This window comes from Myotis daubentonii, chromosome 5 (assembly GCF_963259705.1).
Source record: "Myotis daubentonii chromosome 5, mMyoDau2.1, whole genome shotgun sequence".
In the NCBI taxonomy this organism is placed as follows: Eukaryota; Metazoa; Chordata; class Mammalia; order Chiroptera; family Vespertilionidae; genus Myotis; species Myotis daubentonii.
In genome coordinates, this window is record NC_081844.1 from 106611891 (window position 1) to 106752393 (window position 140503).

General features: G+C 47.8%; 5 protein-coding genes, 1 long non-coding RNA gene and 1 other non-coding gene across 18 annotated transcripts; 5 read left to right on the forward strand and 2 right to left on the reverse strand.

The window, feature by feature from the left end:
* The first annotated feature begins 3925 nt into the window (after positions 1–3925).
* Positions 3926–8809, forward strand: RPL26L1 (ribosomal protein L26 like 1). Its single transcript, XM_059699199.1, is given in 5 exon segments — positions 3926–4613; positions 5224–5400; positions 7759–7852; positions 7855–7898; positions 8489–8809. Coding segments are annotated over 5 exon segments (567 nt in total). The 5' UTR covers positions 3926–4490; the 3' UTR covers positions 8618–8809.
* A 6854-nt stretch (positions 8810–15663) lies between these two features.
* ATP6V0E1 (ATPase H+ transporting V0 subunit e1) lies at positions 15664–39958 on the forward strand. Its single transcript, XM_059699214.1, has 4 exons — positions 15664–15851; positions 20221–20268; positions 30739–30861; positions 39487–39958. The coding sequence occupies exons 1-3, from the start codon at positions 15748–15750 to the stop codon at positions 30830–30832; spliced, it is 246 nt and encodes an 81-aa protein (XP_059555197.1). The 5' UTR covers positions 15664–15747; the 3' UTR covers positions 30833–30861; positions 39487–39958.
* Positions 39959–49202: 9244 nt separating this feature from the next.
* Positions 49203–99435, forward strand: CREBRF (CREB3 regulatory factor). 11 transcript variants are annotated; one of them, XM_059699200.1, is made up of 9 exons: positions 49203–49341; positions 69618–69805; positions 71832–71957; positions 72918–74007; positions 79596–79790; positions 81245–81434; positions 82757–82830; positions 88756–88878; positions 93851–99406. In XM_059699200.1, exons 2-9 carry the CDS (start codon positions 69797–69799, stop codon positions 93964–93966), a joined length of 1923 nt encoding a protein of 640 aa, XP_059555183.1. In that variant the 5' UTR covers positions 49203–49341; positions 69618–69796; the 3' UTR covers positions 93967–99406. The 11 variants fall into 11 exon arrangements, with proteins under 11 accessions (XP_059555183.1, XP_059555193.1, XP_059555184.1 ...); XM_059699201.1 differs by lacking the exon at positions 49203–49341 and adding an exon at positions 50839–50861; XM_059699202.1 differs by lacking the exon at positions 49203–49341 and having other exon boundaries at positions 93851–93986; positions 98970–99435.
* Positions 78945–79051, reverse strand: LOC132236204 (U6 spliceosomal RNA). Its single transcript, XR_009453171.1, has one exon. It is a non-coding gene; the product is annotated as a U6 spliceosomal RNA (small nuclear RNA).
* On the forward strand, positions 86557–88577 carry LOC132235975 (uncharacterized). The gene is made up of 2 exons (XR_009453130.1): positions 86557–87050; positions 87889–88577. It is a non-coding gene; the product is annotated as an uncharacterized LOC132235975 (long non-coding RNA).
* Positions 99436–102734: 3299 nt separating the features above from the next.
* On the forward strand, positions 102735–110796 carry BNIP1 (BCL2 interacting protein 1). Of its 2 annotated transcripts, XM_059699213.1 has the most exons (7): positions 102883–102955; positions 104300–104533; positions 104888–104980; positions 106283–106374; positions 108814–108915; positions 109113–109231; positions 110195–110796. In XM_059699213.1, exons 2-7 carry the CDS (start codon positions 104495–104497, stop codon positions 110389–110391), a joined length of 642 nt encoding a protein of 213 aa, XP_059555196.1. In that variant the 5' UTR covers positions 102883–102955; positions 104300–104494; the 3' UTR covers positions 110392–110796. The 2 variants fall into 2 exon arrangements, with proteins under 2 accessions (XP_059555195.1, XP_059555196.1); XM_059699212.1 differs by lacking the exon at positions 104300–104533 and having other exon boundaries at positions 102735–102955.
* A 22413-nt stretch (positions 110797–133209) lies between these two features.
* Positions 133210–135935, reverse strand: NKX2-5 (NK2 homeobox 5). Its single transcript, XM_059695368.1, has 2 exons — positions 135447–135935; positions 133210–133939 (listed from the first exon to the last, which is right to left on the reverse strand). Exons 1-2 carry the CDS (start codon positions 135775–135777, stop codon positions 133299–133301), a joined length of 972 nt encoding a protein of 323 aa, XP_059551351.1. The 5' UTR covers positions 135778–135935; the 3' UTR covers positions 133210–133298.
* Positions 135936–140503: the final 4568 nt, after the last annotated feature.

Sequence of the window (140503 nt, forward strand, 5' to 3'; positions counted from 1 at the left end):
CTCGCTGGAGATCCGAAGCAGAGCCTCTCTGGAGATCAAGACCAGAACTTGGCTGGAGATCCTGGCTAGGCTGCTGATCAACTGAACGCTGTCTCCGTGTCATTCCTTCTTCGCCGACTCCGTCCACACCTTTGGGGACCCCTGGACCTGCTGGGGTTGGACCCCGGCATAAAGGTATATGGCCTCCTCAAAATGCTACTCAACAAGACTGCTGAGAAGATTTGGGGGAGGGGGGTGGGGACCTGGCCGGAAGTGCTTGAGGATTCCCCATTCCCACGCCAAGTGTCTAAGCTCTCACTCCAAACACAGCCCGACCAGCGTGGCTCAGTGCTTGAGCGTCAACCTGTGAACCAGGAGGTTACGATTCGATTCCCGGTCAGGACACATGCCCGGGTTGCGGGCTCGATCCCCAGTGTGGGGTGGGCAGGAGGCAGCCAATCAATGATTCTCTCTCGTCATTGATGTTTCTATCTCTCTCCCTTCCTCTCTGAAATATATGTATACTAAAGGCCCTGTGCACGAAAATTCTTGCACTTGGGGGCGGATGGGGGCGTCCCTCAGCCCAGCCTGCGCTCTCTCACAGTCTGGGACACTTCGGGGGATATCCACCTGCTGTCTTAGGCCCACTTCCCCACAGATTGGGCCTAAGCTGGCAGTCAAACATCCCTCTGGCAGCCCCAGGAGCCCTCAGGGAGCGGGCCTAAGCTGTCAGTCGAACATCCTTAGTGCTCTCCCACCACCACTGCTGCGCTCGCAGCCGTTAACCTGGCTTGTGGCTGAGTGGAGCTCCCCCTGTGGGAGCACACTGACCACCAGGGGCAGCTCCTGCATTGAGCATCTTCCCCCTGGTGGTCAGTGTGCGTCATAGCGACTCTTTCCCAGTCATTCCTCTGTTAGGGTCAATTTGCATATTACCCTTTTATTATATAGGATATGTATGAAACCAAATCCTGAAACCTTGGGTTGGTTTGATGTAAAGAAAACGAAAAACTCCATTCGAGGTTCTCAAGGAAGGAGCCTCGCTCCTGGGTGGAAGGGGATGTCCGTGTCATTTTCACGATTTGTCCCTTAAACCAGTCCTTTCCGTCATCTAACCAGGCGCAGATGACAGTGTTTTCCCGTAAGAAGGTTTCTCAGTGGGGGATTACAGCACAGACCCATGCGGGGGGAGGTGGTAGGCCGGGGCCAGGGTGGTCGGGCAGAACTGGCTCCTCCCAGGAGGTTGCAGGAGAGGTGACCTAGGGCCACATCAGTGAAGGGACAGTGTCAGTGCCGCAGCCCGCGCTGCCTGGGTGGGCGGCACGAGGAGAGGGTGCGAGGCCTGGGAAGAAGGGCGTGCGTGGTGCTCAGACACGGTAGCTGTGGCTGGTTGGTTGTAACTACGTGTCACAGATTAATTTTTTAACAACACCCTTTCAGAATTTTTTTCCATTTATTGTTTACATTCAATATTATTTTGTATTAGTTTCAGGTGTACAGCATACTGGCTGGTTAGACAATCATATACCTTACAGTGTTCCCTCCGATACTCCCAGTCCCCACCTGGCACCACACATAGTTATTACATTATTACTGACTACATCCCCTATGGCCTGGTCGGCAAACTGCGGCTCGAGAGCCACATGCGGTTCTTTGGCCCCTTGAGTGTGGCTCTTCCTAAGCCTTAGGAGTACCCTAATTAAGTTAATAACAATGTACCTACCTATATAGTTTAAGTTTAAAAAATTTGGCTCTCAAAAGAAATTTCAATCGTTGTACTGTTGCTATTTGGCTCTGTTGACTAATGAGTTTGCCGACCACTGCCCTATGCTGTCCTCACAAATCAATTTTTATGTATTTATTTATTTTAAATGTATTTTTATTGATTTCAGAGAGGAGAGAGAGATAGAAACATCAGTGATGCGAGAGAATCATTGATTGGCTGCTTCCTGCACGCCCCCTACTGGGGATCGAGCCCGCAACCCAAGCGTGTGCCCTTGACCGGAATTGAACCCGGGACCCTTCAGTCCGAAGGCTGACGCTCTAGCCACTGGCCAAACCAGTTAGGGCCACAAATCAATTTTTGGTTCTTGCCAGAAACAGACACATTTTGTCGATGTGGTGGGTCACTGGCGACCCCCATCCCTTCTGAAGAAACTGGCCCTCGCAGTTCCAGCCCTCCACACGGCAGGAGGTCCGGGGTGGGAGGGGACTGTAAGGTGGGCTACATTCACGTTCACCCGACACCTTGTTCCCTCCCCAGCAGTTGCCTTCGGTCAGTTTCCTAGTGATGAGGTCACGCACTTCATTCTGACCCAAATAAAGTTTTATTTTAACTCTTGTTACCGGAGGTTGGGAGTTCGCCCAGGCCAGGCAAGCGGTGGTTGTTCAGGCCTCGCCTGTCTTCACCCTCACGGCAATCCTATGAGGGTGTTAGGCCTTTTTAGGAGGGACAGCACAGAGATGTAGCCACTGCCCCTCCGGTCACACAGCTGGCAGGGGCTGCGGTGGGAATACACACCCACGTCCTCCTGAGTCCAGGCTGACGAAGAATTGCATGGCTCCACCTCAGTCCCCAAGATCTGATCTGTGTCAAAAGGGAAAACTGCCCTGCCCCCACCCCCCAGAAAAGGGAATGTTGAAAGCCGTGAGGGTACTTTTGTTTTTGTTTTTTTTTTCCTTCCTGCAGAGGAAAGCTAAATTGAGCACTGAGGATTTCCTTAAACAAAAATTTAAAACATGAGTTTAATTACACAAGTAATACATTTCCATAGCCCCACTGGAGGAAAATCAGAAAAGAGCAAAAAGTTAAAAAGGAGACACAAAGGTCACCCCTAATCCCAGTAATCAGAGGGCATCACGGTCAGCATTTCCGTCGTGCTGTTGATACTATTTTGTAGTTTGCTTTTTCCTCACTTAGTAGACACCTTTCTATGTGAATAACGATAGATCTCATCATCTTTATTGGCTGCCAGGTAATGACCATATTTTTTTTTAAATATATTTTATTGGTTTTTTTACAGAGAGGAAGGGAGATAGAGAGCTAGAAACATCGATGAAAGAGAAACATCGATCAGCTGCCTCCTGCACATCTCCCACTGGGGATATGCCTGCAACCAAGGTACATGCCCTCGACCGGAATCGAACCCGGGACCCTTCAGTCCGCAGGCCGACGCTCTATCCACTGAGCCAAACCGGTTTCGGCAAACGACCATATTGAATACATATGCCGGGTCATGTTCACCCACCACTCCCATCTCATTCAGAACCTGCTTTCTCCCCTGTGAAAGGGACAGCTCTGCGGGTTGTTTACAGATGAAATACGGGAATGTGTGTGAAGCTGTTAGCACAACACCTGACAGTAAATGCTCAGCCGAATAAAAGCAGCCTATACTATCCATTCATCTCATAAACAGTAATTTCTGTCAGTAGTAAGTGCTAACTTTGTGCCAAGCACTGTGCTAAGGGTTTGTTTCATCCTGACACCTAACCAATGAGGTAAATACGATCAATAGTCCCATTTCTCAGATGGGAAAGTGAGTGGCCAAGTGTCTGAGTTGGCCTTTCTGGAGGCGTTTGGAGGTTATAAAACAAAGAGACACGACACCCGAGCTCCCCCAGCGTGGTGCATCGCATGTGTTTACATCAAACACAGAAAACTTACGGTTTGCATCATCTAGAGTTAATCGGGGAAGTCTGAATGCGAGGCCCGGTTTGGGACTATCTGGGAGATTAGGAATATTGATGACTGTAATTGAGCGCTGGGTGCCAGACACTGCCCTGAACACTGTAAACGAATTGACTCATTTAGCTCTCATAATAACTCCATGAGGCACTTGCTAAGATCATTCCCATTTCACAGATGAGGAAACTGAGGCTCAGAAACATGGAGGCGGCTCCCCAAGGGCCAGCAACGTGAAGAGGCACTTGGGTCAAGGTCTGACTTTACAACCCCAGCTCTTCCGAACAGGGCTAAAAAACTGGGGGGAAGTTTCGCAAAGCCAGGTGGTTGGTTAGCCACGATCCTCAAACATCTGGGGGGGGGGGGTGCTTGCTTTAAATTCAGATTCCCTGACCCCAAACCTACCACTGTCTGGTTTTGCCGGACCATGGTGGAGCATGAAAGTCTGCATTGTGAACAGGCTTCTCGATGATTTTAAGAATCAGGTCAGCAGATGGCATTTGAAGCATCATGACGTTAAAAGCACCCCAATAATAAGCCTAGACAACTTCTGCAGAGGAAGCGTTTGGGGTAAGAAAAAGACTATTGACGGTGTACCTGTTAAAAGAACACCAAGTCCAACTGGCATGGCTCTGTGGGTGAGCTTCAACCTATGAACCAATAAAAAATATATTTAAAAATAAATCAAAGGACATCAATAAGCCTACACTGCAGGTCCTACAAGAATAGGCCCCTCCCCCCCAGAGGTGCCATCCTTCGCTTACCTGCAGGGCCGCTTACCCATCCGGGGTCCCTGGAAACGAGGTACTGCGGTTCCACCCCACTCCGCATGGGGCGCCATTCAGCTCCATTTCGAGGGAATGGGGCCCCGCTTTTCTTTTCTGCGCTTGCGCGGCCGGGAAGCCTCACTTCCTGCCCGGCGAGCGCACCCTCGGAGCACTTCCGGCGCCAGGTAGGTGAGTCGAGGTGGAGTTTCTCTCGGACTGTGAAGCCGTCCGCCGCGTAGGACCCTCCCCCAGCTGCCCCGGGACTGCCCGCCCCCGCCCCCCCCCCCCAAGATCCCTCTGCAGGACCCCAACCGCGCATTCCTTCCTGTCCCTCCCCTCCCGCTCCGGTCCGCCTCCGGCGCCAGTGCCTCCTCTCCCCACGACCCCTCCCATCAGGCTCGCACGCCCCGCCACGCCCCGCTCAGTTTTCAAACAATATGTTTTGATTGATTTCAGAGAGGAAGAGAGAGGGAGAGGGAGATGGAAGCATCCATGATGAGAATCACGGATCGGCTGCCTCCTGCACGCCCCCCATGGCGATCGAGCATCGAACTGTGACCTCTTGGTTCACAGGCCGATGCTCAACCCCTGAGCCACGCAGCCTGGCAACGCCCCTGCTCGGTTTTAACACCCAAACCCAGCACACGTCCCGCTCCCCCCCACCAGTCGCCGCCTTCCCAAGCCCCCTCTTGCGGAGCACTGGCGCGGGCATGGGGAGGAGAGCCCGGTGGCGAGCAGGCCCCGCCTGGTACCCCCCTGGACGCCGCTCCCATCCCTCCGCCGCGCTCTTTGCAGACGGTCACCATGAAGTTCAACCCCTTCGTGACCTCGGGCCGCAGCAAAAACCGCAAACGCCACTTCGACGCCCCCTTGCACGTGCGCCGCAAGATCGTGTCCTCCCCGCTCTCCAAGGAGCTGCGGCCGAAGTACAGCGCCCGCTCCGTGCCCGTCCGCAAGGACGACGAGGTCCAGGTTCGGCCCCCTCGGGCTCTCGGGACCCAGATGCATCGCCCGCCGGCGCCGCCTTGGCCTGAACGCGCCCTGTGAGCTTGGACGTGAGGGAGGCATAGCCCTCGCTTGCCCGCGGCACCCCGGCAAGTGCTGGGACCCCGCCGCGGTGTTAGACCGGAGGTGGGGGCCAGAGCCACCAGAGAGACCCGCCCCGCCTAGGTAACAGCATTCAGGTTCAGTTCTCTATTAAGAATTTATTTTTTAAAAGGGTGTGTCGGCCAAGCTAGCTGCGTTTTGATCAGCCCCCTGGCTGCTCGTTTGCCAGGCGTTGCTCAGGGTGGCTTTTGCACCAGGCTCTGCAGGAGATCACTCCCAGGCCTTGGTTGCAGACCCAGTCGGCCCTCTTGCTGCTAATAGAATTTTTCCCTAGAGTGTATGTCTCCAGGTGCCAACCACTCAGCATGTTTTCTCCTAAAATCTGTCTCCTCCCCCATGCTCCGTGCCTCTGGGAAAGAAGGGCATAGCCATCATCCTTCCAGTTGCCCAGCCAGACTCTGGGTGCCAGCCTCACCTCTTCCTCTCCTTTGCAGTCACGCCCACCTCACTGGGTGAAGCGTTGGTCTGCTTCTCTTTACCCAGCTGTCCCTTCGGACTCGCTTTATCAGCACCTTCAGCCTTGATCGTGTTCATAGGGGCTTCTTCCCAGCCTCCATGGGAGAGTCTCTGGTCATACGGAGTGTGGTGGGCTTTCAGCGAAGCAAGGCTGTCCTCTTTTCAGCCTGAGCCTCGCCTTGGTAGACAACCTGAAGTATGGAGATTCTCCAGTTCTTTTTTTTTTTTTAATTTAAATTCTTTATTGTTGAAAGTATTACATGAGTCTCCTTTTGCCCCCATTGACCTCTCCCTGCCGCTACCACCCCCCAGCACATGCCCTCACCCCCCTACTGTCTGTGTCCATTGGTCATGCCCATATGCATGCATACAAGTCCTTTGGTTGATCTCTTACCCCTCACCCCCCGCCTTCCCTCATAGGTTGGACAGTCTGTTGGATGCTTCTCTGTTTCTGGTTCTATTTTTGTTCATCAGTTTATGTTGTTCATTATATTCCACAAATGAGTGAGATCCTGTGATATTTCTCTTTCTCTGACTGGCTTATTCACCTAGCATAATGCTCCCCAGGTCCATCCATGCTGTTGCAAATGGTAGGAATTCCTTCTTTTTTACAGCGGCATCGTTTTCCATTGTGTAGATGTACCTCTCTAGTTCTTTATATGTGGTATTTCCTATTAATGAATATCACCTATATTGCCGCTACTGCTAAATAGGCTCTTGCTTTCAGGGAAACCATAATCTGGTTTACTTTTTTATTTCTTTATTTTTTGGGTTGATTTTTTAATAGAGTTGGGAGTGTGAGCCGTTTTTCAGTATGCAAAAATAGCCCACAAGATTTCAATTTAACATTAAAATTGTCTTGACTATAAAGTATTTGTATTACTTGTAGAAATCTTAAAATGTGGAAGAATTTAAATTTTAAAAATAGTCATCTGTAATTCTACTTTCTGTCTACTGGCAGCCATTATGGATATTTGGATACATTTCAATCTCATCATGTTATATACTATATATATGAAACATATACGTACAAGATTCATATTCAGACTATATTCTATATGTATAGCTTTGTATTCTCCTTTTTTCTCTAAAGCATTTTCCTAGGTCATAAATTATGTTTTGAAAACATAGATTTTAAATGGTTGCATGGGTCTCAGTATATCTTTAACCGTTCTTTGTTTAGGATGTCAGAGTGATTGTATTTTTTATATAGCCGATATATAACATTGTATTGGTTTTAGGTGTACGGTGATTATATCTTTTACTCTAAGGCAGTGATGGCGAACCTATGACACACGTTTCAGAGGTGACATGCGAACTCATTTTTTTGGTTGATTTTTCTTTGTGAAATAGCATTTAAATATATAAAATAAATATCAAAAATATAAATCTTTGTTTTACTATGGTTGCAAATATCAAAAAATTTCTATATGTGACACGGCACCAGAGTTAAGTTAGGGTTTTTCAAAATGCTGACATGCCGAGCTCAAAAGGTTCGCCATCACTGCTCTAAGGATTAGTTCTGTGATGGCTATTTAAATTCAAGGAATTTTTTGTTCTTCAGATATGAAAAGAAAAAAATTCAGGTAGAGAAATTCCACCTGACTTAGAATAACACAAAGCAGATTTATACCTAAAAAAAGCCGACTTTTGACTGCCCGGATGAATCTGTTTGGTATGAAGTATGTTAGCCTGTGTGTTCCTGATGGTGTCCTCACTAATGTCCATGCATTGGAAATGGGGCGTCTCTTTTGTATTTTCTCTCAGGGGGTTCGAGGACACTACAAAGGTCAGCAAATAGGCAAGGTGGTCCAGGTGTACAGAAAGAAATATGTCATCTGTATCGAGCGGGTGCAGCGTGAGAGGCTAACGGCACCACTGTCCCCGTGGGCATTCACCCCAGCAAGGTGGGCCCGGGACTGGGCGGCGGTGGTCACAGCATGTGTAGCTGTCAGAGTTGTTGACGTGTTGGTGCCGTTGACACAGGTGACCCTGGCAGGGACCTCCTGGGAGAGGTCGGGAAGGCTTGATAGAGTCATTCCAGACCTCACTTCCCCACTAGATCATGTGCAGAGGAGAAGAGAGCATTTCCCGTGGCCCTCACTCACCCTGTGGGATATGATGTTCCTCCTTGGCACTCCCACTTTAGACACTGAATTGCAGGGTCTCTCCCAGTTTCAGATCCTTAGGGCCAAATGGTTGGGCTCTTACCTTATGATCTCTGTATTGCCCAGTAGCTGGCAGGGGAATGCAATGTTTCTTAATGCATTTTCCAGCCAGAGGATAGACAAACCAGAAAGATGCTGGTCATGTAATTTTTCCCGGCCCAAACGACATTTCCTATCCTAGTCCTCAGGCATTAGAGGGGTAGGAGGTCGGGTGGCAGAAAGAACCTAAGCTGCTATTGTTGAGGGGACCTCTCTGTACAAACTAATCGTGGTTATAAACCCTTCACACTTAAAAAACAAAGATTTTTTTGTTTTCTCACTCCTAAAAGGTGGTTATCACCAGGCTAAAACTGGACAAAGATCTGAAAAAAATTCTTGAACGCAAAGCCAAATCTCGACAAGTTGGAAAAGAGAAAGGCAAATATAAGGAAGAACTTACTGAGAAAATGCAGGAATAAATGTAACCTGTTGTGCAGCCACGGTTTAGCTGTAGGTTTTTAGCCTGGTGTGTGTTCCTTTAAAGTTGTTCAAGATGTCTCTGGAATATTTTGTTTCCTTCCTGGTTTGTTACTGATATGTGGCTCTGTATGTCTATTGTTGCTGTTTGGGTTAATTTTAGGAATAAAAATTGGAAATATTTCTTAATTCAAGTGGATTTTGCATTGTTTTATAGATAAAGTCCATCTCACTGTCCATTCCCAGTTGCCATCCTTTCATGTTTAATCTGTGGAGCAGCAGATCAGCAGTGGTGGGACGGCCCTGCTCCTGCCTGGACCCTCACGCTGATGGGTGGACGGGATAGGGCTGCTGCCTGGTCAGGGGTTCGTTCCACTCAGTGGCCATCATGATGTGAACTGAAATACACGGCCCCAGTGAGCAGCTGGTGCTGTTTTGTGTACCCACGTCTAGGGCCTGACGGATTGCCCTGTGGCTCCTCTCCCTCCTGCTCCCACCAAACCAAATGGCCTGCGGCTCTCTAGCCAGGCTGCCCCGCCCTAGGTCTAGGTCTTGATTTTGCAAGTGCCATTTCCATGTTACTAAAATGTCCTTCCTCTCTCCCAGGGCTAACTCAGAAAATAGATGGCCTGTAGGAGAGGATCAGCGCACAGATAGATGTTGTTTGCCCTGTTGCTTTTCATGATTTTAAAAAATTAATTTCCAACATGTAAAGCTTAAGAGACCCATAGAGAAACCTAGGTCTTGTGCTTCCTCTGGCCGCACGGGCCCGGATGCTGCCCAGCGTCAGCTGTGGAGCCAGGGGCTGGCTGCTCCCTTTCCAGCTCACTCCACTCAAGCCCCTGAGTGCCCGGCCCCCACTGGCATCTGAGTTTCAGATTCCCCATCTAACTTACTCTTCAAGATTTAGCTCCAGGGTCACATCTGAAATCCTGCCTTTCCCCTGTGATAAATGATCTGTTTATTAAAATGCATCAGTTGAGTAGGTCAACCAGTAAGGTCTGTAGTTTGTTTGTATTTGAGATTTGTCTTTATTCTCTTTTATTTAATTAATATTTTTTAATATTTTTTTTATTGATTTCGGAGAAGGGAGAGAAAGAGAGACATTAATTATGAGAATTATTGATTGGCTGCCTCCTGCACACCCCCCACACTGGGGACCGAGCCCACAATCCGGGCATGTGCCCTTCATGGGAATTGAACCGTGACCTCCTGGTTCATTGGTTGATGCTCAACCACCAAGCCACGCCGGGCGGGCTGCCTTTATTCTCTACCAACGTGTTGTAGAACCCCAAAAGTTGCATGAAAATCATATTTCATACTAGATTAGGTTTAAGGATGACATTCTTTTTTCTTTTTTTAATTGATTTTAGAGAGAAAGAGGGAAGGGAGAGAAACATTGATTTGTTGTTCCACTTATTTATGCATTCACTGAGTCTTGTATGTGCCCTGACTAGGGATCAAGCTCATAATCTTGGCATAGCAGAATGACGCTCTAACCAACTGAGCTACCCGGCTAGGGCATGACAACATATTCTGATGCCTGACCTGAGCCCTAGGCTGCAGCCAATACTGATAAAATGGTATTTCTAGTGATCAGACTTGGCTTGTTTTCAGCAACTTATTCAATACAAGTGATATAGATAAGAGCTTGAGAGCTTATTTCTTGAGATACTACATGTAAAGCACAGAGTTGAGCAAACTCTAGCTATTGTCTTTTAAAGGAGAATGGAAGTGGGTTTGTTTGCAGGTACAGAGGGAAAAGTTTTTCTCAAGGAAGTTCAGACGAATGCTGGTTCTTGAGTGAGGGGAGCGGTATTGTGTTTTGGCTGCAGGAATGGGGACTGGAGAATGCCAACTGGGTGGGCCTGCCTGTCAAGGTGCAGGCCCTGGGCTATTGGCATGTTTTCTGGAATGACTGGATTAAGCGGTTTCCTACTGACCTTTTCATCAAATTTGCACATGTCCATTCACTTGAGTGAGTCTCCTTGTGCTGTTTTGGGAAGACTCCAAACTTCGAAACTTCAGACAGACGCTCCTGAATGCCTGCTTTCATACTGTGCTCAGGCACAAGATGTTCAGCCACAGAGCTGCCCGTGGGAGCCGGGGAGGCACGAACTGAATCCTCTGACGACCAGACAGAACTCTACTGGCCGAGAGTCCACCGGGCGCTGCCGATGCTGCAGATGTCGAGCTGTTCTTATCTGGTGGGAGCTTGGGTCGTTGTTCATTGTTCTTTTAGATTAGTATTTTTTTTTTTAAAGAATACTTATATATGGTACAACATCAAAAGGTACAAAAGGCATACAGTGAAAAGTAAACTTCCTGGTCACTTGGACTCTCAGGCACTTAGTTCTCCCCAGGCGGAGCCACTGTTTGCAGTTTCTTTTGTATCCTCCCAGAAGTAGCCTGTGCACACACAATGGGTGTTTACTAAAAGTCTGATCTAGGAAGAAGTCTTCCGAAAGGTAGGCCATCCAGATTGAAACAGCCGTGTGAGGTTTATTGCCTGAACGCCTTAATTAAAGTGGAAACGTGCAGCCCTGGCCAGCGTGGCTCAGTTGATTAAAGCATCACCCTGTTCGCCAAGAGGTGGCGGTTTTGATTCCTGGTCAGGGCACATGCAGCTTTGATCCCTGGTCCAGGAGCAGGTGCAGGGCTCGGGGGTAGGGGCAGCTAATCTGTATTTCTCAAATCAATTCACATCGATGTTTCTCTCTTCCTCTCACAAATATTAAATAAAATATTCTTTGTCCATTAGAAATAATAGAATCAAGCACATCCTAAATCTGGAACAGGTCTCAGAGGTCTCATCTTATGCAATGGAGGTCTCTATCTTGTTAAGAAGTGTGTACGGTAGGGGTTTTTGCTGACTTACTATTTGAACTGGGAGAGGCAGCATGGCTTAGTGGGAGAACAGGAGCTATGAGGGCTCACGTTCAGATCCCAGTCCTGCCCCTTAAAACAGCCACCCTTTGGGCAAGTTACAATATGAGTCTCTTTCCCCTGCTGTGTAAAATGGACTTAATAATCTCAGTGTTAGGTGTCGTGAGCACTGAGTGAGGCAGGCCATTCAAAGCACGTAGGTCAGTGGCACGTGGGTGTCACTCCCGTGGTAGATGCTGTAATCATTGGTGGCTGCCCACAGCACGTGCTCCATTCATATGCGCTGAGCAAAGGAGAAGTGAAGTGTGCTGGGCATTCAGCTTCTCCCGTAACTTCGGGCCTTCCAGGTCAGCTTAGGGCCGTGATGGCGAACCCATGACACGTGTGTCAGAGATGACACACAAACTCATTTTTTTGGTTGATTTTTCTTTGTGAAATGGCATTTAAATATATAAAATAAATATCAAAAATATAAGTCTTTGTTTTACTATGGTTGCAAATATCAAAAAATTTCTATATGTGACACGGCACCAGAGCTAAGTTAGGGTTTTTCAAAATGCTGACACGCCGAGCTCAAAAGGTTCGCCATCCCTGGCTTGGGAGGAGCCTGATGACTCATGGCCTTGTGACTCCGCGGGGCTGGGCTTGGGAAGGGGCTCCTCGGGGGTCGCCCTATCGCCTTTCGAGCAGCTCCTTTGTTTACTTTATTCCAGGGTGGCTGCGGAGGCTTTTCCTCTAAGAGTGGTTCTCACACTTTTGGGGCTCCACACCTATTTCCACATTTATATGGGTTCCATCAATCACATGATTTACCTCCCACATTAGAAAGTAAAACAAAACCTTGACCTTTAAATCCATTTAAAAATAATTTTTAAATGTAAGAAACCCAAAGCCTGTTAACAGGACTAACATTTTTATATAAAGTAACTATCTTTTCCAATATAAAATGAAAAGAAAGTGGCGAGAAGAGTGACACGGTGTTAACGTTGTTGCAGAATTCCTTGATGTCTGACCAGGGGACTCCTACGTGCTTCTGCGTTCAGTCTGCCAAAAGGTGTTTTGGGCGGAGCACAGGAAGGAAATTCTGCATCACAGATTGATGGTTGGGAAGAGAGGCCCTCGGGGCGGCTGGGAGAGTCCCAGGGGCCGCCCAGGGTCTGGCTTATTTTCTGAAGGTGACTTTAAACGCCTTGAAGGCAGATGATATTTCTGCATTCGGTGGATCACTAAATCCTAGCTGGCTTTCCCTCGTTTCCCTTTGGGCAGTGTGATAAAGTGTTTTTGACAGACTCACTGGTAGAGGGAGCTATTGGCCAATACTAGATCACACATATAATGCCGAGATTTAGAATTTTTCTCATTTCACAGAGGATAAAACGGGGGTCTGACAGTCACTTCCCTGCGCTCCTCGACATCTGCTTCTCAGAAAGGCTGCCAAAAAGGAAGACAAAGTTAGACTTAACGAGACCAACTTAAAAAAAAAAATTTGCATTGATTTAAGAAACAGGAAAAAATTCAAAATAGTCAAAAAGTGAAAGCAACACAAACATCCATTGACAGGTGCGTGGAGAAATGAAGTATGGCCTACACGTAACAGGGGAATCTCACTCATCGTTGTGACCTGTGCTACATTGGATGCAACTTCAGGACCTTGCGCTGAGTGTATTAAACAAATGCTGTATGATTCTACTTATACCAGGTATCTAGAGGAGTCAAACTTACAGAAACAAACAAAAATTAGAATAGTGGTTCCCAGGGCTTGGGGAGGGGGAATGAGGAGTTGTTTAATGGGTATGAAACGTTCTGGAGATTGTCTGCACAACAATGTGGATATACTTAACACTACTGAACTGTACACTTAAAACTGGCTAAGCCCTAACCGGTTTGGCTCAGTGGATAGAGCGTTGGCCTGCAGACTGAAAGGTCCCGGGTTCGATTCTGGTCAAGGGCATGTACCATGGTTGCGGGCACATCCCCAGTAGAGGGTGTGCAGGAGGCAGCTGGTTGATGTTTCTCTCTCATCGATGTTTCTGACTCTCTGTCCCTCTCCCTTCCTCTCTGTAAAAAATCAATAAAAAATATATTTTTTAAAAATGGTTAAGACAGTAAATTTTATGTTACATATATTTTACCACAATTAAAAATAAATGTAGAGATTTGACTTGGGGTGGTGAACACACAATATACAGTTGATGTGTTATACAAGAATTGTATATCTGAAACTATATAATTTTATTAACCAATGTCACCCCCAATAAATTCAATTAAAAATAACTTAATAAAAAATTGAGTAAATTTTAAGAAATGGGAAGTAGGAGCAAACTTTTTTCTCTAATTTAATTTTGGCTGATCTCACCCCTTCTTCACTATTCAATTCATTTGTACAAGTGTTTATTGAGCACATTCTCTGTATAAAGTGTCTCTTAAGAGCATAGAGTAGCTAAACAGTGCCTGTTCTCAAGGAGTTTGCCCTCTTTTAGAGGGCTAGTTAAGACACACACACAACGATAGCTGGTTTGGCTCAGTGGATAGGTTGCCAGCCTATGGACCGAAGGGTACTGGGTTTGACTCTGGTCAAGGGCACATGCCTGGGGTTGTGGGCTTGATCCCTAGTAGGGGGCATGCAGAAGGTGGCCCATTGATGTTTCTATCTCTCTTCCTCTCTGAAATCAATACAAATATATTTTTAGTAAAAAGAAGATACACACAAACAAGTACAATGCCACAAAAGATGCACTAATAGAATGAAACAGGTCTTGGAGAAGGAGGTGCTCAGACTGGAACTCAAGGACAATAGAATGACTACCAAGGCTGAGTTTTGGGGGAGCAGATAAAGGCTTGGCATCGTGTCTGAAGAGTTGGTACAGAGTGAAAGACTGTCAGTCCAACTTCCCATTTAACGTAAGAATCCATTCTAGTTGATGAAGAAAGAAATCAGGAAGTGAGGTGGGGGGCGCAAGTGTGACTTGCAGGGCAATGCTGGATCTGGTTTATAGATCTGCTTTCCTCCTTGCTTCTGCCCACCAGCTTTATCAAGCTCCTTGACCTCTGAGAATTGGTTTACTCCTTGTTCCAAGGTTGTGGTGCGCTGTAATCAACACATGTGAGAATCTGTGGCAAGCATTAGAGACTCCAGGTTCATCTTCTCATCCTGGCTAATTCCTACTCCTCTTTCAAGGCTCAGCTCAGGACCGGCTGGGGTGGAAAGTCCCACACTACTGTCCACTGTACCTTCCACTGCCAATGAGTGGCCCTTGGCAAGTCCCTCTCCTCACCAGCCTGTGAACTCCGGGAGGGGGTTCTGATTGATTTCTGGCCTTGCCCTGGCCGGGTGGCTCAGTTGGTTAGAGCCTCGTCCTATACACTAAAAGGTTGTGGGTTTGATCCCCGATCTGGGCACAGAGAGGTGGATGTTTCTCTTTCTCTCTCTCTCTCTCTCTCTCTCTAAAATCAATAAACATACCATCAGGTAAATCCCAGCTCAGCCACTGACCAGCTTTGTGGCTTTGGGCAAGATCCTGAACCTCCTCCCTGAGCCTTAGTTTCTTCCACTGCAAAGTGGGGATGTTTCCTAAGTTACAGCTCACACAGGGATTTATGAGCTTTCAGGATAACTCACCATTGTTCAGGTTTGTTGTATAAAAAGAAGATAGAGCCGGGCCTGCGTGGCTCAGTAGTTGAGGGTCAACCTGTGAACCAGGAGGTCACGGTTGGATTCCCGGTCAGGGCTCATGCCCGGGGTTGTGGGTTCCATCCCCAGTGGGGGGCGTGCAGGAGGCAGCCCATCAATGATTCTCTCTCATCAATGATGTCTCTCTCTCTGAAATTAATCAAAATATATTAATATTTAGGGGGGGAGGTTGGGGGTTAATGGGGGGATGAGGACACATTTGTAATACCTTAACTAATAATAAAAATATATATATATAATATTAATATTTAAAAAAAAGATAAAGCTGTAAATTACTACACTCTTTTCCTATAAGGGCCACGTTCTTAGGAGAAAACCTTGCTGACTTGACCCTGGGGCGAGTGACGTCCCTTCGGGGAGCAGCGGCCCGCAGCCCCGCCAGGTGGGGGCGGAGCCTGTCTCGCCAGACCCCCCGAGGGGCGGAGTCGGCGCGGGGGTCACGTGAGGACGCGGGAGGCGGGCCCTGCGCGCGCTGGTCACGCGGCCGGGTGTTGACACTTCCGGGTGGGATCCGAGCGCGGCGGAGGGGCAGGGGCTGGCGGGTCGGCGGCCAGCATGGCGTACAGCGGTCTCACGGTGCCTCTGATCGTGATGAGCGTGTTCTGGAGCATCGTCGGGCTCCTGGTGCCTTGGTTCATCCCCAAGGGTCCCAACCGGGGGTGAGTGCGCCAGGCCCGCAGGCGGAGGGCGGGGGGGGGGGGACGCGCGGCCCGGAGCGGCGGCCCGGAGGGGGAGGGGCGGCCGCACCGCGGGGACCTCGCCGGGGTGGCCCTGGCCCCGAGCTGGCCGCGATTAGCCGGTCGCAGCAGCGTCGGGGACTCCCGGCCGGAGCGCGAGGAGGGTGACCTCGGGCGGGCCGTTCTTGGGCAGCAGTTCTCGGGGAATGTTTTCCCGTCACCGTCCCGGGCGGGCGGGGGTGGGGGGGGGTGTCGTCGGAAATGGGTTCATGCCGCCCCAAGAAGAAGTTGGGGCTCGGCCTCCGGCTCTGCACCCGAACGAGGCCTGGCCGGCCTCGAGGAAGGGGTCGGGTAGATGAAGCAGACGTTGCCCGGGCGCTTCTCACGCTGTCGCAGTCGCACGGGGCAGGCTCGTGCAGCGACGCCCAGCCCAGGCCTCGCCCCCCGCGGGCGCCGGGGGTGGTTGGGGCCCGATCCGCAGCGAGGTGAGGACCGCAGAGCAGGACTCTCGTGTAGAAACCCCTGCGTCATGCCGTCGGGAGGGCGCTCCCCGCGACCTTGTGTGTGAGTAACAAGTTCTTAGGGTGATCGGTTAAGAAATACACTCCCCCCTCCTCCCCCCCAGGTCAGATAGAGCTTAACCTGTTCTGTAAGTAAACTGTTATTGTATGAAATAGAGGCTTATCTTCAAAGGAGCTTTGGCACACTTGTTTTTTTTTTTTGCCTTTTCGTTCCTCTTTTGCCTCTTAGTCATTTTTTCTCTGCAGGATCATGTGGGGTGAAACTTAGACTGAAGTCACCGTTTGTCAGAAACACCATTTTTTCTTTGACGTGAATGGTGGCTTGGCAGGGCTTTGCATGCCGTCAGCATTCAGGAACTATCCCCCGAGTGGATACTTGTACGGCCTTCAGGGAAGGACAGAAAAGGCTGTTACCTCCTTAATATTCTGTGGCCGGGACCCTTTCTTGCTCTTAAATAAACGTGTGTTATGACACCCGTTACTTCCAGCTAGTTTAAAAGGGAAACTGGTACATGAATTTCTATCATTTGGTAGCATCAGGGCCCCCTTGCCTTTCTCCCTCCCGTCTTCCCGAGCAGTAGTAGGTGAAAGAGAGTGTCAGAATTCAGGGGTTATGAAAGCAGTTTATAGTCACCAAATGTTAAGTTCTGAGACTGGTTTCTCCCACTGGAGTTAGAGTTTCTGCCTTCAACTCTGTCATTACACCAGCGATTGTCAACCGAGGTGCCACAAGCATTTTTAGAACATGAATACCTGGCTGTTCAGTCAGGGGCACTGACCTCTTTCCCTTGGATTGTCAAATAAAAACATGACAGCAGCCAACACAACCATAGCCATCAGGGGAGACTGCCCTGTCATGGGCCATAAATATAGGTCATATAATCGAGTTGCATCTTATTGGTCAGGTTGGATAAGGTTACATCTGATTGGTTTGTTCTTGGTACCAAAAATCCTTAGACAGGCACCTGATTTTTTTAAAAATCACTTTGGCACAAAAGGGGTAGGTAATTACTATTATTTATTATTATTTTTTTGTAAATCAAAATTACACCTATGTTTTTGTCAGATTGGCAGATATATATATTTTGGTGTGCCACAGAATTTTAGTAATTAGTTTACATGTGCCATGAGATGGAAAAGGTTGAAAATCGCTGCATTACACGACTGTCTGCCTTTCCAGCCTTCATACTCAGAAAAGCATTTATTAATGTGTTGGTAGCATTGACCACTCCTTTCTTAAAGACCCCCATCGCGCCCCCCCCCCCCCCCCCCCAGCCTCGGGACTTGATGCCCATGCTGTTATCCCTGGTAATGAAATGCCTCCTAATGTGCTTGGCTACAAAGTTTCTAGCCCTGGTGTCATGATTCAGGTTTGACCTGCTAGTGACACGTTATCCGGGTCTAAGCCACAGCCGCCACCCCAATCCTTATATTTCCTGCTCTTGGCAGGACTGAGCAGGTCTTGAAACACAGGGCCTCCTAGGAGTTACTGTAGTACATTTTGAGAAGCACTGCCCCTAGCTGGATGATCCCCGTGACCTTGAGCAATTTAGTTAACTTTCCATATTCCCATTTCCTCATTGTAAAGTGGAAATGTTAGTGCGGGATTAGTACTAGTTTTCCTTTGCCTCCTATAAAGACTTTTAATTTTTTAAAATACATGAAGGAGATGAATTGCTTCAAGGACTATGGTGAATTTTTAAAACAGGAGAGCCTATATATATATAATTTTAGAGAGGAAGGGAGAGGGAAAGAGACATAGAAACATCAGTGATGAGAGAGAATCATTGATGGGCTGCCTCCTGCACGCCCCCCACTGGGGATTGAGCTGGCAACCTAGGCATGTGTCCTTGACCAGAATCAAACCTGGGACCCTTCAGTCTACAGGCCGATGCTCTATCCACTGAGCCAAACCAGCCAGGGGCCAGGAGAGCCTTTTTGATTTGAAGCATGAAGACATCTTCATTAAGGAGATAGTAAAGCACCTTCATAAAGGTGCCCCGTGTGAGGGGAGGAAGGGAGACTTGGAGGTTCCATCCTCTTTCCTGCGAGACCCCTGCACATCAGAAGACCGAAAATTGGGTGATGAGGGTTTCAGGACCTGGCGAGGCATGGAGAGAAAGGGGCAAAAGGGAAAACTTCTGAATCTATGTGTAACCTAAAGCCCCTTCCTCATTCTCTCCTGTGACTGATAAAAGGATGAAATCAGGTCTGTGCCTGAACCGCTTTCCTGGCCATTCCTGTTTTCATGATTCCCGTGTTTCTCTCTAGGAATCCACACATCTCTAAAAGTTTCAGGTTTTTCACGGTGGCTCCCTTAGCAGTAGGTTGGGGGAGGAAGCACAGGAATTGATGTGCCAAGAGTTATAAGCTCATTTTTCTCGAACATGCAGGACATTTTCAGACATACGGAAAAGTAGGGAGAGTAGTATGACTGCTGTATACCACCACATAGACCCAGTAATTATGTATTCACTTTTGCTTCATCTCTGAATAAGTGAGTGTGTGTGTGTCTGTGTGTGCACATCTCACAGCACTTTTACCTCAGACTCCCCTGTTCACCCTTATCCTCCTTTCCTGCTTTGTTCTCCATCTGCACTGCTGACCTTCTGGCAGATGGATGGATGGATGGATGGATGGATGGATGGATGGATGGATGGATGGGAGATCTATCTTGTTTCTTGTTCCACTTGTTTGTTGTCTGTCCCCGTCCCCACCCCCCCCAATCATGTAGACTTCACCAGGGCAGGGGTTTTCCCGTTTCCTTCCCTCCTGTCTCCCCAGAGCCTTGTACATACCGGACACTCAGTGAAAATCTGTTGAGTGAATGAGTGGATGTGCCAGTATAATCACCACAGAGAATACAACGCACAGCACTTCCAAAGGATGAGTTAAAAATAGCACTAGGAGTTCTGATATTTGCTTCCCGCCTTCTAGGAGACAGTCCTTCTTACTCTGTGAGGTGTGGGGACCTTTCTTTGGACACGACTCTTGGGGATGGTGGGGGCACTGAAAGGTGTGACACCGCAGGGTGATGTGATGAAAGGAATATTTTAGAACGAGTAATCCGGGTGATTGCTGAGAGAATGAAAGGGAACGAAGACAGCTCTGAAGTGCCACCAGGTAGCTAGACAAACTTGATGAATTTTCATGCTAAGCGTGGGAACGGAAAGGAAGACGTCCACATAGGGGAGGATGCTTTAGAAGGATTAACCCACAGCATTTGGTGACTCTCGGTGCAGAGGAGGCATGAGCACAAAGATGACTGATCTGAGGGTGGGGTGGTGGGTGGAGTGGCAGAGCTGCTTCGGGGGAGCAGGGGGTCAGAGGGGAGCCTTTGGGAGGCGAGGTGGGAAGAGGTTGGCATGGACCCAGTTTCAGAGTGCTGACATTCACCAGGTTCGAGATCCAGGTTTAACTTTTTCAGACAGGAATGGAGATGGGGAGAGGGCAACACTAGAGAGCCCCATTTTCAGCAGCACAGTGTCATTTCGTGGTAGAAATGCCAAACGGGGTAGTTACTTGGACGTCAAAATGAGTTGTCACTGCAGCCGTTGCGTTCAGTTTCAGGTCGGTTTGGATTAGACATCTAAGCTGTGACATAAGTGCATATCCCTTCACATACAAATAATGTTTAATTATTTACTTTAACTTCTACCAGATGAACCCCAGGGTGCAGTGCAGTCTGTGGGTGTTGGGACAGATTGGGGTGCCTTTTCTGGGTGCACAGTCCCTGCTTGTGTGATCACTTGGGAAGGGGACTTGAACCATCCTGCAGTGTCTGCATAGTTTGCCAGTGATCTAATTTTTTGTTTGTTATTGTTTTTTAGAGTTATCATCACCATGTTGGTGACCTGTTCAGTTTGCTGCTATCTCTTGTAAGTATGTTTCTCTTGTAAGTAATTTTTTTCTAAAATAATAAGCATTATTCTTGGCATTTATAATGTATGTGATGGGAAATGAAATAAGTGGAGCATGGTTGTTGTGAAACTTTACAGCTTTGTTTCATTGAGGCTTATCCCTCATGCCTGAAGAATAAAATAATGTCTGAAGAATAAAAATAGCATACTTTTTTAAAAATTTAAAAACCCCCACAAAATCTTTAAAAAAGAAAAAATAACACATTTTCTGTGTTCAATATTTATATTTACATAATTTTATAATTATGCCATTACTTACATAATTAAATATAAGTATATTTACATAAGAACTGCACAGATACTCTCTCCCTCTGTCAACCCGAGTACAGTTTATACTCACCAGAAATTGTATTGTAGTGCTTTGTATTTCACTATTGTGAAGTATTTAGGCCTCGTTTCACTTAAATATTTCGCCATCTCACTTAAATAAAGCCATTCTTCTATGTTAGTGTCCGTGGACTGTGCATGTATGTTCTTTGGTTAATTCCCCCTCCCTCCCTCCCCTCCCGCAAAAGCCATTCTTTATTATGACTTTTGCTCATCTGCTGAACAGAGGTTGAGGTAGAATTGTAATCAAGCAGGGTAAGAACAATTTTTTATTATTATTTATTTATTTATTTATTTGTTTTTTTAATATATTTTATTTATTTTTTACAGAGAGGAAGGGAGAGAGATAGAGAGTTAGAAACATCGATGAGAGAGAAACATCGATCAGCTGCCTCCTGCACATCTCCCACTGGGGATGTGCCCGCAACCCAGGTACATGCCCTTGACCGGAATCGAACCTGGGACCTTTCAGTCCGCAGGCCGACGCTCTATCCACTGAGCCAAACCGGTTTCGGCAAACAATTTTTTAAATTAAAAATTTTTTTAATTAATTTATTTTTGTGAATCCTCACCAGAGGATATTTTTTCTATTGATTTTCTTTAGAGAGGGTAGAGGGAGTGAGGAGGAAGAGGAGGGCGAGGAGGAGAGAGAAAACACGATGTGAGAGAGAGAGAGAGAGAGAGAGAGACAGACAGACAGACAGACAGACACACCGATTGGTTGCCTCCTGCACTCACCCCAACCGGGGCTGGAAATCGAACCTGCAACTCAGGTAAGTGCCCTTGACCAGGAATTGAACCCACGACCCTTGGGTGCACAGGCCGACGCTCCAACCACTTAGCGATCCAGGCTAGGGCAAACATTTTTAAATTTAAAAGTGTAATACCTAGCATCTATTTGAATAGATTATGTTCATTTATAGAAATTGTTGAGTGAATACTATTTTAGGGTATGTAAGGTAATCCTCAACATATATTTTTGGGAGACTGTTATTGAGCCTCATGAGCGGCAGAACTGCAGCTTAACTGTTTGAAAGGTGTTTCCAGCTCTTGTCCGCCCTCTCCCCTTCCATGGGGGGTGGCACCAGGCAAGCCCCGGGGGAAATCTGAGCATTAGTTCATGGAGAAAACAGCCACTTCAGAGTAGTCAAAGGCGAGCTCCTACCTCTTGCTGTCTAGATTTTAGCCCATTTTTCCCTTGGCACCAGCGTGCTTGTGACAGCTTGTTGACTGGGTTCATACTGTCATCGGTGTATGCACAGAGGTAGTGCACCTATTTCCAAAATTATTTTTTTCTTTTCCTGGAAACTTGATTATATGTCCTACTTATTAGCAAGTTATCTGTCTAAAACATATGGGTGTAACTCAACCCTAAATATTTTACATACCTGCTTCCACAAAGGGGTGGGATTCTGCAATAAATCAGAAAGTCAAAAGTTCACTGTTTGGTGCTAGTAGGTACCAGTTATTTCTTGAAAGTACCTCTCTTGAAGGAAGACACACCCAAAGAAACTGGATTTTCTAGACAAGGTCATATTTTGAAATACATTCCTGGACTTTTTAATTGCCTTCTGTTTGTGGCAATATTTTCCTCTTCCCAGTTTGTTCTAGTTGAAGGTTAGATTCTGTGGGGCGTGACGTGTCTGAACTCTGAACAAGCCAGGATCTCTGCCAGTGTGACCAGTTTGTGTTCATAGTTCAGAGGAAAGTTGTTTCAAAACAGAAATCCAGCTGGGGCCCGGCCATCGTGGCTCAGTGGTTGTGTGTGTCGACCTGTGAACCATGAGGTCACGGTTCGATGCCCAGGTTGTGGGCTCCATCCTCAGTGTGGGGCGTGCAGCTGATCAGTGATTCTCATCATTGATGTTTCTATCTCTCTCTCCCTCTCCCTTCCTCTCTGAAATCAATAAAAATATATTTTAAAGAACAAAGAAATGCAACTGGGGACAGGCTAAGATTGACAGGCTGGTGAAACTTCAGAGAGATGTCAGATGGGAAACTGGATACAGTGGGGCCTTGACTTACGAGTGTCCCGACTAACGAGTTTTTCAAGATAACGAGCCGTCTCTGGGCCGATTTTTTGCTTTGAGTTGCGAGCTAAAATTCGGGTTACGAGCCAGCTTCAGATACCCCACCGCTAGTTGGCGCAGCGAACGCCACAGTGAACACCACAACATCAGCCCAGCATCACGTGTCTCACTCGTTCACTTTTTGATTTGACATACGAGTAATTTGAGTTATGAACTCCGTCACGGAACGAATTAAACTCGTAAATCAAGGCCCCACTGTATAAGGAGAGATATTTGAGGGCCTGAGACTGATTTCCTCAAGTAGTGGTTGTCTACTGCGGCTGCTGCTGGCATCCGGGGGGCAGAGGCCAGGGATTGCGGCTGTACTTCCGACAGTGGACAGGACAGCCCCCTCCTCCCAGCAAAGAACCAGTCAGCCCCAGGTGTCAGTACCGCTGCCGTTGAGGAACATGCCCTAAAGAGAGGCCAGGGCCAGAGCTCAGGAGTGCCAGCATTTAGTGCACAGGTGAGGAGGGCCAGAAAACGGCACCCTGAGCCTTCCCTGTTGAAGTAGGGGGAGTGGCCAGAATGTATGAAGGAATCAGAGGGCAGTAAACTCAGCAGACATGCTCCCCCAAGCGGAAGTCAGTATTCCATGGGACTGGGAGAGAACTCTCTGGAGGCAGCATGGGCGGGGAGAGAGGAGCAAAGAAGTTCGTACTCCCATCGCCAAGCCTGAGCCATCTGGTGCCAGCCCTTTCTGACTGGGAGCTTCCAGGGAGCCCGGTTTCAGGGCAGCTGGAGGCAACCTGAGTGCGAACAGGAGGAGGTGTGTGAGTGAGTGGCAGCTCTTGGAGCAAGTTACAGAGAACCCAGTGGGAGCGGGTGAGAGAAGGGGAAGGGTGGGAGGTTGGGTCAGGTGGTGAGATGAGCAGAGCAGTCTGGGAAGGAATTTAGATCATGGTACATGGTCCTGGGAGGTTTGGGGAAAAGTATTTTTTCTGGCAAAAATTGAGATGAAAGAAGATAAGAGACCTGTTGAGCTTAGTTCTTACAGTTCCTGTTGTTCGGCGAGAACTGCACCTGAGGCTTTCCATAAGCGGGCAGTCGAGAGGCCCTCGGTTGGGTAGCTTTGTTTCCCAGTACAACTGCACCATTGATTGAAGAATTTCCTTTCTCCATTCAATTGCTTTGGCATCTTTGTTCAAAATGACTTGACCACATACCTGTGAGTCTATTTCCAAACTGTCTGTTCTGTTCAGGGATCTCTTTGTCGAGGCTTATGACAATACCATACTGTCTTGGGTATTGTAGCTTTGTATTGAAGTCAGGAAGTCTGAGTCCTCCCTGTGTGCTCTTCAAGGTCATTGGCTATTGTAAAATAGCCACATACGTTTCAGAATCCCCTTGTCAGTTTCTCCAAAAAGGCCTGTCCACTATTTCTTCTTTCATCTTCAATCTGTTAGTAGGCCCACCCAATGATTTTTTTTTTCAGTTTGTGTATTATACTTTTTAGTTCTAAAATTTCCACTGGATTCTTCTTTTTCTTGTTTTAATTTATTTCTGAGATTTCCAATCTCTAGTACCATCAAATGGTTTTCATATTTTGTTATTAGAGTTTATTAATGTGCTGTCTATGGGATGAGTTTGATACTCTGCTGTTCCCAGAACCAGAACCTCGCCTATTGACATTTTTATTTTCAGGTAGTAAGTTTATATTTCTGTAGAAGTTCTTTTGCTTTTATAGTTTTGCTTCCCCCTCCCTTTTTGCTTTCCTTCCTCCTTCCCTCCCCCTCTAACTTCTTTCTCCCTGCACATATTTTAAGCTTATCTTATTTCTTAAGACAGAGTTTATTTATAACCTGTATCTGATCATTCCAGTATCGAAAGCCCTTACATGTCTGTGTCTGCTCTTTGCTGCCTTCTACTCATGGTACCTTGTTTCCATATGTGTTTAGTTATGGTTGACTGCAAGCTGTTAATTTTCCCTATAATTTTATATGTATGACTTCTTCGAGGTCTGGTATGAAGGTGGGCTCCTCCCAGAAAGGATTTACATGGCTTCTGTTAGGTGCCTAAGGCCATCACCAGTGTGGCTTAAATTAAGTAAAATTCTTGATATGTGTTTACTTTTTAAAAACCACAGAATGAATTTGAGTTATAAACCATCATGATAACCAATTCTCAGTGGTGATCAATTCTTCCTTCTTGGTACTTACATTTGAGACAGGTGATTTTCCTGGCATTTCTCTTGAGGGGGCTCTGTTAGATTTATCCTTACCTTGGGGTTTTGGGTTTTGGCGGGGAGGTATGTGAAAATTGTATTAGATTCTTTACCTTGCATGGGCCCTGGGCTTTATCTGCTGTTCCCCATGTCCTGTGAGGTCTCAAGTTCATCTTATTAGTATATAGTCTCAAGGTACAGAAAGCTATCTGCAGTCACTTTCCTTTCCTCTCTGGGTACTTGCCTTCACTTAGCTTTTTGGTCTGAGAATTACTTACATTTCTCTCATGGATATATTGAAAATATTTGGCTCTCTTGACTATTTATAGTGGAAGGGAAATCTGCTAGATGAAAAATTTATTTTTCTTATTCTGCCTGTATAATTTTTTTCCTTTCTAATTTGCAAAGTAAGAGTATTGTTACAGACTTTGAACTGGAAGGCCTGATATGGAAAGTATGTAGAAAAGAAAGGAAAGCTATTTCAAGAGCTGGCAAAAATAGGGCATATGCCTGCCGTATGAAAGGGTCATTAGAGATAGGGTTGGCATAAGGGTAATGAAAAATCATTTTGTGCCTTCTCATCTGGAGCTGGGGGTCCTCTTCTAAACTCCTATGGCTGTGGCAGAATTCAGTTCCTTGTGGTTGTAGGACTGAGGTCCTACAACCTGCTGGCTATTAGTTGCAGGTCATTCCCAGCTCCTAGAGCAGGGGTGGGCAAACTTTTTGACTCGAGGGCCACAATGGGTTCTTAAACTGGACCGGAGGCCGGAACAAAAGTATGGATGGAGTGTTTGTGTGAACTAATATAAATTCAAAGTAAACATCATTCCATAAAAGGGTACGTTTTTTTTGTTTTGTTTTGTTTTTTTTTTTTTTTAGTTTTATTCATTTCAAACGGGTCCGGCCTCAGGCCGTAGTTTGCCCACGGCTGTCCTAGAGGCTACCCACATTCCTTGTGGAGCAGCCCTTCCAACTTCAAAGCCAGCAATAGAGTCTCCATTGTGTAAAATCCTTCTCATCCTGTTGCAGTCTGAGTCTAATGAGATAAAAACCACACAGTAGGTTAGGCAGGGGAAGTGTAACAAAATTATTACAAGCTCTGACAAAAGAGTGTAAGATATAAGGAAACTCTATATGATCCTCGGGCTGAGGGAGACCCAAGGAAAGACAAACTTGAAAAGGATTCAGACCTCGCTGGAGAAGGTGTGGCTCAGTCCACCCGACAGCAGAGAGTTTGTTGGTTTGGCCAGGCTGGAGTTGGTCTGGAGCTGCTGGGCAAGCAGTGTGCCACCTTCTGAGTACAGGCAGGAGAGCAGGTGGCCAGGGCCTGGGTGTGTAGCCCAGTGCCTGTGCCGGTCAGCAGGCCTCCGGAGCCTGCGGGCCATGCAGGGACTCTGGTTGTGAGGTCAGAGGCCTGCAGGAAGGTGATTTCCAGGCTGAGGCTACCAGACCAAAGAGCAACCATGTTCTGGGCCCGAGCCTGCTCGTGCTTCGCCAATGTCCTCCCAGACTCCCTGTCCCCGCCTGCAGTGTCCCTCCAGCTCCCTCTACCGAGAGCTTATCACTGCGCTCTCTTTAAGGAGAAAAAAGGAATTCACTTGTTTCTCTGAGTGCATACTAAAGGGTATGTTCCGAGCTAATCACTCATAAGTGATACACACGCTCCACATGCCTTTCCTTTCGTCAGGGAGAGCCCTGTCCCTTTTAGGAACTCACCCAAGTAGGTCACGTCCACCCAGGATGACTTCCCTTCCCTCAGGCCAGCTGTCTGTTAGACACTGATCACAGGAGTGACCATCATCGTATTCCCTGTCTTGGGTTTAGACGGTGAGCATGCCAGGGGTTGGGTGTCTTGGGGGACATCCAAGAATTCTGCCTGCCACGGAGGGGAGGGGTGGAGGAGAGGCGGAGACGAGGATGACTCAGTGCTGCCTGAGGGACTCCTTTGTGCAGCACACAGGTTGTATCTCATTCCGTGCCTCAGTGCATTGTAGCTGTCTCACGAGAAAGAGGAGGAGTAACCAGTATTTATTAAACCTCTGTTTGTCAACTACTCCACAGAGCACTTGCATATATTCTCTCTTTATTTCTTAACATCTTAAGGCAGGGTTTATTATCTTCATTTTACAAAAGGGGAAACTGAGGCTTGGGGTTGTAAGGCCACTTGCCTGGAGATAGCTAATATTTATTACTAGTGACGCAGTGCACAGATTTGTGCACATTGAAAGGAAATTAATTAGAAGGGGCTGGTGGGGCAGGACTGGGCGAGAAGGGCTGGACACACCCTGGAGCCAACCTCCCACGGTCCCTCCCTGGTGTCTGCAGAGTGAGCAGGGGGTCCCTCTGGCAGGTGGGGGTCCCTCGGCCTGCTTGGCCTGCAGGGATCAGGCCGAAACCGGCTCTCAGACATCCCCAAGGGGCCCCCGAGTGCGAGAGGGCACTCTGCAAAGTTGCTGTTGTACAGTGTGTGGAAGGCAAACGCAAGTGTGCAGTAACCAGCTTCGGGGTGACAGTGCCCAGCAACAACAGAGCCCACGGCCGAAGGGGAATCGCAGGGCCCCGTGAGGAATCGGGCTCCCTCCTCTCTGGTTTCGGGGTGCGTCTCCGAGAACTGCCGCTGCCAAGTCACTGCAGCTCCTCTGGTGGTCAGTGCGCATCATAGCGACCGGTCAGATAGTCGGACACTTAGCATATTAGCCTTTCATATATATAGACAGACAGCTGGATTTAAAGCCCAACCCTGCCCAATACTGAATTCATATTTTCTAATAGCATCCAATAATATGTGCCTTTGAAGGGGTTTGTTTCAGAGAGATTATCTCGGTGGACATAGTGCAAGTCACTCTTCTGTGTCTCTGCTGTCTCTCAAGGAAGCCACTGATAGAGGTCACTCTTGTCATTGCCCTCGCTGGAGGGACAGTGGATCAGAAGAGAAGTTCTTGCCAACAGGGAAGCTAGGCATTTATCCGCTTGATCTGTGCGTCACCGGGAAGTAACCGTGCCGCCCTGCTCCCTGTTCTCATATCTGAGTGTGAAACAAAAGAACAAAGCAGATTTGAGAGCTGGGTGTAGCCTCTTCTGTGGGGGAGGACATGCAGTCCGGCTGGAGAATCCTAATCATCCAGAGCTGAGCTCAGGACAAGTGGCCGGGAGTGTGTGTAGAATGAACCCTCCCAGAGCACAGGCCACTGCTGTCCTGGTTTCTCTCTCACAAGTTCACGGGCCCTGCAGGGCTTGGTCCCTCTTCTCATTCCTCTTTGCATCCCCAGAGCTGACCTGGAGCGTGGCGTTGGTAATGATAGTGAGATAGACCGGGACATTGGTGTCAGCTGGCACAGTGGGACAGAGAGCCCTGGGTCCCATCCGGGCCTTTCACGGATTCACTGGGGGGGATTATGCTCTCTAGGGCTTAGTGTCCTGTCTAGAATAAGGAGCATGGACTTGACTCCTGGCCCATGCCAGCTCTGCAGGCTGATGTCACGGCACCAGAGCTGCCCCAGGCATTTGACTATCTCAGATGGTTGGTTATGAGGCTGGGCTTAGGTTATGGGGACTTGGGGAACAGTTTGGCAGATTTGAAGGGTACATTTCGTTCTCTCTTCCTGGACACATGAAGTAATAGGATCATTGGAATATGACCTCTTCCTCCACCCACTTCCATCAATTCAGACTGGATTTTCCCCTCCCAGTTCTCCACTGTGTTTGTGGAAATTTCAAGTCGGGTCGGAGTCGGAAGGGCAGGCACAGAGCTCAGCTGGTCAGAGGGGGACAATTCCCCCATGAAATTTCAGAGGAAAGGCCTGGGCCATTTCCCAAGGAACTTTCTTGAACTGTGGTTTGTTGGAGTTTTTAAGTGAGATGTTTTGCTTGAATCAAAACATTAAAAATAGAACGGAAAATTAAATTCGAAAAAGTTTCTCAATACTGACCTGAGCAAGCAAAAGTAGCCTTTGTTCTCGCTTCTAGATGTCTCTTCCTTACCTCGGGTACCAAAGGCTTGGCCTGGATTTAATCAGTAATCAGCAGATGCCTTACTTCCTTATTCCCCAGATCAGTTTAGATTTTGCTAAAGGGATGCCTTCGAAATGTCAGTACTTCACCAGGTAGCTTTTGTGGTGGGAGCATTAGTCCGACTGGATTTCTGGTTCAGGAGCTGCTGCCACCTAATGAGTAGTGTGAGCGCAGGCAAATCATTCAGCCTCTGCCTGCCTCCGTTTCCTTAACTGTGTTATGGGAGGATTAAGGGAAGGTTCCAGGGGAAGCAGAGCGTCGGTAATTGTGCAAGCTCGCTGGGTCATACAGCGTGCAGCCAGGAGGGAGGACCCGGAGCTGGGCTTTCGTTCGGTGCCGTACGTTTTTGGTGAAGAAAGGGGACAGTCTCGTTTAGGTTCTAACGTACTTTTTTTCACGTGTCCAAGCGTTAGCCAGTTACCTCAGTCCCTGATGAAAGGACGGGCGGCTGCTGCTACCGTCAGCTTCTCTGCCTGCTGGGCTGGGGGAAGTCCTGGGTCTGTGGAATTTTCCATGACTGAGCTCCGCACCGTGAGTGAGTGTGCGCCGCAGTCACAGAGTGTTCCCGTGTGCCTGCCTGCGCTGTCCTCCCTCTTTTATTACAGCGGCAGAGAGATGTTACACCCCAACTACACGCCTTGGTATTTTGTTTGTGTTTAATACTCCAGTTCTCGGGACAGATCAGAGAATCTCATCTGAATTAGCTTTTTGTTTATAAAGTGAGTCAGCTGGAGGTATCTACTTTGGCCCCGTCTTCTCCGGTGTCAGGTTACCTGTCACAAAACTGCCTTTTGTGGGGTGGGGTGGGGAGGGCAGGTGCACTGTTTCTGTGGGCGCAGGCTTCTGTGCAGGCTGGTCATAGGTGAGCAGCACCGGCCTTTGGATCCTTTGATTGGAAGAATTCTAAAAATGACAGTAAATGAAAAAATAGAGATCCAACCAGATAATGTCCTGGTGGGGTTTGGCTAGTTCCCGTCTTATAGGGGAATTCAAGGTGTTAACATTGCTTTGCTTTGGTTCTAGCTCCGTCATTCTCAGACGTCATTGGGTTTGTGATGTATTCTACCAGTATAAAACCACTGTGAACAGTATGAGAAAATGTTAAAGACAGTTTGTGCTGCTGTTCACGTCTAACCCTGGGGTTCTGTGTAACACCATGGTACTTCCTGCATAAGCAGTCAGTAATCCAGAGCCAGTCCTGTCACTACAGTCTGAATGAGCAGCTGTTAACGCCAGCCATCTGGTTCCCCTTTCCTGGGCTCATTGTAGTGGGGATGGTGGTTAGAGACGGGGCACTCAGGGGTTAGGGCCTAATTGGGAGGCGGTGGGCCGAAGTTTAACCTGGCTGTGCCAGTACAAGTGGGGTGGCATCTGGGCTGTGGGCCAGCATTTGTAGAATGGATAAAGGAACACCAGCTTTTCCTGAGCTTGAGATTAGGTAGAACACTCTGAGGGGTAGCGGGGGTGGGCTGGAGGGGGTCAGTGCGGGGACAAGGAGGACTGAAATACTTTCAACAATAAAGAATAAAAAACCCACTCTGAGGTAAAGATACATGAATTCAGGAAATCTTAGGTACTTAGATGAAGAAACTGAGAAAAGACAGAGCTGTACTGTGAGGAAGCTTCACTTTGTAATACGTGTCGAAACCAAGGCCAGGTGTGTCCTGTGAACAGTTTGTTGTAAGCTGTTAGCTGGGCTCCCTTCAGCAGTGTGTTAGGAACTTGTATTGAAGGTTGGTCTAAACAGAGTAGACTCAAGTTTTATTAAAGCTCCTTTCCCCCGTCCTGATTGAAAATGGTCCTGTTCCCACATGACTTCACCACTTTCGTTGTCTTCCTCCCCCACTATTCTTTCAGTTGGCTGATCGCAATTCTGGCCCAACTCAACCCTCTCTTTGGACCACAGTTGAAAAATGAAACCATCTGGTATCTCAAGCATCACTGGCCTTGAGGAAGAAGACCCGCTGCCCAGCCATCGAGGTGACTATACCCTTGACCTTTCTCATCAGTGTTGTCAGTCACTCAGCTAGAGTTTGCCTTGACTTTTTCTCAGAGTTCTGTGGCCACTTTAACACTTGGCAAGGGCAGGCACTGAAAGCAAACATGATCTCATGAAGAGCAGAAGCAAATGTGGGACTTAGGTCATTTGCTTTACCAAAGGATTTATCCGTAAGATTCTCTTAAATTCTCCTGTTACCCTGCCATTTAAAATCCAGTTTGATGTACAGGATTGATTTTGCATGCCGTCTTTTAGGCACAGTTCAGGAAAGTGACCACTGGTAGTTGATGTTACAAGACCCAGCAGCTTCAAGAAGTGCCTTTGAAATTAGCCTTTCTGAATGCTCTGGATAGAGAGAGACAGGTGTTTTTTGAAAATTGGTCTTCAAATTGCAGCTTTTATTTGGTTCTGAGTATTAGAGGTCAGGAGTGGTAGAGCGGAGAGGCGGAAAGCCTGTCATGTGGTTTGTTCCTCTGTCTCCATCATTTTGATAAAGTGGAGTTAGTGCTAAATGCTTGACTGGGTTCTGGTGCAGCTTTGGGGCAAGGGCACCTCGTTGGTGGTACTGTGCTTGTCAGGAGACACATGGTGTCTGGCTCCCTGGCCTTAGTGATGCTAAGGTGATCAATGGGTTCAGGTAATGGCAGTGTGGTTCTCCAATTGTGAAGTTCTCTGTCGGCCTTCCACCCAGCGATTTTATCCATTACTGAGCTTAGTTTGAATTGAGTGTTTCCATAGAAATTGCAAAATGGTGAGTTTCTAGTTCTACATTTGATTTGATGAACTTTTTCAAAAAGAAGAACTTCCCCTCATCAATGAGGATTATTGAGTAACCTAGAAATATAGATCATACAGGAAAAGCAGGATACATATTTGAGTTTTTAAAAATTTTCAGACTACAAGTTGTTGGTGCTCAAGTTCCTTTGAGGATACCCAGAGAGGTTTCTTGTTTTCCCCTTTTTAAATGTATCAATTACATTTATTATCCTTTTTATGTTCAACTAGAGGCCCGATGCACAAAATCCGTGCAAGGGGCTTGGCCCTTGCAGCCGCTGCGGCTTGCCTCGGCCCTTGCAGCCCCAGCTTCATTCCAAAGGTTGTTCGGCTGTCTGGTCTACTTGGCATATTTGCTATTATTATTATAGATTATGATAGATTGTTCTTTCTTTGGCCGATGGGAGCCTGTCTAGATGGGCTTATATGTCCTTTTGATCCTAGTCTTCGTTCGTTTCCTTACTTTCTGGAAACATCAAGATGTCCCAGACCCCTCTCTTGTATGTGTCCTGGCCCAGGCTTCGAACCAACTGCTCCTCCAGCTTCTTTCTGAATTTCCCACCAAAAGGATCCTGGCTCACTCGTCAGTCCTCCAGACCGGCTGGCACCGGTTCCTTTCAGTGGGAATGGTATTTGCAGGTCAGGATCTGATTGCCAGGTGCGCCTGTTTCTGCTGGGGTGTTGTTGCTTCTAAGTCTTTACAATGGACAGAGCCAGAGGTGTGTACTTTTAAGAAGAAAAAGGATCATGAGTTCATGTTAGCATTTCTAATTCAAATTTGACATTAAGGTTTTTTACTTCTTTGGTTTTTTATACTTGAGTATCAATCACATATACTGAAAATCTTAGTTCCTAAAGACAGTAACTTATTATTTACTTTCGTTATCCTATAGTACTTATAAAATAGTTTCAAAATAACATTATAACTACCAACTATAACTTTATTGAGTGCAGTTTAGGATATCTTTTCTGCTTTATTTGTCCTTAGAATGAATAAAGAACAGAATGCTGTTTTCTGAAATCCTTGAAATAATTACTGTTCCTGGGGGTTATCAAGTTGATATGTAGTTAGATTAAGTTTTAATTTGTGTTCAATTCATGGTAATTTTTTTTATTTGCTGCTATTTTGAATATGAAAAACATATTTCCAAAGTCAAAATTGTAAGCAAGATATATTCAGAGAAGTCTATCCTTTAAGTGTTTCATTTTGCTTAGGATAAGCAAATACATACGTGTGTGTGTGTGTGTGTGTGTGTGTGTGTGTGTGTGATCTCCATCCTCCCCCCCCCCCCCCACACACAGCTATTACGGAAAATATATCCATACTATTCTGTAGCTTGCTTTTTCTCTGAACACAGAAGTCTAGAGCTTGCTCCTATCAGTGTATAGAGATCTTCCCCAAGTCTTTTCATAGCCATTGATGTCCTTCTGGGTTTTTCTAGTCTTTTGCTATTGTTAATAAAGCCACAATAATATCCTGTGCATATGACATTATATATATTTTTTAATCATTCAAGGACATGTTCATTGATTTTTATTTTTTTTTTGAGACGGGGGAAGAAGGGAGGGAGAGAGAGAAAAAAGAAAACACGTTGATATGAGAGAGAAACATCAATAGGTTGCCTCCTATACACACCTAACCGAGGATCGAAACTGCAACCTATGCCCTGACTGGGAATTGAACCCACAACCTTGCAGTGTATGGGACAGTTACCTGAGCCACACTGGCCAGGGCGACATTGTATATTTTTGCTAGTGATCTTTGCGTTAGATTCCCTGAAAATGAAATCTCTGGGTTAAAGGTAAAAATACTTTTTTTAGATATTACACATTCCCTTCTCTAGGGATTGTGCTGTTTTTGTGTTCCTACCAACAGTATAGCCCAGGGGTGGGCAGACTTTTTGACTCGAGGGCCACAATGGGCTCTTAAACTGGACCGGAGGGCCGGAACAAAAGCATGGATGGAGTGTTTGTGTGAACTAATATAAATTCAAAGTAAACATCATTACATTAAAGGGTACGGTCTTTTTTTTCAATAGTTTTATTCATTTCAAGCGGGCCGGATCCGGCCCGCGGGCCGTAGTTTGCCCACGGCTGGTATAGCCTGTTCTTCAGCTGGATTTGTGCCAATCTGATAGGTAAATAGTCAGTTTTTTCCTCTTTGCCCAAAGGCGTTTTGATTTCCCTCTTACATAGATTTTTTTTGAAAGATCGGATTCATAACATCTTCCTACCTGCCTTTTTTCCCCCCGCAAGGTCTCCAGTTTTCTAACCTTTTTAACCATGTGGATGTTAGGTAAGGATGCCGATGGGGCTTCAGAGCTGAGCACTTCCAGCTCTGCCTTTCATGACCTCTCCAAGCCTCACCTCCTTCCCGTAGAATTGGGCCCTCTGGCCCTGAATACACTGGTGTGTGGATCTGAAGGTTTCATTGGCCGTTCTTCTTGGTCTCGTGTGTGTGTTAACCTAATTGATGAATTCCTAACGTTTGCACTCTGGTCCACAGCACCAACTGGGGTTGCTGCTTGAAACCCTTATATTAAAAGGTTGTTCCTTTAAAAGCAAAGTGCCAGGAAGTAGAAGGGCACAGCCAGGCGAACCCTAGTTATGAACACCCTGTCATGTTTATTCCCCGTTTGAGGTGGTGATTACGGCAGTACCAGGACTCTAGGCCTTTGGGGTGACCAACCACATCAAGAGATCTAATGTGTGTGTAGCATTGGAGCAGGCAGAACTCGTAAGACAGGACTTCACTTTTCTTGGTGGTAAACTCAAAACATTGAGCTAATTTTGAACTTTGAACTTCGATGATGAAGTGGGATGATGAGGAGGTGCAGAATCCAGCTGCAGGCCTTCATCTGGTGAGGAAAAGTGTTTGATCTTGTGCATGATTTAAGAACCCGGGTTTGGAAATTAGCAGGTGTAAGCTAGACATGATACTCAGCAAGAGGAAAATGAGAAGCAGTTGTGAAAGCTTTAGAAAAATTTTATACAGGTGAAGTCGACTTGATCTGAACAATACAGTTGACACCTCGTTCACCTTTTGCTACTTTAATCACTTTCCCTGTCGTGGTTTTCTTCCTGTATCGATAGGCTGAGTGCTAGCGCCTTGTATTCATTGGCTGGAAGCCTTGCCCAGAACTGGTCAGAACAGTGCTCTCTCCATCGTCGCCCCGCCAGCCCTGCCCTCCTCACTATGGAACTGTCGCAGCAAGGCTGCTGTTTCTGTCCCTGCCCCGTTTTCCTGCAGCCGTGGGGTGTCCTGCTAGTCCCTAGTCTCCTTGGGGTGGATTTGGCTTCAGCCGTGTCCTGGAGTTAGTTGGTTTGCCACGTCATTGTCCTGTGTTAGATGAGCTTACATGGTTTGCCCTGGTCCTAAAGGGCAGCAGTTCTGTTTTAGTCCACAGTCTGGACGGAGGGGAAGAAAGGGCATTGGTAATTAGGCCTCTGCCCCGCGGGAGCTGTTTTTCTGTGCATTCCAAAAAGATTGGAGTGTTCACGAGGTGCATGGCGCTGAGCGGGCATTGCAGGGGACCCTGTGAAACCGCCAGGCCTGTGACCCGCGAGCCAGTGCGAGCCGCTGTGGTGCAAAGCGTGTCTTTGATCTGATCGCTGCATATTCTGCTGCCACTTCAGACTCAGCCATGTCTCCGCTGCACTTCCTGACGTCACAGTTTTCTCTGTCACTTGGCGGCAGAGCCTGCTGATCACTCTTTCTCCTCTTCCTCGAATCCAGTTGATCCTGTGACGTCTGTGTCTGTTCCTTCCGACACCCTAATTTCTGATCCAATCACTCAGCTCCGAGTTACGGCAGTGGCTCCTCATCCGGTCTCCCTGTTCCTACATCAGTGTATCCACACACCACGCCCTGTGTGTCTTCCTGGGGGAGCACTTCCTGAAACAGCTCACGGCCTGCCCAGAACCCTCCATCATTCTCCGTGGGCTGTGGCAGGTCTTTTTAACCTGAGGCCCCTGGGTTCAGCGGGTACAGGCCCCTTGAAATGCACTGTAACATGTTGTAAGCTCAGCTTTGTCAGGGTCACCAAAGGCCCCTGAGCCACAAAAGAGAAGAAGGACTAGTCTGCTGGTATGTCCAGCTTTCTGCCCTGGCGGTCGAGGCCTCCCGGTCTGCCCTCAGACCACCTTGGCAGCCTTTGCTCTGCTTTCCTCCGTGACCTGTGGTTCCAGCCCCACTGTTTTCATGATCTTGACCTACTTAGCTTTACTTACCTTTTCCTGCCTCTTGCTACCTACTACATGCATTAATTTAGAAAGCAGGTTAGTAAACACCATTCTTCATTCTCCTGTCTTACTCTGCTCCCCCATTCTCCTGCGGTTCTTCCTGGTGCTTCTTGGGGAGTGTCCAGCCTGCAAGGCCTTGCACTTCATTCCTGGCCACTTGGTTTCAAAGTAATGTCTTCCCCCTAAATGTGTTTAGCTCCCCAGTTTTTGCCTTGGTGCCTTGCCTTGACTTGTTAAATACACACCCTTAGCTTGCTTGACTGCCTCTTATTGTTCATCTCCGGTAGTAAGCACATACATTACACATAACAATAGACAAGGAATTATTTTGTGAATTTGTGATATCTATCTTTGAATAAAAATATATTGAGCCCTAGCCGGTGTGTCTCAGTGGATAGAGCATCGGTCCTCGGAATGAAGGGTTGCGAGTTCAATTTTGGTCAAGTGCCATTCCTCAATAGCAGGCTCAATTCTCTGGCCCTGGTCGGGGTGCATGCAGGAGGCGACCAATGGATGTGTCTCTCTCACATAGATGTTTCTCTCTATCTCTCCCTTTCCCTTCCACTCTCTGAAACACAATGGGAAAATATCCTCATATGAGGATTAACTATATATATATATATATATATATATATATATATATATATATACACACACACACACACACACACACACATACATACATACATACACACACTCTAGGGGCCTGGTGCACGAAATTCGTGCACTGGGTGTGTGTGTGTGTGGGGGGGGAGTGTCCCTCAGCCCAGCCTGCCCCCTCTCACATACTGGGAGCCCTCAGGCGTTGACCCCCATCACCCTCCAATTGCAGGATCGGCCCCTTGCCCAGGCCTGACGCCTCTGACACAGGCGTCAGGCCTGGGCAGGGGACCCTCATTTCCCCCCATCACTGGTTCTGCCCCCAGCCCAGGCCTGATGCCTCGGCCAGAGGCGTAGACCCCCATCACCCTCCGATCGCCTGATCGGCCCCTTGCCAAGGCCTGACGCCTCCGCCAGAGGTGTCAAGCTTGGACAGGGGACCCCCATCTCCCCGATCACTGGCTCTGGCCCAGGAATCATGCCTGAGCAGGGGACCCCCATCTCCCTCTGATCGCTGGCTCCACCCCCCGCCCAAGCCTGACGCCTCTGACCCAGGCTTCAGGCCTGGGCAAGGGGACCATCATATCCCCCCAATCCCCGGCTCCGCCCCCCACCCAGGCCTGATGCCTCGGCCAGAGGAGTTGACCCTCATCACCCTCCGATCACCAATCACCGGATCGGCCCCTTGACCAGGCCTGAGGCCTCCGGCAGAGGTGTCAGGCCTGGGCAGGGGACCCCCAGCTCCCCGTGGTTGCAGGCTCCGCCCCTGCCCAGGCCTAACGCCTCTGGCTGAGGCATCCGGCTCGGGCAGCGGGGACCCGCAGCTGCAGCGGCCCCGCGATCGTGGGCTCCGCTTTAGGCCCAGGCAAGGGACCCCTAGCTCCTGGGACTGCCAGCTTCGACCGTGCCCGGCTCCCATCGCTGGCTCCACCCCTACTTCCTGCTATCACTGGCCAGGGCGGAAAAGGCGCCTGATTCTCGATCATGGCTGCGGGGCTGGGCAAAGGCGGCCCCAGGGCCACCTTTGCCCTGCCCCCCAGCTCTTAGCTCCCCCCTGGGTTTCTGATCACTGTCAGTGGCAGGGGGCTTCTTCCTGCTTTCCCTTTTGCCTCCCTGCATTGTGCCTACATATGCAAATTAACCACCATCTTGTTGGCAGTTAACTGCCAATCTTAGTTGGCAGTTAATTTGCATATAGCCCTGATTAGCCAATGAAAAGGGTATCGTCGTACGCCAATTACCATTTTTCTCTTTTATTAGATAGGATATATATTTTTTCACTCATCCTTCCCTGAACAGCTTTCCTAGTCTGCCTTGGTGTTTTGATGTTGTCTTCATTCTCAGTTTTATCTGAAAGTAGCCTTAGTGATCTCCTTATTTTCTAAAACAACGGTGTGGGCTCTTTGTGGAGTTCCCCTCCCCCATCCCTGTCTAATCAGAGAGATGATTAGAATACGGGCTTCCTTAATTCACTCGAAAAGCAAACCCTAAGTGTATTCCATTTAACATAATGCTCACTCACATTTATCTTAAATTGGCTATCATTGAGCTCGAGTGAAAGTTACTCCCGGTTTCTTTGTGGTTTTTCAAAATTGAAGACCTACTTTTTCATTTCGTGATTATTTATTTGTCCAGAAAGGCCTCAGCGTTGGGGAGTCTAATGAGTATGTTCTTCCTAGAAAATGACCAGACAGGACATCTGTACCCACCCTTCAGTATCCTCAAGCAAATTCCTCCTGGGCCTGGAGCTCAGGTCTGTGCAGAGGAGCCGTGCTGCTGGCTGGGGGAGGAGAGAGACGCTCCTTAGATTGGCCGGGGGGGGGGGGGGGGTGGCGGGGGCGGGGGGGAGAAAGGGCTACAAGAGCCACTGGCTCCGGAACTGCCCCTCTGCACCTGCTGTGGTTCTTTCCTGCTACATGGTAAGCTGGTCCTCTGATCCATCTTGGGGTGAATGTACCTGCGTTGGGTGTCCCGGCAGCCTGGTGCTTGCCACCACCCAGGGCGGTTGCGCTGCCCCAGCTTGCACCAGTCTCTTGTCCGCTTCTGGGCGCCTGGAGCCCCGGCCTTGGGAGCCTTAGCCACTCTGCACTGTGGATCCTCCTGGCTCCGCCCACTGACTTGGAAAGCCTCAAGGGCCCATCAGTTCTCTGTGCGCAGTTTGACCTTCAGTCTTGTCAGACCTGCATGCCACAACCATGCCTCATCCAAATGTAACTAGCCCCTCCCACTCGCGCTTACCCTCACGGTTCTGGCCAACTGTGGTCATAACCAGCTCGTTCTCTTACCGCCAGCTCAGCCGTGTGTGGAAATTGCCTCTGAAGGACATTTTCTCGTACTTGGTTTTTTCACTTCAGAAGTAGCATATGTGGCTTTATTTATATAGTGTTATAAAGCATGCTTTACATAAAGGCGCTTCCGCGACCACGTTAGCAGTTGGATGTGTGAAGATGCCTGGTCTGGATGTTTACTGGCTCTGCAAAGGTGGGGTTGCAGCTTGAAGCTTCTAGCAAAAAAGACTCACGTTTGTCACCTACACTTGTGGTGGCGAGAACAGGGAGCTCGCTAGGAGCAACTTCAAGCCCCGAGGACGAGGAATGTGCTCCGTTGGAGCCTCACAGAGCAGCTTGCGGGAGCCTCGCTTCCTTGCTGTGAGAGGGGACGGGAAACAGGCTCTTGAAACCAAAGGGACTCATTAGATTCCAGTACGATCGTCTGAGTCACTTGGCTCTTCCTCTTTCTGTGACACGGTCAAACCTACTTGTGCTCCTCAGTGTAGCAGTGTCCTTGGTAACGGGACCTCTTGTCGCAGCCCTGCAGCGCCTACCCAAGTTTGCAGGTTGACTGAGCCCACTTCTCCCTCAAGTGTTCATTGAGCACCTGGGTGTTTTAAGTGACTGGCCTGATTGACTTCGTTGATGTCAGCCTGCGCCCTCCTGCGAGTTGGGAGGGGGCTGGGGGGGACCAGTGACTAGCCCGGCTTTGTTTTGCAGGTCATGGCGAGAATTCCTCTAGATGTGCAGTCACCTCCACACTGGGCCGCCTTCCTTGGCTCGCCTGCCCTGGCCATCCTGCCTTAAACACCCACAGCACAGTTGACTTATTCTCCAGTGCAGTGTTTTCCTGTTAGCCTTTTACACTTTGATGAATTATGTGCCTCCTTAATCTGAGCGGTGCCCATGCCATCAAATGCTCATGCGCTCCCCTGAGACAGAAGGTGCTCTGGAACCACGGCACTCTCCTGGGACTGTGGACCTGAAGATGGCTCCTGCCTGCTCATGACATGGGACCAGTGACGTGTTCAAACGCTGTCACAAGACAGTGAGACTCCAGTGCAGCAGCCGTAGGAGAGCATGTTCAAGGGCAGATCTGTCCCGACAGAACTACACCAAAGTCTATTTTCAGGATGAATTTCTTACTTCTGCCATCTTTTGGAATAAATTATTTTCCTGCTTTCTATGGAAATCTGGTGTTTGTGTTTGTTAAGCTCATTTTTATAAGCTTCTATGTCTCTAAATAAGGCCTTTAACAAAGGCCTTGCAGTTCAAACTCAGGTTGGATGGGTAACAGTGGCCATGTAGTTTGAGGTGCCTGAAGAGACTGGTAAGTACTTTTCTTAATTGTTCAGTAAGCATTTGAGGGCCTCCCCTAGCCAAGGCACTGGAGGAATCAAAGATGTAGAATCTGTGGTCTGTGCAAGTGCAAGAGCTGTTATGCTATTTGAAGAGGAAGATCAGTCTGCGTAGAACCAGTGTGCATAAAAAAGTGGGTATGATGGTGAGCAGGTAGCAGGTCGGTACCAGCCACAGGGACGACCTGGAACCAGCGGTTCATTGTCCCATCACACCCGCAGACCTGGGGCTGGAGAAACTCAGAGTGATTTAAAAAGCCTGGCACCGGGGCAGTAATTCTCGATAGCAAGCATCTCAGTAATGCACTATTTGGGGGGCTTTATTTGTTTTAGACATTAAAATGGATCTAAGTTTTCACCAGCTCAAGGCTTTTTGACAGCCAGCCAAGAATGGATTTCCTGTTTTGCAGTTTGTACTTTTCTATTCCTCCCAAACTCGGAACTCATTGCTTTGCTAGTCTCACAACCAAAGGGAGTTTCAAGTTGAAATGACTCTTCTGCTTTCATTTTTTTCTTTCCATTCTTTACTTTCATTTTGAACATGAAGTTTTCATGAGCGTTAGGCAATACCAGTACTTTACATTTCCAGCAAAGGAGCCTGTTTAGCTAATTTCATGGAATGCATAAAACTGACTACTTGACGCCAAAGGGACCAACCATAGTGGTATATGCTAAGCCCATTGTTTCATAGGTAAGGGATCTGAGCCCAGACAGGGAGAATCATGTGCCCAATTCAGCACAGCTCGTTAGATGCAGATGGGGACAGGGCTGGGGGGTGGGTGGGGGGCGGGTGGGGGGAGGTAGGATCTACAGCAGCGGTTCTCAACCTGTGGGTCGCGACCCCATTGGCGGTCGGATGACCCTTTCACAGGGGTCGCCTAAGACCATCCTGCATATCAGATATTTACATTACAATTCATAACAGTAGCAACATGACAGTTATGAAGTAGCAACGAAAATAATTTTATGGTTGGGTCACAACATGAGGAACTGTATTTAAAGGGCCAGAAGGTTGAGAACCACTGATCGACAGCATTTCCCACTTGCCACCCTGCCTCGCTCACTTGTGGCCAGGAACTAGCTCTGTCTCAGCCCCATCAGAGCAACTCACTGACCCTTAATCAGTATTTGTAATCTAAGAAAGCAGTGCTGGTGGTTACTGTGGCCGCGTAGGGTGCCGCAGTCTCTGAGGCCAGACCTCGGAGGGAAGTGTGACCAGCTCAGCTGTGTACCTGCATTCTCGAGTCAGTGCATTGTCGCTGGGGGTCAGTCTGAAACCTTCCCAGCTCCCACCATGGTTTTGGATCTGAGCCTCATGCTGTCCCTAACGTAGGGCCCTTACCTTGAGTGTTGCTTTTGCCTGTATTGAGTTCAGCATCGGCGGTAGCTGCTAGGGAGCCCGCAGGTGTGGAGGGCTGCTGGGGCCTCTTCTCAGTCATGACCATGGTTTGACACATTTGCAGTTCAAGGGCGCAGTTGAAGGCAGAGGTCGCAACCCTGGCTGATCCAAATCCCTGCGTTGGCCTCGTTCTGTACCGATTCCTTTTTCTACCTTCATTTGCTCTAAGCTAGACAGTGGGAAGTAGACTGGATTACACTGCTTTTTGCACTTGGGCTTGCTTGCCCTTTGGTGGAATCTGATTCCTGTGAGTGTGTTGACGACACGAGGACGGGAGCACTGAGGGCCTGGTGCTGTGCCCGCGAGGTTTGATCGTCCCCCAGAAGGGACATCCGGCTCAGTAGCTTTCTAGGGAGGGAAAAGGCCCTAATAAGGCAGCAGCTCAAGCTCAAACCTTGAGGGTTCTCTCCAAACCCTACTGGGACTCCCAATGGTGTCATAATGGCCTCAGCATAAAGCCTGTGAAGAAGAGCTCATTTTCTAGCCAAATTGGAGATCACAGCCCTTCCAGGAAGATCGGTTGCCAGTTCCTAGAGGCCAGGTACTGAGTCTGTCCCCACCCCGCTACATTGCTATTGTTGAAATGAGGGAATGATGAAATCAACTCAGATTTTGTGTGGGGAACGTAATAAAATCCCCCCCCCCCCCCCGCCCCGGGTCACTTAACCCTCAGCCTGTTTCCTCATTTAGGAAATGCTTGAGAATATTAAATGCAATTAATAGGTAAATTCAGATATGTATTTTCTCCTCACCGAATCCCTCATAACTGACCCATTCATTACAATATGGCGCAGCATCTGCCTTGGCTGCTGGCGGAATCGTTTTCTCTGGCAGTTCCCTTGCTCTGGGGCTGGCCCGGCGCAGAGGGAAGAAGCTCCATCCGGCCCTCGGAAAGGGGTCTGGAGAGGTCCCTCCTGCACAGCCCGTCCCGGTGGACATGGCATGGCCTCTCGGGGTGATCGTTAGCCTAGGAGAGGCCCTCGCTTTGCATCTCACTCCATCACTCGCTCGCTGTGTGGCTTGGGGCAAATCCTTTCATTATTGAGCCTTAAGTTTTTTCATCTATAAAATGGGGATAATACCTGCCCTTTCTGCTGTCGGAGGGTGTTACCAAATGAGATGCTGATGGTGAAGATGATTTGTAAATTATCATGATACTCGACGGGGATTTTCCAAAGACATGACAAAATCCCTCAGACCTAATGACAGTCCTTTTCTTTCTTTTTTACATTTTATTTTTGTACTTTTCTATAAAGATGTGCCCCAGAGTGGGCAGCCAACTGATTTTTTTCTTCTACTTCTGGTTTCCCTTTTGTTTGGGGTTACAGAAAAAGCAAAGGCCTGTGCCAGGCTCCTGGCCTGAGCTCTGACAGGGAGATGGGTCTCTTAGAAACAATCAGAGATTAAGTGTCGGGACCATGTCCTCCCAGGTTCCACCAGTTCCTGTGCGAGAATGGGAGTCTTCCTGGCAGGCCTTTTGAAGATGTAGTTTGCAGGGTCATTGTTTTTATTTTCTTCTTTAAACCTATAATGGTGTCTACACCCTTATCACTGACCTGATGATTATTATAAGTCATGCTACATCCAAATAGAGGAGTATTGTGGTGCATTTAATAATTTCCCCCTGCCCCAGAATACATGCCTAGAAAAGAGATTGAAAAGACAGCAAAACTATTCACGCTGCCTCTGGATGGTAATTGCAGATGATTTTAATATTTTTTTCAGCATTTTCTCCAGTGAAAATGTAACACTTCAGTAAAAAGAAGAAACAGTAAAAGTTACTAACAAAAGATAATAGAACATTATGTTAAGAGGGGAAAAAAAAAGATTTTAAACTTACGTACATAGCAAAAATCCTGGCAGGAAATAGACCAAAATGTTGATAATGATTATTTCTTTTACAACTTTGTGTTTTTTCCAAATTTTCCACAAAGAGTATGTGTTAGTATTATAATCAGGGGGAAAAAATGGTGGGTTTTAGGTTTTTTTGGAGGGAGGGGGCAGGAAGCAATAATAGTGTTAGTACTTCCTTCAAAAATATAATACATACCCCCTTTTCTGAAAAGAGTAATTCAGGGTCAGGGGAAGTGAAGTCAGATTTATTCAAACACTGAGGCTATTCTCAATCGATGAAAATTAGCACGTTCACACAGCAGTTCTGATGAACTGTGTCCATTGTGGAGGGCAGAGGGCAGGCAGAGCACTCAGCTTATAAAACTGGCCTCCTGTTGTATAGGTGCTCATCACGACAGCCCCGTGAAATAAAAAGGGAGCATTGATTTGGCTTCTACCCACATAGACAAGTGGGAGCCTGGGGTGCTCATGTTGTGGGGTGCTGCCTGGGTTAGAAAAAGCCGCTGTTCTTCCGCTCCCAACTGCTCTGGCACGTCTTTCATTCAGGCTGCTCCAGTTAAACCTCCTCCTTGTGTAATGCAGCTCCCCAACTCCTCCTCCCCGCTCCCAGGCAGCTCCCAGCAGGAGGATGCTAGCGGCTGAGGACGCTCTGCAGGTTGTGGCCTTCAGGGTTCCATCCTTCGCTTTTTCTGCCGTCACTACTGTGTAACTTACAGGTGTGTTTTTCCCCCCCGGAGATGGCAGAACCCTTTGCCGGACCGGATCTCCGGCTTATTCAAACGTTTGATCCCTGCAGCCTTGCATAAAGTAGGAAAGTAGGTGCTCGATAAGTTTGTAGTGAGTCCTGGGGGAGGGCAGCCTTCCTGTGAAGCCGGCTGGTTATAGGGGCAGCCGGAAGGAGCTGCAGTCAGCTCACAGGACTCTCACAGCCAGAACCCTCCTGGCTTGAGCCTGAGTGACACCACCCAGGTTGGCAGGTAGCAGGTGCCCTCACGGTGTGTGTGGAAAGGCAGACAGCCCAGCAGGAGCCCAGGTGGGCACTGAGTTGTGGGGGCCCCCTGGTACTGCCCCTCCTACCAGGATAGAACGAACCCACAGTTGGCGTGCGGGTGTGTTAATGTGCTTGATGTCTCACGGTGGCTGGAGTGTGAATGCAGGTACAGCCTCTCGCACCCTCTTACACCTCTCACTCCTGGCCGGGCTGGGCTTCGTGAACACAGGGTGACGCCTCAGAACTGGTGGGCACCATCCCTGGCTGTGCTGTAGCATGAGGGGAATTTACGGCCTTGTGAATTTCTGGGGGGAAAGCCTTAGATACAAAGGACCCTCCGACTTCGCCTCCATTCTGTGGAAGTTTTACTCTTCCCCACTTCAGCCCTCTGCCCGAACGGTTTGCTTCCGGTTTGCTTCCTGTCATGGAAACCCTGCTTCGCACTCTTACCCAGATTGGGTCCTTCAGAGTGTGTGTCCACTTGTAGTTCAACAAACTGTTATCGCGGCTCCAGGTCTTGGTTCCTGCTGCTTATCAGTCTGTTCCTCCACTTTCTGTTTTATCGTCCTACTTGTGGCCAAGCCGACAAGAAGGTCTCATTGTACCTGTCCTTCGGGAGCCTTTCCTACAACAAACACTACATTGTTCTCGCTCCCTCGGCTTCCTGCTTTGCTCTCAGAGTTGCTGATCCCAAGTGCACATTAAGCTCAGCACTGACAAGACACCAAACCGAACGGAAAAACAGAACCCACAGACACCATTCGTTTTTCCAAGAAGCTTTCAGTCCTAGTGACAGAGACAAATCCATCTGGACAGGAACGCTGAAGACAGTGAGCCCTAAAACAGTCTGAGGGCTTGCCACCTGCTCCGGCCAGGCTGCTTTCCCTTCTCCGCTGCTTCTCTTCTCAGAAGCTTCCAGGCGCATCCCCCCTGGGAGGGAGAGAGGGGAGGTGGGAACCGATGCTGTTGAGCACCCGTTGTGCAGCAGGTCCTGCATTTAATCCTCAGAGGCCGGTTATGACAGAAATCGGGGGAAAGCCAGGTTAGTAACTTACCCACATACACAGGGAAGAAAATGGCCCTGAAATACACATCATGTTCTTGACAACCGCCAGAGCCACCCCTCTTATGAACGCTCTTGTATGGTCGGCTTTCCATGTCAGTCCGCCTCGAGAGGTTCTGAGTCCCTCCAGGGCCAGGGCTGTGTCTTTGTGTACACATTAGACACTCAAGAATGTCCGTTTCCGTATTTCTTTCACTTCCCTTCCCCTGCTCATCACTTAACACAGGCTAGCACATGCTGTCTAGTGATGCACCTCGCATTCTCCGTAATCCAAGGATATATTAGTGTGTAGGCCACTTGATTTAATTAAGGAAATAATATCAACATACATGATGTGGATATTAAAAGCAATGAGTACATTAAGGGCTCAATTGGGTGGTAGAAGAAAGATTAATGAGAGCAGAAATAGATGGAGTAGCAATAGATTTTGTGAAGGATGTGGGATCTCGAGTCGTGGAGGATGAATAGGATTTGGATGTTAATCTGTGCATTCAGACCACAAGCTGTTAAGCTCCTGTCCCGTGGTGGGCTAGTTCTGGAGAGTGAGGAATCAGCTTAAATAAGTACATGATAGACTAGGGAAGGGCGTTTGGGACTGAACTTGGTGCTTTCTGGGAGAAGTAAGAGCCTGAAGCTCAGAGCTGTGACAAATAACACGGTATCCTCTTGAGACGTTAAGGCAATGGGAAGATGTGATCTTCCTCCTTCCTCAACGAATATCTTCTAGGAGAGATGAATGAGGGATGGGTGCCAACTGTGAGCCATCAATTAGTATGTCATTCAGACTCGCCCTCAGCAAAGTCTGCTCAGGAAAGAAAGCAGTTTTTACAAGTGTCAGAAGGACACAGCTTTCCTGGAGATCTCCCAGCTTTGATTTAATTAATCTCAGTTCTGAAGCTGTGAGATCTTAATGTATCACACCGGCCCAGCAGGGTCTGAAAAGAAGACACTGAGATTCAAAAGGATAGCACTCACTTAGAAGACAGGTGCATGAACAGTAGGTAGGGCTTAGTCTGGGTACCAATGAAGAATGACCCGTAAAGTGCAAACTCTAGGTCATAGAAAAGTTAGGACCTGTGGCAACTATTTTAATTTTTTTCAGGAGCTCAGTGTTCAAGTAGAAGGATTATAGAGAACATTCAGTTCTAGTCCAGATTCCTGCTAGTGAAGAAGCCGGAAGGACCACAGGGCCAGCCCCTCACCCTAGATCTCATAGTTGGTCAAGCTCAAATTGGGGTCTTGGGTCCAAGAACAGTGTTCCAAATACATTGAGGTTTAAAGTGGGGGAAATGTCGCATATACAAAGAATATCTCTAGAAGGTTACAGAGCGTGGGCAGCTGTGGTTGCTTTTGAGAAGGGGAACATGGGTGGGAGGGAAATTTAATATTCACTGAATACCTTTTTGTACCTTTTGAATTTTGTGGCATGTATATGTTACCTAATCAAAAAAGAATTAATTTAGTTTTAAGAATACAATGGAGTCCTAAGTATTGCTTTGTTTCCCCATTGTCTCGTGTTTGTGTAAAACAGTTTCCTGACTCAGGCTATCCCAGTATGTAAATGATCCTACAGGAGCAAGGTTAAACACTTTGGTGATGGCAGTTGGTTACTGCTTTGTGGTTAGAACAAGAAGAGCCTCCTGAACCTCAAGCCAGTGCTATTCCAGAGTCCCAGCTTCCTGCCAACTTTGACTGTGGCACAATCTGGCAGGATAAAACCCAGAGAAACACAAATCAATGAACAGTCAGTGATCTCATTCACTTCAGAGCAGGATACAGTCATTAACAAACCTTGATGGAACGGTCTCTGTTAGCCAAAACTCCGTCCTTTCCAAGACAACGGAAGATGCAAAGGCGGGAATCCACTGTAATTCACTAGTAAGCCCATTCAGTGTGTAGAGCCTTGTGCTAGAAGAACCGGGCGGCTCCTTGACCCAAGGAACTGTTGCCCAATAGAGGCAGTGAAAATGTCTGTGTCCAGAGGCCAGTGTAACAGTGGAAGAGCTAACCACCTGTTGGGAGTTTTTCCAAAAATAGTATTTACAAGAGAGGATCGTATGTGATGTATTCCAAGGAGATTTAATGCATGAATCTCATTGAATGAGTAAGAGAACCTGGCTCAAACTTTCCAACCTAGTTTTTCAATTGGGATTTCAATCGAAACTCTAGTTGATATGGGAAATTAGAATGTCTATGTAAGACTTAAAATACTACTTCCTGGGTAGTAGTGAAAATACTTATTCTCTCATTGGGTATTGACAATCTATGGCATTTTGAAGGATAGAGAGGTGAGATTAACTTTCCTCTTAGGTTTCTACATATACCTCCCTATTATTGTGTACAAAAGCATTATTTTAGCGGCTGTTAACTGCTAAATCTAGAGCTATCCTTACTTGCTATTTAGCCCACAGCAGATCTTCTAAATGATGTCCTTGAAACAATCTAGTAATTTAGTTGCTCACTATATGCAAAGTACTATGGTAAATGCTTTATATTATGTTTTTCACTTAATTCTCACTTCAATCCCATGAGATACTTACATGAAAGCCTCACAGAGATCAAATAATCTGTGCTGGTTCACACATGGTAGAGCAAGGATTCAAATCCAGGTTGTTATTCCACCAGTATTTAATGACTGCATACCCGCCAGGCATGAAAGGTAGAGGATAAACAACACAGCTAACGCTGCCCTTTTGAAGCTTGTGATCTATAGAAGTCTTTCTGACTCCATAGTTTTAACATCGACATTATACTGCTTCCCTAGATCTGTGCAAAGAGGAGCCACATTTCAAAGGCAATTACTCCCAAGAGAAAACTGGCATCCTGAAGGAATCTGGCCAAGCGTTTCTGCTCCGTAATCCAACATTCCCTATGCTTACCAAGATCAGATTTCTGGTCTGTGCTCAAAATATATAGTCTGAGACCTTAAGAAGTCTAAAGAGCAGTCTGGAAGCACAAGCTGTGATAGCTGGATCATGTACTAGCTGCCTGACCTTAAGCAAATAACTTAATCCCTCTGAGTTTTTATTTCTCCATCTGAAAACTGGTATATTACCTGTACACGTGCTTGTAGGGATAACTAGATAAGGTGATAAGCCCACCCCATAGGACACGTTCAATAATAAAGGATCGCTGTTGTTATTAGTAGGATTACGGAGCCCAAGAAGGCCTCAAGCCACTGTGTTATAAAGGTTTGAAATTGTGTACAGTTCTCTCTCACTTCCTTGAAGGTGCACACAATCTGATCCCTGTGTCTGGGACAGTCTAACGCAATGAATAGTAGTTGAATGAATGAACGAACGAACAACTGAAGGCAAGGTCTGTCTCTCAGTGACTGAAGTTCAGATGGATAGGGCATTTATAAAGCAGAAAGTCGATACAGCCCCCCTTTAAATTAATGCCCTCTGTTCCCGTGGACCCCTTCAAGTTTCAGTGAACTTAAACTGTAAAATGGGCATGCCGACACTTGAGGCCCAACCTCGTAGTTCGAGATCAGAGAAAACACCGCGCGTGAACGCTTTGCAAACGAACATCCACAAGGTGAGCGCGGCGGGTGGCGGAGACGGCCCCGCCCACGCCGCAGCGGCCGGCGCCGAGCTCCCGCCCCGCCCCCTCTTCCTGGTTTTTCCCGGCAACCCGCCCCTCCGGCGTCATGTGACAGGGGTGCCCTGCCAGGCCGAGCTCCCGATTGGCCGGGCTGCAGAACGCCTCGTGATTGGCCCGAAGCTGGCGGGCCCCCGCCTCCCTCCTCCTCCTCCTCGCCGCGGCCCACGTGAGGGGGGCGAGTCACGCGATTTCCGGGAACCCGTCAGGAAGGACATAAACAAAACAAACCCGAGGCAGCATGGAGAGGGGCCGCGGCCCCTGCAGCGGAACCGGACCCAGTCCCTGAGCCGCCCCACACCCACAGGTGAGCACCGCTGCCGGCCGCCCGGACCCCGCAGGCGCCTGGGCTGAAGGACGAGCCGGGCGGGGGGCGGAGGAGGGCCGCCGGCCTAGGAAGCAGCAGCGCTGGGGCTCCGGACTGGGCCGGCGCGGGGCGGGGGCCGGGACCAGGGTCGAGTCTGGGGGCGCGCGGGCCGCAGGCTACCGCCTGCCGGTCACGGGGGCTCCGGCCCCCTCCCCCACCCCCGGCCCGGGACGGTTATATAAAAGCGCGGGGCGGCGGTGGAAGGGACCCCCGGGCGGGAGGCAGGCTAGGGTAGGGGTGGGCAGCGCCGGGCGTACGCCCTGCCGGGCCGCCCGGCCCTTCACTGCTGTCTCGGAGCCCGGGGTCGTGGCTGCCGGCAACCGGCCTGTCAGAGAAGCGAGCGGGTGGGAGGGGCCGGGAAGGGAGGGGAGGCGAGGCTGGCGGGGGAGGAGGAGAGAGAGGGGGGCGTGTGAGGAAGGGCCGGGGCCCCGAAGATTGTAACCGGGCTGGCAGGAGACGAGGAGGCGCGGGCTGGGGGTGGGGGGTTCGGGCAGGGGTGTCTCGGGGGTAGCCGCTCCCCCTTCCCGTCCCCGCCCCAGCGACAGGCTGCAGGGGCCTCCCTCCGGGGATTTGTTTATATGTCTTCTCAAAGCAGCTTGGAGCGGCTCGGAGGCGGAGCCCGCAGCTCGGAGTGGCAGGCCGGGCCGTCCAATGGGGCAGGCGGGCGGAGGCAGCCTCGCCAATGGGTGTGGGAGGGGCGGTGCCGCGGGCCCCCCCAATTGGTTAGGCTGTGCCGGGAGTGGGCCGGGCGGTGCGGCCATGTTAGATGGGAGGGGACCAGTGGTGGTGGGTCACTGAGAGGGGAGGAGACAGGGCAAAGGGCGAGGGAGCCGGGCCGGGGGCGTTTTGGGTGTCCGAAGGCGAGTCCGATTGGACCGGGAAATAGCTCAGGGGATCCTGACCCTGACCCGCCGCTCTCCCCGCCCGAGCGGAGGAGGCAGGGAAGTACCGAGGGCAGTCCAGCCGTCCCTGGGGGTGGTTCCTGGGACTGGATGGAGCTCAGTCTCCGGATTCTCCCCCTTTCTCGGCCCTACGCTTCCTGACAAGCTCAGCCGCCAACCCCCCTAATTGCCCTCCTTTAATCCAAGAAAGCAAACCTTTTGCTGTTTCTGAGCGGACTTGAGCTCTGAGACTGCCTTAAGAAGGTACTGGGCTAACTAGCGGTCTGAATTTCTGCACCAGGCCTCGGATAGAGGCAGGCAGGGAGGAGGAAGTTCTGCTTTTCTGGATTTTGCACAGAGAACACCAGGACTAGAAAAGCAAAGAAAGTTAAGGGCGGGATTTCTATTTAACCCCCCACCCCCAACCCGAATACCTCTAAAGATCAGGCCCTCCGGTGTTTGCTCCTCCTCACATTGGCAGCTCATGTAAATGAAGCTCATGAGAAAACTGAGCCTTGAGGAAAGTGTTTAGGGTTGAAGGTTCTTTAGGATTTTGTCTTGTGAATGAATACTCTACAGGTGAGAAATAGGATCAAGATCTGACTTTTTCTTTTAAAAAAGCAGAATTAAGACGTCTATATAAATCTTGTGATCTGTGGTAAACTGGTTGTCTCATACTTTTAAATATTTTCCCTCTTGTCTTTTAATCCAAAATAGTCAGGAAAAACACCAAAAAAAAAAAAATGGTGAAAGGGGAAATGGCATGTGTAATTAGAAAATCACTAATTTTACTTTGTCTCGTGATTATTTTGGCATCATGTTGGCCTTGTGAAATGCTTAATTTAGCTTTATGTTAACATCAGCTTACAAGCTGTGACTGCATTGGCATTGTCAAGGGTACCAGGATGTTGATGCTGCTTCGGTTAAGCACTTAGGGGTGGTGGGAACACACCTTAGATATATCATATCTTGAATAGCAGGGGCTATTCAGGAGTTGACTGTATTTATTTAGGAATTTGCATCATCTCCTATTTTGTTAACTGGAGAACAGTAATAATTGATAAATGATTTATTGATGTCTATATTAATTTGACATGATTGACTGTTAAGAATATGTGAAAATATATCCTGATTATTTGATAGACTTCAGTTCTTAAATATAACAGCAAGTAAAAAATATTAGCTCGTTTTTTCTCTTATTCTAAGAATGGCAAGTAGATCCAGCAGGAGTTATTTGGGTGTAATTCTTTTATATGACTGCTACAGCAGCTTTGGAATTTTTAGGCTAGTAAGCATAGAAGAGACTAAATGAATCCAGAAGAAGAGATTTGCTTCACTCACGATCCCAGTCTCCGTCATAACAGGTGAATGCAGACTTTTACAGAGACTATGTCCCACATAGTTTTCTTCCTTCATGGTGGGTGGGTTCTTGGATGTCAGCGTAAGAAGGAAAGGAGTAACTAATATGGTTCCTGGTGGTGCTTAACTGAGTACACACAACAGAAGTACATTGAATTTGTATGTTGATTCTACGAACACGGCACAGATGTTAAAAGATTAAGAGAACTAAATTCACTCTTTGCCTTTAAAGTTTAATTTTTAGTTAAGATTGACAGTGTGACTTTGAATTAGTAGAGGTTGTTCCATGTGAGTTTCTATTTGGATGTTTTGGGGAAGAATTCTTTTTCATTGTATTCAGTGGTTCATCTTCTGGGATAGATAAACTCTTAGGCTAGCCATACATTTGTCAGATCATTGGTTCTGCTGATTCTAATATAGGGGATCAACAGACGTCAAGTAGTAAATACTTAGGCTTTGTGGTCCATATCATTTCTGTCACAAGGACTCAACTCTGCAAACTGTAGCATGAAAAAAGCCATAGGTTGTATGTTTAGGGCTATATTCCAATAAAACTTGATTTATAAGAACAATCTGTGGTCAAAGGCTGTAGTGTCAACCCTTGTTCCAAGACATCAGTCAGTCATTGGGTTTTGAGAACTTCGATGCGCTAATATTTGAGCACTTGCATAGTGTGCATATCTTAAAGCACATGCCTTGAAGAATTTTTAGAATTAGAGCACATGGCAATATTGTGTTCTCTATTTTTATTTCCTTTGCAAATAGTTGTTTTCATGAAAAAAAAAACATTTAAAGCAAATGTTGGAATATTAATAAGTTATAATTAAGAAATGCATTCTGATCCAAAAAACTTTGTCTTTAAGATATGATATCTAAGAACCTTAATGTATTCAAGGGTATGGTCCTATTGAGGTTTAAAAGTGCATTTAGCATATCATTCCTTACAAAGCCATACCTGTTTTAACCATTGGTACGCCATAAGCGTCTATAGACGCAAGCGGTGGACCTTTTTTAATTCAAAATATCGTGGCAGTTAACTGGTTAAGAGATGTTAGTCAAATCACTAGTCAACACACTTGGCACATATAAATGTCATAAAGTTAATTTGGAAGCCACATTGACTGTGTCAGTGCCTGAGATGTTTGTAGGGTAGGATACTTTTTCAAATAGAACCTAAAAAGACACAGGTTGCCCCCCTTCCCCTCCCTTGGAAAATGAAGCAGAGATATACCATAACCTAAAAATATTACATAGGCAATACTTTTTCATGGGTAGCTTTCGGCTTTGTTTTAATGTGTTATTTTGCCAGTTTTGTTGACGTGAACTGGATTTCAAGTGCAAGCCTGAGAGTTTAGAAAGGAGACTATAATGACTTATTCATTGAAACTGTTTCATTAAGTGGCCTTTAACCTTGTTTCTAGTTTTAGTTAACCTACTGTTGGCTGGGGGACTATGAGTAACTCAATTAATTTGTAATGGTAGGGATTAATGATGGTCTCTAGCTCACAGATACTGGACAATTGTTTGTTATTGTACTTTGAATATGCTAATACTTGGGGCTGCTTATACTTCAGTCTGATTGAAACCACCTCTGCAATCTGGATTCCCTTTTCCCTTAGCTTACTGCCTCTCAGTACGAATCTTTGTAGCTTTTGCCCCACTCCACAGTATTTCTCTCCCCATTTAACATGGGCTTAAGGTCAGAGTCAGCTTCTTACTTATATCCCCGGGGCTTGGTGCTTGCCACTGTGCCTGACGCTTTTTAGTGCTTCTGAGCAGTGTAAATAGGTGATGCTAAAAACTGCTTATCTGGAAGGTAACAAAGTCAGTCTGCTATTAGTAGAGAAGTTGGACTTTTCTTGGTTAGAAGGGAGGAATTAATCACCATCTGCTCAAAAAAACAAAAACAAAACCCTTCTTTTAAAAATTGGCCCTTTTTTCTTTTTATTATTATTATTTTTAAAAATTTCTTTATTGATTAAGTTATTACATATGTGTCCTTATCCCCACATTACCCCCCATACCCCCGACTCATGCCCTCACCCCCCTGTTGTCTGTGCCCATTGGTTAGGCCTATATGCTTGCATATAAGTCCTTTGGTTGATCTCTCCCTCTTACTCCCTCCCTCCCCTACCTTCCTTCTGAGGTTTTTATGGTCTGATCAATGCTTCTCTGTCTCTAGATCTGTTTTTGTTTATCAGTTTATGTTGTTCACTAGAGACCCAGTGCACAAAAATTTGTGCACTCGGGGGGGGGGGGCCCTCAGCCCGGCCTGTGCCCTCTCGCAGTCTGGGACCCCTTGGGGGATGTCCACTTGCCAGCAGGGAGTAGGCCTAAGCTGCAGTCGGACATCCTTTGCGCTGCTGAGGAGGCGGGAGAGGCTCCCGCCACCACTGTTGTGCTGGCAGCCTTTAGCCTGGCTTGTGGCTAAGCAGAGCTCCTCCTGTGGGAGCACAGTGACCACCAGGGGGCAGCTCCTGCATTGAGCATCTGCGCCCTGAAGTTGTGTCATAGTGACCAGTCATTCCCAGTCGTTCTGCTCTTAGGGTCAATTTGCATATTACCCTTTTATTATATAGGATTATATTCCATAAATGAGTGAGATCATGTGATATTTATCTTTGTCTGACTGGCTTATTTCACTTAGAATAATGCTCTCCAGTTCCATCCATGCTGTTGCAGATGGTAAGAACTCCTTTTTTACCACAGCATAGTATTCCATTGTGTAGAGGTATCACAGTTTTTAATCCACTCATCTACTGATGGGCACTTAGGCTGTTTCTAAATCTTAGCTATCTTGGTGAATTGTGCTGCTATGAACATATGCGTGCATATATCCTTTCTGATTGGTGTTTCTAGTTTTTTGGGATATATTCCTAGAAGTGGGATTACTGAGTCAAATGGGAGTTCCATTTTTATTTTTTTGAGGAAATGCCATACTGTTCTCCACAGTGGCTGCACCAGTCTGCATTCCCACCAGCAGTGCACGGGGGTTCCTTTTTCTTCGCATCCTCACCAACACTTGTCGTTTGTTGATTTGTTGATGGTAGCCATTCTGACAGGTGTGAGATGGTACCTCATTGTCATTTTGATTTGCATCTCTCGGATGATTAGTGACTTTGAGTATGTTTTCATATGTCTCTTGGCCTTTCTTCTGTCTTCTTTCGAAAAGTATCTATTTAGGTCTGTTGCCCATTTTTTTTTTTTTATTGCTTAAAGTATTACAAAGGGTATTACATATGTATCCATTTTATCCCCCCGCCCTAGACAGTCCCCTAGCCTCCCCTATCACCCAGTGTCTTATGTCCATTGGTTATGCTTATATGCATGCATACAAGTCCTTTAGTTGATCTCTTACCCCCCTAACTCCTGCCCCCCAACCCTCCCCGGCCTTCCCGCTGCAGTTTGACAATCTGTTTGAGGCAGCTCTGCCTCTGTATCTATTATTGTTCAAAAGTTTAGAATGGTCTCTATTGTCCATGAATGAGTGAGATCATGTGGTATTTTTCCTTTATTGACTGGCTTATTTCACTTAGCATAATGCTCTCCAGTTCCATCCATGACGTTGCAAATGGTAAGAGTTCCTTCCTTTTTAGAGCAGCATAGTATTCCATCGTGTAGATGTACCACAGTTTTCTAATCCATTCATCTACTGATGGGCACTTAGGCTGTTTCCAGATCTTAGCTATGGTGAATTGTGCTGCTATGAACATAGGGGTGCATATATCCTTTCTGATTGGTGTTTCTGGTTTCTTGGGATATATTCCTAGAAGTGGGATCACAGGGTCAAATGGGAGTTCCATTTTCAGTTTTTTAAGGAAACTCCATACTGTCTTCCATAGTGGCTGCACCAGTCTGCATTCCCACCAGCAGTGCACAAGTGTTCCTTTTTCTCCACATCCTCTCCAGCACTTGTCGTTTGTTGATTTGTTGATGATAGCCAGTCTGACAGGTGTGAGATGGTACCTCATTGTCATTTTGATTTGCATCTCTCGGATGATTAGTGACTTTGAGTATGTTTTCATATGTCTCTTGGCCTTTCTTCTGTCTTCTTTCGAAAAGTATCTATTTAGGTCTGTTGCCCATTTTTTGATTGGGTTGTTTATCTTCCTTTTGTTAAGTTGTATGAGTTCCCTGTAAATGTTAGAGATTAAACCCTTATCGGTGATAACATTTGCAAATATGTTCTCCCATGCAGTGGGCTTTCCTGTTGTTTTGTTGATGGTTTCCTTTGCTGTGCAGAAGCTTTTTATTTCGATGTAGTCCCATTTGTTTATTTTCTCTTTAGTTTCTATTGCCCTAGGAGCAGTATCAGTGAAGAAATTGCTTCCGCGTACGTCTGAGATTTTGCTGCCTGTGGATTCCTCTAGTATTTTTATGGTTTCCTGTCTTAAATTTAAGTCCTTTATCCATTTTGAGTTTATTTCTGTGTATGGTCTAAGTTGGTGGTCTAGTTTCATTTTTTTGCATGTATCTGTCTAGTTTTCCCAACACCATTTATTGAAGAGGCTGTCTTGACTCCATTGTGTGTTCATGCCTCCTTTGTTGAATATTAATTGAGCATAGTGGTTTGGGTTGATTTCTGGGTTTTCTATTTTATTCCATTGATCTATATGTCTGTTCTTGTGCCAGTACCAGACTGTTTTGAGAACAGTGGCTTTGTAATACAGCTTGATATCTGGTATTTAGGTCCCACCTACTTTGTTGTTCTTTCTCAGGATTGCTGCAGCTATTCGGGGTCTTTTTTTATTCCAGATGAATTTTTGGAAAGTTCGTTCTAGGTCTGTGAAATATGCCGTTGGTATTTTAATGGGGAGTGCATAGAATCTATAGATTGCTTTGGGTAGTATGGGCTTCTTGATGATGTTGATTCTACCAATCCATGAACATGGTATGTTCTTCCATCTGTTTATGTCTTCCTCTGTCTCCTTTTTCAGTGTCCTGTAGTTTTCCACGTACCGGTCTTTTACCCCCTAAATCAAGTTTATTCCTAGGTATCTTAATTTTTTTTGGTGCGATGGTAAATGGGATTGTTTTTAGTCTCCCTTTATGTAAGTTCATTATTGGTGTATAGAAATGCCATAGATTTCTTGGCGTTAATTTTGTATCCTGCTACATTTTGGCCCTTTCTTTTAAGAAGGTTTACATAGAAGCTATTTTGATGATATCTAAAAATTCCTTGAATTCTTTTGCTAACTTTTTTAGTGTAATTCCATTAGTTAGACTTGTTGAATACTCCTTCCAGGCACAAAAAACCTTGTCTTTTGTCCTTTGGAGTTGTCTTTAGCTCTTGGCACACTGGTTCTCCAGGTGTTTGGCAAATGTGAGCAGAATCTCATTTCTTAGAGGTTTGGGGTTATTGTTCATCTATATATCAGAGACTCTTGCGTGTTAGTACTGTAAAATCATTCTTGTTAATTCTGATTCACCGCTGTGATGAGGACTGGAGTTTGATGCAGGTGACTTCAGTGGTACTTTGTGACTGCCACCCATTCCATCTCCAGCCAAGCCTTGTGTGCCTTTTCACCAGTTCATGGCCTTCCTTCTAAAACCTGGATGTATTGAAGCTGCGCTCCCTAAACAGCCTTCTAACGTAGTCATCTCCCTGCTAATTCAACTCTGCTCTTCCTATCATTCTGTCCCTTTAGCACCAAAACCACCTTCCCATCTTTTGTTACAAAGTCATGTTGCTTGTTTATCTTTGGGAATTGCTGACTTTAAGTTTCCCATGGAAGCTTCAGGAGCTTGCTGACTTCTTGTACTGCTCCCGTTTTCTTCACGTTCTTGTACATTTATTTTCTTCAGTAAGATCTTCTGTCTGAGAGTTTAAGGAGCTCCTTTCATTCATAGAGGAAATTCCTTCTTTGACTGGCATCTGCCCTTCCTGATGCAGTTTGCTTTGTTCTCTGTTATGTGTGCCATTCACTGAGAAACTTAAAGCATTACAGAAATCAAACTTTAAGAAAGGTAGGGCAGATGAGCTCTTGTTCAAACAATTCACTGTAGAATCCCTTCCAACAGCAAGGCTTCTAGCATCCTACTTGAGTTGTATAAGGTGAGGAACTTTACAGGTTTTGAACTGCTTTTTAGTAAGGGTTTTTGTTGTCACTATTGAATCTTCAGTTGGAGTTGCTTGTGGACTAGCAGAGGGAGGAGACAGACATTGCAGTTCAACATTGTGATAATCACATTTAGAACAACATATTCTGAAAATAAAGAAGAGGGACTACGAACTCTGCATGGGAAAGTTGGAAAAGCTTCACAGAAAAGGCAGCATAGGAACGGGTTTGAAGATCAGTGACGGAAGCATTCTAGTGCAGTCAAGGAGGTATGAGCGATGTACAGGTGTGGGATGGGGTTAGGCATGAGGGCTTCACCTAAGGAGGGGATGGGGGTGGGAAGCAGATGGAAGAGGAGGTGACTACTTTGTGAGATTTAGGAGAGAACTTTCTTGCCTTCCCCTTGTCCTCTCATTCTCCTGGGCCTGCTGTCAGGTCTCTGGGCTCTCCTCTGAAGCTCTGCTTTGGTTGGTTGGTCTCCTTTTTCCTAGTTTTTAGTTTTACTTTTAGTCTCTTATCAAGGTCTGATGTACCTACCTCTCTTCTCTCTTCTAATCTGTGTCAGTATCAACGTACCTTTGATTCTGACCTAGTGCATTTCTTGCCTCCCTTTCACCTCCTTGTTTGACTTTTTCTTTCATTTTGCTTTATTAAAAAAAAAAAAAGAACAAAAATTCTTTCACACTGTCTGCTTATATTGCATATGAACAGCAATATATATCTGAGTTGACTCCCTCTTGGGAAATCTTGTAAGTTCAACTTGTCTTTGATACCTACCCAAGCACTAATTATCCATCTCTGTGAATTTCCTTTTGTGAAGCATTTCCTGTGTGTTCAGAGATACTACTTCTCATAGGCCACAGTGCAGAACATGACTACTTATGTGCTATTTGCTACTTCTTCTGCACCGGAAAGTTGTTACTGTGATGACATCCAATTCAGATCTCACCTTTTCCCGAAGCTTTCCTCAACTTTCCCAGGTCAAGATGGTAGTACTCTTCTCTGTAATTTTAAAGTATTTTCTAAATATCTCTTTTAAAAATCAGCTTTATTGAAGTATAATTTACATAAAATAAAATTCACCCAGTTTTTAGTTTTGATAAATGTATGCAGTCATCTAACCACCTCTACAGTCAGGATGGAACATTTCCATCACCACAAAAACTTCCCTCATGCCCCCTTCACCCCGACCCCAAGTACTGAAAGACTGTCTGTCTATATAGTTTTGTCTTTTCTGGAATTTCATATAAATGCAGTCACAAAATTGTTGAGTCTGACTGCTTTTAGTTAACAGGGTGTTTGTGAGATTTACTCATGTTGTTTTGAGTATCAGTTGAGTACTTGTTACTGTATGGATGTGCCACAGTTTGTCTATCCATTTACCAGTCAATGGATGTTTGGGTTGCTTCCAGATTGTAGGCTATTGTGAATAAAGCTGTGGTAAACATTCGTGTGTAGTTTTTTAAATACCTTTTTTAACATTAACTACCTTTTATTTGGAGGTCAAGAGTGAAAGTCCTGGAGTTAGCTATAATCACAAAGGGGCTTTTTGCTAGCTCTGGTTTTGAGAATCTCTAAACTTAAATTCCCCGTTTGTAAAATGGGACTGGGTGGAGATTGGAACAGTTGGAGAGCACAGGCCAGTTAAAGGAATGACGGGCTTACGTGGAAGAGAATGTTCAAGTGATCTTGCCAGGAATATGTACCCAATGTTATCAGGTCTAATTTCTTTCTTTTTTTTAATATATATTTTATTGATTTTTTATAGAGAGGAAGGGAGAGGGATAGAAAGTTAGAAACATCGATGAGAGAGAAACATTGATCAGCTGCCTCCTGCACACTCCCTACTGGGGATGTGCCCGCAGGCAAGGTACATGCCCTTGTCTGGAATCGAACCTGGGACCCTTGAGTCCGCAGGCCGACACTCTATCCATTGAGCCAAACCCATTAGGGCAGGTCTAATTTCTTTCTCCCTAAGAGAGTGGCATTTGATAATAGGATTTAGAAATTTTATATGAAATTTCCAGTTTAAGTACTGGCAGTTAAAATGTAATGTTTTAGAAGCACTAATGTGTGACTCGAACAAAAATCCATATGTAGGCATTGATTTGTGGCTGCAGGACAGTTTGAGACTTTTGCTTTATCTTCAGCTAATTTTGTCTTTTGTTTTAAAATGTGCATACTTCTAGTAGAATGAACTTGAACTTGTTAGGATTGTGTTACCTTTGTTTTACAGATTAGCATCATAATTTGATGGTTGTCCAAACTTCCAAGTTGAAAACTAACAAATTACTATAAGTGAATTTTATTATTTCCTTAGATTGGAGGGATATAAGAATTCTGAGTGCCTGGTGGGAGAGTGGGACCAGGTTCTTGTTACACTTTGTACTTCTCTGATAGCTGTTAATTCTATTCCAAGCTATGTTTTCCCAGCATTTGGGACAGTCAGCTACCTTTGTTTGACTTACTCAGAACCCTGTTGAGACAAATATGGTATACATTAAACTATGTGTGTGCGTGTGTCTATTAGAAACTGTGTAAGCTGTTATGTGTATAAAGATAAATTTTGTATAAGTGCATTCTCTCGAGTTGCCCGGAATCTCTAGTGAAGCCGCGTAACTATAAAAAAAGATTGTTTGAACAGTAATAATAATCTCTCCGGAGAAGCCCTTTCTCCTTGTAACGTATCTGCCAGTTCTTTATTGTGTACAGAGATGACTAGTTTGCAGCTTTATGAATTAATTACTCTGTGAACCCAAAGATCTTTTGCTGATTAAACCAGCATAATTGACATTCACCCGTTTAAAGCTGGATGTTAAATGACCTGTGTTGCCTGCATGTCCCTTATTCACCCTTGTTCCAGGTGGTTGGGTTTTTGTGATAAAGTTTGGAATTTAGATAATCTAGAATTCTGAGTTGAGTTTGGATTTATACTGTCAGTAGCAGCAACATCCCAGAACACCTTATTCCAAGGAAGAATTCTGAGAATAAAAAACAGCCGTCATTTATTGAGTGTCTTTTTTGTGCCTGGACTAGATACTTTACACAATATCATGAATCAGAGTATCCCTGCAAAGAAAGAAGTGGAATTCTTGTATTTACAAATAAAAGAAGGCAAGCAAGAATCAGGAATGAAGTTCCAAATATTCAGTTACAGAGGAGAACCTTCTATCTTGAATCTAGAATTTTCTTCTCACTGAACAAGCCTTTTAGGAGTATTCGAGTCAAGAGGCAGCCAGCTTTTCTCAGTGTTGAAAGAAATGACTTTAAAACTATATTAGCAATCTCTTTGTGTCCCCAGCCCATAACCTCTGTATCAGCTGTTCTATAGTCTTGGCTGGTGGTATAGCCCATTTCACAGAATAGGGGGGAATTTTAAGGGAATTTCAAATAGTCCCTAGTCCATATTCATGCTACTTTTGAAAAGTCCACATCTAAGAAAGGAGACAGTACATCTTGAGGAAGAGCCTAGATCCTTGCTAACATGTGTACTGAGGTTGTTAGGGTACATCCAGGTTATCCTGTGGTGGGTATTTCCACGGAATCTTGCTGTATGGCTCAAATGAGTTCCCACCTGCACCATTGTCTTTCTGTGCTGCTGCCTTTCATTGTATTGTTTCCTTTTTACATTTTGTAGATTTCTTTCTGCAAAACAGCTCCTAAAACAAAATGATTCTTTAAAGCTCCAGTCTTCACCTGCATTGACTATTTTGTTTTAATTTAAAAAATCTGTGTGGGGGGCGGGGGAGAAAGGGAGAGTGGGGGAGGGATAGAGTGTAACTTGTGGATTCCATAAGTTTTAATCCACCTCCTTCCTCTGCCCTCTCCTCCCTAGACAAGAATTATCTCAGCTCTTTAAAATTGAAATTCTAATAGCACTCTCTGGAAATTTAAAAGAAAACTAAGGGGTACAATTTAAAATATATTTATTATATGATACTGCAATGTTTGAAGCCTCAAATTAACAAGCTATTTATTAGATACTTCAGAGCACATAAAAGATGTTCAGTAAACATATATTGAATGACTGACTTATTTGCAATGTCTTTGTATATGAAGGTCATCGAATCTCCTTATCCGGAAGGACCTATGATCTTAGGGATTTCCTATTTCTTGTCAGTCAGCTTTTGTCTGGGCAAGGCATTGCTTTTGGCATTGTAGTAAAACATACATGAAATATAATGGCCAGGAAAGATTTTACAATCTGGTAGAGAAAGAATAGGGAAAACATAAAAAAAAGAAAAGAAAAAAAGAAAGGCCAGAGTCTCATTGTTAGAAATCCTTAATGAAGTGGGATTTTAAGTACCTCAAGGATTTGGTGGAAATTATAAGATCAAGTAAATATTAGTGTTATATTGATAGAAGAGTAGTAGAAGATGGGGCTGGAAAGATAGTTCCATTGTGTCTGAGTATCTTGAACGTTATCCAAGAGATGTTTGAGAGTTGCTGAAAACATGAGCACAGTGCTAACATGATGTGTTAGTTTAGGAAGAATAATTTTATAATGGGACATAACTGAAAAGAGGGGGAGGCTGAAGGCAGGAAGATATACAGGTAAATATAAAATGAGGAGGCAAGTAAGCGTTGAGAAAGTGGGAATGGCCAAGGGACACATACATGTATTCTTGCTACAAGAGAACTGGCATGATTTAACACAGTGAGTGAGGAGGAGGAAGAAAAAGTCAAGGCTGAGATCCGTGTTCCATGCCTGGATGGCTGAGAATGATGGTACTATTGACAGAACAGGAATGTTTGTATGGGGAGGTAGCATGTTGTGTCTGTGGTATGGGATGTGAATGAACATGGAAGTACCTGGATCTCAGATGGCAGGGTTTGTGCACTTGGGTGTTTAACTGTTTTTAAAATATGTTTTTGTTTATTTTTAGAGAGAGAGGGGAAGGAAGAGGGATAGAGAGATAGATGACAGAGAAACACTGAGTGGCTGCCTCCTGCATGCCCCCTACCAAGGATTGAGCCCGCAACCCAGGCATGTGCTCTGACCGGAATTGATCTTGTGACCGGTTCATGGGTCAATGCTCAACCACTGAGCCATACCAGCCAGGCTGCACTTGGGTGTTTAAGATGAAGATGTAGATTTGGGTGTCCTCTAGATACGATCTTTGAGACACTGAGAGTAGAGATGGTCTCTATGATGATAGGCTTGCCCAGAGGCATCCATTTACTGAATGACCTTGGGCAAATCTCTTCTTGCTGATCTTTTTTATTAATATAAAAATGGTTAGACAGAGGGTGGGGGATGGTAATGATGCTCATACTTACTCTAACTACTTCACCAAATATGAAATGACAGGGTATAGCAATGTGCCTTAGTAATCTATAAACAATATACATTTGTGAATATTTTGTTGCCAGAGGTAACCAAGTGTGGCTGGGTTTAGAAATGCATTCTTTGGTTCTGTCTAAAACTGTCCCATGCTTTTATTCTTATACTCTGAACAACTTAATTGACAGGTATCAAGGCTTCAGAAAGCCCCTAATACCTTATAGTCGATAGTTTTCAGAATTAAAAGTAGCTCTTCCAGAAGCCCTGCTTTCATGGTCTTTTCCAAAGCATTTTAACCAAGCTTCCATATGTTACCTCTGTAGCCCAAAGATTAAAGTTGGGCAAAGCCTTTGGAAAGGAATCAAATAAAATTCTGAGAGGTCTTGTGTCTTCCTCCAAAACCGCATTCCAAGGAGAGATCACATTGGAGATTTAGTGTCTTAGCTCCATAGGATTCTCAGTAAAATTACTTTGTTTAACTAAGTTTTTATGGCAAAACAAATTCAAGCCCCATATTTTTTAAACTCTCAGAATGTGAGCATAAAAGGAGACTTTGGATTGACCCAGAGACAGAGTCCACTAGGTAGTATGGTGGAGGCTCACATCGTAAGTACTCCGTGGCTAGGAAAATGCTCTTTCCTCACTCAGTCTGAGGGGAAAGATATGTCTTCTCCGTCCTTCCTTCCCTCTTTCCCCTACTTTCCCTCCTTAAAGACCAACAGCAGCAGGATTTGGAAAATAAATAATGCAGGTTTTGTGCTAATAATTCCTGACATAAACTGTCACCATCTCACTTGAAGTTTACTTGCCTGCTTTATAAAATTTGGAGTTCAGAGAACTGCTGCTGAAGGATAGCAAATCCCTCTTCACCTGCAGTTGTAGTCATAGGATTTATTTATTTTTATTATTCTTAAAAATATTTTTTTATTGATTTCAGAGAGGAAGGAAAAATGAGAGAGAAATAGAAACATCAATGTTGAGAGAAAATCATTGATCAGCTGCCTCCTGCATGCCCCACGCCCACTACTGGGGATCGATCCTGCAACCCAGGCATGTGCCCTTGACCAGAATGTAATCTGGGACCCTCAGTCCGCGGCCGATGCTCAACCCACTGAGCCAAAGCGGCCAGGGCATAGTCACAGGGTTTATATTACATAATAAAGGGAGAGCCAAACCCCAACCTTTCCTCCAGTGTGCTCCTTGCATAGGCAGCCTCCGCTTCCTCAGTGGTTTAGAGATTTGGAGATCTCTGATTGCTGCTGCACCATAAAACAGGTAGTAGCTTGATTTAGTAAGCATCAGAAGGACTGTTTGGTTCAGCTTTTGCTGAATTGTTTTCAAAAGGAAAGGAATTATTGAATGGGACATATGGAGTATAGCAGAATGGATGGACTATGTGGTTGATGGGTCCTGGTCTGTGAAAGAGCTTGGGCAAATGAATAACTGTCTTTCTTGTCAAACAAGGGAATCTCATGGGGTGTACATATTGTGGAAACCTTTAGATTACCCAGTCAGTGGTTCTTCCTTTGTCTGCCTCTCTCACCCCTTCCCTCCGCTTTCTTCCCTTTCTTTCAACTTTTCTTGGGGATTAAGCTTCAAATAATCTATTTAAATTGGGGTCAGAACAGTTACCATCTCTTAGAATTTTGAATCTGGCCCAGTTTAAAGACAACAAAGAAAGAATCCAAGAACTCTGCCGACATGAAAGAAATGAGCATGAACCAGCAAAGATTATGAAAGATCAAAATAAACCATGATATATGAATTCTGTAACAGTGTAAATGTGTCGGCATTTCTCACCTCAAAAAAAAATTTAACCCTGGCCAGTGTGGTTCAGTTGGTTGGGCATTATCCCATGCACCGAAAAGTTGCTGATTAGATTCCTAGTCAGGGTACATGCCCGGGTTGTGGACTTGATCCCTAGTAGGGGGTGCGCAGGAAGCAGCCAATCTGTCGATGGTTCATTTTGGTAAATTAAACAGATCCTGCCATTTAAACCATTTTGAAGTGTACAATTTAGTGGCATTAAGTACATTGACAGTCTTGTGTAACTATCACCACTGTCTATTTCCAGAACATTATCATCCCAAACAGCCTCTGGTAACCTCTATTCTACTTTCTATCTCTCTGAATTTGCCTATTCTGGTACCCCATATAATTGGAATCATATAATATGTGTCCTTTTGTATCTGGTTCATTTTACTTGGCATAATGTTTTCAAGGTTCATCCATGATATAGTATGTATCCGCATTCCATTCCTTTTTATGGCTGAAGAATGTTTTGTATGTGTGGACCACATTTTGTTTATCTGTCCATCTGTTGATGGCCACTAGGGTTGTTTCTGCCTTTTGGCTATTGTGAATATTGCTGCTGTGGACATACATCTGTTTGAATCCCTACTTTCAGTTCCTTCGGTTATATATCCAGATGTGGAATTACTTTATGAGGAGCTGCTAAACTGTTTCCCAGCTGTACTATTTTACATTCCCACCAGCAACTCGCACAAGGTTACCGATTTTTCCATGTCCTCACCAACCAACCCACCCTCCCTTCCTCCCTTCCTTCCTCCCTTCCTTCCTTCCTTCCTTCCTTCCTTCCTTCCTTCCTTCCTTCCTTCCTTCCTTCCTTCCTTCCTTCCTTCCTTCCTTCCTTCCTTCCTATAGCCGTTCTAATGGGTGTGTCAGAAGTTTTTGAGCATCTACTCTGATGAATGTTGGATGACTCAGAGTGCTGTTTGCCATTGTGAGGATCCAGTTACCTCAAGTTACTAAAGGGAACAGTGGCCTAAGCCAGTGCCCTCTAAGAGGGGAGCTGCAGGGAGATGTTGGCCATCCTAGACAGTATCTGCTTATTCATAAGACATTTTCATTTGCAAAGAGGTTGGTGTCAAACTTTTTTCTCTATGTGGATGGTCAGGGATCAGCTGAAACTCTCAGATTCAGAAGGGGAATAATTTAGGAGCTCTTGGATATGTGTGAACTTCCTGGGGCATACCAGGCAGCTTTTGGGTTTGGCTTTTAAAGATTGGATTAGTGGTTTGAGCAGTCCCAGGGAGGAGCTTTTGTAAGAAGTCCTTCGGCTTTACTTAAAACCTTACTTTACCTTTTGCCTCCTTGCCTGATGTACATATAAGCCTTAATGTATTTTCAAATGGAGAATCAAAAAAATCTAGAGTAGGACCTGGTGGAAGGGCTATTAATGAAAAAGATGGAAGCTCTGGGTGTCTTCAAGTGGTACCATTGCTGCTCATAAATCAATCATTTGCCCATTTCATTGCTTCAGAGAGCTAGTCTCGGTTACCAGAGTAATCTTCTTGCACCAAGGAGCTGTTGTTGAATAGCTTTGAATGAGTCCTGGTATAGAAAATCTGTTGGTAAATATTATTTCTGATGGATCACAGTCTTCTCTTCCTTGAAAAACAAACCTGTACTGGCAACTGGTGAGACAGAGCTGTGAATAAAAGAAGTAAGGGGAATTAATTTAAGTCTTTCCCCCATTTTTTTTTTTTTTTAAGAAACACTAGTCTTGAGTTCAGCTTGAGGATAGACTGGAGGATTTTATGATCAAATAAGTTTGGGACATCGAATCTGTTCTGTTCACCTATTGGTGATTTATAACGTGCATCAGCACCCAGCACCCTAAAATTTTCAGGAAGTCCTGCAGAAAGGCACTGTAACGGTTTTGTTTAGGATGGTGTTTTCCAATACAACCCTCCTGTTGAATAAACATCTGACGTTCCTTGGAACAATTATTCCTTAGGTCACACGTTAAGACTACTGCTTTTTATATTAAAGCCTTGAGTCAAATAGGGATTTTCTTGAGCCCAATGACATGTGAAGGCATCCAGAAAAGCAAGTTACTATACCTTCCTCCTCAGTGTCACTCCACCATCTTAGTATTAATGTACCCTTTATATCTGGCTTCCTGGTATAGGAGTTAGTTTTGTGTCATTATGCAAAAGTCTGTGTAATGGTAATTACTATAGAGCAGCGGCTCTCAACCTGTGGGTCGCGACCCCTTTGGCGGTCGAACGACCCTTTCACAGGGGTCGCCTAAGACCATCCTGCATATCAGATATTTATATTACGATTCATAACAGTAGCAACATTACAGTTATGAAGTAGCAACGAAAATAATTTCATGGTTGGGTCACAACATGAGGAACTGTACTTAAAGGGCCAGAAGGTTGAGAACCACTGCTATAGAGGCTTTTTTCTGTATAATGGTAGTTGCTGTAGAAGCCTTTTTTTGTCCCCTTTCACTTTTGGGTGGGAGATTTTGTTCTTCATGTTGTTTCTCAGTACATATTTGGAAGGGTACCAAGTGTTAGGTTAGGTGGCTCAGGAGGCGGCGAAGAAAATAGAGTTGATCAGAAAAGGAAGGAAGGAAGGAAGGAAAGTTTATTCTGCATCCCCGGTAGACCCACGTACCCCCAAGGACAGGGCACATGGATTCACGCCAACAGGGAGGGGGGCGCTTTTTTTATGCTGCAGTTGGGTGAGGGGCGGGGACGTGAGCTGTGGTATTCTCTGCTACAGGGGATGGGCGGGGGTATTCAGAAAGAAGTCAGTATCTGTGTGGGGGTATGTGGATTAAGGGAGAAGAAGCCGGTATCTGTGTCTGGCACGTTGATCTGTGAGAAATTCCAGGGGAAGTCCATTGTCTCATCACATGTCTGCATGTATCCGATCCTGGGCTCTCTCCGACCTAACACCAAGCATTTCTGGGAAGTGGGTGCAAAATTTTGGGGATGAGGATAATTTGTTGTGAACTTGGGTCATTAGTTTTAGAGACTTATTATAAGAGTTTATCACTGAAAAGAGGTTCTGTTTGGGGTAGAGTTGGCCTTTCTCCCTCATCCTGTTTGCTGCTTCCTGAGAGACTAGGAGAGAGGCAACTAAGGACCTTGATGTATCCCAGGTGAATGAGCTCAACCCTTTACATAGCGGATGCCCTCTCTTGGGAATGGGTGTCTTTAATACATTCAGCCTTGCTTGCAGTAGCTATCACAGATGTTGAGTTTCTGAGCTGGATTAGCTGTGGGACAAAAGAAATCATTGGCATAATATACCTATTGATAATAATCATCTTTTAGATTTATTTTATTACTACATCCTAATTTAATATCTCATTTAATTCTCATAACATCCCTATTATATGTTAAGGGAGAATAATTATAATTCCTCAGTCTGAGAGCTAAAACAAAAATTTAAGTTCTAATTCCTAAGCCTGTTTAGTTTTAAGTATGGGATCAAACTGGAATCCAGGTCTCCTGTCTCCCAAACAAGTGGTCTTTTTTGCCAACTGCATTGACTGAAGTTTTCTTTGAGGCCAAGTGTTTAAGTACAGTTTTAAATAAATACTTGTATTTGTATGAAAGTATTATGGCATAGAAAATTCAGTAGCCAGAGAGATGAAAAATGAGGCTTAGAAAGATTGATCTATTCAGTGTTGTATAGTTTGCAAGTGAAAGCTGCAACTAGCATTTAGCCCTTTTTTAATCCAGTGTTTCCCTGATAAACCAAGCTGTTGATAGATGTTGTCTTTAGTAGATGCTAATAAATATACGTTGAATACAGCTCAATCTCTTCTTAAGTCTTTGACCTTTGCTAGGAAGGTTAAGTTTCAGATTTTACAGAGTATCAGACTTTTCTCTCAGATCCAGGTTGTAGACCAGGATTACACTAGTCCACTTTGTGGAATGCCTCACTTGAATTATATGCCTTTTGGGGGTCTAAATAGTTCTAGATAATGCAGCTGACCTCTTTCTCACAGGAACCAGGGGAAGAGTGAGGACTGAGAATACATATCAGCAGTAGGACCAACCATGAGGCCACATAAGGAGAAGCTGGGCCAGAATTAGCCTTTGGCAGGAGCAGGGATCAGTCAGTCCACTGAGACTGCAGCACTGGATTGAGATGCATAACTAATTGTCTTTCTAGGCCCCGGCTGGGCACTTGATGGTGTTTCTTAGGCTAGAACAAGTAGCTCAGAATGCCAACCCACCAGAGCGGGAGCCCAATGAAGAGCCAGGAAATAAAAATGATTATACAAGAGATGGAATTAAATGTTGCAGTATATTTTCTCATACGGAAGAGAAAGTGAGTGGGAGCTTTACTTTAACATTAAGTATAGTACATCTTTTATATCACAAGAAAAAACAGCCTATGTTAATATTTTAAGAATTTTTTTAATGTCACTAGTTGTTAATGACCAATTCCATTTTAGAACAAATGAAGGAATGGTGAATTTCAGAATAGTTGGTACTAAGAAAGGACCAAATTCTTGATATTGCAACCACAAGACTTTTTTTAAAAAAAAATATATTTTATTGATTTTTTACAGAGAGGAAGGGAGAGTGATAGAGAGTTAGAAACATCGATGAGAGAGAAACATCGATCAGCTGCCTCCTGCACACCCCCAACTGGGGATGTGCCTGCAACCAAGGTACATGCCCTTGACTGGAATCCATCCTGGGACCTTTCAGTCCGCAGGCCGACGCTCTATCCACTGAGCCAAACTGGTTAGGGCAAGACTTACTTCTTTCAAGTGTTCTTTGTTAAGGTCGTTTAGAAAGGTCAGCTTGTTTTTAATGGTGCTCAGTGAAGTTGCTGTGTGTGGCTCTTTGACAGATTCATGCGGGAAAGAAAAGCAGGGATCTCAGCAGCTGAACTGAAGGCGCTCCAGGGAAACCTGCCGTTGATTGTGAAAATCATCTTCGATCCTGAAATTAAAAGTAAAGCTGGAAAGGAATTTACAAACAAGAAAAAAAAGAAGTTTGGGATCGGACTTACAGGATCTGGGCTTGGAAATGCCTCAGGTAAATCATCCAGAGCAAGTGTAAGGTTTTCTGTTTTCCCATGGCAGAAAGTCAATGTCATTGCTTCTGTAAGTTCTCCAGTTTGTAACACAACTTGACACACTATCTTTTTAGGACAGTTTCCTTCTGATTTCACTAGTTTTGAAGATACGAACTTTTTTCCATTGCTTCTATTTTCTGCTTTGCTATATAGCTTTAATTAATGAGCGTGGCACAGGGAACTCGGTGAATGGAAATTTAGTTAGAAAGGTGTACAGATCTGGCTTTATGGGAGCTAACAACTCCCCTGAAACTCTCCTCATTAACCTGCCACCAAAAGCCTATTTTGTTCTTTCTGTCTTCTACTTCACAATTGTTCCTTTCCATTCATGCCTGTTGAATTTAAAAGTAAGAGGAAATTGTGTATGTCTTTCATACACATACACCCCCACACACACACACACATATACAGGTGTAGGTAAAAGTAGGTCTACAGTTGTGAGTACGCAAAAGTTTATTCTTGTATTATTTACTCTATTTTCCAAACAACTGTAAGTCTACTTTTGCCCACGTCTGTATATACCTCCCACAAAACATGTTTAAGAGTGATTATATCCATTTATATTACTACTTTGAATTCGTCAATTCTGGTTTCAGGCAATCACTGAAACAATAAATGAAGCCCTGTTAGTCCCCCTCTGCGTGTACAACTTCTTCCCTTCCTCCTGTCATTATCTTTTACCCTCTCCCCTCTTTGTGTTCAGTGCTGGGGAGAGAGCTAAAAATAATGAGGGCCGGGTGCTTAGGTGGCTTTATGTGAGGCCAGGCAGAACTATGCCCTGAGGGAAGGAAGTCAGAAACTTGCTGTGACTGTGCAGTGACTCGAGGCAGGCAGCAGAGGCAAAGAATGGGATTTGCTGGCTGATGTTAAAAAGGCCAGCGGCCTGCCTCCACCCCAGCCTCCCTGCCAAGTGGACCACACATACCCATTCAGAGTTCTTTCCCATTCAAGTTTTAATTTGCTGTTTATCAGATACTTGAATTTAGAACTATAAGACACTTATTTTGAGTTTGCAGTCTGGTAGGGTTGGGGAAAATCAGAGAAAGAAAAGAATTGGGTGGGATGTTCCAATGAAGGCAAACAGGATGAGAGCGTATGTATGATAGTGTATAAAGGTATATGTATCCAAAAATGTAAACAGATAGACGAATAATTTTTTAAAGTTTCAGCAGAAACTTGCTGAAGAAGAACAAAAAGGCAAAGAGGGAATTTTTATTTTTCCCCATCTTCTCCCTTTATGCAAATTCAATTTCAGAGGGAGGCCTTTTACTTCTTTGGACCAATTTAGGCGTGTGAGGCCCACCTTCACTCTAGAGTGATTTATAGAGATGTTGGAATGGAAAAGGAGGATGGATTAACTCTGGGTGCTGAGGCTTTTTTCCCTTTCTTATTTATTATAGGATGAATTGTATACTTTTCAGGAGTCAGGATTAAAGCTACTGAGCTCCCAGTTACTCGTCTCACCCAGGGATTTGGATATTTGGCTAATTGTGTCTCCATCATGTTCCTGGAGGCATTTGTTGACTAGAGATGCCCAAGTTCTCTTGGAGCTTGTTTTGAGGACTCACTTAGGATACAGAGTTAGACTGACCCGCTACCTCCATAGACCCCAGGAAATGGCAGCTCTCCTCTTCAGGGAGTTAGTACAGAGAGTTAGTAATTAGGGATGGATTTGAAGAATATTTATAGCCTAATGGAAGTATTCATTAGGTACTGTATGCTGACTGGTGGCTAAATAAGCTTTAGTTTTTAGAGGTTAAGTATTAGGAACAATTGGCACTCATTTTTTTGTTTTTTATGCATTTAGTTATTTTCCTAATATAAGCCCACAGTTAAATGCTAGTTAATTGTCTTAGATGTACTACTAAACAGTAGAAGAAACACAACTGTTTTCTGAAAATAGTAGGTGTGGGGATGGGGCATATTTGCAATAAATTAGTCTTGAGTAGTCTTTCGTGGTCTAAAATTAAAACCTCTCTGTTGTAGCCTAGTGTAAGCGGAATGGATCCGCCTTTTGGGGATGCCTTTCGAAGCCACACTTTTTCGGAACAGACTCTAATGAGCACAGATCTCTTAGCAAACAGTTCGGATCCAGATTTCATGTATGAACTGGTGAGTAACATTGGCTTGTATTCTTTGATTTGTGGTAAAAAAGTGTTGTGGTAGAGATTTTTACGTATAAACGCCAAATTTGATTCTTGTGATTGTCAGTGTAGTCATTTTAGAAGGATGTATGAGCCCATTGAAAACAGTAAGAGGAATGGTTTTCTGAATATCCTTAGTCTGGTTTTCGACGAGGAGGATGGGAAGCAGTCTTTCTTTAATATGTTTAAATACTGAAGGACTTTTCAGCTGGGAAATTTAAAAATGGTAACACTGAGCAAGGCATACACACACAGAATGTGAGATAAAAAGTAGCAATTCCAAGCAATATCTGTTTTTTAACATAAAAGCATATGATGAAGCAGCCTTTCATGTTAGTCCATTAGAGCTTAACTGAATTCTTTGTAATGGCTGCATAGTCTTAATCACATTTTAAAATTACATCTGTACTCATGAGGAGTATTTTATTTGCCAAGCCTAAAAGTTGTTACAAGGTCTTCAGAGAGCTTCTTTTTCTGTGGCTGAGTTCCAACTCTCTTTGGATTGCTCTTTGCCTCTAACTTTAAGTTCTCATTTAAGAAGGCATATTCTTCTGTGATGAAGGTAAGGTCTTTACTATTTGCTTTGTAAATGAGCTTGTTTCTAAGGAGGTCCCACTATCCTTCTAGGTCAAAGATCAGGAAATACAAACTTCTTTTCAGGAAGAGTGTTTATAGTAAAGTTGAATAGGCCTTGATATTTGCACCATACTTCAACCTCTCAAGGGACATGTTTTCCCTCTTTTTTTTTCTTGCCCAAGGAAATGATGTTACGTATATGGAATGGTAAAGTTTCATGTAAGTAGCCTTTATCTTAAAATAAAACAGAGCAGAGTTCAAGCACTTGTTCATCAATTTGATATATGAAAGTGGATGGAGGTGAATATTTCTTTCCTAAAATATGGTGTGTTATTTTTTAAACCTTTCTCAGGATCGAGAGATGAACTACCAGCAGAATCCTAGAGACAGCTTCCTTTCTTTGGAGGACTGCAAAGACATTGAAAATCTGGAGTCTTTCACAGATGTCCTGGATAACGAGGGCACTTTAACCTCAAACTGGGAGCAGTGGGATACATACTGTGAAGACTTAACAAAGTACACCAAGCTAACCAGCTGTGACATCTGGGGAACAAAAGAAGTGGATTACTTGGGTCTTGATGATTTTTCCAGCCCTTACCAAGATGAAGAGGTCATAAGTAAAACTCCGACTTTGGCCCAGCTTAATAGCGAAGACTCACAGTCTGTTTCTGATTCCCTGTATTACCCAGATTCACTTTTCAGTGTCAAACAAAGTCCTTTGCCTTCTTCATTCCCTGGTAAAAAGCCTGCAAGCAGAGCAGCTGCCCCTGTGTGTTCTTCTAAGATTCTTCAAGCTGAGGTCCCTTTGTCAGACTGTGTCCAAAAAGCCAGTAAACCCACTTCAAGCACACAAATCATGGTGAAGACCAACATGCATCATACTGAGAAGGTGAACTTTCATGTTGAATGTAAAGACTATGTTAAAAAGGCAAAAGTAAAGATCAACCCAGTGCAGCAGAGCCGGCCGTCGCTGAGCCAGGTTCACGCAGACGCAGCAAAGGAGAACACCTGCTACTGTGGGGTGGTAGCAAAGAGGCCAGAAAAGAAAGGGACGGAGCCTCTCCAGGGTCATGCCACTCCAGCTTTGCCTTTTAAAGAAACCCAGGAACTACTACTCAGTCCCCTGCCCCAGGAGGGTCCTGGGGCAATTGCTGCAGGAGAGAGTAGCAGCCTTTCTGCCAGCACATCGGTCTCAGATTCATCCCAGAAAAAAGAAGAGCACAATTATTCCCTTTTTGTCTCCGACAACTTGGGTGAACAGCCAACCAAATGCAGTCCTGAAGAAGAGGAGGATGACGAGGAGGATGTCGATGATGAGGACCATGATGAAGGATTTGGCAGCGAGCACGAACTTTCTGAAAATGAGGAGGAAGAGGAGGAGGAGGAGGAAGATTATGAAGATGACAAGGATGATGATATTAGTGACACTTTCTCTGAACCAGGTATTATAATGCTTAGAGGCTTACAGACTGACCTGTCATCTCCTCTTATGTGGAAATAGGAAGTTTTGCTGTGGATGCTTTCTTTGTGTTAGTGTGAGGATTAAATGACTTAATATCTTGGCTCGGATATGTAATTGCTTTTTATCTATTCAGACAGCTCTAAAATAACCACTTTTGCTCATATTGTGGCTCATATGCTGATTCCTCGAGGGCTACTTCTAAATTTATTTTATGCTAAGTGACCTGATTTATCATTCTCTTGAGCAGCTGTGCAAAGATGCCAAGAATTGATTGGCTTAAAAATATTCGCTTTTTATGCACGAGTCCCTCTGTTATTGTTGAGGTACGTTAGGAGTCCCTAGAATGGGGAACCAAGGGATGATGGCTTATGTTACTCATGACTATAACCAACAAAGCCTACTGAGTGAATAATGTACAAGAGAGCTTTTTCTTTGTCTGCCGCGTCTCTTGTTTGCACAGTATTTTTCCACTTAAGAAAAATACCTGCTCTAATTGAATAAGCATGAAGGAGACTGTTTTGTTTATGTAGAGCGCGTACAAATAGAGGGAGAAAGTGAAACCTGTGGGGAAGTGGTCCACTTCAGCATTTACATGCTTGGGCTGTTGCTGCTGTTGGCTTGTGCAGTTTATTTATGAAAATGGCATTGCCAAGTGGAACACAGTTAATACACAAAGAAGTGAAGATCTTCAAGTTTAAGCAAAAGTTATTTTTTTTTTTCAGAAATAATGTTGATATTGTAACGCCTACGTGAAAAATCAAGTTATTAAAAAACCTTACACATTGTCAAAGAAATCCCTTTCTGTTTGTTATGATGATTGCTGGAATTGCCAGCAGTCAGTGTAAACATTGGTATTTAATTTTTGGAAGGGTTTTTAAGGCATAGTAGCTATATTGTAGGCACTGAAGCACTGTTATTACTGAAAGACTCCTTTTAGTGCAATCTTACTATTACACAAATGCTTAGCTTGATGTATTTGATACAACCAAGTTGTTTGACTTGGGTGTGGGGTTGCAACTAAGGAAAAGGTACATTAAGTTTAATGTGGAGGAAAGGAGGTTTTGCCTTTTCTTTGGTTTAGTTTAGAACTCTGTATAGTCTAGGTAGAACAATTGTCTTTCCTCCTTAGCAGGAAAATTTTTCAACAAACTAATAAAATCTGCTTTGAAATATTTCAAGGGAAGCTGTCTTTGTAGCTGGTGCTTTACTTAGCTCCCTCCCAAAGGAAGACCAGTGTGGTCCTCAAGTCTGGCAGGTCAGCCCTATTGCTTTGAGTACATGTTTAGAATTAGGATAGGATGGTAGGGGAGGGAGACCAACAGGAGACAGGTAGTAAGTAACTAAGGGAAATGGAAAGTGGGAGAAAGGAAGTGCCAGCTGGTGTTTAAAGGAATAGATACGTCAGTGAGTAAATCCCACCAACCAGGCAAGGAACTATGCTATCTGCCCCACTTCTGGTTTTAGCTTTTCTTTTCTTTGACTTTTAACTTCACTTTAAATTCATTCTTGAGCTTTTGACTTGGTTTTGTGTTGGGAGGTGAGTGGGTCCATGAAGGGAGGCACTTGGTAGATTGACCCTCATTTCCATTTTCTCAGCTTTTGACTCTGATAAGGCAGGGGAACCAGTGTTACAGTTGGTATTGTCCTGTTAGGCCGCATTTCCTTGCTGGTGTGAAGAAGCAACCAGCGCTGCTTTAAAACAGAGCTAGGGCTGGCTCTCCTCTTGGTGCAGCTTAACAGCGCTGAGTGTTTGGATGGCATTGAATTCACTCACTTTCAGTTGACTTCAAGTACAACCTCCTTGGTTAGTATCACTTATTAGTTCCCACAAATGTTAATGAATGATATTCTTAAGTCAGTACAATTTTGTGGTTGTAACTGGTCTTTATTCATATTTGCTAATGAAAATTTCCCTGTTTCTTGAAAGAAAGAGCTAAGCAAGCGACTTTAGGGACGCAAAAGTGAATTATTGGTGAGAAGCAGGAAGGAATTCTTTGAAGCTGAAAAGTGGGAATAGTTATAGTTTCTTCAGAGTGCTAGTTTTAGAGTGGGTTGATGGGTTTAATTTGCAGCGGATCGTTTATAAAGGCCCTTTTGTGGTGACTAGCTCCCTGGATGCTGGTTCTTGGCAGTCCGCTGCTACAGTGCCCAAGCCTACAAAGCTCTAGCAGGGTGTAAATGGAGTTTCAGTCCCGACTCTGGACTGGCTCCCAAGTTTTAATAGAGCGTATTCTGTGGCCAGGCTACATGGCTTGGGTCATGGAGTTACATGGGGTAAGATTAAGACTTGGGCCCCCAGAATGAGAGTTTATTTTGTAATCCCTACTAAACATTTTTACGATCGAATTTACCAGCTTAATGGCAGTAATCCTCACTAACCAAAGATGTGTGATTGGAATTTTAGGCAGTAAATAACCCTTTTTTACTTTCTTTTGATAATCATATCAGGAAGGAATGAGATCAGTATGGTGACCCATTAAATGAAAAAAAAAAAAAAGGGAAAAGTCTCGTGGGAAATGTTCGAGTGCCTCCTTTTGTGTCTGGCACTGTGTGTATTAGGCATTGGCTGTACAGAGATGAGCAGAATAGACATGATCCTCGTCTTCGTGGAGCTCAGAGTTGACTGGATCTATTTGCTGTTGTATTTTCTGTTTTCTAATACATTTATGTGTGCTGTGACTTGCAAGAGAGAGGTGCAGGATGAGTTTCTTACAACTTATTTGACCATAGAACTCACTTGGGTATGAAGGCATATCTTATAGTAGTAGTGTTTCTTAGAACATGCTTTGGGAGATATTTAAAAACATTAAGTGCTAGACCAGTGATCTGGGAATAGAATATTTCTGCATTTTACTGGATCATGGTAGTCTTTGTATTAAAAGGTGGATGACTTTAGCTACCAAGTCCATTGTGTGTGTGTGTGTGTGTGTGTGTGTGTGTGTACATGTGTACTACGGTGTATGCTATTAGAAAATGTGAAAATATTAGGTCAAAGAAAACTGATGACCCTTTAAGTACTTAAAAAAAGACAACATATATAAAGTAAGTAAAGCTGGTAACTAATTTGGGTGGGATAGAAGAAATAAAAATCTCATGACTCTGAGTTTAATGTGGAATATATATGAAAAAAATCCACTCAGACCATTTAACTGGATAGGCACAGGGCAAGTGGGACATTCAGCTGGAGCTAAACTCCTTGAGTTGTGGGGCCTCCGCCAGTCCCAGGCTCTGCCCAGGCATTTAAACCCTGCATGAGTGCGTTTCTTTGCGAAAAGGAGGCTAATCATCTTGTCCTATCGGGTTCTTATGAGGCTGAAATGACGTCTCTGTAAGTGAAATATGTAAGGACAACTTGCTAGCTAAGGGAGCATATCATACAGTGTTGGCGACATGGGTTCACCTCTTTCAGTCCACGCTTCTGTGAGCTCTCACAAGTGCACGTAACCACCACCACCTGAGGAAGTTGTATATAAAAATGTTCGCCTGATGCTTGGGGCTGGAATAGACTTAAATGTGGAATACCAGTTCTTGATGTTGGCGGGAAGATGGGAGTGTTTGGGTTGGTCCATCTGCCAGTGTTAGGTGTTCCCAGGCATATGAGGGTAATCACTGCGAGCCAGTCATTTTTGGTTGGCCTGGGCAAGGGCCTTTTTTTAAAGGCCATTTCAGGTGGCACAGTGTGGCCATTGCATCTTTTCCAAAGCTACGTGGAAAACTGGGAACAAGATAAAATCTTCGTTTGAAGCAAAGCATTCACACAAGTAAAAAGGCCAAAGCTATATAACAATTTTTAAAAATTTTAGAAATTATTGTGTCACTGAACTGGTGCATTATTTCTTAAAGAAGACCTAAGGTTGCGGTCCCACTGCTTGCCATGTTCTAAAGAACCACAGGTGCCTCGGATGCTGTCTGGCACTGGCCCTGGCTGTTGGTCCAGCATCATTTGGCTCTTCGACTGATTCTCTTCTTAAAGGTCATGTGTAGTGAGGCATAATTTTCACACAGTAAAATCCATTCCCTTTGTGCACACTTCTGAGTTTTGACAAAGTGCATGTCATAATGTAATCACCACACTCAAGACAGAAGGATTTGATCACTCCTCCCCTCCCCAGTTTCTCTCATGTTCCTTTATAGTTATCCTTCCCTCCACCCCCAGCTCCTGGCAATCACTTTGTCCCTATAATTTTGCCTTTTCTAGAATGTCATGTAAATGGAATCATATTCTTAATTCTTAATCTGAATAAAACCTGGAAAAATTCTAACACCACCCCCCCCCCCAAAAAAAAACACACTCAGATGTCATCACTTTCTTAGTATCAGTTCCAGAGGAGTCACATTTTTAGTAGGGAAAGTGGTCATTTTGCTTGGCCAGTGCAGTCCAGTTTTTTTCTGGCCACCTTAGGTTTAGGGTTGTGGACATCCTGTGCATGGCCCATCCCCACTACCCCAGGTACCTAGCCCTAGTGCAGTGATGGCGAACCTATGACACGTGTGTCAGAGGTGACACGTGAACTCATTTCTTTGGTTGATTTTTATTTGTTAAATGGCATTTAAATATATAAAATAAATATCAAAAAGATAAATCTTTGTTTTACTATGGTTGCAAATATCAAAAAATGTCTATATGTGACACAGCACCAGAGTTAAGTTAGGGTTTTTCAAAATGCTGACACGCTGAGCTCAAAAGGTTCGCCATCACTGCCCTAATGCATGGAATACATACACGGTGGGCATTCTCTGAGGGTATCTGAGATTGAGACGTTAGCCTGTATTGGGACTGACCAGTTATCCCAGCAGCTCAGAATTATGTATTTTCTGAAATTTCCTATTAGTAAGGAAAACAACTGCTTAAAAAATGAAGTAAATGCAGATTGTTTCCAGTAAAAATATTAGAATAGGCATATATGTTTGTTTGTTTTTAATATGGAAAGTTTCACGAATTTGCATGTCATCCTTGCGCAGGGGCCATGCTAATCTTCTCTTTATCATTCCAATTTTAGTATATGTGCTGCCGAAGCGAGCACGGCATATACGTTTGTAATAGCCTGCGTGAGAACTGCCATTTGTGTACTTTTACAAAAAGGGGGGGGGGGGTGGGAGGCACTGCTGCCTCACAAGATTCTGCCTAGTAGGATATCACCCCAGAAATGCATACAGCTTTCTATTGGGATGTGTCAGAGGCATTAAAAAGAAGACATTTTAAGATCATAGGATAGTGGCTAAGTACCATTATCTCATGGTGCTTTTGACATTTCTGTAGTTGTATTTTGTTATTCTCTCAATCCTATGTGAAGATACAGAGTGTCATATACTAACGTATGAAAACCCAAGAGAAACACCAAGAGGATAGTATCTCTGTCTGAATATTTTGAGTTAGAGATTCTATATGAAAAGTTATTTTATAGACCTGGTTTGTAATCTTTGACATGCCAGTGATAAGCAATGATGTTTTCAGATGAAAGGAAATGTATCAAGTGACAAATAGAAGGATCTTTTTGTGTGTCCTGATTGGTTTATTGAAAACTGTGGCACTTAAACATCGGGGTGGGGGCTTTCTTTTTTTTTAAGGCTATGAAAATGATTCCATGGAAGACTTGAAGGAGATGACTTCAGTATCCTCTCGGAAGAGAGGTAAAAGAAGGTACTTCTGGGAGTACAGTGAACAGCTCACACCATCACAGCAAGAGAGGATGCTAAGGCCATCGGAATGGAACCGAGACACCTTGCCAAGTAATGTGTATCAGAAAAATGGCTTACATCATGGTAAGAGGGTATTGTGATCAAAGGTTTTGTGTCACTTTACATGTTTAATCATTGTATGTAGGTGTTCAACCCTTCCTAGCAAACTGGAGAGCGGAGCAGCAGAGCTGCTGTGTTTGCACAAATCGCTTTACCAGGGTTGAGAACCATTACCAAAACAGGGAGGCAAGCCTGTGCAAAAATGATTTCATGTCTAGTTACTTCCAAGAAATGATTAGGGAATTGCTGATTTCTGACCTGTCACCGTTGCTATATAAACCGTAGGGTTGGGAAGAAAGAGAACGGGCTCCAGCACTCACTTTCATTCTCATTCAGTCTCGAGGCCTAATATAAATGGGGAGATTGGGATCCACACAGTGGTGGGGAGAAAGAGGAGGGGGCAGGCGGGAAGAAAGGAAAAATAGTTGTAGGAGAAGGAATGGAGAGAGAAGAGTGGAAAATAAGGGTTGAGAGAAGCTTATAATCTTAGGTCAAATTTCGAATTGTGAACCCAGGACGATATAATTAAATAGAATTCCTTCTGCAAAAATGTTATTTTTATGTTAATCCAAAATCTGTTCCATCCTTTTACATTAACCCATAGTGGAGGGCATTAGTAAGTTTGGTGCTCAGTACACAGTTTAATAATCACTCATGCTGCAGACTTCAGTTGCTAAGCATTTTTGACACTGGAATTGGATCAGAAGTATATGTGTGCCTCATTTTCCCTGGTACCCAGGTCTATACTTCACTGTCTCTCAATGAATAAAAACCCAGTTTTTGCCTTGAGATCAATTTTTCTACCTCAGTGAAAAGACAGGACCAATAAATAGGTCCAGAAAGCACGTGGAGAGTACTAGGAAAGTTGTGTGGTGTGCGTGGTTCTGAGGACAGAGCCATCCCTCGCGCCTGCAGGGATAGGGCAGGAGCCCTGGAGTCTTCCATGAGTTATATACCAAACTAACCAAGGAAGACCTTTCAACAAAGGCAACCTTTCCTTGATGGACTTTTGAATCCAACACAAGACTCTCCATATTTGACACATTTTCAGTCGGAGCATCAAAGATCTAAAATCTCCAAAATCATTTTCTGACCATATACAGTATTACACCCTAGCCCTGATTTTTGTATGCAGGTGAACTTGCACTGCAGTCCTAAAGTTTGAGATGCTTTTTACTATCATGAAAATAATGAGTATCTGTCACACTGGGGCTGGGAACCTAGAGGTGAGGAGGAATGGCAAGGCGGGATGGGGCTGCATCATATTACCCCCATTTCTCGCTGTCACAAGGCGGCAAAGAGAGAAGGCTAGCGGTTCTAGCAGAGGGTGCTAACATTCTGAGACTTCTGAAACATGCCAAGACTTCTGAGCAAGAAAAGGGGGGTAAGGGAGATGTGGTTTTAAAATATGGCTATACAAAATGTATCTCTTGTTAAATAAAATGGTGTAACTTAAACTTCGTTTAAACCATCTGTAGGAAAATACGCAGTAAAGAAGTCAAGGAGAACTGACGTAGAAGACCTGACTCCCAACCCTAAAAAACTGCTGCAGATAGGCAATGAGCTGCGGAAACTGAACAAAGTGATCAGTGACCTGACCCCAGTCAGTGAGCTCCCCTTAACTGCCCGGCCACGGTCAAGGAAGGAAAAGAACAAGCTGGCTTCCAGGTCAGTGCTGGTCATGCTCATTCATGTAAGAAGTCTAGGGCAGTGATGGCGAACCTATGACACGCGTGACAGAGGTGACACGCGAACTCATTTTTTGGTTGATTTTTCTTTGTTAAATGGCATTTAAATATATAAAATAAATATCAAAAATATAAGTCTTTGTTTTACTATGGTTGCAAATATCAAAAAATTTCTATATGTGGCACGGCACCGGAGTTAAATTAGGGTTGTTCAAAATGCTGACACGCTGAGCTCAAAAGGTTCGCCATCACTGGTCTAGGAGGTGAGGCTAGCCTGGCAGCGAGCTTGTGTAGGAGCTCATGTGACCCTCAACCATTTATTCAGAAATGGACTTTTATAAAAGAGAATTATAATTTTTCCTTTGAAAGTAAAAGGCACTATTTATGCTTAATGGAAAAAGTTTTAAAGAGGTAAATGGGCACAAGTCTAGTATAACAATGAAAACTTTTATCATAGCCTCGTGCTTTGTTTATTTTGTAGTAATTAAAATTCACCCCTTTTAATGTACACTTCTATGAGGTTTGACAAACACACTGATCATATAAGCACCACCACAATCAAGATATTGAACATTTTAATCACCTTCAAAAATGTCCTCATGGTCCTTTGTAAACCCTTCTCCCGCTCTTAACCCCTCACCATCACCAATCTGTGTTTTATTTGTAGTTTCTAGAATGTCACATAGATGGATGGAGTCATGCTGCAGATAGCCTTTTGACTGAGTTCTTTGGTTCAGCATGATGCATTTGAGATTCATCCTTACTGCTGTGAGGAGTAATAGTTTGTTCCTTTGTATTGCTGAGTAGTATTCCTTTGTAGGAATGTACTATAGTTTATCCGTTCACCAGTTGAAGGACGTTTGGGTTGTTTACAGTTTGGGGCAATTGTGAGTAAAGCCACCACAAACATTCACTTAGAGGTGTTTGTGTGGACATAAGTTTTCATCTCTTTAGGGTAAATACCCAGGAGTGTATGTTTAATTTTATAAGAAAAACTGTCTAAGTAGTTATCTCCAAAGTAATACAGCAAATTTTTTTAGAAGTTACTACTTCCCAAAGTAGCTATATGTCCTATTTTATAACCCCACCAGCAATCTATGAGGGCTTTATTTTTGAATATGCTTAAAATTTTTTAAAAATCAGCGTGGATAAATTATTATATTGTGGGTTTTTGGTAAATGAGTTACTATCGTTAGGCAGTGGTTTTTGGTTACTATTAGAAAATGTCTGACAGCAATAAAGAGAAGTATATTCTGCATATTCACTTAAAAAAAGTGAATTAATTGTTTCTTCCTTTCACAGGGCTTGTCGATTAAAGAAAAAAGCCCAGTATGAAGCTAATAAAGTGAAATTATGGGGCCTCAACACAGAATATGGTAAACCTACACCTTTAAGAGTTTGATTAACCTCCTGTTACTTTGCTGACCACTCTTTTCCTTAGGTTTTGTTATTTGCGTTCCCTGGATTCTGCCCAGCCTCCTTTTTGTTAATCCATTCAGTAAGCTACATGCTCTTCTTACTCATTCCTGTCCTAGTGTGAGTGTCTGCATCTGGGCTTCCCAGACAGATATCCTCTCTGCCCTGATGAGCTCATTTACTTGTGAGCATAGTCATTTCTTACTTTTATAGTGGTGTTGCTGGGTTAGCCAGATGTATTGACTACTGTTTATTTTAGTCTTTGAATGGATAGTTTAGATCTCTGGTTTACACGGCCGATTCCACATTGGATTTGTCTCTGTGCATGTTGAAATACAGAGTTCTAGGCTTCTTCCCAGATCCTCTGAATTGTAATCTGTGCAAGGAGTACCCAGGAATTTACATGTTGAACACCATCTTGGTTACTCTTATGCAACCTTCCTAGCATATTTTGGGAATCGTTGGTTTAGATCAGTACTTCTCAATCTTTCACATCATGGCTCATGTAGAAAATTATCATCTCTAAGGCATCCTGGAATATAACAGGGTATCCCACTCATAGGAAGAGGCCCCTGTGGGTGGCCTCTTACACTTAGAACCCTTAACACATTAAGCGCCATGTTAGTCACCACTGACTGACACTATACTTTGCATCCGGAACTCGTCAGTCACTGGTGCCGCCAGCATATTGGTGAAATTGGATATCTCCAGCTAAAGGGAAAGGAAGACAAGACAAGCTTGGCGCTTAACGTGTTAATAGCACACTAGGGGGTTAGAAAGCTCTGGCTTGAGCTGTGTCCCTCCTTTCTCCCTTGCTCTGTTACTGTTCCTTAAGCTTGGTACCATAGAGTTTGCATGTTCCTTTGCCTCTAAAATTGCCAACTTCACTGTGTAGCTTTTCGACTAAGTTGTATCAGAAAGTGAAACAGTGGCAAAATGATCAATTATTATTTGTGTGTCTAGAGATTTTCTTAAGTCCAGCATGATGTCTGGCACATCGGTGCTCATAAACTTGTGTAGTTTTTCTTAATCGTTGATCGTGATTATCTTGTTTCCATTTGTGAGGGCAGAAAGAGGATTTCCAGCTGTGAAGTTTATAACTTGTTAAACGAACTGATGTTTTTATTTATTAATGGCCTTCTAATCAAGGTACATGAATTAGATGAAACAATAGTTGGCTTCTTGGAATGGAAATCTCCATTTTCCTACTTTTCTTTCTTACTGTTGAAGCATTTTGAATTTGAGCTCTGTGAATATGTATAGATGTAATTACTGTAATGTCACAGCATTTGTATGTCTTTTAGAACCCAGCTGGCTCACACTGTGAGGGGATGTGGTGGGCTACTGGGAGCCTTCTGGGTCTGTGTTTCTTTGGACACATGTTTGCATCTATCTTTCTGTTGTTCAGTTAATGTATTTATCCATAATTATATACATCTCTGTGGCTGTATATTTTTGCATTTGTTAAATCAATTGACCGGGTATGTATGGGTCTACTTCTGAACTCAGTATTCTGTCCATTGATCTATTTGTCTATATTTTATGTAAACGATCTTGATTACTGTATTTCATAGTAAATCTTAAAGTCAGGTAGTGTTAGTCTTTGCTAGTCCTCCAATTTTGTTCTTTCCTTTCAAAGTTGTTTTGGCTATTCTAGGTCCTTTGCATGACCATATAATTTTAGAATTAATGTATCGCGTTTTTAAGAAAAAGCTTAGTGAAATTTGATTTGGATTGCTTTGAGTGTAAATCAATTTTGAGAGAATTACCATCTTTTTTTTTTTTTTAATTAAATCTTTATTGTTCAGATTATTACATTTGTTCCTCTTTTTTTTCCCCCCCATAACTCCCCTCCTCCCAGTTCCCGCCCCACCCTCCGCCCTCACTCCCCACCCACTGTCCTCATCCATAGGTGCACGATTTTTGTCCAGTCTCTTCCCACATCTCCCACACCCCTTTCCTCCCCAAGAATAGTCAGTCCATTCCCTTTCTATGTCCCTGATTCTATTATAATCAACAGTTCAGTCTGTTCATCAGATTATTAATTCACTTGATTCTTAGATTCACTTGTTGATAGATGCATATTTGTTGTTCATAATGTGTACCTTTACCTTTTTCTTCCTCTTCCTCTTCTTAAAGGATACCTTTCAGCATTTCATATAATCCTGGTTTGGTGGTGATGAACTCCTTTAGCTTTTCCTTATCTGTGAAGCTCTTTATCTGACCTTCAATTCTGAATGATAGCTTTGCTGGATAAAGTAATCTTGGTTGTAGGTTCTTGGTATTCATCACTTTGAATATTTCTTGCCACTCCCTTCTGGCCTGCAAAGTTTCTGTTGAGAAATCAGCTGACAGTCGTATGGGTATTCCCTTGTAGGTAACTGAGTTTCTTTCTCTTGCTGTTTTTAAGATTCTCTCTTTATCTTTTGCTCTTGGCATTTTAATTATGATGTGTCTTGGTGTGGTCCTCTTTGGATTCCTTTTGTTTGGGGTTCTCCGCGCTTCTTGGACCTGTAAGTCCATTTCTTTCACCAGGTGGGGGAAGTTTTCTGTCATTATTTCTTCAAATAGGTTTTCAATATCTTGCTCTCTCTCATCTTCTGGCACCCCTATAATTCTGATGTTGGTATGCTTGAAGCTGTCCCAGAGGCTCCTTACACTATCCTCGCATTTTTGGATTCTTTTTTCATTTTGCTTTTCCGGTTGGATGTTTTTTGCTTCCTCGCATTTCAAATCATTGACTTGATTCTTGCGCTCCTCTGGTCTGCTGTCGGGCGTCTGTATAATATTCGTTATTTCAGTCCGTGTATGCTTAATTTCTCGTTGGTTCCCCAATATAAGATCGAGGGTCTTATTAGTTTTCGTGTAGATCTCATTAAGTTTATCGACAGCTTCTAAACAGTTCTTGAGAGACCTTAAAAGTGTGGTTCTGAACTCTATATCTTCCATTGACAATTTTGTCCTGTTTCTTTGTCTCCGCATTTTGTTATGCTTCCTTGGTGTACCCCCTAGTGGTCTTTGTTCGCAGTCTTATAGTTAAATCTTGATTGTTGTAGCTAATTCCAGGGAGGGTTTGACCTCCAGGCGAAGTGGCTATGAGAATCAGCTGTGTCAGCAGTGAGAGAACTTCTGTCCTCTAGGTGCTAATCTAGCCTTTGCCTGAGGCTATCCGGCAAATGCCTCTGTGCAGGGCTTGGGCGGGGCGGGTCGCACAGGATCAACAGGGTGGGCCAGAGAGAGCAGTTATGGCAGCTCTCAGTCCTGTCTCCAGGGGCTCTGCCTCTCTGAGTCCCAGCACCCGCTGCAAAGCTCGGAGAGAAAGCTGCACTCGCTCTGACCGAAGCCAGACAGTCCCGCTTCTCCTGTTTGAGTCTGGGTCCCTAAAGACTTGCCCGGATCTGGTGCTCAGAGTCTGCGACTCCCTCCCGATTGAAAACGACAACCGTGCCCTCCGCCGCCAGCCCGCTCCGCGCACTCCGCACCTCAGAATTTGACTTCACCACTGCGCCTCCTCTGAGTGTCCGTGTGCGTTTCTCTTTCCTCCTAGTTGTAGGACTTCCACTCAGCCAGCGTTCCTGTGGTTCTGGGTGATGTCCGTTCCGTGTTTTAGTTTCACTTTTGAAGTAGTTGTTCAAAGCAGCAAACTCCGGTGTTAACCTATGCCGCCATCTTGGTTCTCCGAGAATTACCATCTTAACAAAATGGAGTTTTCCAATTCATTAACTTGGTATCTCTTTCTATCTAGTTAAGGCTTCTTTAATTTCTCTCCATCTTCTTTTATTGTTTTCAGAATAGAGTGCTTGAATATCTTTTGTGAGATTTATTCCTGGGTATTTTATATTTTCTTGGTACTGCTGTAAATGGAATTATCTTTGAAACTTTATTTTCAAACTTTTTGCTGATTATAAATGCATATGAAATGGATTTTTTAGTATTATTCTTATATCTTATCTTGCTAAATTTGTTTACTAGTTCTAGTAGTAGGTATGTAGATGCTCTGGGATTTTTATTGAAGCAATTATCATTCTCAAATAGGGAAAAGATTGTGTGTTTTTTAATCCGCACCAGAGGATATGTTTTTATTGACTTTATAGAGAGGGGAAGGGAGAGAGAGAAAGAGAAACACATTGATGTGAGAGAGAAATGCACCTCAACTGGGGATTGAACCCTCAACCTTTCGGTGTATGGGACGATGCTCCAGCCAACTGAGCCACACCGGCCAGGGCTAAATACGGAAGGTTTTATTTCTTCCTTTCTGATCTTTATGCCTTTTATTTATTTTCATTGCCTATTGCAATGTCTAGGACATTGAACACAAGTGGTGATTACTTGGTTTGCAATTTTGGGGTGGGGGTGAGTAACTTTTCACATTGAATTATGTCGGCTGTAGGCTCTTTTTGCAGATGAGATGCCTCTATCATTTGGAGTAAGTTGAATTTTTTTCCTAGTTTCATTGATCAAGAATAGGTATTTAGTATTGTCATATAAGGGATTTTTTTGCATTTATTAGAATAATCATGTTGTATTATCCTTTTTTTTCTAGTAATATATCACATATTCTCCTGTTAATATGGTGAATTACATTAACTGATTTTTTAATATAAAGCCAACCGTGCATTATTAATAAACTCTACTTGGATATGGTGTATTTCCCTTTTTATAGTAGAGTCTATTGCAAATAGTTCATTAAAGATTTTTATGTCTATATTCAGTAGGGATATTAGTCTATAATTTTTCCTTTTTATAATGTCTTTGTCACGTTTAGGTTTTGGGCTATCCTTGCCTTATGGAATGAAGTGAGCCATAATCTTTATCTTTTTAAAAAACTTTAAGATCAGTTTTATTTCTTCATTGTATGTTTGATAGAATTTGCCATTAAAACCATCTGTTTTTTGGGGGGCGGAATATTTTTTGATAAATTCAACTCCTTACTAGAAATAGGCTGTTAGATTTTCCATTTCTTCTTGTTTTCAAGAAATTTGTCCATTTCATCCAAGTTGTTCAATTTGTTCGCATAGCATTTTCTTCTTATCTTTTTAATGGCTCTAGATTCTGAAGTAATAACCCCTTTTTCATTCTAAATATAGATAATTGATTGGTCTAGCTGGGGATGGGGATTGGGGGGAGGAGGAGGTATCCATTTTGTTGGTGTTTTCAAAGAACCAGCTTTAGGCTTTAACTTTCTTTTTCTTTTGTGTTTGTGTTCAGTTTCATTGATTTCTGCTATTATCTTTATTATTTTCCTCCTTCTATTTACTTTTGGTTAATTCTGCTCTTTTTAAGCTTTTTTTAAGATAGGGAAATTTGTTCTTAAATCTTTAGTCTTTGAAGGACTTTGTTTGATTTATTTAATAAACATTTACCAAGATCTTATGAATCGATATACCAGGCACTGTCATAGTTCTTAAAGCTATGAGGACAAATAGGGCAAGTTGCTTACAGGATAGTGGACATTGGTACATGTCTTCAGTGTTTTATCAGAAGTGGCACATCAGCCTTAGTTGGTTTGGCTCAGTGGATAGAGCCTTGGCCTGCAGAGTGAAGGGTCCTGGGTTCGATTCCAGTCAAGGGCACATGCCCAGGTTGCGGGCTCGATCCCCAGTAGGGGGCATGCAAGAGGCAGCCAGTCAGTGATTCTCTCTCATCATTGATGTTTCTATCTCTCTCTCCCTCTCCCTTCCTCTCTGAAATCAATAAAAATAAATTTTTTAAAAAGTGCACATCATTTGAAATTAGTCTGCTTGGATAAGAAAGCTTATAACTATTACTGCTTAATGTTTTCTTAAATATTTTCCATTTTTTAATTGAATATCTGTTATTACATAATTAAAAGCAAATTCTTCTATGTTAGTGACACACTCCAAGTGTCTTGTTCTGTCTTACAGATAATTTATTGTTTGTAATCAACTCCATCAAGCAAGAGATTGTAAACCGAGTACAGAATCCAAGAGAGGAGAAAGGACCCAACATGGGGCAGAAGCTTGAAATCCTCATTAAAGATACTCTTGGTAAGAAGAATACTGGATAACTTAATAACAATAACAACGTAGTGTAAAATATATGTTTCAAGAGGAAAAGAAAAAACTCAAGTGATCTCATTGTAGTTACTGTTTGTTACAAGTAGTTTTGTCTCTTTTTTTAAATATATATTTTATTTTTAAATATATTTTTATTGATTTCAGAGAGGAAGGGAGAGGAAGTGAGAAATAGAAACATTGATGATGAGAGAGAATCATTGCTTGGCTGCCTACTTTTGTCTTTTGAGATTTATCATTCATCAACATCTACTGCCCATTACCACATGTACTTAGATCTCATCACTGCACTATTTTAATGCTTAAGGAAGAAAAACTTCTAGCAATCTTAACTTTCTCTGGGGAAAAGGAAAATAAAGATCTCTGAGCTGTCAGGCCTGCAGTTTATACTGTAGTCAAGGTGCTTATCCATTCGTTTTACCTCTAATAAACGCCACAGGATTCTAACAAACTTGACTGCCTGATTTCCATCCCTGAACAGATTATACAACATGGGGAGGAACAGAGGTGGGCATCCTGAAGTCAGGCACAGCTCCCTGACCGGGAGAACGGGCAGCTAATGCAGGCACAGGCGTGAGAACGCTGGCACCGGACAGATCACTTACAGATCAGCAGCATCCCTAGGGCTTTGAGGCAGAGTGCGATCTGTGAAGACCCTGAGGCATCATAAAACGGCTTCGGCTACATTACGTATTCTTTGCGTTAAAGCATTTGTTTCATATTCTTTCAGTACATTTCTGCCTTCTGTTTCTTGTTCTCCAAAATGCTTTTCAGTCTTTCTTTGTTAAATAAAGGGAGGAATTTAGTATTATAAGAAAAGTTTCTTTTTGCCTTCTTATTTTTTAATTTAAAGGCCTTCTATGTTGATAACTTTGTATATTCCCTTTACATCTAAAAGTCAGTTGTACCAGATACAAAATCCTTGACTCATTTTCTTTCTTTGAGTATGTTACATATGTTTCTCCATTTTTCTCTGGCACTAAGTGTTGCCGTTGAAAAGCTAATAATTGCCTAATTTTTTCTTTATAAGTCATTTGCTATTTTTGCCTAGAAGTCGACAGGATTTTTTTCTTTTTCTTTTTTACTAGACTGTATCTTGGCATTGGTAGTTTTAGGTTGCTATTCTCGTGTGCAGTGTGCTCTTTCGGTGTGTAGTTTCCAATCTTTCTCTTTTTTCTCTTTAAATCAGGCATTTATAAACAAGAGCGCATACATTAATTACATAAAAACAGCTTTCGAATCGTAGAGCAAGTCATATTGTCATTAGCAGCAGCAGAGGAGAGACCTGGAGGCGGTGGGTGTCCTGGCGGGGACAGAGGCAGAGGCAGAGCTTTGTGTTTTCCGTGAGGAAGGACAAGCTTCCTCGGGAACCCGAACCCGCCGCAGAGCTGCCGCCCAGCCCAGCACCCAGTCTCTGTAGGGCTTACTCCGCGCTTTGGTTTTCTTCTTTAAGGACTTACTACCTGTGGGTTGGTTTTTCTTTGCCTATTTTTAATGTTAAAATTCTTTCTCCCTTTCACTTCTGTTTCTCTTAAAAGCATTATTTGTTACATTTATTTGCTCTTGTGTTCCTTTTATTTATTTTTTATTATTATTTTTTAATTGTTTTATTGTTTAAAGTATTACAAAGAGTATTACATATGTCTCCTTTTTTCACCGCCCTTGACAATCCCCTGGCCTCCCTTGTGTTCCTTTTAGTTTTGCCTTAATTTCAAGAGTTAATTTTTTTTAAATTTCTAATTCTTTTCTGAGTTCTGTCTTATTTCTGTTTTTCTATTTCTCATTATTATGTTCTGTCATATCTTGTATCATTTTCTTTAATGTCTTGCAGTTCATTTTGAAATAATAATGGGTTATAGTTTTCACACACTTTTATTGTTTGTAGCAATCTTCTTATTTTCTTTGGTCTTACTTTTTATGGGATTTTGACCTTGATACTTTTCTGTTATTTATTTGTATGTGAAATTAGGTTTTTTTTTGAATTTTCAAAAGGAAGTTTTGTTCACGATAGCTTTTCTAACTTCAAACTTCACAGAAACCCCTGTTTTCGGTTAATGTAAAAAAAAAAAATTGCATTTGTTCATGAGATGGTCATTCATGTCCAGCCACAAGAGAGGACACAGGAGAGGAGCAGAGAAAGAAAGTCCATCCTAGAGAGACCAGTCACTGCAGGCCACAGTGAGGCACAGTGAGGCACAGGGCCGGAGTCTAAGGGAGCCCCGAGCAAGCAGGTGGGGAAGAGCGCGAGAGAGAAGCAAGCCAGGGAAGTGCCCTTCATAGGGGTCAAGCTGGTACAAAAGCAAAGGTGTGAGGGCATTCATTTGATTCATTCGAGTCATTAGGCCACAGTCAGGTGAGGGCAAGAAGAGGAACTCCGGCAGGGCCAGCCTGTCACACTAGTGCACACGCCAGCTTTCTTCCTGAGATTTCTTCTGTGTCCCTCGCCATTTTATCTGGACCATTCTTTCTTATCTATTGTCCCTGTCTTGCTCAGTTTTTATTCTTATTCATTCTGGCTCCTGTCCTGCAAGGGAGTCACGGCTGGTCAGTTTTCTGAATTCACACGGGCTACACACTGCAGCCCCTTCTCCTCTTCCTGTGGGCTCCTTGCACGCACCCCGGACTCACTGTTCGGTTGGGCTAGATCTCTCCCCGTCCAGCTGTTTCCTGTCGGCCTCCTGTGCCTTCCGGTGACTCACCTGTTGTCTGTTTCAGACTTCTTTTGTTCTCAGGTCCATTACTTCTTTTGACTCATCCCGCACAAACACTGATATTGTTGATACCATGCAGGTTTTACAGCTTTTCGTAGTTTCTTCCCATCCTCTTGAATTTTGGGTTCCTGTCACTTGTTTAAATTTTCCATGGGCTTATGGGGTTTTTGTTTGTTTGTTCAAGTATATTTTTATTGATTTTTTTTTTTTTTGATTGAGAGAAAGGGAGAGGGGGAGAGAGAAACATTAGTTGGCTGCCTCCTGCATGCCCCCTATTGGGAACTGAGCCAGCAACCCGATCATGTGCCCTAACTGGGAATCAAACTGGTGACCTCTTTTTTTAAAAATTAATTAATTAATTTTTTGTTAATCCTCACCTGAGGCTATTTTCCCATTGATCTTTAGGGAGAGTAGAAGAGAAAGGGAAAGACAGAGAGAAACATTGATGTGAGAAAAACACATCGATTGGTTGCCTCCTGCATGAGCCCTGGCCAGGGCCCAGGCTGGGGGGGAGCCTGCAACCAAGGTACGTGCCCTTGACTGGAATCGAACCCGGGACCCTTTGGTCTGCAGGCCGGACGCTCTATCCACTGAGCAAAACTGGCCAGGATACAGTTTCTTTTTTTTAAAGGTTTGGTAGAACACTCTTTGGAACTATCTGGTCCAGTGGGTTTTTTGGTAATTAACTTAGAAAACATCCTATGTCCTCTATGATAATTTGTCAGTTAGATTATAACTTTCTGGACTGTTTTGATAATTTATATATTCCTAGAAAATTATTCCCTTCCTCCAGGCCCTCCAATGTATTAAAATTGCCTTTGTTTTGTAATTTCCTCTCTATCAGTGGCTAGTGTTCCATTTTTATTTTTTATTTGATACCTATTGTGCTCTTTATTCCTTGAGCCAGTTATAGTATGTCTTACTTAATCTCCCAAAGAACCAGCTCTTGAATTTATTAGTTTTTCTCATTTCTTCAGTTAAATGCTTACTTCATTTCTTTTTATTTTCTTCTTATTAACAATTAAAAGCCTTTGAAATTTCTTTCAACCTCTATGTTAGCTGTATTTCATAAATTCTGATGTCGTATTTTAATTGTTTTCTGAATTCTTCGTAACTTTAGGTTTGATTTACTCTTTGAACTAAGAATTGTTTGAGAGAGATTAAAAATTTTCCAGAAGGTGGGGTTCATTATTTCTTAGTTTTATTATTAACTTCTATTTTTTGTGATTTATTGAGATTCTATAGCTACCTAATATATCATTACACTTTTAAATGTTTTGTAGGCTTTTGAAAAGAAGATGTATTTTCTATTTTATAGTAAGATTCTAGTACATGTCTATTAGATGTTCTTAGTTAGGTCTTGTCTTCTTTTCCTTTTTATTTCTGTAGGGGTGTCCCGTCTACGTAATGTAGCACGGAGCAAAGCCCCTCTAAGGTGCTTCAGTGTCTTCTGTTTTCTGTGGTCTTGCTTTTGAATGCTGGGCCGTTTGAATAAGATTCCTACGGCTAGGTCTTAATGATGGAATATAGTCTTTATCATTGTGAATTCGGTCTTAACTGATACTATAATCATGAATGCAGCTTTCTTACTATTTATTTGTATATGCTTGATATCCCTTTGCCTACCCTTTTAATTTCTATCTTTCTGAATCACTGAACATAGATACATCTCTTTTAAAAACACATTTAAAATTTAATTTAATTTTTGATTTGCATACCATAAAATTCACTCTTAGATTATTATGTATAATACATAGTTGCATTTTCTTTGTTAGTGAACCTGGCAGTTTTCTCCAATAGGTGAGTTTAGCTCATCTTTATTCTTGATATATGTTCGGTTTGAGTTCTGTCATTAAAGATCTGTTAGGATTTGTTCATATGGCTTTTTAATTTTTTTGCCTTTCCCATGTCATTCACTGTATGATCCATTTTTATAGTTCCATTTTTGTATGGTCTGATAATTTGCAAGCTCTGCATTTTTGTCTTTTGGGCTGTTATTACTTGTCATCTACCCCACTTTAAAATGTTGATTAACTATTCTTTATGGTCATCCTTGATTTGACCTTTTAATCTTAAAATTGTGGGCTCCAATTTAATTGTGGAATTATTTTCTGGGCTGCAGTAACTAGGAGCAGAGCACTCACCAGGGACCCGTGTCAGCTGAGGGCCAGCACACTCCCACCAATGCCCTCTCCTTTCTGTGTCTAAGTGCACCTTTTTGTTCTTTCCCTCAGGCCTCCCAGTTGCTGGGCAAACCTCAGAATTTGTTAACCAAGTGTTAGAGAAGACCGCAGAAGGCAACCCCACCGGAGGCCTTGTAGGACTAAGGATACCAGCATCAAAAGTGTAATCAGCTTCATTGGACCACTGGTCAGAAATGTCTGAGTTTGTTATGTTATTCATTGTAAATTTTCATTCTGTTTTGCATGTCAGTTTGGCATTATGTACACATTTACAATTAGGTTACATTGTTTTAAGAACTAAGTAGCATAAGCGACGCATGATCCAAAATACTTGATTATTGCATTTTCAGAGCATAAACCATGGTTACAACTGCTACTGGCATCAGAATTGAAACTCGTATATTTAACTAAATGTTTAGATACAGATTTCAAAAATCTGTTAAAGAAAAACATTTTGGAGGGGTGAAGATATTAGTAAATGCCATATATTGTGGCAGGTTTATGCTCTGAACCACACACAAAAATCGAGGAAGCATTTTTAAAAAACAGTTTAGATTGTTTTTAGAATTATTGCTTTTTGTTCGAATTTTCCACAACCATTAATGTCACTTGTACATGGCACAATCCAGCACTCATGCCCGTGTGCCATATTAGATATTCATTTTCCGAGCTCAATATGGTGTGTGTGTGTGTGTGTGTGTGTGTGTGTGTGTGTACACACACACACACACACACACACATATATATGTATATGTCTGTGCAAGTAAGAAAAAAAAGCATATTCTTTGTGCCTTGTATTTTGGGGAAACTATAAAACTGGTAATATTTTGTATGATGAAAACCCTAATGAGGAAAAACAAGATATATAGATGGAAAAATTATGGGGTTTAAATGTTTTTTTGTTGCAACTCTTTTTCAGATTTTTTGAATGTATATAGGACTATGTTGAAATGTAGATATATGCCACAGAGTCTATGTATTGTATAAAAAAACAAAAACAAACAAAAACAAAAACAAAAAAAAAGATGGCTCTAGAAAACTCATATTTCGGTACTTGACCGGAAGAAGACAAATACTTGCACATTATTACGATTGTTTTATTTTTTGTACCAAAGACAAATGCAACTGATATGGCAAACTGCCAGTCTAAGTAAAGTTTTGCACAGCTTACATGATACTGTATGAATGTATGACTAAAAGGAGAAAAAAAGAAAATGAAAAGGTCAGGGTTAGGGATCTTACTGAACTGTGAATTTTATTTCTGTTTGGGTCCAATTATCTACAGAAGGAGCATCCACACATATAAATATTATTTTGCTGTTCCTCTAGTTCGCTTCCATAGTAGATAAGTTGGTGGCCATTTAGGTGTCTGTCTTTTTATTTCTGCACTTATTGTAGGAAATTGTAATATATTTCATTTTAGTAAGCTATTGATAAAATAGTTTTTGGCCTGGAAAATTTAAAGGTTATTTAGTATACTTCCACCAAACAACCAAAATACAGATTATTTTTATTGTATTATGTACATATATATATGTAAAGAAAGAGAAAAGCTAAAAATATCTAATTCTTTAGTTGCCACTTTTCCAATCGATGTATTATTGTGCATGTAATATTTTCAAAGATCAACACAAGCTTAAAACAAAAACAAAAAAAATTTATAGATTTTTATATTTTTGTACAGGTATTTTCAAACTAGCTTCTTCAGACTTACATGTGACTTTTATAGTTTCTGGAACTGAGAAATATTAACACGTTTAGTTTTTAGGTGCTCTGTTTTGCTCCCATAAAACAGCTTCATAGCCAGTGTTTTAACTATGTTAAAGCTTCATCTCTGGAGGAGAAATTTCTTTGTCCAGGCAACATTATAACCCTTTCCACAGACCTTTCCATCCTGTCTCTCTCACTGTTTTATTCTCAAATCTTGTGGTTTGAAGTCTGAAAAAACTATACTTTAAAAAAAAAATTCCTACCTAACCAGAAAAAAATAATACCAAAAATTTCAGACTTAGCTGCTAGGAGAGTATCTGTTTCTCCATTACCCGTCGGAGAATTTATTATTTAGTTATATTTTGTCTGTATAGTGTATTTCATTTTCTTTTACTCACCTCACCCCCGTCCATTTGTAAGTGACAGCACATGAAGCTATAGCTTACAAAGGTTTGGATCTAAAACACGCAGCAACGTCTGAGCGATGCTTACCAAGCTTCTTTGACATTATGAACTGTGATGCACCAGATTTCCTGTGTGCTGGGTGGAAATGTACCTGCTTAGTGCATTCACACTGAACTGATGATAAGCTCAGATCGATGGTTGAATAGAGTATATAAGTTCATTGTTTAAAGTGTTTCCTTTTTCAGTGGGAGAAGGCAAAGCATAAGTTTGTAACTTGGAAGTATATGAAGTTTTGGCAGAGTGTGTCTGGCAAATTAAAATGTATTCCAAAATCTGGCAGTTTTGCAATCAGGTGAAAATCACTTCATGATAGAGATTCAACTGATGAGGTTTATAAAATTGCCCCTTTCTAGCTGCTCTGTTAGAAATTCTGGTTTTTGATACTTTTTTCCTCTCTGCAAACCAGAATTTGATTTTTTGGTCTTGCATTTCAAAAAAGACTTTGAATCTGTTTAGTAGATTCCATATCCTTGCATTTCAGTGTTTTATATGTACTACTTAAGTTAAATAGTTAAAAGCTTTTAAATAGTTGAGCTTTTTAATGTTGACACTTTATTTTGTACCTATTTATATATGTATGTATATCTTAGAAAAGCACTTTGTTAAAAAAAAATGCATTTTATATGATTCCTGCCATTTGCTGCTAAATCTGGGCTGGTCAGAATGCTGCAGCGATACTTGATCTCAATAAAAACCTGGCAGTAAAATGTAGAGTGGAAGTTAAATCCTCTTGCTGTTTAACTTATCATAAAGATGACATAGGCAAGCTGTGCAGCTTTACATTTTAACCAGGGGACTCTGTGGCATTTAAAACCGTCTAGAAATGGTTGTACTTTAATGCCAGTAATAATCTGCTTCCTCTATTGTCATTAAATATATCCGTTTAGTGTATCACACAAACAGAGCTTATGAGGGTAATGTAAAAACCCCAGCAATTGTACATGTTCTGTTTTTGAAATTGTGGCATGTGTTTTTGGGTGAAGACCGTTAGGGAAGAGCTCTCTGACGGCTTTCTGTGTTCATACATGGTATCCAGATTGTCATAATGAAGTCCAGAACCCTACTTCAGTGAAGGCATTGTGAACTCACCTCCAGTGAACCCTTGTTCCAAAAGCAATGATAGGAACGTTGACCTAGTACTACTATGATTTAAAAACAAAACAAAAAAAAAACACAAAAAAGTTCTTCCTCGTTTTCGATACACTGGATCTTTGTAGAGTTTGTCTCCATATGAAAGCATGCTGTCCAGTTGTTCTTGTTAAGATCTTGTCTAAGTTTTGAATTGGGTGCCACACTTTTTCAGTCAATACGATTGCTTGTTCTACTGTACCATGTATGATTCTTGTCCCTTCCTATATTCTTCATGACAGATTATGATGTGGCTTTATATTGTGCCTTACTTGTACATGAAAACAAAACGTCTTCATTCCCTCCACTTCCTCAGTCTTTCACTTTGACCTTTTTGGTAAGAGAATCAGAGCTATTACAAAAACATCATGAAGGAGTTCAGATGGGTACGGTTTCAAATTCCCTCTCTTTAGAGTTATTTTATATTTGTATGAAAGACCAGTTTTGAATGGTCTTTGAATATGGGGGGGAAAGATTAGCAGTAATTTCACTACATCCCTCTTTTCTGCCTTTCATGAATTTGTCATACATCTTCTTTCTGATGCTTGACTTTATTTGCTCCTTCGCAATAGTCTGCATTTAAAGAAAGGTGTGTTCCATTCATCAGCTTGAAATTAACTCTTTCATTTTTCCAGAATTTTTTAGAAGAGTACCCGTTTTGTTTGTTTTATAAAACAGATGACAAGTCTCTTTAAAAGAAACAGAAGTACAGTACTTTTGAAATACAATGCTGTTAGTTTGGATTTCTTTTTTTTTATATATAATACTCATACAATTATCTGATGTTTGCCTTCATTAATAAAGCTGTTAGTTTATTCACCAAAATGTCAAGAATGGATGTGCTTTTCTTTATTCCATACATTTAAAAATATTTTAGCTGCTAAGATTTAGTTCACTTTCTAAGAGACGAATTCAAGTTGCCTTCAGCAGGAATTAACAAAAACTTAGGTTCCCTTTCTTTATATAGTCTTCCTGAAATTCTGTTTAAGTATTTTCTAGTTCATTATGTAACAGAATGTTAGCATCTCTCCAAATCTTGAAACTTGAATTTTGAGAATGCATTGAATTATGCTTTCAGTGTTAAAGTAAAAGGTTTCAGTTACCCTTCTAGTGAAGTCTATTGTGGAATACCATTTCCCATGGAACTGAGGCCATTTCCACGACTTTGCACAAAACTCCAGTCTTGTTCTTCCCTTGAATCATGACAAATACGTCTCACACAGTGCCGTAATACTTGTGGATTCTTTTGTAATCTTTGTAATCTTAATAAGGGCATTATGAGAAGATGACTCCATGCTTTTTTAATATTTCAAACACATTGGGATGTAACAATGACCGTCAGCCGTAGGGATGGTGGTTTCGTTTTAAGGAATAAGCGTGTGGGGGAAAGATGATGAACTGTACTACTGAATGTGGAACGCTTCAATAGGCAGGCAGGGTTATGTGTTGAAGCATAATCCTCATGCTTAAACTGAATGACGTTGTAGACATTGCACCTAGGAACTGAATTCTGCCAAACTGCCATTTTCGTTTAGAAGAGAAAGACTTGGGGGTAGTCGTGAGGGAATAGAACCTTAAAACTACTTTCAAATAGTATTCTGGAGACTTGTCGGTGACCAGTGCAGAACCGTGTGCCAAGTTCTAGGTGAACTAGGTTTGCCTCTTTCATAACGATGTAAACACAGTGGTGTCGTTCACTAACGTCCAGGTGGATGGGAGCGGGACTGATTACTGTGTCTTGCCCTTCGCCCTTTTTTTTTCCAGAACCAAATAACAGAAATGTGTATGTGTGTACTGTATCTGCCTTCCCAGCACATTTTTATGACACTGTATTCCACTGCCTGCCTTTCTGACCTTCTGTCCCTAGGGTTCGTCCTGTAACTTAGCATTGGTGGTTAAGTGATGCTAGGGCTGACCGCACATAAGAAGTCACAGAGGAGCGGAAGGGCAAGAATTCAGAGCATTTGTTCATGCAATGTGGCCACCTCTCTTGCATAGCCGCATAGGATCCTGTTTGTAATGCTATCAGATTCTGTCGTTTTGTTCCCCTGTCCCCAAACCCCCACAACTGGAGCTATGAAACTTTATTGGATTCAGTCTTGTCTTTTGTCTAGAAAGAATTTTATCTTGTTGACGCATGAGCTGTTTAAAATTTATTCTATTAAATGTTGGTTAATAGTTGTGCAGTTTTTCTTTTCAGAAGAAAAGGCAATTCCAATGTTGCCTTTGTTCTCTGTCACCTTCCAACCCCTCGGCACTTCTAGTCAGATACAGACTCATCTGTGTATGCAACATCCTTTGTAATTTAAAATAAAAAAAAAAAAAGATGAAAAGGTTTTGAATTGTTGGCCTCATGTTTTCGCCCTTCCTGTCTCTGGCTTTTTTGAGGCTTACCAAGGTAACGGTGTCCTCTTCAGGGTGACCCACTGCCAGGGGATTCCCAGCTAGAGGCAGCGAGGACCTGGAGGAACATTGAGCTGTTACGTAGATGTATTGATAAACATTGGCATTTTTCATAGCTCAGAGCATAGTTTTGTTTATACTTATTCCTCTTCGATTCTTTGGGCAAGCGATTTCTCTGTGGGAAATAAAATATTTTGAGTCTCTTCTCACTCAAACGTTTGCATGTTTAATAATTTAAGTAAGAATACACAGAGCCTGAGCCGGGACGGGAGTGAACACCATCACAGCAGTGTTCCTTCTGCCAGGGCCTGTGCTAGGTGCTGGGCTCCAAGGAGACTCGAGAGACCGCAGGAACTTCCGGCCTGCTGAACAGGCAGCTACGAACAGGATCGCAGAACAACACAGGAGTTGTTACATGCGCAGAGGGCTCTAGGCATGTTACCACCCAAGTATTTGTGAGGACGCAGGTGCCACGTCAGCGGGGTGTCAGAGAATTGACCAGCCTGAGTGCCTGGGCCCTGGAAGAAGCCCTCTTTGCTCCATTTGAGTGACACTGAGCCTGTCAGGAAGCAGATGGACATGGCCTCGCACGGACTCGTTCTGCTTCAGGACCTGATCTCTTGAGACCGCCCCTCATGGGAGCCTCTGCCGTGGCCCAGGAACCGGGAGCTGGGGGAGCCAGGTCAGTGCAGTTCTCGGGAAACTAACCCTCTGGGAGTGGTCTGCAGTTCACCGACATTGATGGGGAACCAGGAGAGCTCCTCAGCCACCAAGAAAAACACTGGTTGGGAAATACTGTAGTGTCTCGACTGGAAGGTTCAGAACAGCAAGGAGGAGTTAAAGTCCTAGAAGGCGAGGGTGGTGCCCAGGAAGCCGCCCCCCGCCAGGTGCTGTCCCATCAGGGAACCCAGCGGCTGCTCTCAATGGCCCAGCGAGGTGGGTAGTCATCAGACTAGACTTAGAGGAGGGGACTCACCCAGACCCAGACCCAGCCGACGTGAGATGATTCATGTTCATCTCTAAGGGACCAGGCTGTGTCGCAGGCACTGTTGGGAAATAAAGGGCTTAGAATCTGAAAACCAGGAAGAACCAAAGCCCAAGTGTAGCAGGTGGAGGAACCAAAAGCTAGCCTCAGGATCAGTGGGGAAAGACGAAGGGAACAAAACAGCATTGGCAGTTGTAATGGGACTGTGGGTCCCCAGATCGCATACCTATCCCTCAAAGATGGCTTCTAGCTGGCGGGCTTAGAACTGGATCACTTTGTTAGAAGGGGGACTGTGTGGGAGGGTGGAGAAAAGGGGCTGGATTTTCTTTTTTACTTGCAGAGAGAGGCAATTGGAGACTGTCGATTGCATAGGAATTTGCAGCAAGAAGCAGGATGTGAAAGGGGCCCAAGGTCACTCGGGCAGATCTGCTGGCCAACTTCAGGCTTCTTCACTGTCCTAAATAGGGAGCGTCTGTTAGAGGATCCAGAACGTTTGACCTGAAAAAATGCCAACCTCCATCTCTTTAAAAAGTTTTAATCTTAAAATAACAGCCAGGAGTTAACAGGAAATGTTCAAGGTCCAAAGAAATCTTGAAAATACTATGAAGGACACAGAAAACTTGAACAAATGCAAAGATAGACCAAGTTCTTGAACAGGAGCAGTCAGTAACACAAAGTTGTCAGTCTTCCTGCATTAAATAGAAAAGTGAATGCTGTCCCAGTAAGGACATACCAATGGGGTTAAAAAAAACAAACTTTAACATCAGTTCACATAGGAAAAATTACAGGTGGGAGCTACTGGGGGCAAAGCAACTGGTGGTTAATCCCCAACAGATATTAAGACACACAAAACTATAATAATTAAAAGTGGCATTTTGGTGCATGAATGACTTGGTAGGTCAACAGACTAGAAATACATTCAAACTTAAGAATGTAGTATGTAAATGTGGCATCCCGAACCAGTGAGAAAAAAAATGGATTATTCAGAAAATAGTGTTGGAACAACTGGGTAACCCCCCTCTGGAAAAAGTAAAGGCTCCATACTTCATACCAATAAGTCACCATACATTTTGGTAAAGACCTATATGTAAAAAACAGAACAAAAAACACACAGAAGAAATCATAGAAACAATTCTTGGTGGTGGGCGAAGGCCTTCCCTAACTTGGATCCCAAATCCAGGAGTCATAAAAGAAGATGGATAAATTCTATGTGAAACAAAAATTAAACAATTTTTGGAGCACTTCCTGTGTGGCAGGCTCTAAGGTTAAAAAACAGCCAATTAAAAATTCCATAGACTAAGAAAAAAGCTCATAGGTAAGAGCTAATCCTTCAGTAAATAAAGAGCTCCCGGGAATTGACAGGAAAAAGACCAACCCAATGAAGACATGAGCAGACAATAAATACAAATAATTCTCAACCGCATTCACGAGAAGAGAAGTGCAGATTTTAAAAACGGCATTTTTCACTTGATCAGATCGGCAAACATCCCAGTGTTGAACACACCATGCTGCCCAGGCCGTGGGAAGCAGGCATGCCGGAGGGAGTGTAAACTCCCACAGGTCAGGCCTCTGTGAAGAGCGGTTTGGTGGCGAGGGCCAGAACTTCAAATGCCCATGCCCTTGGACCTGGCAATTCCGTTCGCGCTGGGCCAGTCGTCACTCCCGGTGCCGGTTTCCTCGCGTGTAAAAAGGGGATAATTCTACCTCCTGGGGCTGTCGTGAGAGTTAAGTTAGATGATACACATATAGCACGTAGTACTAAGAGCCTGCCACACAGGAAGTGCTCCAAAATGTCAGTATAATGTAGTAACAGCAGCCAGTGCGCATGCGCTCCGGCCCAGGCCACTTTCCCACGCTTCGCTGGGTGCTCCCCCCCCCCCCCCCTCTCATCCCATTGAGTCCTCCGGCCAACCCTGCGCTTCCCACCAGGTGGCCCCCGGGGGGACTGGGCCACAGAGGTGGGATGTGGGTTCACTGTCAAATCGGAAACATACAAGAAAGCTTAAAGAAATAGAAAACACTGTCAATGCCACCTTCCAGGGACATCCCAACTGGTACTTTTCCAGGCTTGCTTTCCCCCCCTCTCTATGCAAAAAAAAAATCTGTCATCCTTAGAATGGCTGGCCTGCGGGAGATGGGGAGAGGCCATCGTGGAAGTGTTCTTGATGTTCCCTCCTCTTCCTCTCCGTTTTGTTTTTCCCTAGGACCACACGACAAGGCGAGGCTGAATTCCCCCCACGTGCCGAGGGAAGTCCTGGACTCGGCGCCGCCGCCCTCGCGGGCCTCGGGCCGGCCTCTAGGGGGCGCTGGCGCGAGGCCGTGCGGCGCGGAAACGCGTTTGAAATTGGCCACCGCCGCTGCCCGTAGCCGGCGTCTCCAACATGGCGGCTGCCCAAGATGTCCACGTCCGGATCTGTAACCAAGAGATTGTCAAATTCGACCTGGAGGTGAAGGCGCTTATCCAGGTACTGGTTCCCGGGGCTGGGCTTCGGCTGCCCTAAACCCGAGCGCCGCTGGCCTCCTGTGAGCCCGCGGGCTCCCTCCCGAGCTTCCCCCGCTCGGCCCGGTCTCCCTCTCTGGTCGCTGGCCCCGCTCTATGGCCGGCTCCCTCCTCTCCGACCCCCTTTGGCCCCTTCCCCTTGACCCTTGGCCTTGAGCCTCCATCCGGGTGGCGTTGGCTCGCCCTTTCCCGGGACCCCCATGCCCCTCGCCCCTGCCCAGGCTTCCCCTTTGTGGCCCCGCCGGGCCCCCCCCCGGCCCCCCCGGCGGCCCCCCGGCCCCCATAGGGAGCCCCGCCCCCTCCGCTGGGGGGCGTCCGGAGGCCTCAGCCTCGCCCCCTGCTGGCCAGCTCCTCTGGGCCCCTGGCCCGTGGCCCCCAAGGCCGCCTGGCAGGGGCGGCACCGGGGGAAATGAACGTCACCCGGACCCTAGATGTGATTTAGGAAATGAGGACACCGAGTCAAGTGGCGAGGCCTGAAGCTGAAGGCGGGTGGTGGCAAAACTGGGACCCCGAGAAGGGACTCAGGGCACCCAGGTGCGTTAGCTTCCTTGAGCCGTTCGTTGAGGGGTAGAAGGTAATAGTGCAATAAACCAGCTGGCACACGCAAGGGGGTAGGAATGTAAACGCAGCTCCTTACGTTTAGCAAGAAGGAAACCAAGAGTTTTAAACCTCGGTTTTAGGCAAATCGTTTCCATTTCCAATAAATGTTACTAAACATCAGATGTAGATTCCGAGTTTGCAACTAGCGGGGACAAAAAGTGAAGGAAAGTAGGGCCTCCCACCACCACCACCACCACCACTCCCGAAATCAGATGCAAAATAAACCGAATGAGTTGCCAGGAAGGGCGATTTAATGATTAAGCCAGAGAACAAGTGAGGAAGTTTTAATGCAAACATTTACACTCCCCTTCTCCCGTGTGTACACCACCAAGTGCCGGGCCAGTTCTGAAATCTGATGAGAGCGAGCGATCATAGCTAGGTTCATGGCACTCTTACTGTGCTTCAGTTCCTCTGCTAAATGCTTTCTGTACATACATGGTCTCCCAGGGGTGCTCAAACTTTTTAAACAGGGGAACAGTTCACTGTCCCTCAGACCGTTGGAGGGCCGGACTATAGTTTTTAAAAAAACTATGAACAAATTCCTATGCACACAGCGGCGGCAAAAACACCCGGCGGGCCGGATAAATGTTTTCGGCGGGCCGCATGTGGCCCACGGGCCGTAGTTTGAGGACCCCTGGGACTCTCTGCAGTAGGTGATACGATGAGGGACAGAACTGAGGCTCAGAGCTCAATTGATTTTTTTTTCGAGGTTGCACGGCTAATAAATAACACAGCTAGAATCTGAATCCGCATAGTCTGGCTCTAGGGCCTGCTCTAAAACCTGGCTCCCCTAATTCTGACTGTCCAGAAACGAATTCTAAACCTACCCTTGAGTCTGTCTACGAACACTGCGCTCTATAATAGGTGGTTTGTAAAATCAGATTGAAGCTAATCTTGTCATCTGATGCCCGGAATTCAGCGCCCCGATTTCCAAAGGTCTCAAGTGAGTAGCCTCTGCTTTGGATTTACATTTTAGTTGAATACACAAGCTACTTTAAGGCTTTCAGACTTGCCAGGTGGCGTTTTGTTAAACTTCAGGAACTAATAAGTCAAGACAGAGTTGCGTTTCTCTCTATGCTTTCATGTTACCTATTCACAATCAATTTAAAGAGGGATGAGAAAAGTGTAAATTATAATGTCTTTGCTTGTGTTGCAGAGGTAAACAGCAAAGACCAGGCTGAAATACGGTCGGGGGGCCAACCTCAGCTGTGGCGTAAGCCAGCTCTCCCTGTACTGATGGTGTCATTTTCTTTCGTTGCCCTGAGAAAGGCCCCCTCATCTCTTCAATGTCTCCTAGGATATTCGAGATTGTTCAGGACCATTAAGTGCACTTACTGAACTGAATGCTAAAGTGAAAGAGAAGTTTCAACAGTTGCGGCACAGAATACAGGTGAGCAGCGCAGAACTGAGATGCCAAGAACTGAGATGCTAAGGAAGGGGGAACGAGGAGGGGGGCTCGGTCCTGGGACTGACCTCTGCCGGAGAGCTGTCCAGGCTCTTCCTAAACGTGTAGACAGGGAGGGAGCTGTACTAACCGGCTATCCAGGTCACTGCTAGGAACTTAGGCATGCAGCGCACAGCCAGCTGTGACAGACGGTGGCAGGGACGCCATTGTCCTTGGAATTTTTCAACTTCAAAGCTCTGCGGTCACTTGAACTACTTTCTTTTCTCTCCCACTCTCCAACCCATTCACCCCAGTCCATCACCAGTGTCTCCTGGGTAAATTTTTGACGCTGTCGCTTTGCCCAGCCTCCTCCCCTCTGTTTTGTAATCACCAGTTGCATCATATGCACATATACACTCCTGAATGCGACTATGGTATATGTGCCATCTCAAAACACAACAGTGAGAAGTACCGGTGTGGATAACGTAGGTGTTTCCGCGCTGTGCCTTCAGTGAGGGTGGCAGAGAGCTGCCCGCCTCTCAGAAGGTGTTGGGCACCTGCTCTGCGTGCATGTGGTGCTGGGGTGTAAAGCCTTAGGTTGTTCATATTGCAAGGCCCCAGATGCCAGCCACCAACTGAACCCAAGAAGACAGTCTGTTCCAGAGCTGGTGGAGAAACTGGCTATTTGGACCCTCAGAAACAGCATGTCTGTGCCCTGCGTGTTGTCTTCCAAAGGAATTTTCCGGGGCAGTTCTCAGAATCCGGTTTTTGATATCCCCATGATGTCTAAGTGGGGTCTGTCTCCTGTTCGGATTTTTGTGCTGCGTGGCAGGTGCACCACTCGCGGCTGTCTGCGCTGGTCTTGGGCTCCTCCTCGCTGTGGGGTCTTGGGATTGTCCTTATTTTCTTTCTTTTTTTAAAAAATACGTTTTTATTGATTTCAGAGAGGAAGGGAGAGGGAGAGAGAGAGAGAAACATCAATGATGAGAGAGGATCATTGATCAGCTGCCTCCTGCACGCCCCCTACTTGGATGGAGCCCACAACCTGGGCACGTGCCCTTGGCTGGAGTTGAACCTGGGACCCGTCAGTCTGCAGGCTGACACTCTCTCCACTGAGTCAAACCAGCTAGGGCTGTCCTTATTTTCTTACCGACTCGGCTCTATCTAAAGGGATGTTGGGCATTCCTCAGTGCCCTGCTCTAGGAGGGTTTTCCAGTGCTGCTTATGGCCTGGCTGGAACTAGAAGTGCTCCCTGGTTTTCGTATTGGCTTTACAGTGATTTTCACACGGAGCTGCTTTCCCCCAAAGGAGCTGGAGCAGTTGGCTAAAGAGCAAGACAAAGAGTCGGACAAGCAGGTTCTGCTCCAGGAGGTGGAGAACCACAAGAAGCAGATGCTCAGGTAGGCGGCTGGCCTCCCACCGGGGGCCTCTGCCGGTCTCGTGCTTCCTGGGAGGCTCCCTGGGTTTGCCTGAGACACCGGGGGCCAGGGACTAATTGTGTCATTTACACTCGGACGGATGTTCTCTGGAGATGAGTAATTCTCACAGGGGAGGGCACGCAGGGGCTGCTGGGTAGGTGGAATGGGCACAGTTTACAAAAGCACATTTACATTTGCTTTGTTACACTGTATTTATATTTTTAAAACAAAACCAAAAAAAGTTTGCTATTATAATATAGGTCCTTTTTATCTAAGGAGAATTGGTACCAGAAAAAGTCCACTGAAAGCGAACCTGTTTAAGATGGACCAAAATTTAGAAAGTTTTGAAGGGGCCATTTTCTTAAAAGTGAAACAAGAACATGTAAATAAGCTCATGTTATATAAAATTGAGGTGATTGTGACTGTGTGCTAATGCTTGATTCTGTAATTGAAGGTATGTGCTATTTCTTGGTATTGAATTGGGGGACTTTTCCAGCAAAATTGTCTGGAACAGTACCTGTCCCTTCACTTTTGACTTTTATACCATAATCATAAGAGGGATTTTATTGCAAAAGTATTTGAGGGCCCCCTCGCCGGTTTGGCTCAGTGGGTAGAGCGTTGGCCTGTGGACTGAAGGGTTCTGGGTTCGATTCTGGTCAAGGGCACATGCCTGGGTTGCGGACTCGATCCCCAGTGGGGGGAGTGCAGGAGGCAGCTGATCAATGATTCTCTCTCATCAGTGATGTCTCTAGCTCTCTCCCTCCCCTTCCTCTCTGAGATCAATAAAAATAAAATGTAAAAAAAAATAAAAGCCTTTGTGAGGCTCCATCACCTTCCCCAGCCCTACGGGGGCCGTTCTTCTCCCTGAAAGCCCTGCGGGGCCTTCCCGAGGGCTCCCTTCACCCTTCATAGGTGGTCGGACTCTGCCATATCCGTGTTTGTCTGCGGCTTTGCTTCTGATTTGAGAGACGCTCCAGCATCTTCCCCCCGATGGCAGCTGAGTTTCTGACACCCAGCGGTCAGGAGGCCGCTCGGCTGCCGGGTGTGCAGGCCGGGGGTGTGCCGGAGGCTGGTCTGAGTGGGGAGGAAGGTGTGAGCGGTGACCAGAGCTAAAGTGCTTGGCTCAGTGATACTTTGTGTCAGGACGCCTTTTGCTTCCCAGGGCCACCAAGGGCTCTAGATGACAAACATTGAGTAAGGAGGATCGCCGTATAATGTACAGAAGCTATGCCAGACAGAATCACTGAGCGTGGGCGGAAAGTTGTGGAGTCGAGGGCAGAGGAGCGAGCAGTCAGTCAAGGCTCTGGCTATGGTGTGTGGGGGCTGGGCCTGCCTGGGTGCCCGTGCCCGTCACACCGAACAGTAAATGTTGGCTTGCTTGTCTTTCTTCACAGGAAATGTGAGCCCCTCGAGCGGGCACTGTTGCTCGTTCATCTTGCATCACGGGGCACGCAGACTGTCTTGCTAATGACAGTTTGAAAAGGTCACTGATGTTTTAACACATTAGCCATGAAATGGCATAGCAGCCGCTGGTCAGGCGTCAGGGACAAATCTGAAAACTCAGCCTCGGGTGCCGGAGAGGACCGCCTGTCAGTCCACGCACTCTCCGCGTGGCTTGAAATGTTTCAGGGGAGCGCGGTGGGTATGAGCCCGCTGCCTACGCGTTCTAGCGCACGAGCTTGGTTCTCGGAGGGACCCACTCGCTTTTTCTGGTTCACCCACAAAGGCGGCCCTGCTGGCTCCCGGCCGCCGCTCACCCAGTCGGAGCTGTCCCTCCCAGGGAGAGCGGGTAACGCATGTAGATAATCATGTCCCACCGGCCTGCTGGTCCATTGTGTTTGTGTCATCCGCGATCTGTCTGTGGGACGTAAAGAACAGCAGACCTTGGAGAAATGTTGAGAAGAACTGCCTTTTGATGATTTTTCTACTTCTTACAACAAATACTGGCTGAACAGCGGCGCCAGAAACTGTCAATTTGGTGCTGGTAATGCAAACGTGGGTGAGGCAGGTCTCGTGGGGCAGAGCCCACCGCGTGCAGGGCAGAGCAGTGAAGTGGGGAGAGCTGGGCAGAGCCGGGCCTGTGTGCCCCGCTGGGGATCGGAGGTTACCCTGAAGTCTGGAGCCATGTGGGCTGCAGAGAGAGCTGTGCCAAGGCCAGACTCTCCCTCGGGCTGCCCGGGAACAGGGACATTGCAGGCAGTAAGAGACTGTCCCGGAGGCGGCCGGGGTCCAGACGAGAGGTGCCGGGGCCTGAGCTGCTGCAACTGCTGGGGCAACAGGAGGGGGAAGCGGCAGGAGGTGGGGATGGACTCCGTGGGCCGCCCCTGCGAGCCCTCCCCCACCACACCTGCCGGAGGGAAGACCTGCTGTGACTGGAACTGTCAGCCCAGCAGAAACTCACGCGTGCCCTTGTGATTCCAGCAATCAGACGTCATGGAGGAAAGCGAATCTCACCTGCAAAATCGCCATCGACAACCTAGAGAAGGCAGAGCTTCTCCAGGGAGGAGACCTCTTGAGGCAAAGGTATCTGTGTCTGCTGCAGAGGCAGCCGGACGCCCTGCTGGCCGTCGTTAAGAGGCTCAGCACACTCCTGGGCACGACCAGGAACATGCAGCAAACAGGCATGCGCGTGAGAGACTGAAGCATGGGTCTCCCTCGCCTACGGGCTTCCCCGCAGCCAGGCTTTTGTTGACCTTCCTCCTCCTCCTCTGGACTCCTAGGAAAACCGCCAAAGAGAACCTGGCGCAGACGTCCAGCACCATCACCGAGAACCTCATGGGGATCAGCCGGGTGATGTCCCAGCAGGTGCAGCAGAGCGAGGAAGCCATGCAGACACTGGGTAACGCCGGGCTGGAGGGGAAGCTGCTCCCGGGACACGGGCACCTGCCCCAGGCCCCTCTGCCCCGCCCCGTCCACGCTGCCTGCCCTGCCCACGGCTCCCAGTTGCTTCTGTATCGATCTGTGGTCTCCAGCAGGGATGGCACCACAAATTAGGTGGTATCATCCGCCTCTTTCTTCCATGAATGGAAGCATCTCACACGCCTCTTTCACGCTCGCTGTCCACGTAACAGAGGTTGCCTTCTGTGGCGTCCGGTGACGCCTTGCTTTACTTTGTGGGGGAATCGTGCCAGGTAACCCTCTTCCCAAGTGGCAGGCCCAGGTACCCATGCTCAGCGGTAAAGTTGACTCCCGGGCACAGCGACCCTGAGGGGACAAGTGCCTCCTGGTAGGTGTCACTTGGTGTCCAAGCCCAGGCCCTCCGTCTTTAAAGCTACAGCCGTGTCCCGGGACCAAAGGACTTGCTTGTGTGAGGGCTGGTGGCAGGGCCAAGCCCTGCCTTTCCTGATCCCACAGAGAGCGACCTGGCCGTCAGGTGTCCTGGCAGGGCGCCCCCACAGGTTAAAGGGCCTGGTACCCTCCAGCTTCTGTCCCCATATGGACCTCGTGGGGCCGTCCGCGGTCACGGGATTGGTTTTGTGGAGGGTGGTCTCAGCAGCGCCGGGTGGCGGCAGGAAACCTTGGTTACGGTGAGGAAGAGCCTCTCTGCCCTTCTCCCTGGGGGTCTACCTGGGGCTTCCCGCTGTGGCCTGTGACACTGTATATAGGAAACAACGGCTCTCGAGCCGGGTGAGACCCAGGGAAGTTTGTCCTGGTCTCCACTCTGGCTGTCTCTGTTCACAGTCTCTGCTCTGGGAACTTGCTTCAGAGAGCAGTGTGTGTGCTGGGAGCCCGGCCAGCAGGCCAGCTTCGGACTGTCCGCTCTGCAGCCTCTGAGTCAGGCTCCCTCCCTCTTATGTTTCAGTCACTTCTTCCCGGACTATCCTGGACGCCAACGAAGAATTCAAGTCCATGTCGGGGACCATCCAGCTGGGACGGAAGCTCATCACAAAATATAATCGCCGAGAGCTGACGGACAAGCTGCTCATTTTCCTGGCCCTGGCCCTGTTTCTTGCTACGGTTCTCTACATTGTAAAAAAGCGGCTCTTTCCATTTTTATAAGAGCCAAGAGCTGCCAGCGTCTGCCCTTTCAGCTCTGGTGTCAGGACCCAGCCAGGCTCCTGAGCTCTGGCCCAGCTGCCAGCCGACCCACCTCCCCGGGGGTCCAGGTGCTCAGCAGGACGGATGGAGATGGTCCGCCCGGGTTCTGGCAGGTGGCTGCCTTGTAAAGGACGGCAGAGCCAGGGGAGGCCTGTCGTCGGGACGCCTACAGGCACAGGGACTCCGAGAGCCACCGACGCGGGGTGGCTGCTACGTGGGGCACGCGGAGCCCGCCCTCTGGGCTGTGATGTTCTGCTCTCTCCCTCTCCCGCTGCGGCCTTCATGCCTGATCAGGGGGAGGGAAGAGAAATGGGGTGGGAGGATGATGACTTGGGTCCATTCCTGAATAAACTTGACTGTATTGAATAGAGTGAAATGCATTTGGTTTTATAAGACATCCCCCCTTGTGTGCCTCTGTTTTTGATGTCCAGGTTTCTAGGACATGAACATCAGTCATTTATTTGTTCATCCAACAAAGCAGCCTGGAGCGCCAGGCACACGCAGTGTTACAGATACAGCGATAAGCAGCCGCGGCCCCTCCCCCAGGGAGAAGGAGAGAACCTGGCCTGGGCGCCCTGTCGCAGGGGCTGGCCCACCTTTCTCTGAGGTCCAGAGCTAAATATAACCAAGGCGAGTGGAGCTGGTGATAAGCTGAGGCCTGTCTGGGCCCGAGTCCTGGTGAGGCCAAGGGGATAGGCCCGGGCCAGGCCAGTGTCTGTGCGGGGGCCTGGCTAACCTTGCACACGCATCCCAGCCTCCCCACTATTTATAGCCCAGAGGCCCTGGGAGGGGGTGTGGAGGCAGAGGGGAGAGTGGGAAGATCATGGACATTGAAGCTTGGCTCTATTACTAATGGACCACGTGGTCATGGCAAGTGACCTCATGTCACTAAGCCTCAGTTTCCCCACTTTAACTGAGGGGGCCATCGTCCATATAGACCAGTGATGGCGAACCTATGACCAGTGATGGTGAACTCATTTTTTTGGTTGATTTTTCTTTGTTAAATGGGATTTAAATATGTAAAATAAATATCAAAAATATAAGTCTTTGTTTTACTATGGTTGCAAATATCAAAAAATTTCTATATGTGACACGGCACCGGAGTTAAGTTAGGGTTTTTTAAAATGCTGGCACGCCGAGCTCAAAAGGTTCGCCATCACTGCTATAGACGCTCGCAGAGTCCGTTTTTGAGAATCAAACGAGAAGGAGAAGGAGCGAGTGCAGCTCCCAGGTGACGGCAGTGGGAGGCCCGGGTGCGGAGCTCTGGGCCCAAGGGTCCTGCGGCGAGCAGCGGGGCTTGGGGAGAACTGGCCGTGCAGCTGCGGTTCTGTTTAGATGTGGTTGGGCGGCGGGGCCTCAGTTAAGGCCTCAGCTCTGAAGTGCCAGGTGGTCACGGGACCGAGCTACGAGATTGGCTGCGCACCGCAGGCTGACTCGTTTGATGAGTAGCTTTTGAGTCGTAGTGTGGGCATGCTTTATACTTTATAGCTGACATCTTAAACAGCTCCTGGCCCAGAAGACGCTGGCTGTGAATTGGCACACATGTGTCTTATTTATAGTTAAGCTGAAGCTGAGAGTAAAGCACAGATGGGAAAGCCCCGCTCAGATTCCAGCTGTAAGGGCAGCAGATGGATGTGATCAAGTTAGGATTTTCTTGTCTTAACATTTTTCTTTACTGCTTCCCACAAACTGTCAACATCCTCCTCACAATATGGAAATGTGTGGGCTCTGTACTCCTAAAAATTCCTTCTTTGACACTTTATTCCTCTTTTACTTGCCTTCTGGAAATCGTGTTGAATTTGATCCATTTTGAAATATCATCAATAACATTTATCTTACAACTCCCATCAGCCACAGGGGTTGAAAGTCATCCCCCGCCCATCAGGAAGTAGCCGTCTCCACATTCAGCCATGAGGGGGCACTGTTCACATTCGCTCTATGGCCTTGGAGACTGTAGGACTAACCCCATCAGCCCATATGAAATGCTCTTACGGACTTGCAGGTTTTTTTAAAAAAAACAAATGTTCAAAGCTTACTTATAGATGTTGTTTTTGGAAGACATTTCATAAATGACTTTATTTTTGCTGCTAAACAGGGGGGCAAGCTTGTATTCCGCATTGTAATTAGCGGGTAATCAAGGAATTAAAAGTACAGAGCTGTCAGGAGGGCTTTCATTCAGATATTCACTCAGCACCGACTCTGTGCCAGGCCCGGTGCTAGGATACACATTGAACAAGACAGGTTCCCTGGGGCGTGGAGCTGACAGTAAGTGGGGGAAGGCCGGCAGGTGATACAGTTAACGTTAAAGAAATCCTTTACTGTGTGCGAAAAAGCGTTTGGGGGGAAGTGGAGCAGGCTAATGGGGATCTGGAATGTAGGCGTGGCCATTTGTAGGGTGGTTAGAGTCGGCCTCATTGAGGAGGTAAGATCTGAGCAAAGACTTGGGTGGAGGGACGGGGGACACACCACACACACACACACACACACACACACACACACGCATTCAAGGGAAGGGAGTATCACACAGGGACCAGCTAGGCAAAGGCCTAAGGTGGAAGCATCTACGATATTGTGATTTATAATAAGAAGAATTACATATTTGGTCTTAGTCCTGTTCCTGCCAAAGCCCCTAAAACCATTGTATTTCCTGTGAGGAGAGCGACCAGCACGCCTTGTGCTACGTTAATGGGGACTTTGGCAGCCGCCCGAGGAGGGGGCTGGTTGCAGAGAAGCCAACCCTGTGATGAGAGGGCTGGAGCTGTCAGGCCCACCTCCGACCTCGGGCAGGGAGAGGGACCGGAGATGGGGTTCAGTCACCATGCCTTTGTGCTGAGGCCTCCATAGAACCCAAAGGGCAGGTGCAGAGAGCTGGTGAACACCTGCAGGTTCTGGAGAGTCAGGTGTGCGCTCGGGGAGGGCATGGGAGCTCCACACCCCTCCCCCGTACCCTGCCCCATGCGTCTTTTCCATCTGGCTCTTCCTGAGTTAGATCCTTTCATTATAAACCAGTGATCTAGTCAGTGCTAGGTCTGATTTCTGTGAACCACTCTAGCAAATTAATTGAACCCAAGGAGTGGGTCATGGGAGCCTCCAATCTACAGCCTGTTGGTCAGAAGCACAGACAGCAATCTGGACTCACAGTTGGCGTCTGAAGTGGAGGGCGGGGCAGGACTGCGGGACTGAACCTGAACCTGGAGGATCCGATGCTCTCTCCAGGTAGCTAGAGTCAGAATTGAGTTGAATTGGACACGCAGCTGGTGTCGGAGACTCGATTGGTGACGTGGAAAGAACCCACGCATTGCAACTGGGTGCGAATCTAAGCATGGCTCCGTGGGGAGGTCTCCCCTGGTTATCCTGGCATGGGGGGGAGACGCAGCCGTGTGTGAGTGACCCCTTTTGGGGACGCTCCCTTGCTCACGACAAAAAGCACGTTCTGTGTGTCCAGTTCTACACATGAATGGGAGGCCCTGACCTGAGGGCCAATGACCTGACCTGGCGCCTGTGTCCGGTGCCACCGAGGAGCCGGAGGGAGAGAGCCATCCCCTGGGAGGGACTCGGTACCGGTGCTTCCCCTCGAGCCGCTCCCCGCTCTCTCCTCTCCTCTCCTCTCCTCTCCTCTCCTCTCCTCTCCTCTCCTCTCCTCTCCTCTCCTCTCCTCTCCTCTCCTCTCCTCTCCTCTCCTCTCCTCTCCTCTCCCCTCCCCTCCCCTCCCCTCCCCTCCCCTCCCCTCCCCTCCCCTCCCCACCCAGCTCCGGGCAAGCTCCTTCCCTCACCCCATGCCCGTCCCTCCATCCCTCTGCCACCATCACTGTCCTGGGACAAGTCTTGCCCGGGCATCAGCACCTCCAGGCTGCCCCGGGCATCAGCACCTCCAGGCTGCCCGGGCATCAGCACCTCCAGGTTGCCCGGGCATCAGCACCTCCAGGCTGCCCACCTGTCCTCGGCTCCGCAGTGTTGACCAGAGACCTCTGCTCTGTGATAACAACGCTCTTGTTCTGCTCCTGCTCCTCTGGCAACTCCTGCCCACTCTTCTTTCTCCATCTTCTCTTCAGCCCTGAATGCTGGCGTAGATCTTCCCTCTTCTCCCGCTATGTTCTCTCAAAGGCAAGGTCATCCATGCCCCCAGCTTTAGCATCCAGGGGGTCAGCAGCAGCGGTTCCAAGTGACACCTGCACTGCGGACGTTCCATTCGGGAGTGTCGGGGGCTCCTCCACCTCACGTGTCCCTGACCCCTCCTTGCACAGCCCGGCCCTTCTCCTGGCTCCCCTCTCATCCCACATGCCTCCCATTTTTTCTGTCCTGGGTCTCTTTCCCCTTTACTAGCTTCCTCCTCCTCCTCTTCCTTTAAATGTTTTTATTGATTTTAAAGAGAGAGGAAGATAGAGTGAGAGAGAGATAGAAACATCAATGATGAGAGAAAATCATTGATCAGCTGCCTTCTACACGCCCCCTACCGGGGATCGAGTCCACAACCCAGGCATGTGCCCTGACCAGGGATTGAACGTGACCTCCTGGTTCATGGGTCCACGCTCAACCACGGAGCCACACCAGCGGCAGGGCAGTCGCCTCTCCTCTTGACACCTCCTCCCGGCACCCCGGAAGGCGAGACCCAGCAGGTCCAGGTCAGCACTGTTCTGTGCTGGTGCGTGTAGGGAGCCTCAGGGCCCTGCTGAAGCAATTTGGCAGGTGACTCAATTGGGAGAGGCTTCTAAGGAGAAAAGGTTGTAAAATCAGTTCTGTTTTCGCCTTGGCTAGTGATGGTCTCCCTGGGCCCGGCCTGAGGGCTGGCCCATGCTGCCTTTCCTCCCGGAGCAAGGGCAGAGCAAAAATAGCCGGGCTAATCTAAGAGATACGGGTAGGAGTCCCAGCCCACTGTCAGGACGGAGGGCTGCGGGCGTGTGAGTGTGAGTGTGTTGTCACCCACCCGCCTCGGTCCCCAACAGCCAACCCCAGGGCCCGTGAGCACGTGGTCCAAGTGCAGCCCTGGTGGCAGAGAGGTGGGTTCGAATGGTACCCTTCCTGGCCCAATGCCCGAGGACGGGCCCTCTGTTGCTTGCTCATCGGGAACGCTGGGACAGCCAGTGGCATTGACCCCTGCGGGTGCTTGGGGGATTGATGGACGTTTTGGGTCGTTCTGCCTCTTGGCTGTTACGAACGAGTGGCAAACCTTTGTGAAAACATGTGTTTTCACTTTTCTTGGCTGTGTCCCTGGGCGTGGAATCGCTGGCTCCCAGGCTAACTCCAGATCTGACGCTTGGAGGAATGGCCACCCGGCTCTGCAGGCGGCACCTACTCATCCGGATGCTGAGCTGTGTGCCTGGAGCAAGTCCCTCAGCCTCAGGTCCTCACAGCCATGGAGAGGCTGAAACCCAGGGGGTGGGAGGGTGAGAAGCGGGTTAGTAAATCTAAGGGTAAGTTTTTGTTTTATTTGTTTTTGTTTTTCTTAAATTTTTGCTCAATCATAACTGAATGTGAGTTTGGTTCTGTGATTTAGGGGACTTCCCCTCATCCCCCAGCACTGCCACGCGGAGACACGGAGGCGTTGCTATCGTCTCTGACCTGTTCCTGGTAAGGACAGACAGCCGGCGAGAGCCAGAGAGCCAGCGAGAGCCAGTGCTGCCTGGGACTCCAGGCCCCTCCGCCCTCTGCTCAGAGCCCACTGCGGGGCCTGGGCTTACAAACACCGCGATGACTGCCAGGGCCGAGCCGGGGGTCAGGGGCCGAGAAAGGGTGAGAAGACTCCACCTCACCTCGAAACCCACACCACAAAACTGGAAGAGGATCCCATGTCTTGCCCGCCGGAGCAGCAGCAATGAAAAGTCCATATTGTTCGGTGTTGGCAGAGGTGGGGTGAGTGGCACAGGCCCCCATCACCCCGGTCCTGAGACGTGCTGGGCCGTGAGTTTGGAGAGCAGGGCTGGGGAAGCCCGCTGCGTTGCCAGTCCATCGGAATCCCCGCACTTCCCCACGCAGCTCCGCGAGGAGTGTGCCGAGGAGTGTGCCGTCTGACACCCGGACCCGCAACTCACCACTCGCTTCCGGGATAACATCATGTGTCTGAACAATAAACACGTGAACATACACAAAGCGGGCATGTCTGTGTTCAACACAAATCATGCCATCCAGGGCCACACAAGGGCCATTTTCCTCACTTTTCCTGCTGATTTATTGTCGCTCCAGCCTCTGCCCCCCGGCTCTCAGGCCAGACGCTTCTGGCTCTCAGGCCAGACGCTTCCCTTAGAAGCGGCTCCACTGTTGTTGTTGGACACCAGCTGTGGCACTTTTTAAGGAGACTTTTCCACTCCTTTGATGGGTGTTTGATATGCTAATGCCCAGCAGGTTTAAACAGCTGGGGGGAAGGTGGCCTTGACCCTGAGGAGCTGAGACAGACGTACCCATTGCACCTTCTCAAGCCCATCACCCTGCTTCCTGCACACCTGCGGGCGCATCAGCGCCAGCTTTCCATTCAGCTGCTGGACTTGGGCTGAACAGTCTTGCAAGTCAGGGAGTGACAGCTGCCCCCCCATCTCCTCTCGGCGAGGATTGGCCCATTCAGCTCCTGAGGAGGGCACTTGGCAATAACTTGAGTTACAGAACGTGCACTCTTTTCCCCAAAGGACACCACTTCTGGGTGTCAGTCCAAGGGACTGTCTGCACGTGTCCGTTGCTGGGACGTGAGGGAGTCCTTGGTACTTTGGAGACACGGGCATGGGGGAGGCGGGGGGAGGACGCGGGGGCGGGCCTGTGTGGAGGAGCAGCCCCGCTGGATGCATTATTAGCAACAATTTTAAAACGAACGAAGGAAGGGAAGCGGACCGGGCACAGGCAGCTGGAGAGGCCTGTGTGTGTTCCCGGCACCGTGGCCGGCAGCAGGAGGCCCTCAGTCCCGGTTGGTCACTGACGCCAAGTCCACGCGGAAGGCCACGCTGCCTGGGGAGCGCGGAGCTCAGCTGCAGGTTGGGGGAGTGGCGGGTGGGGCAGCTGGAAAGGGCAGGGGGAGAGGTGCCCCCACACATGGCCGCAGCGCCTCCTGGTGGGTGGGGTCCCTGGCAGAGCAGAGCGTGTGGGAAGAGGAGGCTCTGGTGGGCCGCTGGGCCGCAGGGGTGCCCAGGGCAGAGGGTGAACAGGGCCCAGCAGAGGAGTGTGGAGGCACAGAGAGAGCACGGGGGGGGGGGGGGGGGGGGGGCTGGGCGCAGGGGCCCAGGAGGCAAGTGGAAAGGAGGGGAGGGTCCTGGTGCCAGAGGCCAGGGAGGCCCAGGAGCCCGGGTCTGAGACCTGGGGTGCCCTGCCCGGTGGTTTCAGGAGGGGGAGGGCAGAGGCGGCCGTGGGCGTGGACCATCCATCAGGAGGTTCGGCCGAGATGGCAGAGCGGCTGCGAGAGGGGCTGCGAGAAAGGAGGCTTACGTTTTGCAAAGCAACAACAAGGGGTTTCCTGGGGAAGACAGCATGGCAGTTCCTCAAAAACTGGAACATAGAATGACCCGCGCTCCGGCAGCTGCCTCCTGGGAACACCCCCAAAGGGACTGACAGCGGGCACGCACTGCGCGGACGCAGCCCGGCCAGAAAAGAAGGCAAACATCTCCCTTCTGGAAAATGGATTTGCAGGAAGGTGAGCTTTTAGGGACAATATTTACATCCATCTTTCAGTCCCGCAGCTCATGTTACTCAGCGTCACCCTGACTTCAAACACTTCTGTCCGGGGGGGCACAGGCGTGGCCGCCGCCCCCTCAGGATCAGGCATGGGTGTGAAATCCAGGGCCTCCAAGGAATGTGGTGGCAACGGCCTGAGTTTTAACCATTTTCTAAACCGAAAACCTGGAAAGCAAAGAGCAGGTCACATTCGCAACCCAGAACTTGTCAGCCCGCCAACCACAGTATATCCAGTGCCTCTGACCTGGAGATCCCACGCCCAGGCTGCTGTTTGTCCCCGTGTTTCGCAGTCATGTAACTGGTACAACAGGCGTGAGCCAGGTTCCTCCCTCCAGGAGCTTCCCTGCTTTCCCTGGGGACTGGTGGTCTAGCGGAGGACACAGGAGGTGGCTCGGTGTGTTAGGGTTGGGCTTTGCAATAGTTTGCGTCCTCAGCCAGGTGGCGGGTGCGTTGCTCTCTGTGCCGAGCTGTCCCCGGAAGACGGGTGTGCTTCTCCCGACAGGCAGGTGTGCCTGAGACACTGACCCCATCCGGGGCATTCTGCAGACCTGGGCTGGGAGCCAGCTTTAGGGGGCCCAGGTGAGAGGCGGGGCCTGATGGTGGCCCTACAGGACCCCACAGGCCTCAGGAGCTGTGAGCCTCCGTGCCAGGCCCTGCCACCTACCGCCAGCCACAGGAGCCACCCGCAGAGTGTCCACGGGGCTGGGGCTGGTGTCCTAGGTGCTCAGAAGCTGCAGGGAATGGCGGTGGGGGCGGGGGTGGGGGGTGGGGAGGTGCCCCCGCAGGCCCAGCGCCCGGCTGCTGGCTTGAGTCTCCATCTTCATACAGACACTTGTGCCTGGGTGCTGATGTGTCCCCGTTAGGGACAGCCGTGTCACCTGCAGGCACCCCCCCGGCCATGCCCACGGGCTGTACACGTTACAGCTTCCCCATGGTTTTCCAATACTCGATGTGAAGGAATGTGACTGGATCCCGTGCCTCAGGAGTGCCTACGTTATAATGGCTAAAAAAAGGAAAGCGAGGTTCTGAAAATGTGGTTTGGACCACTGTAAATTTTCTGAGGTGGCAAATCAGAATTTTCGAAACCTGTGTTTTGCGCCACTTCCTTGCGCTGTGACAGCGCAATTTCCTGGCAACAGTGACAGAAATGGGAGCAGTCATCATGAAAGCGGGGATCACAGGCGGCCGGAGGCCTGCAGCTGTTGCCAGTCGTGGGAGGAAACCCTCACTCAGACTCCTGGAAAGATTTCATTCAAATTCCCCGCCCAGCGTGCTCCTCCTCTCTGTGACTTACCTGGTCATCAGCGTTCTATAGCGGGAGGTGCGGGGGCTGTCTACGCGGCCCAGGGCGACACGCCCACCCTCTCGTGTTCATGGCTGTGGGCCGACGAAACATCACCATTTGGGTAAAGCTTTATGCCGCTCGCTCGGGGGAGCGGGGGTTGGGGGGGGGGGGCGGACCCAGGCTGGTCTGATGATCTGGAGGCTGGGGGCAGGGGGCAGGGGTCCTGGTCACCTGGAGCCTCCAGGGCTGAGCCAGCAGGGAAGGAACAAGTGATGAGTGACGGAGGGAGGGAGGGAGGGAGGGAGGGAGGGAGGGAGGGAGGGAGGGGGGAGCTCTGTCTCCAGAGATCAAGGGTCCTTTTCCTCTGGTCATCACTGTCCACCAGGAAAAGGTCTGGCTGCAGCTCGTCACTGAAATGAGAAGCAGCTCTGCTTCCGGACGGCCCCCCCCCCCGCCGCCCCCCGCCCCGCCCTTGGGTCCCATGGTCATCGGTCATCTCTTCCGTTGGGGTCCAGAGGGCACTGACGGCAGGAGTGCACTCTTCCTGCCTCTCCTCTCGCCCTCCTGGCAGCGCCCAGGGTGCTTCAGCCAGAGGGCCTCTAGGTGCGGCCTCCCCCTCGCTCAGGGCCACCGCAGGCTTCAAAGGCGCCTTTCAAGGGAGCAGACGGCTCAGCTGGCCCCGCAGGGAACAGTGATGAATCTGGGCGGGAAGCTGATTCTGTGCAGGGCCGCTCCGTCCACCGCTGTGCAGCCCAGCCGGGCGGGGCTCAGGGGAAGGAGGCAGATGGCTGCATCCACAGGCCAGAGTCCGGGTGCCGGGTGGGTGTCTGCATTTCCCTGGGCAGCCCTGCGCCTTTGGGAGAATAACTCCAGATGCTGCCTGTCTTGATGGCGCCCTTGGTAGTTAGGAAAGAGTGGCTCTCCGGGTGTCACGTGTCCTCAGGCCCAGGCTGGCCCGGGGGCGGCACCTGGTGTGAGAGGATCCTGCCTGCTGCCGAAAGCTCGGGTGGCCGGAGAGCTGGAGAGCTGGAGCGCAGGCGCGGACAGCGATGGAGAGCTTGGATGTGCATGCCAGTGGGTTTGGACCTTATCCTGTGCTTGAGGGAGGGCCAGGTGTTGTGGGTCAAATGAGGTGCACCCCAAACCCTGGCCTGAGAGCATCTGGTGTCCTGCCTGGTGGGTGTAATTGGCTGTGCTGGTTTAGGAACATGGCCACAGACTCGTGGCACTTCTTGTCGCCTGGAAGAGGGTCTATGTCTGTCCGGAGGCCCATGTCCTTCCTCCTGGAAGTCGGAGGCTCGGGATCCTCTGGCCGAGTGCTGCAGCGCGGGGGATTCTGTGCGAGCCCCAGGTTAGCTGGTCCAGAGCCCTTGTCCTTGGAGACCTGAGCTGCTATATAAGTTCAATTACTCGGAGGCTGCCATGCTGTGAGGAAGCCCAAGCCACACAGAGGAGCCGATGGAGATGCTTGGGTTGCCAGATCCAGCTGAGGCACCCGATGAGTAAAGAAGGCTCCAGAGGATTCCAGCTCCCAGCTGGGGCCCCGGACGGACATCATGGAGCTGAGAGAATCACCCACACCCTGCCTTCTCTGAATGCCCTTCCCACAGCAGCATTAGATGGCTGTTTTACGCCACAGGGTTTGAGGTGGCTTGTTACATAGCAGTAAGTAGATGAGTGGAACGTTCCCAATCGTCTGAGTAAGCCGGGATCTTATCCCCAGATGCTTTCACGTGGGCGAGGCATGCAGTAAACGTGTGAGAACGGGCTGGTGAGGGACCTGGGCGAACATGCTGTCCTTGCAAATGGAACACCCACGTGATGGCCCTGGGTGAGCCCTTAGATGTAAATATGAATGAAGGGTTTTGGGGACACCCCAGACTCCAACCAACATCATCTGGGGCAATCTCAGGGAGGCCCAGCATCTACTGTGTTGTGCCCATCAAGAGAGGCCACCCCGTGGTCATGCCAGGCAGGAGGATGGGGGAGGGGCCCCCGAGGCCCCCCTCATAGTACCTCCAGCTCTGTCCATCAGGGCACGGTGGGTCCTGCCCTCCCTGCCTCTAGGTCCTGTCTCACCCATGGACGTTTCTCCATGACGGTGGTGCCCTGGTCCTGCCACCTCTGGCCTCCAGGCCTCCAGAGTGTCCCCAGGACCTGGCACAGTATCTGCACATAGTAGTTGCTCATTAAGTATTTTGGGTCATGAGTAGGTGTCTTAAGACCGCAGGACATTGTTGTCGCACGGTTCTGGAGGCTGGGAGTGCGAAGTCAAGGCTTCAGCAGGGCCGTGCTCCCTCCGATGGCTCTGGGAGGGTCCTTCTGGCCTCTTCTAGCTCCTGGGGGTGGCAGGCGCTCTTTGGCATTTCTTGGCTTGTGGCTGCACCGCTCCAGCCTTTCACTGCATCATCATGGCCGTCCTCTCGCTCTGTGTGTCCACAGTGTCCCGTTTCTCCTTTTCATAAGGACACTGGTCATAGTGGATGAGGGAGGGCTCGCCCTCATGGCCTCATCTTTTTTTTTTTTTTTAAATATATTTTATTGATTTGATTTTTTTTTACAGAGAGGAAAGAAGAGGGATAGAGAGTTAGAAACATCGATGAGAGAGAAACATCGATCAGCTGCCTCCTGCACACCGCCTACTGGGATGTACCCGCAACCAAGGTACATGCCCTTGACCGGAATCGAACCTGGGACCCTTGAGTCCGCAGGCCGATGCTCTATCCACTGAGCCAAACTGGTTAGGGCTCATGGCCTCATCTTAACGAGTCATGGCAGCAACGGCCCTGTTTCCAAATAAGGTTACATGCGAAGGTCCGGGGGTCAGGGCCTCACATATCTTTATGGCAGTGGTTCTCAACCTTTTGGCCCTTTAAATACAGTTCCTCATGTTGTGACCCCAACCATAAAATTATTTCCGTTGCTACCTCATTACTGTAATGTTGCTACCGTTATGAATCGTAATATAAATATCTGATATGCAGGATGGTCTTAGATGACCCCTGTGAAAGGGTCATTCGTCTGCCAAAGGGGTCGCGACCCACAGGTTGAGAACCGCTGCTTTATGGGGACACAGTGAAACCCATAAAATCCAGGGCAACTTGGGTGACATAAGTCCACCCCTGAAATAAGAATCTGCTCCCAGGATGCTCCAGACCTTTGAGCCACAAAATGAGGGTGAGAACCAAGGCGGGGTTCACCAGGTTACCAGCGGAGCACCCACCCTCCTCCACCCAGGGAGCCCAATACATCAGCTACACCAGCAGCTTGCTTCCCCAACTAGAGGTGCTCCCCTCCCCTTTTTTTAAAGGTTACTCAGTGTATATTTTATTTATTTATTTATTTATTTATTTATTTATTTATTTATTATATTTTATTGATTCAGAGAGAGGAAGGGAGAGGGAGAGAGAAACATCAGTGATGGGAGAGAATCATTGACCGGCTGCTTCCTGCACGTCTCACGCTGGGGATCGAGCCTGCAACCTGGACGTGTGCCTTGACTGGGACTCGAACCGTGACCTCCTGGTTCATAGGTCAACACTCAACCACTGAGCCACACCGGCCGGGCAGTGCTCCTCCCTTTTATTGTCTTTCTGCCTGTCTCCTCATACGGCAGCGCTCACTTCCACATGTCATTGCTTTATTCACTGTGAGCCCAGGAGGGGCAGGCTCCTGTGTATCAGACACTGGTCCCAGTAAACTCCTCTCCCGGCCTCCAGCACAGCGTCCGGAGCATTGACTGAGCGCGTGCACGGTGACTCGGAGGGAAGGACTGTCTCAGGAAGCTCCCTGTGCCCGCTATGGAGGGCAGAGACCTAGCCCAGGAGCGGCCGGGTGGGGGAGGCTGCAGCCACAGGCTATCGCATCGCATTGGCACATTGATTGGTGGAGGTTTCAACCTGAAAGCAAAATTGCCGCCTGAGCCTTTCAGGAGATAAGGCGTCTGAGTCCAGCGATAGCGGCGCCCCTGGGAGCCAGGGAGGCGCTGGGCAGGGATCAGCGCACACCCGGCCCCACGCGCAGGCCAGCGGGTGGTAAATATAGAACAACAGGCAAGTGGGGCCCGGCCCCCTTCTCTCCAACTGCGATGGTCAGTAGGACCGAGCCGGGCTTGCTCGCCTGCCCCTTTCCAGCCGCTCTGGCCTCTGAAGACAGCCAAGGTCACCAGGGCCCCGTGACAGCAGAGCGAGTGTGCACGCCGCACACCTTCTTGCGAGAAGCAGCCGTACGGCCGGCTGTGGCCGGTGGTCAGACAGGGAACGCGATGATCTCTCTCGGTTCCCCACGTGTAGAAGCCCCATTCGGTGACTTCTCCACTCTCTCACGACGGCCGTCCCGTCGAGGGGCGCTTCCGTATGAGCGTCACTCACGGCAGCTAGGAGCCCAGTGATGCACAGGAGCCGAGGCCCAGGGGGAGAGCGTCTGGGCCAAGGTCACGCAGCTGGGAAGCAGCGCCTGAGCCGCCCCTCCCCTCCGATGGCACCGCCTGGGATTGTCCACGAGGAGTCTCGGCTCTGGGACCTCTGACTCTGCCGTAGGCCCGTCTCCTGCTTGCGACACAGACCTGGGCCGCGGGGAAGAGAGCTGGCGTGTGAGGAGCCTGCATTGTCACGTGTTACCCTCCAACAGCACGCGTGGGCCTATGTTAGCCCCGTTTTCCAGCCAGGGAAGTCCGGGCTCCGAGAGGTTGCCCGAGGGGGCACGATGCAGAGCTGGGGTGCCACCCACGGTCCCTTCCAGATCTCCTGCGCCTTCAGGGCCTCATCTGACCCACAGGGCTTCCGGCTCCAGGACCTGCCCGTCAGGGCCCAGCATCCTTGGAGGATGTGGCCGCTCCTCCCACAGGGCGGGGCTCCGTGCAGATGAGAGGATGCATGTGGCTGTTGGGACAGGGCGAGGGGGGCGTCCAGCCTGACGGATGAAAGGAGTAGCTCGTGCATATCTCTGAAGGTCACGAAATATGAACCTGATGTAAAATCTCTGTCATCGGTGATGCAGCAGCAAAAGTCCCACTGATCATATCAAACGGAGTCATAAGTTTTCTGTCAGACTATCAGTGTACATGTATACACTAAAAAATAAATGTATTTTTCATCATCATATACTGTGTTTTTGTTGCTCGAATGAATTTTATTATTTCTTCAAGGTTCTTCACAGACTTATACCTTAAGAGATATCAAATAGGCGTAACATGTTCTCAAAAAATTAGGGTTGGCACGCAGAAGAATTTTGAGTCAGATTTTGCTGGTTTTGGCACGCACTCACAAAAGGTTGCCCAACCCTGGGCTAGGATAAGTATCTCTTCTCCTTAAGAGTGACGCCCTCTTCCTGGCGACCACCAGGTTGCCTCCCAACCATCAAAGAAATTGGACAGGTCCAAGGACCTTTTCTTCATCTATCAGAACGTTCTGGTTCCTACTCCCCGGCTTCTGGTTTCCCCACTGTCGTGCTCTGATGTCTGTCCTCCCCTCTGGCCACTCTCACCCCATCTATTCAGGAGGCCACATCGCCGGGGCGTCAGAAACACCTGGCGTCCCGATGCCCTCGGACAAGGTGAGGCTCTGGGGGCAGCTCGGTGCTTCTGGTGAAAGGATTAGGAACATGAAAGGAGCAGGTGTCTGGGCCTGGCTGGGGCTGGCGAGCCTCCCGCCGCTGCCCCTGCGGCTCACCCCACACTGACTCTGGACCGCAGGCCCCAGAGGCTGTGGATGAAAGAGGAAGAGGATGGGGAGGAATCCCAGCCGCTGGAGTCCAGCTCTCGCTCAGACAGCTGCGGGAAGCCGGCCCCTCATCCCACAGGGAAGCCAGCCCAGCCACCTGGTTGCTGGGAGTCGGCACCGTTAGCTGCTCCCACTTTGAAGAGGATTCCCCGCAGGACCAAGTTCACTTCCCGAGGGACACTCAGGCGTGGGGCCGTCACTCTCAGCCAGGCCGGCCGGTGGCTCCCTCCTGGCTGCCAATGAGGCGGGGGGGAGGCTTGGTTTCTGACATAACGAGCTTTGCATGTGATGGGGACAGGGCAACAGGGAGCAGGTGGGCCAAAGGTGGCCCCAATAGTTTTGTGTTGTCACCTTTTGGTTTTCACCTGTGGGTTTTCTTTTACCTGATGCAGCTGCGATCCCTGCGGGCCCACCAGGTGCTCAGCCCTGTGGCTGCTCCTCTAGACAACGTCCTCTCATTTACCACGTGTTTATTGAGCACCTACTGTGTGCCAGGCAGTGGTGAACCACAGAAGCAGGGAGTGACAGGAAGGGCCCTGGGCCCGCCCACCCGGGGCTGAGCTCCGTCCTGGGCCTGCCCTCACTCTCTGTCCTGCTCGCTGAGACTTTGGCCTTATCCACGAAACAAAGACTCCCACGTGTCTTCCTCCAGGCTATTGTGGGGGCTCACTGTGATGGGGCAGTGCCGCCTGAGCTGCGTAGCTGCTCAGCAAGTCCAGGCTGGGACCCCAGGGTTCCCTGAATCGGAGGGTGCAGTTTGGACGAGGGAAGAGGAGGAGACAGGCCATGCGTGAGGACAGGCAGGGCGGGCGGGGGTGGGGGGGGCCTGCAACAAGGAGCCCAACGAACTGGTGCCTGGAGTGAGCACAGGGGCTGGAGAGGTGGGTGGGGCCTCGTCATCCTGGCCAGGAGTTCTGACTCCCCCACAGCAGTGGGGACCCCTGGGGGGCCCTGTGCAGGGAGGGGACAGTGTCTGGCTTCTGGGTGTTGGTAGATACCTCCGGCTGCCGGTGGAGAACAGACTACAGGGAAATGTACTCGTTTTCTGTTCCCACACACTCAGTGGCTTAAAACAATACATGTGTTATCTTCCGGGTCTGGAGGCCGGGGGTCCTCAGATCAAGGGGTCAGCAGGGCTGAGTCCTTCTGGGGGCTCCAGGAGACTCTGGGACCAGAGGGGCTGCCTCTGAGCACCCCGGTGGCTCCTGTGGCCCCACCCCAAACAACCCAGGATTACCTCCCCTTAACCTAACCCCACCTGCAGATGTGGGTGCGTTTTGTCATGTTTGGTTTTGCCATACAAAGTAGCAGAGTCACGTGTTCTGGGGACTCGGAGTGGAATGGTTGGGGCTGTTATTCTAACACAGGGTGCACTGCCCACCTCAGCCAGCCGCAGTGTAGGCGGGGGGCGTGCTTGAATCCAGATGGTTCCACCAGAGCCCTGGCTCCTCAAACTCTCAGCGGTTGGTTCTCAGATTGGCCCAACACACTCTTTTTTTAAAATATATTTTTTTATTGTTGATAGTATCGCAGATATCTTCCATTTCTCCCTCCTCCCTCCCCCTTCTCCCCCAAGGTCACACTTAACCCCCTGAGGTTCTGTCATTCCCTTCGGAACCCTTTCTCTTGTCCTCACGCCTCGATTTCCTCTCTTCAGTGAAGGGGTCCCACGCCCCCAGGTCCTCATCCGCCTGTCACCTTGGGTGTAAACGGACTAATGCTTCCTCAGCTCCTAGAAACTCTGCCTCTTTTTCTTTCTTTTCTTTTTTTAAAATGTTGGGACTTAATTTTTTAAAATTGTGGTAAAATGTACCTAACATAGTATTTACCATGTTTCTGTGTCCAGGCTAGTGGCAGTAAGTGCACTCCCATTATTGCACAACCACCACGACCATCCATCTCCAGAACTTCTCTCATCTTTCCCAACTAAAACTCTGTCCGCCCGCCCCCACCTCCCTTCAGCCCCTCGGTAAGTGCCATTCTGCTTTCTGTCTCCATGAAGTGACTCGCGAGGGATCTCGTATGAGTGGAATCATCCAGTATTTGTCTCCGTGTCTGGCTTATTTCACTTAACATAATCTTGTCAAGGTTCATCCCTATAGTAGCACATGTCAAACGTCCTTCCTTTTTAAGGCCGAGCGCTGTTTTGCTGTGTGTGTGTGTGTGTGTGTGTGTGTGTGTGTGTGTGCACATCTTGTGTATTCCTTCATCTATCAGTGGACACGGTGGCTCCCAGCTCTTAGCCGTGGTGAATATGTTGCTGTGAACACTAGTGTGGCTGCCTGTGTGAGTCCAGCTTTTGCTTCTTTTGGGTGTAGACCCGGAAGTGGAATTGCTGGATCATATGATTAGTTCCCATCTCATTTTTTGAGGCATTGCCATCCTGTTCCCAGGGCTGCTGTGCTGTTTTGCTCTGCCACCAGCAACGCATGAAGGTCCCTGCTCCTCCACAGCATGGCCAACGCGTGTTACTTTCTGTTTGTTTTGTTTTGAACAGCGGCCACCCTGGTTGCAGTTTGTGTGTTTTTAAAATTTTTTTTATTTTATTGATTTTTTACAGAGAGGAAGGGAGAGGGATAGAGAGTTAGAAATATCGATGAGAGAAACTTCGATCAGTTGCCTCCTGCACACCCCCAACTGGGGATGTGCCCACAACCCAGGAACATGCCCTTGACCGGAATCGAACCTGGGACCTTTCAGTCCACAGGCCGATGCTCTATCCACTGAGCCAAACCGGTTAGGGCTCCTTGTGGTTTTGATTTGCATTTCCCTAGTGATTAGCGATGTTGAGTATATTCGTGTGCTTATTGCCTGTTGGTGTATCTTCTCTGGAGAAATGTCTGTTCAGGTCCTTGTCCACTTAAAATCCCGCGCCTTTTGTGATACTTGTTATTTTCTTTTGCAGTGAAACGGCCTTGTAGAGCTTCACTGTGCGGATGGGCTGGCGCTCCGGCTGCCTGGGCCCAGGGCCCTGACTGGGTGGCTGCCGCTCTCCCGGGGTCACGTTTGCATGATTCTCTGGCCTCCGGGGTCCAGAGCATGTGCCTGGGCGCGGCACCGCTGTGTAGAGGAGGCCTCCTGTTTAAGGCCTCAGCTCATTGGCGATGATCTTATTTTCTGAGGGCCTCTGTTCTCCTGAAAAAACCTTGGCCAGTGATCGGATAATGAATACTTAGATGAAGAGGCCTCTGCACAGTGTTGTGGATTCTTGTTTCTTTTTCCAACCACTCCTTTGAAACTGGGTCCCTGAAAGCAGGAGTCACACCCCCAAATATTCATCGGGTTTCAGCACAAGACGATCAGCAGCGCTGCCCGAACGCCGGACCAGCCAGGTTTCCCAGAGGACAGACGGGATCAGGGTCCCCAGGGGCGGGCCTGGGAATGGTGTCCGTAGGCGTCACCCTGTGTGGCGTGACGGCCAAGTTGAAGAAACTGCGGGTGAGTATAAAACACAGCGGTCAAGACTTAGTCCGCATTCTGCTCAGAACTGTCCCAGGCACTGAGGGCCCTCGCAACCCCCCCCCCCCCCCCCCCCCCCGCCTCACGGAGCTTCCCTGGAGGGGCGTCTACGGAGCGCCCGCCCTTCTGGGGAGGACAGTGTGGCGGTCCCCCTCTGGCCCTCACCTCCCGCTTATAGGTTCTAGGCGTCTCCGTGAGAGGAGTCCACATGGTGCTCTTGTAGCCCCTGGATCTTAGCAAACACACAGACGCAGATGCCCTGAGATGGCAGAGTGACCAGAGGGCGGAAATCCGACTCCCGCGTCTCCTGGAGCCTGAGGGCCTGGAGCTCTGTGAGCCGCGGTCTCCCACTTGCCAATGATGAGAAGCACCTGTTACCAATGCGGTTTTGCAGGCCTCGCCCTGGGGAGCCCAGTTCAAGGGAACCAGGAGGGCAGGGGTTTGGGCCTGGCCAGTCTCCAGCAGTAGGTGTCGGGCAAGTTTGAGACCCACTGAGAATGGTTCAGGAGCCAGGACTCTGGCGGAACCATCTGGATTCAAGCGCTCCCAGGCAGGCAGTGCTCGTGGCTGCTTCACCTTTCCGTTTCCTCCTTGGGGAATGAGGAGATGCGAGGGTTAACCCTTCGCCCTGGGCCTGGCACAGGTGAGCACGAAGACAATGACGTTACCCACGCAGCCGGCTGTCGGTCAGAGCAGCGTGCAGAGCCCGCGGGCTCCGGGTGGCCAGTGTGTCCGGTCCACTCATTTCCCATCTGGCTCTTCAGGAAGTTCCAGGGAGCCAGACCGCCCCCTGGGGTCCCCGCTGCTATGCCCCCCACTCCACTGCGAGGTCTTGGGTGAGTCACTTCTCTCTGTGCCTCAGTTTCCTCCCCCGTCCTAAATGAAGAATAATTGTGCCTACCTGATGGGCTTGTTCGGCCTCAGGCAGTTGACACGTTGATTGAACTTGTCTTGGTGCCTACTTTCTGAGCTGGGATACAAGAGAGTGCTGAGGGCCCCGGGAGCCAGGCTGCGGGCCTTTAAGCGGCTGTGGCGCTGGCCAGCTGTGTGGCGGGGGCCAGTCACTCCTCCTCTCCGGGCCTGTGAGTGAGTGATTTATCTGTTCTCTCAAAGCGGGGAGAGAGGACTAGATGGGTTCACCTGTGAAGAGCTCAGGACAGTGCCGGCATGCGGTGAGCTCCACGCGCGAGAAGTAAACGAAATCCAAGCACCAGCCCCTTTTCCAGGAGCCCAATGGGGGGGAAGTCCGCGGACCTGGGCTGCAGGGCTGCCCTCTCCAGTCCAGGCGGGGGTGGGGAGGTAGGGGGCGGGGGTGGTGGGGGGCTGGGGGCTGAGCCTGGAACACTTACCCGAGGAGGCAGCGGCTCAGAGAGCAGGGCTGCTTCCACTCCGCAGGTCTGCAGCGTGCCTGGCGGGCTCTGCTCCTTTTAAACACAGGTATTGAAATGCACAACATCGAAACCTAAGCAAATAAAAAGAGGGAAGCTATTCTGCTGGCTGGGAGCGAGAGGACTTCCGGTCATGGTGCAGGGAGCACCACATGGCCTCGCCTCTCCTTCCCAGGACACACCCGCCCTCCCCTCCCTGGCCAGCCAGGCTCTCCTCTGTCCTCCGTGCAGGGCCCCTCCCAGCCCGGGAAGCCAGCTTCTTTCTTTTAATGCCAGGGTTTAGCTCTCACTGCGTTTTTCACTGTGCCCTGTGCTGGTTTGATTTAAAAAGAAAGTATAGTCCCGGCGGTGGCCCAGTTGGTTGGAACATTGCCCCCCCCCCCCCACCACAAGTGTCATGGGTTCGATTCTGGTCAGGGCACCTACCTAGGTTGTGGGTTTGATCCCCAGAGGGGGCGCATACCAGAGGCAATCCATCAATGTTTCTCTCTCCTTCAAGTCAGTAAACATATTCTCGGGTGAGGATAAGAAAAAATCATTAAATATAAGGAGTCCCCTCCGTGGCCCCTGGCCCTCCGGGCATGCGAACCCCGCGTCTCCCCATCGCCTAGCGCTTCGCCGCCTGGGAGGCGCCCACCTTCTCGTTCGTCTCCCACTTCGCTGTCCAGGCTGAATTCTCTCACTCCGCACGCGTCGCTTATATAACAATCGAAAAACCAAACGAATGTGCCCCTGATTTCATTTGGGTCGGGTCGCTATGTAGATGCGGGGGCCGTTAATTCAGGCTCCTTCTGACCCCGCCCCGCAACGCCCTTGGCCTCTGGCCTCCCCTCCTGGCGCTCCAAGCTCTGCAGTTTGCCTTTTGCCTCTTGCCGGGAGGGAGCCTGGCGGTGCCGCCCGAGACCCTCAGGCCGTGGCGAGGGCGCGGGTCCGCGGGGCGGGCGGGTGGCCCAGAGCGCGGTCCCTCCGCCTCTTTCCGGGAGAGACACGCGGTTTCTCAAACAGCCCGTCCGCGTGCGGGGATGGGCGTCCCAGCTCAGTCTAGAAAGTGCATGGCTGTGACCACGGTTTAACCTCTGTCCTGTTTCCTGGCGTGAGGACGGATGAGCTGAGAGGACTGTAACGCTGTCCAGCCCTGGCGTGTGCGCGCTGTGCCAGCCATTGCCGCCCATTTGGAGAGACCTCGGGTGTCCCTCGGCGGTCCCCGCGGGATGGCACGGAGGAGGGCACCGCAGAGAACCCCTCGCGTTGTAAGGTTGAGTGAAAGCAATGTTACCTGGACTGTCACTGCGGACAAGGGGGAGGCGAAGACCCAGGGCATTGTGGGCCAACACGGGGTCTGACGGAGAGGGTCCCAGGCGGGGGTCCCAGGAGGGAAGAGCTCCGGGCACCGCAGGAGCGAGGCTCCTGCAGAGGCTGCGGGCGGGTCGCCTGGTGGGAGGGTGGCCAGGGCTGCCGAGCTGGTCCAGGAGCCTCAGGGTGCTCTTCCCGGAGAGGGGACCACGCCGCACCGTGGCGAGGGGCAGAGCGCGCTGAACCGCAGGCCACTGGCCTCCATAGGCCCAGGCGGAGATGCCCGGCTGAGCTGAACACACCCCCTGCCTGTGGCCCTCGCCCGCCCGGTTCGGACCTGACAGCCAAGGGCATTCAAGTCGGGGCCAGAGCCCAGACCTGAGTTCAGCCCGCTCCCCTTCCTTCCCACAGCGCAGCCAGGACCCTGCGAAGGTGAACTGCGAGCACCCTCTACCCCTACACCCGGAGAGGCGTAGCGCCTGCACTGTCCCCTCCCGCAGGCGGCTGGGCGAGCTTGAGGGTAGCCCTTCTCGGAAGAGAGGACACAACAGGCATGGGCAGCGCGGCCTGTCGGGTCCTGCAGCAAGAAGGCTCCTGGGCGCACCCCTGAACTAGGTCCCTGAGCTCCACCAGCCATGTTTTGACTTGGACCAGAGCTCCTACCGCCCCCCATGCCTGGTGCCCCAGACGGCCAGCCCAGCGATTCCAGAAAAATCACAGAAAACCCATATTCCAAGGAAATGCAGAGCCTGACTCCCTCCTGTTCTTCCTTTTAAAGAACCGCTGTCCTCCCAGCCCAGGGGCAGTGGATGGAGGAGCTGAAGGTCAGGCCAAGGGACCTGGGCTCCGAGAGAAGCACTCTTGCCACCCGCACTTTACAGAGGAAACTCGGGGCACGCCGTGCGCAGCCCACAGCCAGGGCTTCCAGCTGGATTTCGCTGGTGGGGCCTCGCTTTCCCCCCTGCAAACCCCGCGCCCAGCAGCACTGCTTTGTCAGGGTCACTGCGAGTTTTCTAACTGCCCAGGGCAGAGGAGGACAGCGATCGATCCTGGGGAAGGGGTTCCCTGATGGGGGAATTCACGTGGCCCCAGGCACTGCTGGCCGCCGGCGGCGGGACATCTCTTGTGGGCCAGGTTCTGCCCTCGCCCAGTGGAGCAGCGGGTGAGGCTCCAGCCACGGGACCCAGGCCTTTCTCCTGGAGTACCGCTGGGCTGCAGGGCTCTGGGCGTCTCTGTAAAATGGGCTGAGGCATTTTTTCTAAGCAGGACGAGTTATGGTGCCCTCCAACCTCCTCGGCCTGGGTCCACTTGCTCCCCATGTAATGCCCAGCACCTGGAGCAGTGCCCGCACACAGTAGGGCTCCAGGAGGCATGGTTGGGAGCTCTGGGCAGATGCTCTTGGTCTCTGGACCTGCGTTCTGCCGGACCGGCTGTTTGCCCGAGGCATCACTAAACCCCTTCTAGCCTTGGTCCACTGAGCAGTTCAAACAGGGCCGTCTTTCCGGGTGGTTGGAGGGTACAAGAGACAACCCCAGGCGTTACCAAGGGGACGCCCGGCTTGCTATTATATCGATCTGCTGTTTGACCGCCCACGCCTGCAGCTCCGGGCCAGCAGGGCGGGCTTCCCTTTCCCACGCGCCGCGAGTGGAAAGAAGCACACGTACGGTCAGCGCACTCTCTTTAATGGGAAGGGGATTCTCAGGACTTACAGCAACAGGTAAAAACATAAATACGGGAGGGAGGGAGGGTGGCGGCAGGGCAGCACGCACCCAGGCGCCCGGCCCAGGCTCCCAGGGCGGCCCCGTCCCCATGGCCGTGTTCCCTGCCCGGGATGCCGCGCGCTCAGACGGCACAATGGGGCGTCAGGCTCAGGGACCATTCGCCGCAAGTTGTAAACTCAGCCACCAGCCCTCCCCGCGTGGGGACAAAGGCACGCGGAGTGGGGACCGCTCCGAGGTCTCTGCGGGCGTGGCGGCGACGTCCAGGGGCTGCAGGCCCGCGCCGGAGCCCCTTCCCCCGAGGCCAGCGCCCTTCGCTGGAGGTGGGATCCGGCGGGAGCCCCAGGCGGCTTCCCTACCAGGCGCGGATGCCGTGCAGCGTCGACACCCCCGAGTTGCCCTGCGGGATCCCGGGGCTCTGCACCGCGTTCAAGTCCCCGACGCCGAAGTTCACGAAGTTGTTGTTGGCGGCGGCCGTAGCCGAGGGCGCGGGGGGCGGCCCGGCGGGGTAGGCGGCCGCGCAGCTGTAGCCGGGGCTGCAGGCCGCGCCGCCGTAGCCGGTGTAGGCCGGGTAGGCGTTGTAGCCGTAGGCGTTGAGGCCCACGCCGTAGGCCGGGGCGTAGGGCGCCGAGTCCCCCAGGCAGGGCTTGCCGTCGCGCACCAGCACGGGCACCGCGATCCTGCGCGCGGGCGGCGGCGGCGGCGGGGGCAGCCCCACCAGCTCCAGAGTCTGGTCCTGCCGCTGCCGCTTGCACTTGTAGCGCCGGTTCTGGAACCAGATCTTGACCTGCGTGGACGTGAGCTTCAGGACGCTGGCCAGCTGGTCGCGCTCGGGGGCCGACAGGTACCGCTGCTGCTTGAAGCGCCGCTCCAGCTCGTAGACCTGCGCCTGCGAGAAGAGCACGCGCGGCTTCCGCCGCCGCCGCGCCCGGGGCCGCTCCGCGCCGTCCGCCTCGGGCTTCTCCAGCTCCACCGCCTTCTGCAGCGGGCACAGCTCTGAGGGGACAGGGAGAGGGGAGAGGGCATCAGAGCAGCCCGACCCGCGGGGCGCCCGCCCTCCAGGGAAGGGGCCCCCGGTCGGTGCCACTCGGCCCCGCCTGGAGAGCCCGCGGGGCTGCGGTTCCCTCTGCCCCCTCTGCCCACGCACCGGGAGCCGCAGCGCCCAGTTAGCATTTGCTGGAGGCCTGCCACGTGCCAGGCCTGGCTCTGGGCACTGGGGAAGGACACTAGGGTGGCCCCTGCCCTCGGGCGGTTCACTTGGCGGTGGGGAGATGGACAGTGACTTAAGGTTTCCTGCTGCAAAGAAAACAAAACCGGACGCTGCCCTGGGGTGAGTTCGGTTCGATAGAGAGAGACGAGGCCTCACCTAGGGTCGGTCACATTATCTCAAAATTACGGAACCACAGACACAAGGCCCAGAGGTGTGGGTTCGGTGAGCTAAGGTGCCCGCGCGGCCGGGGCGGTGTGTGCAGCACCCAGAGCCCCGGTGGGCAGGCGGCCTCAGAACCGGTGCTGCTCGCGCGCTGGAGTTGGAACCGAATTGGTGGCGAGCACTTCCACCCGCCAGCCCCCAGCATCTGTGACCGGCTGCCTCTGTTCTAGACAAACCTTCCTGGGCTCACCCAGCGACCCTCTCTGGGCTCACAGCAGCCCTGCGCCCGCCCGGCGGCCCTGGCTCTCCGGTTTGCCCGGACCCCGCGTTGAACCAAGGTGTCCCCAACGCGCCCTCTTCTGCGCCCAGTCAGCCTCCCCCGCCGCTGGGATGGCAGGCGCAAGGATCGGGCCGCTTCCCAGTTACTCCTCCACCGCCCGCACCTTCCGTGGCGCGGTATTTTCTAACGTTTTCCGGGGGAGAACTCAGCCCTGGGCACATAAGGAAATGTTGCTGGAAAAATACAGCTAGTAAGCCAGGTCCCTGGGAGTCCGCAGCATCCCATCCCCATCTTGAAAGCAAGGCCCTTGTTCCCAGGATTCCTCTTTCCTGGAACAAAGGAGGAAAAGCCCCAGAAACGCGGGTTATGGTTGGGCTAAGGGAGGTCCTGGACCCTCCTCCGATGGTGCGCAAAGGCACGGCTGGTGCGCGGCATTGAAATTTCTTTATAGGTTTTCGTCAGACCCTCAACAACAACAAAAAAACAAAAACAAAACCCTATACCCCAAAGAGGTTTTTAAAACAACCCTGATACAGAGAATCTCTGTCCCACCACACACTGATCGCCAACTTCGGCACAAACCCAGGAGCAGGGCTGCTTGCTGCTGCCTAGGGCTTTGTTAGGCCGAAAAATTTTTTTTAGAAAACACCTTGTCTCTTATTTCTAATCATCTCAATCCAGCATTTTCTCTAAACATCCGACTGGACTCGGGTGCCAGGGCCGCGCGACACTGTTGCTTCTCACTCCGAAACCCCTGCGCCCGGCCCTCCGCCCAGGCTGACTTCCTTGGCGGCGGGGTTGGGGGACAAAAGCGACTCGGACAGGAGAAGGACCTGGTGCTTCCTCCTCACCTTTCTTATCGGCTCGAAGGTCCTTGGCCGGGTCGGGGTCGCCATAGGTGCGCGGGTAGAAGGCGGGGGCCGCCGGGAAGGCCGGCGCACACTTGGCCGGCGAGGGCGCGGGGCCCAGCTCGGCGCGCAGCTCGGGGAGGCCGGGCCCCGCGGCCTCGGGCCCAGTGTAGGCCTCTGGCTTGAAGGCGGCCAGCATGCAGGAGGCGGGCGCCAGGGTGGCCTCCAGGCGCGCCGAGAGCTCCCCGGCGGCCAGGCTGCGCTGCTGCTGCTCCAGGTTCAGAATATCTTTGACGGAGAACGGCGTGGGTGTGAGCCCGGGGCTGGGGAACATGGTGGCACCGCGCGTCTCAGAGCGCCAGATGGGCGGCAGTGAGCGCCGCTGCCCCCGGCCCCTGGCAGCCTCCCTGCATGGTGCCCGCTGCCCTCCCGCCCGCGCACCCGCCTTCCCGCTCCAGTTGTGGCCGGGCGGCAGGTAGTGCGGAGCTCTGGGACAGGGGAGGCGGGACCAGGCCGGAGGAGGGGGACTCAGCGTGCCATTGGGCCAGGGGCTGTGTTGACAGGAGCGATGAGCAGTTTCGTGTCACCTAATATAGTCATTCGGCTAAAAAAAAAAAAAAGATCCTGCTCAGCGTTTTAAAGGGGCCTCGACACACTGGGAAGGCTCTCCTTGGGAGCCTGAGATTCCCCCACAGTGTCTCCTAAAACCCCACCGGGGCGCAGTCACAGGGAAGAAAGAACCCGATTCTTCTCTGAATCCGCCGGATGGGGATGTGAAGAAATGTCCCCCGGCACCTGAAGTGGAAGGGAGAGTGAAGGCCGGGGTGGGAGCTGCGCAGGGAGGGCCATGTCCGGGAGTCCGAACGGCCTCATTGCTGAAGGCAGAGAACTGGGAAGAGTCTGGACAAGACCAGAAGGGAGTGTTGCCCTGGGGTGATGGCAGGAGGGGGAGATTCTGGACAATTTGGGGGTTCTGCTTGGCTTGGCGTACAGGGCCAGCCATGTCCCAGTAGTCCCCCTTTTCCCAGGGGGCTCCTGGGTGTGCCAAGCAGAAAGGCAAGATGGGGGTTATGGTGTGGGAGTTATACACTCCCAGCTCCAGGGGCACGTCACTGCCAGCCTCCTCCCAGAGAGATGACCCCCACCCCTTCATAATGAAACAAACGCAGAGTCCCAGCCGGAAGCAGCTTCCCAGAGGAGAGGGGTCTTCTAGGCTCTAGTTTCTTCATCATTACTGCCTTCCTCTCCCCACCCACCCTTCCTCCTGGTGAGGGCCCAGGCCTCTGCCAGCCCCCAGGCCGCAGGCTCCAGCCCTGGCGTAGCTCTCAGGCGGGCGGGGCACCTCTGAGCACAGCTGGGGAGGATTTCTCTCAGGTCTCTGGGCCAGATCCCAGTGGGGCACCCTGGCACCCGTCTGGCCAGGCGCGTGGGGGAAGCGCAGGGCGGGCGGGGTGTTAATTTGTAGCCCAGGGGCAGAAAAGTAGGATCTTCTGTAGGACAAACCTGCCAATGATTCAGGAGTGCCGGCTGCGGGCGGATCCCAGGCAGTCGCCTCGGGGTCTGGGTACCAGGAGCTCTGACCCAGGCTTCTGGCCTTGCCCTTGCCCCCAGAACTCTAAAGAGAGGTGCTCTATTGTGTGTGCAATTTCAAGGCGGTTCTGGCAGGCAGAATGGTCCCAGGTTAAGGTCGCCACCTAACTATCTCGGGATGGGGATGGGGATGGGGAGGCTTGTCAGGGAAAAAACATCAATTTCCCAGGACCCTGGGCGCGGGTGGGAATGGGCACTTGCTGAGAATGGAGACTCAGAGGGCAGCACTCGTTGCGGAGGGCAAGTGGGAACTGGGGTAAGAAATGCTTGGATTAGAAGTAAGGCGGCAAAGGGTCCAAGGCGAGCTAAGGGCCCAGGCTTCATGCAGAACTCGCGCCCAGGGCGCAGAGGGAAGGCACAAAGCAGGGGACAGGGTGGCAGCTGTCTGCCCAGAAGGCCCGAGCAAAATGGTGAGCCTTGCTGGGGGCAGTGCCGGTGGAGCCGGTGGAGCTGAGCATAGGCCTGAGGTTGGGACCTGCCCAGCTCCCCATCAAAGCCACACTCCCAGGGCCTGTGGCCTCGGAGGAGGGCTCAGGAGAGCGGAGCCCCGAGACCCGGTAGGGGAGGCTAGGAGCTGCGACCCCGGCTTTTAGGCGCCAGTGCCGGGCCTGGGCCCAGGCAGCCGAATCTCACGAGTTTTCCAGCCAGGACCCCTGCGCGGTTAGATGGGCCTTGTGGAGAGGGGCCTGTGGGGCTAACCAGGCCCAGGAACCACTGCGCCGCCCACCTCCAAGCCCCCAGCCCAGCTCCTCCGCGGCTGGGTCTGCACGCCAGCGGCCTCTTCTTGGCCCTTTCGCTCCAGGGTTTGGCCAATGTTACACTGATTGCTCTCAACTAACCTTGCTTGGGGCCGCCTTGCCTTTGAAGATTGCTTTTTGGGGAGTGGGAGAGGGTGGCTCTGGCCGAGGCGGTGACGTCTGGCAAACGAGCCACATCCGATTCAATTAAACGTCTCGCTGAAAAGAGCTGGGAGCGAGGGTCCTGGGAGCTCTGCTAAGTGAATGGGCTGCCAGGCGGCTCGCGATGACAGTTTGAAAGATTAGTGCGAGCCCACGCCTGAAATATTACCGTTTAATGGGGAACACAGGCTGCATCCGGGATCCCTGCTTTTAGTGTTTTTTTTTTTTTTGGTGTTTTCTGTTTGTTTGTTTGTTTTTAAAGAGATAGTTTTTTTGGGGGGGGGGAGGAAAAATTAGCATTTCCTATGCAAATCAAGGCGGTGAGGATTTGTCACTGATTTCGGGGCCTGGGCTTTCCAGGGCTGAGAGACCTGCGGGTCAGGTGTCATGAAGAGGGGAGGAAAGAAAACCCTCCCTATTTGGACAAAATTAGCGACTTCTCTCCGCCCCCCCCCCCCCCAGTCCCGGAATAATTTCTTGTGGCTCTAAAACAGTCCTTAGCGCCGCGGGAAAGAGGGAACGGGGAAAACGGGTAAATAGGGGCAGAATCGAAATTGGGGCGGGTGACCCACGCTGGTCTCCGCATAGAAACGCCCAAGAGCAACCTCTAGCTTTTATTTGCAGTGCTCTCTGTTTCTGTCTGAAGGGGGGAAAAAAGGTTTTGTTTTCTTTAAACAGACGCTGAAATGGTTGGGGGTGGGGAGGGACGAAACCGGATTCTCCTGCCCCACCGGCGACGTCTCCCTTCCCAGGGGCGGCGGACCCGCCCGGCCGCCTCGCCGAGCAGCGCTTTGGCCAACCCAGCAGGACAAACAAACAGCCGTCAGCCCAGAGCCAGGCCGGGAGGGAGACAGAGGAGGCCGAGAGGAGAGATCGAAAATGCCCCCGTCCGTTTTCGCGCCGCTTAAAGAACCGGTGCTTTCAGATGCGCCTAATCCCAGGACGACTCGGGCGCGCCCTGCGCACATAAAACATTATTAATTGGAAAGCGATCGGCGCGGGCCGAGCGGGCCTCCAGCTCCTGCCATCAGCCCGGGCCGGCCGCAAAAGGTATATATGATTAATTGAGAGATAAGCTGGCACTATAACCGGGAATGTCATTAATGCGCCGGGGAGACGTGCGTTGGAGACAGGCGGCGTTATCCGCGGCTTTATCTTCAACAACGCCTCGCTCTGGGCCCGCGCCGGGGAAACAGATGGGGGTTTCTGTCTGGGACGCTCGCCCCGTGTTTATATTTTGGGAAGAATCGCAACTTGCGGAGTCCCGGGCGGGCCCCCTGATAAATGAACATTAGCACTTTTGGGGACTACTGTATCAACAAAGGGGCCGAGGCGCGGCAATAATTGGCGAGAAAGCAAACAGAGGGCGGAGAGCGCGCCTCTGCTCTTCGTCCGGCTGATGGATGAGCCGCGGCGGCTGCGGCCCGGCTCCCGGCTCCCGGCTCCCGGCCCAGCCGCAGGGCCCCTCCGCCGCCCTGGCTTCCTTCCGGGCCGGGGCTGGGGGCAGGGGCGATCCCGGGGGCTGCCGCCCTGGCCCTCGGCTCCTGCAGAGTCGGGGTGCGCCTGGTTCAGGCGGCGTAGCCGGTACCAAATCCTCCCCCTCCTGCGGCCGCTGCTGGCCCGCCCCCTGCCTGGGTGAGCCACACGCTGTCACCGGTGTCCCCGCTGGTCTCTTATCTCGATGGCTCTGCAAGGAGAAGGAGGCCCAGAGAGGGGAAGTGACCGGCCCAAGGTCACACGGATGGGAAGTGACAGCGTCAGCCTCTGAACGTGGCACTGACGGCAGAGTTGCCAGCGTTTTATTGCAGGCGCTGCCTCTTAGCGCCAAACCGACTGGGCGGGGGAAGGGAGGGGAGGGCAACACAGCCAGAGGAGGAGGTCCAGGCTGCTGGATTTGGGATGCCGGGTTCCCCAAAACCTTTATGGGCAAGGGGGACTACAGCTGGTTAGAGAGAATGAGAAGAAATTTCAGATTCACTCTCCCTCCTCCTCCCCCTCCCCCTCCATCCCCGCTTCCAGCTCCCCCTTCCTTTGGTAACAGCTTTATTAAGATGTAATTCTCATAAACAATCCGCCCACTCAAAGTATGCAACTCAATGATTTTTAGGCTATTTACAGGTTTCTGTGACCATCACACAATTTTGGGACATTTTCTCTCCTCCTCCCCATCTCCCGCCTCCCCAGCTCTAGACAGCCATAAACCGATGGACTTTCTGTCTCTAGGGATTCGCCTACTCTGGGCGTCACAGACAAATGCCATCATATCGAAGGCGGCCTTCTATTACTGGCCTCATTCACTGACTACAGTGTTTCAAGATGCATCCCAGTAGCAGGTCTCAGTGTGTTGTTCCCGTTTATGACTGAACAATATTCTGTTGTGTGGATAGAGCACGTTCTGTTTCTACGTTCATCGGTTGATGGGCACTTGGGTTCTTTCCGCCTTTTGGTTATCATGAGTGACCCCCAGACCACTTCACCCTAAAATGGGGACCTCTGGAGGCCCAGGAGGGTGCTGGTCCCCCTCCCCTATCGGTACCCCCCCCTCCCCAATCGGTACCCCCCCTCCCCTAT

What these genes read in the sequence shown, in the direction of transcription:
- ATP6V0E1 (XM_059699214.1), top strand. Translation starts at nt 15,748, where the DNA reads ATGGCGTACAGCGGTCTCACGGTGCCTCTGATCGTGATGAGCGTGTTC. An exon ending in CCCAAGGGTCCCAACCGGGG is followed by an intron (nt 15,852 to 20,220) that starts GTGAGTGCGCCA and finishes ATTGTTTTTTAG; the next exon opens with AGTTATCATCACCATGTTGG. An exon ending in TCAGTTTGCTGCTATCTCTT is followed by an intron (nt 20,269 to 30,738) that starts GTAAGTATGTTT and finishes CTATTCTTTCAG; the next exon opens with TTGGCTGATCGCAATTCTGG.
- CREBRF (XM_059699200.1), top strand. An exon ending in TGACACTTTCTCTGAACCAG is followed by an intron (nt 74,008 to 79,595) that starts GTATTATAATGC and finishes TTTTTTTTTAAG; the next exon opens with GCTATGAAAATGATTCCATG. An exon ending in GGGCCTCAACACAGAATATG is followed by an intron (nt 82,831 to 88,755) that starts GTAAACCTACAC and finishes TCTGTCTTACAG; the next exon opens with ATAATTTATTGTTTGTAATC.
- BNIP1 (XM_059699212.1), top strand. Translation starts at nt 102,872, where the DNA reads ATGGCGGCTGCCCAAGATGTCCACGTCCGGATCTGTAACCAAGAGATT. An exon ending in AGTTGCGGCACAGAATACAG is followed by an intron (nt 104,981 to 106,282) that starts GTGAGCAGCGCA and finishes TTTCCCCCAAAG; the next exon opens with GAGCTGGAGCAGTTGGCTAA. An exon ending in GGAAGCCATGCAGACACTGG is followed by an intron (nt 109,232 to 110,194) that starts GTAACGCCGGGC and finishes CTTATGTTTCAG; the next exon opens with TCACTTCTTCCCGGACTATC.
- NKX2-5 (XM_059695368.1), bottom strand. Translation starts at nt 135,777, where the DNA reads ATGTTCCCCAGCCCCGGGCTCACACCCACGCCGTTCTCCGTCAAAGAT. An exon ending in CCTTCGAGCCGATAAGAAAG is followed by an intron (nt 133,940 to 135,446) that starts GTGAGGAGGAAG and finishes CTGTCCCCTCAG; the next exon opens with AGCTGTGCCCGCTGCAGAAG.